The sequence below is a fragment of the Bombina bombina genome, chromosome 10 (assembly GCF_027579735.1).
Source record: "Bombina bombina isolate aBomBom1 chromosome 10, aBomBom1.pri, whole genome shotgun sequence".
NCBI classification, from domain to species: domain Eukaryota; kingdom Metazoa; phylum Chordata; class Amphibia; order Anura; family Bombinatoridae; genus Bombina; species Bombina bombina.
The window spans coordinates 164,082,382-164,226,560 of NC_069508.1; the positions used below are offsets into that span (position 1 = coordinate 164,082,382).

General features: G+C 41.1%; 2 protein-coding genes across 6 annotated transcripts in view; one reads left to right on the forward strand and one right to left on the reverse strand.

The window, feature by feature from the left end:
* Positions 1-10,327: 10,327 nt before the first annotated feature.
* On the forward strand, positions 10,328-70,696 carry NRDC (nardilysin convertase). The gene is given in 32 exon segments (XM_053693483.1): positions 10,328-10,505; positions 14,075-14,285; positions 15,394-15,429; positions 15,432-15,477; positions 16,162-16,315; positions 18,685-18,761; positions 19,086-19,181; positions 19,936-20,058; positions 20,145-20,202; positions 20,425-20,498; positions 29,775-29,844; positions 29,980-30,057; positions 32,952-33,072; positions 33,381-33,439; positions 33,511-33,565; positions 34,142-34,246; positions 36,061-36,184; positions 36,888-36,974; positions 37,051-37,170; positions 37,276-37,327; positions 43,984-44,134; positions 50,227-50,354; positions 51,747-51,909; positions 52,079-52,110; positions 52,194-52,332; positions 54,764-54,811; positions 55,140-55,192; positions 55,297-55,380; positions 55,930-56,020; positions 56,891-57,007; positions 67,131-67,217; positions 69,392-70,696. Coding segments are annotated over 32 exon segments (3,171 nt in total). The 5' UTR covers positions 10,328-10,374; the 3' UTR covers positions 69,593-70,696.
* Positions 70,697-114,591: 43,895 nt separating this feature from the next.
* The window catches only part of OSBPL9 (oxysterol binding protein like 9), a 253,106-nt gene continuing 223,518 nt past the window's right edge, over positions 114,592-144,179 (reverse strand). For all 5 annotated transcript variants that reach the window (XM_053693485.1, XM_053693484.1, XM_053693488.1 and 2 more), the window contains 10 exons: positions 143,678-143,763; positions 142,123-142,297; positions 133,364-133,448; positions 122,363-122,473; positions 121,386-121,449; positions 120,647-120,787; positions 120,449-120,527; positions 120,153-120,244; positions 119,347-119,482; positions 114,592-115,278 (listed from right to left, as the gene is read on the reverse strand). In XM_053693485.1, coding sequence (XP_053549460.1) covers positions 115,204-115,278; positions 119,347-119,482; positions 120,153-120,244; positions 120,449-120,527; positions 120,647-120,787; positions 121,386-121,449; positions 122,363-122,473; positions 133,364-133,448; positions 142,123-142,297; positions 143,678-143,763 — 1,044 coding nt within the window. In that variant the 3' untranslated portion in view covers positions 114,592-115,203. The remainder of the gene's footprint in view (positions 115,279-119,346; positions 119,483-120,152; positions 120,245-120,448; positions 120,528-120,646; positions 120,788-121,385; positions 121,450-122,362; positions 122,474-133,363; positions 133,449-142,122; positions 142,298-143,677; positions 143,764-144,179) is intronic.

Sequence of the window (144,179 nt, forward strand, 5' to 3'; positions counted from 1 at the left end):
TTTTTGTTGCATATCTGTAATAGGTTTGTTGGTTCTTTGATAATAGATTCTTGCTGCGTGCTTGCGTCCCTCTAGATCTGAGATACACTGCTCTGCTCATTGAGCCTTATGTGTAAATTGTTTAACTTTCAAATTGATAAGTTTAACGATATCTAATTTAATCTATTCAAAGTGTGGTAACATACGATCTGTAATTTGTTTTACTATATCATGGGGCTCTGCTGGAGATGTCCTCCTACTATGGCGACCTACAGGTAGAGAGTAGAAGTGGTTGTCAGTACTGTTTCTATTTTTCCTCGTCTCTAATTTTGGGTGGCGTGAATGGTGATTGAGCTTTTGAATTCGTGATAAACCTATCCATAGAGTGTATGTTCGTGAATAGTGTGTAAAAAGTGCAAAACAGAGAACAGAAAGACAGAGAAAAATAACAAATAAATTGAGCAGATTGTGAGTTTATATATATATATCTATATACATATACATAATCTATATAATAAATCAGTGATGAAATTAAATCTGTGGTGGGGACCCTTGCAGTCCCTTAGAGTCCTCCAAGAAAGGACAGGTACAAGTGGTTGAAAGAGTGAATTAATAACATGCCATACGACACCATCACTGCCTTTACTTATCACTTATAGAAAAGAATGAAGGTACCCTGACTCTGAAAAAAGCCAACAGGCTTCTAATATATGTACATAAATTCCTACACAATATACAAGTGAGTTCAGCACTGTACACTGCTTACCAACTTAATACCTTCTAAAAATGCATTTAGGGCCTTTAGCAACTTATGCAGTATTCAGCATTTGAACAGATAAACAAATTAACTTAAGCCAGTATTAATAACAAAAACATACGTTCTACTCACTCCTAATACTTAGTGTCAGGTTAGGAAAGTCCAGAAGAAGACCAAATGCTAGGGCGAACTTAAACAACACCCTTGCACTCTGAGTTTAATCCACGACAACCTCTAAAAAACAATGTACTCATGATATGGAGCAGGGTTAGCCTGAGTCCAAAGTAATTTCAAGATATCAGCCAAATAGACTTCTGAGATAAGGGAACTGGTTTCCGGAAAAGTCTCCACAGAATCAGGAGAGCAGGGATAGTCCACTTATACTCAGACAGCAGGAAGGGTAAACAAGAAACAGTTAATAATGCAGGAAGTAGGTAACTTTATCAGGCAGTTTGGACGGTTTAATACTGTGTAGTCAGTCCTTGAAGAGTTTTGGCAACAGGTTATCAGGCGGTTTGTAGGTTTATACTGATAGTCAGTACATGCAGAGTTAGATAACAGGATAACAGGTAGTTTGAGGGTTAATACAGATTAATCAGTAATTTGCAGGGATTGGCAACAGGTTGTCATGGCAGTTTGAGAGTTTCACAGAATAGACAGCCTTTGCAATGTTTGGCCACAGGATATCAAGCAGTTTGAAGGTTTGTATACTGAATTAACAGTATTTGCAGAGTTTTGGCAACAACGAAGTCCTCACAGGAGCCACAAAGAGTAACAAACAAACGGGCACTGAAGAAACAGGAAGCCCGGAATAAAAAGCCTGGTAGTGACATCATCAGGAAGGGGCGGCTCAGACTACCTGTCAATCAAGCACACAGAGAGGACAGCTGGAGCTTCCCAGCGGCCGGGCGTGACACTTAGCCAGCTCTATGTCCACTTACATGAGTTTAAAGAAAATAAAAGGACTACTAAAGGGCCTCGAATTTCCAAAAATATTGAACCTAAGAAAACCTGAATTCTCACATAAGCTATCTAAGATTTTATAGCCTGTGTTCTTCAAGTATTGCCAGCCAGCAAGTAGGTTAGACCAGTACCATCAAACCAATAAATTATATGGATCAGCTTTGAATATACAAACATTATATGAACCAGCCCTTTTATACTGGTCTTCTTAGCCGAGTCCCAGAGTTAATATAGTATTCCCAAGGTCCTAGTATTAGTCAGGTGGGCAGATAGCAGAGTCACAGCAGGGCATACAACATATTAACATGCATAAATCAGGGCTATCAGTCTCAAATGTTCACAGATGAAATACAGTCAGGTATGGCGGATATTCAGCCAGAGAGACACTGTCTCGTTAGTTTTCAAATATTTCTCTGTCTTATGTTCTATATAGGTGTTTAATAGCCTTTATATAGCTCAGACCGGAAAATTCTTACCAAGATGCCGGCTCGTATATCAGGAATGGCCCTCCTTCTCACCAGCACCTTTCAAGGCACAGGAGTCCGCTGGTATTCTAAGCTTGAAATGCACTGGCCTCTCCTTACAACCGAGCCAACAACAAGAGTAGATGCCCCAAAGGATGGCACTATTAGTCCCAACTAAGACTACTCCTGTGGGGCACCGAGTAGCAACACTACAAGGTGGTTCTCCCGCTGTGCTACGGTAGCAGGTACGGTTTTCTCCCGGGCTCCAGCCCGGTTGTTGATGGTTAGTACTGAAGTAGATGTAGCGCTTGAGCCCTTCTTCGCTTTTACCCTTCTTGGCTGCCTGTTGGTAGAAATGGCCAGATAGATCCGGGTAAAAAGGCCTCCAGTGTCATGTCTAAATCCATTCCACCTTACACAGCGTATCTAACCTGTCATACCACCTTTTATTTCAATTAAGCTGATCAGGTTTCCCTATTTAATCTCCTTGTAACCAAGATACATTGCTGGTTTATTGAAGTTTATTGCAAAAGTAAAGCAGCTCAAATCCTTACCTAGAGTACCAAAACAAGATTCTCCTGATCAGAGAAACCTTTTGCCGTTACAAGCAGCTTCTGCTTCAAGCTGCCACATCGCTGACGTCACCGCAGCGCCGAATCACGCTACCGCTCTGACCGCACTCTCCCTGTCTAAACAGACAGCCTACAGACTCCCAGCTACACAGAGCCATTACCACGCTGCACGCTCACTAATCCCTGCAAGGTATTCTACCTACCCGCATCTGGGATTCCTCTCACAGGCTCTGCTTCTGATTAAGGTTCTGTATATAGAGTGCTTAAGTCTCTGTTTACTCATTTGCAATTACTCTTTAAACCAGTGATTTTTAACCCTTTTTTTTTGCTGTGGCACACTTTTTTACATTAAAAAAAGTCCTGTGGCACCACCACCATCCCAAAATTTAAAAAAAAATCACACATTGTAGCCTAATACAGCATATATATATATACACATACATACAAAACACACACATACTGTATGTATTGTGCTTATTATGCCATGCCTCCTACAAACTACCCCTGCACTGGGAGTAAAAACAACGCAAGTTTAAAAATATGTCACACTGTTGTCATGTCTGCCGTGGCACACCTGAGGATCTTCACGGCACACTGGTTGAAAAACACTGCTTTAAACAACAGTTGATTTGAACGGTAACACCCCTGGTTGTATCTGTGCAGTCTGGGTTCCATATTTCACCTGTCTCCAGTGAATCTGACATTACAGACCTTATACTATTTAAGTTCAACCCTTATGCTTCCTACTTGCACCATATAAGACTCAAGATAAAGCTCATTAGTACTACTCATATTACTGGTCTTATCTCTGAGGCTAAATTAACACAAGTGATTAAGTTAGTGTTTTTCTTACTAGCAAGCCACACTTAGTAACTTGTAACACTCCACATTATTTATCTGCTTAGAGGTCTTAAATATTTACTTAAATACTTGCTGCATATCACAGAGCTTTACATATATCACAGATCGTTACATAATAAACCAGCCTTATTAAAAATGGAGCCTTCTGATGTGACCCCACAACTACACAGCCTTAACCAACGTTTAGATAATCTGACCCAGCTTTTAGAGAGCTACAAGTAGAGAACCAGAGCCTCAAAGCCTGTTTAAGGGAAGTTTTATCTAACAGAAATACCGGAAACGACCACCAGGCTGAACTCAGGTCTCATACCCAGAGAAGTTTTCTGGTGATCGCTCCACTTTCAGACAGTTAGAAATGGCCCTGTCTACTATTGTTTGACTTGCGTCCCAGGACCTATGATACTGACCGGAGCAAGGTGCTCACTATATTGTCCTACTTGAGGGGTGAACCCTAGGGCCTGGGCAGATTCATTTTATGAGAACCCAGGATCCTATCCTAAACTCTTTAGATGCATTCCTCAAAGCTTTGTCTACCCTTTATAATGACCCCTATCGGCAAGTTACTGCAGAAGGTAAACTAAGAAACCTCAGGCAGCTAAAAACACCGGTAGAGGAGTATATCACCCGCTTTAAGATCTGGGCCAGGGATTCCCTCTGGAATGAGGTCTCTTTAAAAAAACAGTATTGCCTAGGATTGGCGGAGGACATTAAGGACAGAACTAGCAGGGGGTAGGATACCAGACCGCCTTGAAGAGTTATACGCTCTTACTATCACTATAGACGTAGGCTTAGGGAGAGGAGACAAGAAAGAATCCTTCTACTACTCCTGTACGCAGGGTTATACCCACCTCCTACTTTCCAGTTCTTCATGCGGAAACTGCTATGGATATCAGTATCCTAGAGGACCTCTTTCCCCACAAGAGAAGGCTAGACGCCGTACACTCAATTCTGTATGTATTGTGGGGGACTGAACATACATGTTAAAGAATGTCCTTTACTCTCAAAGCAGAAGTTAGGTAAGGCACTCACAATTAAACATTGCTTACATACAAAAAACTTATCTACATCTTACTTTACCCTTACTTTGCAGTGGGATCGACACAGGATAAACTGTAACGCCATGATTGACACCGGAGCATGTGCAAACTTTATTGATTTAAGTTTAGTTGAAGTTAATAAAATACCTTTTTTGTTCAATAGCACACCTATGCCTCTTAAAGTCATTGATGGTACACACTAGCATCAGGTCCAGTCTCTCAACAACCATCCCTCTCCTTGTTACCTCTAATTTCTGGTCATTCTGAGACTATCTCTTTTGATATCATCTCTTCTCCAATATATCCTATCGTTCTGGGTATCTCTTGGCTCAAAAAACACCAACCTACGGTTCATTGGGATTCTCTCACCTTATCCTTCTCATCACCTTACTGTACTTCCACGTGTTTTCCCTAATTCCAACTTGCTTTCACAACTACTCCTACCATTCCTTCTCCATATCTTGACTTCTCTGAGGTTTTCAACAAAAGGAGGCTGAGACATTGCCTCCACATAGGCCTTACGATTGCCCATTGACCTTCTCCCTGGGGTAACCATACCCTATGGGCATATTTACCCCCTCTCAAGACCCGAATTAATCCATCTAAAGTCCTACATTGCTGAGAATTTAAAGAAGGGGTTTATCCGTCCATCCACTTCCGCTGCCTGAGCCAGCATATTTTTTGTTAAAAACAAGGATGGGTCCTTACATCCCATAATTGATTATCGGGAACTCAATAAGCGTACTGTAAAGAACCGATACCCACTACCTCTCATCCCAGAATTGATTGAGAGGTTAAGAGGCGCAACTATATTCACGAAACTGGATCTTAGGGGCGCATACAACCTTGTTAGAATAAGGGCCGGAGACGAGTGGCTCACGGCATTTAGGACCAGGTATGGTCTTTTCGAGTATACCGTTATGCCGTTCGGTCTCTGTAATGCTCCGGCAACATTTCAAAACTTCATTAATGACATCTTTAGGGATATCCTTGACACTTTTCTGGTGGTCTACCTTGACGACATCCTAATCTACTCTTCTTCCTACTCAGAACATATCAATCACGTCAGGCTTGTACTATCCAGACTACAGACACACAAATTGTATTTTAAGATGGAAAAATGCCTTTTCCATGTCAGTCAGGTTTCCTTCTTGGGCTACAATATTAGTAAAAGTAACATCATGATGGAGGACAGTAAAATCACAGCTATCACCCCTCCTGGCCAAGACCCTCCAATATTAAAGACGTCCAACGTTTTTTAGGCTTTGCAAATTTTTTACAGACGGTTCAATTAAAGATTTCGCAGCCATCACCAAACCCCTCACTAATCTAACCAAAACCACTTCTGCGCTTTCTATGGACTTCCCAGGCACAGAACGCCTTTGATCTCCTAAAATCGCGGTTTATCACATCCCCAGTTCTACAACTACCTAATAGCAAAGCTCAGTTTTACCTAGAGGAGGATGCGTCAGACTACGCTATCGGCTCCGTTCTCTCACAAACAAGCTTCTCCAAACGACTCACTCCATCCAGTATGTTACTTTTCCAGACTTCTGACACCAGCGGAGTTGAAACGATCCGGTTAGTGAAAAGGAGCTTTTGGCCATTAAGTCATTTTCGACCAGTGGAGACACTTATTGGAGGGCGCAGAACAACCCATAGTGAATTTACACAGATCATAAGAACTTGCAATACCTCCAGACCAACCGTCGCTCTCAGCCCGTCAGCTCCGCTGGAGTCTTTACTTTTCCCGATCTCCTGCACCATCACTTACCGTCCTGGAACAAAAAACGGGAAAGGCTGATGCCCTCTCTCGTAAGGATGCTAGACCTCCAGACAGCCCCCATCCTACTCAACTATTATCCCCAAGTCCCACATCATAGGTCTCCTCTCCAAGGATTTCGCTGAACTAAAAACCCAACAACAGCTGGATACAACAAAATCTTCTTACCCTCTCTTACCTGATGTTAACGGAGTTCTCTGCAACCACTCCAAATTTTATATACCTCCCTCGCTCCGCAACAAAGCCCTATCGCTCTCCCATGACTCTTCTTTAGCTGGTCATTTGGGTATACACAAGACCCTAGATCTACTTTGCAGATATTTCTGGTGGCCATCTATGAGACTGTCAGTTAACAACTATGTCAAGTCCTGTCCCACATGCCAGACTTGTAAACCCCTCACATCAATTACCTCTGGGGCTATTACAGAATTTACCTATTCCTGAACACCCTTGGGCTAGTGTGTCCATGGACTTCATAGTGGACCTTCCAAAATCCGAAGGCATGACTGTTATCTTTGTCGTTGTTGACTTTATTCTCACGAATGGCACATTTTATTCCAATAGAATCACTTACGACTGCTCAAAAACTGCAGAACTGTTCATCAAAGAGGTTGTTAGACTACATGGACTCCCAACATCCGTCCTCAGTGACAGAGGGTCACAATTCACCTCCAAGTTTTGGAAATATCTTTGCCAATCTCTTTCTATCCAACAACATCTTACCACCGCATACCATCCACAATCTAATGGGTTATGTGAGAGAACCAATCAGTGGTTGGAGCAATATTTGAGATGCTTTTGCTCCAACAAACAGGACTTTTGGCTATCTTTCCTACCACACGCTGAATTCGCCTTTAATAACACTACCAACACCTCACGGGGTATTCACCCTTTTATGCCAACAACGGACTCCACCCACGATTTCATCCGTTACCTCCAACTGACACTCCTTGTCCGCAGGTTAATGACCTGATCAATTCTATCAACAAACATTTACCGTAATCAAGGATAACATTCAGCAAGCTCAAGCCACCCAGAAACGCTCCTATGACCTCCGACATCGGGCTCCTCCCGTATACAAGGTTGGTGACCTGGTTTGGTTAGCCACAAAAAATCTCAGGATACCTACTCCTTGTAGGAATTCAACAACCTCTTCGTGGGGCCTTTTCCCATCATCTCCATCAGCAACCCTCTCATGGTCACTCTGCAGTTGCCCTCTTCCTACCGCATCCATCCGACGTTCCACATCTCCCTCATCAAGCCTTGTGACACCTCCCGATGTCTGCCTCTCCCTCCACCGTCTTCCCCGGCACCTGATCCTGAGTATGAAGTCCACTCTATCTTGGACTCTATGCGTTGCCATGGTCAACTTCAGTACCTAGTGCATTGGGCAGGATTCGATTCCTCCGAGGATTCTTGGGAGCCGGCCTCCAATCTCTCTGCACCCCGTCTGGTGTCCCTTTTCCATAGGCGCATCCAGAAAGACCCGCGCCTTGACACCCTTGGGGTTCCTTTGCAGGGGGGATATGTCATGTCTAATCCATTCCACCTTACACAGCGTATCTAACCTGTCATACCACCTTTTATTTCAATTAAGCTGATCAGGTTTCCCTATTTAATCTCCTTGTAACCAAGATGCATTGCTGGTTTCATTGAAGTTTATTGCCAAAAGTAAAGCAGCTCAACTCCTTACCTAGAGTACCAAAACAAGATCTTATCCTGATCAGAGAAACCTTTTGCCATTACAAGCAGCTTCTGCTTCAAGCTGCCACAGCCGCTGACGTCACCGCAGCGCCGATTCACGCTACCGCTCTGACACACCTCTCCTGTCTAAACAGACAGCATACAGACTCCCAGCTACACGGAGCCATTACCATGCTGCACGCTCACTAATCCCTGCAAGTATTCTACCTACCCGCATCTGGGATTCCTCTCACAGGCTCTGCTTCTGAATTAAGGTTCTGTATATAGAGTGCTTAAGTCTCTGTTTACTCATTTGACATTACTCTTTAAACAACAGTTGATTTGAAAGGTAACACCCCTGGTTGTATCTGTGCAGTCCTGGGTTCCATATTTCACATGTCTCCAGCTGTGAATCTGACATTACAAGGACTTATACTATTTAAGTTCAACCCTTAAGCTTCCTATTGCACAATATAAGACCTGCCTAAGATAAAGCTCATTAGTACTACTCATATTACTGGGTCTTATCTTCTGAGGCTAAATTAACACAAGTGATTAAGTTAGTGTCTTTTCTTACTAGCAAGCACACTTAGTAACTTGTAACACTCCACAATTATTTATCCTGCTTAGAGGTCTTAAATATTTACTTAAATACTTGCTGCATATCACAGAGCTTTACATATATGACAGATAGTTACATCAGACACAAAGTGTGGGCCGGAATTGAAGCTGTACCCTGTTGATGGATGGGGGTCTGTGCAAGCTGCACTGCCAGGTGCAAAAGATCCGGTGGCCGTTAAAGATCACACGGCCCCTAGGAAAATGCTTGCAGATAACAATGCTTGGGAGCTAAGCTCTTTCCCTTCTGAGCTACAGCACGGTGACTCCGTGACTCCTCCCCTTCCGGCGAACTGTAATTTACTGCTAAAGGAGTATACCATGTGAATGTACTTAAAAGTGGAAGAATAAGGGAGCTGTTTTATTATATCATTTGACTGAGTTGAACTTTATTATTATGTACTGCCAGTGTGATAGCAACTTTGGATGTATCATCAAAAATACTGAATTTACGAACTTAAAGGGACAGTTTACTCAAAAATGTTCTCCCCTTTAATTTGTTCCCAATGATCCACTTTACCTGCTGGAGTGTTTTAAACTGTTTACAAGTATTTCCATTACCCTTATAATGGCATTTGAAATAGATTATTTAGCCTATGTTATCCCCACCCATCATGAAAGTTTTTGGCCTCAAGGCCAAGCTGTGTTAACACAGCCAGTAGAAGAAATTACACTCCCAGTGGGTAATAGAAGAGATAAGGTAATACAATGTTCATTTTCCATTGTTCTCTCCAAGTATTGGTGATTGGTTTACGGACAAATATAAGATAAAGAAGCAGGTATATGTACACAATGTGATAAAGTAATGAGATCTGACTATATCTACAAGCTCAACCCATTTTATTAGATTGTGGCTTCAAAACACAAAATCAGCTAATTCATATACACAAATAAGCCTTAAATAAGGAAATCTACCTTTTTTTTTTTACTCTGTAGCTGGGAAAAAAAGTAATTGGAAACACATTAAGGGAAAAACAATTTTATAGTATACTGTCCCTTTAAGTTCTGGTTACAAAAAAACATGTAAACATGGAGGTTTAGGTAAAATAATGCTCCCAGTGGAGATCTGTGACAGAGAGGTTCTAAAATATTATTATGTTTTGTTTTCTCTAAGCATTGGCCTTAGAGTGAACAGTAATAAAGAAGATAGAGATTTTGAGTAAATGATTAGACAGATGATGTATTCTCTCCCTACAAAATCAGCCCATTGTATTAGGTTGTGGTCTCTATTAGCAGAAACAGTTATTTTATATATACAAAATATACCTAAACTCTGCAGCTGGTAAAACAAGTAATCAGGAACACAAGTTTACAGTACACTGTCCCTTTAAGTGATTATTACAACTTTGCATAATTTGTCCCAAATCACCCATATTGTTTTTACCATGCTCTATTGACTAGCTTTATCTACGCTCCCTAGTCAGCCTGTTTGCTCAGAGTATCTCATTCCCACGTGCTTTTATTTCCTGTTCTGAAGGCTGAGGTAAATTATAAAGTTGTCTCTGATAGGTTAGAGAGTGTTTTCCCCGCCCCCTTCTACAAACCGTTAGTTTTGATTCGTTCTGATTGACACGTGACCCGGCACCACTACCTGATTGGTTGTGGTGGGTTGTGCGGCCTACAGTACCGGTGATAGGGACACGCACACACGGGAAACATGCCGGCCCGGACCCCGCACGCCGCCTGTCCCACCTCCCGCACCGACACCGCTCCGGTTCGTGAGGAGACCGAGCTCGTCGCTGAGGATACGGACATCAGCAAGTCACCTAGTGATCCTAAAGCTTACCGGTATGAGTGTGTGATAGTGTTTTTGTGTGTCACTGTGTGTTATTGTGTCAGTCACTGTGTGTGTCATACTGTGCGTGGGCGATAGTGTTGTCCTTCTGTGTCAATGAGATATAGCTGGCTTGAATTCTTTGTCAACTTGTTGTGTACGTGAGGAGACCGAGCTCGTCGCTGAGGATACGGACATCAGGAAGTCACCTAGTGATCCTAAAGCTTACCGGTATGAGTGTGTGATAGTGTTAGTGTGTGTGTCACTGTGTGTTAGTGTGTGTGTCACTGTGTGCTAGTGTGTGTGTCAGTCACTGTGTGCTAGTGTGTGTGTCAGTCACTGTGTGCTAGTGTGTGTGTGTCACTGTGTGCTAGTGTGTGTGTCAGTCACTGTGTGCTAGTGTGTGTGTGTGTCACTGTGTGCGTGTGTGTGTCAGTCACTGTGTGCTAGTGTGTGTGTCAGTCACTGTGTGCTAGTGTGTGTGTCAGTCACTGTGTGCTAGTGTGTGTGTCAGTCACTGTGTGCTAGTGTGTGTCAGTCACTGTGTGCTAGTGTGTGTCAGTCACTGTGTGCTAGTGTGTGTGTCAGTCACTGTGTGCTAGTGTGTGTGTCAGTCACTGTGTGCTAGTGTGTGTGTCAGTCACTGTGTGCTAGTGTGTGTGTCAGTCACTGTGTGCTAGTGTGTGTGTCAGTCACTGTGTGCTAGTGTGTGTGTGTCAGTCACTGTGTGATATGTGTGTCAGTCACTGTGTGCTAGTTGTGTCAGTCACTGTGTGCTAGTGTGTCAGTCACTGTGTGCTAGTGTGTCAGTCACTGTGTGCTAGTGTGTCAGTCACTGTGTGCTAGTGTGTCAATCACTGTGTGCTAGTGTGTCAGGTCACTGTGTGCCTAGTGTGTCAGTCACTGTGTGCTAGTGTGTCAGTCACTGTGTGCGTGTGTGTCAGTCACTGTGTGCGTGTGTGTCAGTCACTGTGTGCGTGTGTGTCAGTCACTGTGTGCGTGTGTGTCAGTCACTGTGTGCGTGTGTGTCAGTCACTGTGTGCGTGTGTGTCAGTCACTGTGTGCGTGTGTGTCAGTCACTGTGGGTGTGTGTCAGACTGTGTGCGTGTGTGTCAGTCACTGTGTGCGTGTGTGTCAGTCACTGTGTGCGTGTGTGTGTCAGTCACTGTGTGCGTGTGTGTGTCAGTCACTGTGTGCGTGTGTGTGTCAGTCACTGTGTGCGTGTGTGTGTCAGTCACTGTGTGCGTGTGTGTGTCAGTCACTGTGTGCGTGTGTGTGTCAGTCTGTGCGTGTGTGTGTGTGTCAGACTGTGTGCGTGTGTGTGTCAGACTGTGTGCGTGTGTGTGTCAGTCTGTGCGTGTGTGTGTGTGTCAGACTGTGCGTGTGTGTGTGTCAGTCTGTGCGTGTGTGTGTCAGACTGTGTGCGTGTGTGTGTCAGACTGTGTGCGTGTGTGTGTCAGACTGTGTGCGTGTGTGTGTGTCAGTCACTGTGTGCTAGTGTGTGTGTGTCAGTCACTGTGTGCTAGGTGTGTGGTGTCAGTCACTGTGTGTGTCATACTGTGTGTTGGCGATAGTGTTGTCCTTCTGTGTCAATGAGATATAGCTGGCTTGAATCCTTTGTCAACTTGTTGTGTACGTGAGGATACGGACATCAGCAAGTCACCTAGTGATCCTTAAGCTTACCGGTATGAGTGTGTGATAGTGTTATTGTGTGTGTCACTGTGTGTGTGTCATACTGTGCGTGGGCGATAGTGTTGTCCTTCTGTGTCAATGAGATATAGCTGGCTTGAATCCTTTGTCAACTTGTTGTGTACCCAAATAGGGGGAGGGGGGGTTGAGTTTATTTAAAATTTCAATTTGGAGGAGGGGAAGTGGCAATCCCTTTTTGTGTCCAGAATAAAACTTTAATTTATAGTCTTAACTTTGTGTCTAATCATGACACGGTTTGTGTGACTGTGGGTCCCAGTAATCCTATAACTTAGCAGTTAGTATGTGTGCATGACACTGTTTCCAGCAAGCCTTACACCTTTGTGTGTGTGTGTCACAGTGTAATGGTGTATGAGTTTGTCAGTCTTTTTGCTTGTGTAATATGTGACAATGTTACTGAGATTTGCATAGAGTGTGACTAACAATGTGTGAAACAGTGTATGACTTTGTCATTGTGTGTGACATAGTATGTGACTGCCACTGTGTGATATAGTTTGTAATTCACTTTGCTGCATTGTGTGTGAAACAGTGTTATGCATTTTTAAAGTTTGTGTGCACTCCAGCACAATAGGTACGCACTGATAGAGATGCGGTTATTCCTCTGGGTGATCTCAAATTTTTATGTATGTGACTGACCTAGAGCTTGTGACAGGGAGACATGAAGTAAGTGTGTGTGTGAGACCTGGACATTAGCAATCTGGAGACTCCAAAATATACCAAGGTGTACCAGAGAGACTGTTTGTGGGGTATTGCTTGAATATGTGTGCAAAATAGCGTAAAAGGGATATGTAAACCCAAATGGTTTTTATTTTATGATTCAGATAGAGCATTCAATTTTAAGTTACTTTCTAATTTACTCCTGTGCTTCAATTTTCTTCGTTCTCTTGTATCTTTATTTGAAAAAAGCAGGAATGTAAGTTTGGAGCTGGCCCATTTTTGGTTAAACACCCTGGGTGGGTGCTTGCTGATTGGTTGCTACATTTAGCCACCAATCGGCAAGCGCTTTCCCAGGTTCTGAACCAATAATGGGTCGGCTTCTAAGATTACATGCCTGCTTTCTTAAATAAAGATACCAAGAGAACAAAGAAAAATTGTTAATAGGAGTAAAATAGAAAGTTGCTTAAAACTGCTGCCCTATCTGAATCAATGAAAGAAAAAATAAGGGTTTCATATCCCTTTTATATATCAACAAGTGAGTCTGTACGCCAGTAAGTTTTTAAAGGGACACTGTACCCAAATTTTTCCTTTTGTGATTAAGGATAGAGCGTGACAATTTAAGCAACTTTCTAATTTACTCCTATTATCAAATTTTCTTCATTCTCTTGGTATCTTTATTTCATTTGAAATGCAAGAAAGTAAGTTTAGATGCCGGCCAATTTTTGGTGATCAACCTGGGTTGTTCTTGCTGATTGGTGGATAAACTAATCCACCAATAAAAAAGTTGCTGGTCCAGAGTTCTGTAATAAAAAAAAGCTTAGATGTCTTCTTTTTAGAAATAAAGATAAGCAAGAGAACGAAGAAAAATTGATAATGGGAATAAATTAGAAAGTGGCATTAAAATTGCACGCCTCTATCTGAATCATGAAAGAAAAAAAATTGGGTTCAGTGGTCCCTTTTTAAGTAACCCAATACAAACCAGTGACACACCATAAGTGTGATCAGCTACAGGGAACAAAACCTGGCATGAATCCCCTTAGTGACAGCTGAAATGGTTCAGAGTAAGCGGCATTTCCAAAAGGCTTAAAGGGACTTAAAACACTTTGTAATTACAATACTTTTGTCTAGTGTTTCTGACTACATTAAAACTGTATTACTGTGATCAGCATATTCTGTGCTGTGTCTAATACTTTTCATGCACAATTTTATTCTCATCCAGGTTCATCCAGCTGGAGAATGGGCTGAGAGCTCTGCTGATCTCTGACCTGTCCTCTGCTTGCCAAGATCAGTCAGATTCTTCCGATGAAGATGCAGAATGGGAATCGGAAGATGAAAGTGATGATGAGGAAGAGGATGACGATGATGAAGTGGACGAAGAAGAGGAGGTTACTGATGATGCATATTCCAAGAAAGGCTGCACTGAGAAGCTGGTATGTGGCTCTGTATTGGTATCCTGTCCCCGAGAAAGTTACACTCCAGGACTAAGAAGTGCAATTAGACCCTGAGATCTCTTACTGTTACATTTCCAAGAAGCTGCACTTACCTGTCAATCATGTATATTTATTATAAAATGAGAGCCAAGTAGAAACTTACGTTGCTTATTAAAATAAAGAATAAAAAAGCCTTGTATTAAAGGGACAGTATACACCAATTTTATTTTAACTGCATGAAATAGACTCTACTATAAAGAATAATATGCACAGATACTCCTCTAAAAATCCAGTATAAAACCGTTTAAAAACTTACTCAGAAGCTCACAGTTTAACACTGTTAAAAGATTAGCTGGAACACCCACTGCAAGTTCTATAGCAAGAAAGCAGACCCCCCCCCCCTTCCTCTACATATGAAAAGACTCTTTACACAAACAGGAGCAAGCTGGAGTAGGTATACATCAGTATTCTATTAACATTTTGGGGCTTGGTTAGGAATCTGAAAATCAGCGCAATGTTATTTAAAAAAATAAGCAAAACTATACATTAAAAAAAACAACAACTATATAAATAGATAATCTACAACACATTTATGCAAAGAAAAATCTATATGTATAATGTCCCCTTTTAAGGCTGCTATCTTTCTAACAAATTTATTTAAGATGATCAAAAATAGACAGCGGCAACTAAACAAGGTATTAATGTTGCTTAAGATTGTTATTACAAAGTAGAAATATCACAAAACGTGTACAAAATCAAGTACGGATAAAAGTAGAGTCACAACAATTGATGTCTAAACGACAATAAAAAGCATTTAAGTGAAGAGACCGAATACTGCTTGTCTGGCCAGGGTCTTGTAATCCTCACTACCTGTTTCAAAAAGTCTCCTCCCCCTTCCTCAGGTGTAACCGGATTGCAGTGTCAAGGCGCAGGGAGGCAGAGGGCGCACCTACCTGTCAGGCGCAGGCAGTTGCCGTAAGGTTTTTGCAGGGTCATGTTTTTCATATGCACTCTGCACCATATGAATCACACAAGCACCTACACTTGCTGTGACCACAATGTCTCCTGCAGCAAAGCGCTTAGTTTAGCTTTTGTGTTCTCATTGCAGTCTGCAGCCGCCTTGTGTGTTGGGGGTCGGAAGTTTCAAGTGACCCAGAAGACCTACCCGGCTTAGCACACTTTTTGGAACACAGTAAGTATCTATAGAAGGGACAGTAAACACCTTCAGGTTTTTATATAAAATGTTTAGTTAAGCGCAATGAAACTACTTTTATAATGTATTTTCATTTATTATTCCCCCCTTAAATGTAATTTAGCTCTGAAAATTGAGCAATTTTTAAAAATTCTTAGAACTTGAAATGCACCTGCTTACTTATCAAGGCTAACTCTGATACATATCGGTCCCTAAGTGGATTTATCAGATAACTGCAAAACAATGTACTTTATACTAACTTTATGACAGCAGCTAGCTGTCTTGTTGTCTGTAAAATAAAGCTCAGATTGGCTTCTTAATATTAAAGTTTTTTTCTTTGTGTAATCCGAAGGAGCTTTAAAACAAATTTATTGAAGTTGCATTATTTATCAGGTTGCTGGCCGATGCTCTGTACCTATGATCTCTATATAATTTCTTGGCATTGATCATTTGAGTGTGTCATGCAGGGACAGTTTTCAGTTGTTCCTTCAAAATCCTAATTACAGTTTGTGTGGGAATCTCAGCAATGGTTATCTCTTGTCCTCTGAGACAAAACCTGAAGCCGCTTGTAAATAGCATTCCTTTCTCCGTTACTTGTAAGCAATCCTTGGGCAGACTAGAGACTGTATGTTGGGTCCCTGGTGTAGAATTAGATTTGCACTCAGTCCCAACCTCTCATTACAGTGGTGTTCATGGGCAGTGAGAAGTACCCAGACGAGAACGGGTTTGATGCATTCCTGAAGAAACACGGTGGAACTGACAATGCCTCGACAGACTGCGAACGCACCATATTCCAATTTGATGTTCAAAGGAAACATTTCAAAGAGGCCTTAGACAGGTAGGTGGGAAGAACTGATGCAGGTCATTTACTGTTTGTCATTTTAAGCCACATCTACCCGAGGACAGTTTATTTTATAAACAGAAACATTTGTCAAACATTTTAATCCAAAAGAATCTCGTGTTTGCTGTTATGGTTACAAAATCAGAAATGTTTGCCCCTTCACAGAAATGGGGCACATACTCATTTGCTTGAATACAAATGTTCTGTTGTGACAATCACTCTCTGTGTGCAGCTTACTTATTGCTGAGAAATCGGGGTGGAATTATAATTACTTTTGATGTGGACCTAAAACTAATGCAAAACATCTTAACCCGCAGGCTAATACAATCACATCTCCCCTGTAGGAATTGGTGATCTAGACCAGTCTGTGATCTCTTGTCCTTGGCTCTCAAAATCAGTCCTATTTCTTTACATCTTGCATAATTATAAACATACCTGTTCTGCACAATAACGTCCCTACTTGTGGTTTTTACCATCCTTTGGATGCTTGAGGCAGTACAGCCAATCACAAGTGTTGTCTGCTGCCAACAATTTTATTTGTTTTGTAAGGGCTAAGAAAATCTTTTGAGAACAAACGCTTTAAGTGGAGCTTAAAGGGATAGTCTAGTCAAAATTATACTTTCATGATTCAGAGAGCATGCAATTTTAAGCAACTTTCTAATTTGCTCTTATAAATTTTTCTTCGTTTTCTTGGTATATTTATTTGAATGTAAGCTTAGCAGCCGGTCCATTTTTGGTTCAGCACCCTGGATAGCGCTTGCTGATTGGTAGCTACATTTAGACACCAATCAGAAAGTGCTACCCAGGTGCTGAACCAAAAAATGGGCCGACTCCTATGCTTACATTCCTGCTTTTTCAATAAAGATACCAAGAGAACAAAGAAAATTTGATAATAGGAGTAAATTAGAAAGTTCCTTAAAATTGCTGCTCTATCTGAATCATGATTTTTTTTTTAATTTTGACTAGACTATCCCTTTTTAAGCAGTATATGTGAGAGTGCAGGATAGGCCAGGGATCAAGCACTGTCTGGAGATCATTGTAAATGAGTTTGGAGTAAGTGGATATGTGCTACTATTTTATATGTTTATGGTAGAGGTTGACAAATCTGTTTTACATTTAGGAGCCAGTAAGAACATTTTGCAGCCAGAACATATTTTTAGGAGCCAGACAGTGGTTATTTGTTTATAGATATATGTAGAATAACCCAAAAAGTTAGGAGCCAGTGGCTGCCTGGGGTTTGTCCAGCCCCCTGGTCTATGGTATCTCAGTTCATTGTATGCAACTTCTTAAACTGTAGGTTGTATTAGAATAATCAGTATATTGTGGAAAAAGAAGTACTTAGATGCTGAGAGTTAATATTTAGTAATTGCATAGTCCTACAAAGAGCAAGAGTATGGTGTTTAGCATTCAAACACGTGCTAACGATTAGGAAGCCACCCAGAGGCAGAACTTTTTCTCTTCACTTTCTGCAATGAGATTTTTTTTATATGAGAAAACATTTCGTCAGGTCATTTTTGAAATAAAAAGTAACATTTTAAATTAGGCAGTTGCACTAAAGCACCACTCAATTGCAAGTGTGATTAAACAGGAGAGTTAAAGCAGTTGAAATACAACAAAAAATCCGTTTTGAAAATGTCTAAAAAAAACAAATCTTTTCTCTTAGCCTAACATCACAAGGGAAGTAAATGTAGTTAGTGTACAAAAAAGGTGCATTGCTCAGAAGAACATCTTACCATACAGAAATCGCAGCTTTTGCAGACTGGGAAGAGGCTTGTAGCGAGGTTAAAAAAAAAAATCGCTGCGAGAGTCAGTCACTGCTGCTTTTATTTGACTGTTCTTTTTCAAATAGCACTTTGCTCTGGGATGCACGTGTTTAAGGAAAACTTGCACAATGCAGCCAGAGCGAAAAACTGTTTGAAATAAACAGTCTAATGTGATGCAAAGTGAAAGTGCTAACAGCTCCTACATGAGTCCCATTCTTTCTGCAGGACATGCTGCATTTTCTGCAATGACATCTCAGATCACAGCATGTTCTGCTTTGGGGGGGAAGCCAATGGGAACCGGTGACATTGAGATGTTAATACAAAGATGGAAAGAACCAGCCAAAATGCCATCTTTAACAATTTTTGAAGGAACCAGTGAAAGTGATTAGCTCTACCACAGTTACCATTTGGAGAATTAGACCAATTGTGTGACTGTGTAATTCTGTTTTGAAATCTGGCACAATCTCGCATTGTAGATACACATCCCTAGAGATCTCTCAGGGTAGATGGTGGTGTAGTAATAATCATAAGTTGGGGACTCTGTTAAAAAAAAAAAAAAAAAAAAAAGAGCTCTAGTAACCATGAATATTCTTTCTCTTGCAGGTGGGCCCAGTTCTTTATATCGCCTCTCATGGTCAGGGACACCATCAATAGAGAGAAGTGGAAGCTGTGTGATAGTGGTATGAGTATTAGTTAACCATTAGGGAAAATGTATCAAGCTGTGAGCCAGCAACTGCAAACTTAAGAAGTCAGTTCCTGCCACCCTTTATTGGGGTGATTGGCAGGCTTTACTCTCGCTCGATTTATCTGGCCAAGAGCAGAGGGGTGGGGAATCGCACAAGAGGGCTCTTGCACAATCTTAAATATTGCTGATAGATGCTTATTGTGGGTGGGGCAGGTTCTCTGCCTGAGAACTTATCCACCTGCAGCCTGATGCATTTTTCTTATTCGTGACAATTTGCTCAGTACTCTATGTCTGTACAATACATTTCCCTTTGTTACAGAATACCAGCTAGCCAAACCTTCTGACTCCAATCGCAAGGAAATGCTATTTGGTAGCCTGGCTAAGCCTGGTCACCCAATGAGCAAGTTTTTCTGGGGTGAGTATCCATAAAACTACACAGTGGTGCAAAAGTATGAGTGAGCAGTTGTTGGGTCTAAAGACACAATTTATCGTTATTTCACCACCATCATCAGTGGTTTCATTCTGGTTGCTGTGATTTCTGATGGTAACGCCAAAGCCAATATATATCGCTGGCTTTTCTGCTTATGATATCCTGACATTTAGCAAACACAAAATCTGCAACTACTGCTTGTGCTAACACTGTATTAATCAGCCCATTTTATCTGTATATAGAAGTGACATTATAGCAGTAAACTGTAAATGCACAGACTAAAGGCTGTGACACACTGCAAGCGATGCGGCGCGAGGTGAAGCAGCAGCTTTGCACCGCATCGCTTCTGAAGTTTAAATATTTCATCTCTGAGCGCTCAGCTACGTGACCTGACGCAGCAGAGTGCTCAGAGATGAAAAGGCAGGACACACTGAGCGCGCACATCCGCATCTACACGCTGCGCGCCGCCCCACTTGCAGTGTGTCACAGCCTTCATAATACATTCATGGTCATTCACAGGGCAGCTGTGCAATTACTTTTCACTATACGTGTATATATTTCACATACGCTTTGAGATCTAAATATACGTTAGATTTTTTTTTTTCCATTTGTAAGTTTACTGCCTAATAGAAACAATAAAGTTACTTGCGGTAGGATCCAGGCCTCATCTGTCTTATGCACAACTCTCCATGTAAGGTCCACATCACCCTCTGTATCTAATATGATTTGTCTTCAACAGGAAATGCTCAGACTTTGAAAAATGACCCCAAGGAGCAAGGGATTGATATTCACGCACGTCTGAAAGAATTCTACAGGACGTTCTACTCCGCGCACTACATGACTCTGGCTGTGCAGTCTAAAGGTGAACAGGAGGGAAAATTATTTTTGTTCTTAGAACTAGAAAATAGAGATATTTACTAAATCTTGTTTAATGTGTTTGTACTGCAGAAACGCTGGATGCCCTGGAAGAGTGGGTGAGGGAGATATTTGCAGAGGTCCCTAATAAGTAAGTGCCCCTTTTGTCAATGCTTTGTTTGTTAGTTTTGTCTTATAAATGTATTAGGAGCAACATAAGTAGCTGTTTATTCTCTGAGGATCAGTACTAACATTGCACAGAACAGCCTATCAGTTACAGATATCTGACATTTAGAAGTCTTGTTCTTGTGGTATATTTTATTCTCTTGCTGCCCTATACCCCTACCTATGTAGTTTTTTCTTTTTCTTGCAGTGGAGTAGAAAAACCAGACTTCAGTCACCTTAGCGAACCATTTGATACTCCTGAATTCCATGCACTGTACCGAGGTAGGTACACTACGTATTTGTTCTTGCTGGATACTGATCATGTATATGTGAGAGCTCACTGTCAGTTGTCTGAATTTGTACAAGAGCAGGGTGCGTGTGAGCTATTTTCTGTTTTTTGTTTGTTTGTTTTTTTGCTAATAGACACACAATTTTTTTGATCATGATTCAGACACTGCAGCTTTTTTTTTTTTGCATTTTACATCTTTTATAAAATGTACTTTGTCCTCTTGGTATCCTGTGTCACAAAACAGGTAGGTGGGCACATGAGAGGCAAGAATACTTTTAACAATATTATACATTTGCAAGAGCACAGTGTTTTACTGCCATGTAATGATCCAGACACATACAACCCTACCTACGTATACTCTACAACAATACCAAAAGAACAAGGCAAATTTTATAAAAAAAATTGGATTTATTTTTATAATTTGTAAGTTCTGTCTGAATCGCAAGAGAAAATTGTGAGGTTTTATGTATCTCAGTTGTGCCCATATTCTACGTTCGTAGCAAGGTTGATTAAATAGCTAACTGCTATCAAACAGTCGTTTATTTAAAACAAAACTACTGTTTGGGTATAATGCAGGTGAATTTACTGCCCTTTTAAGCGCTATTAATGAATGAGCACATAGTGAGCATTCGCTCTTGTGATCCTGTCTTGGCAGCTGGGTACACGGGGAACATGGCTCCTCTATAACAAGGATTTATTATTAATGACCATATATGACATCACATGCTGGGTGGTCTTGAGCATTTTTTATAAATAAGGGATAGAAATCTAAAACAGTTTCTTGCACACAGATTAAAAAAGGCTTAAAGGGACAAAAGACTTAAAACTGAAATGCACACGACTTCTTTTTTGCAATACGATTTTATTGCTTGTAATGAAAACTTTAACTTTTTTGTCAAGCAAGTTCTGTCATCGTCAACCTAATATAAACCAAAGCCAGCTCCCTGAGCAGTCACAGTGTTTAACAGAACATTATAAGCTTTTGCTGATATAGTGGTATCTTACTAGATAAGTATTTGCTGATACACGTGTAATGCAAAAATTCTGTTATATAAAACTGAAATGCCTCTCCCTATAACCGTACAAACATAAATTACATTGTACTGTAATTTCCCTATCTTGTCTCTGTACAAAGAGTTTGTCCCTTTTCTAAAGGAAGTTAAACAGAATCACATAGACTCTTCTCCTTTCTATCACATATTTTATGTGAACAGGATGATTACCATTGCCATAAAAATTTCTATATATGTTCAGGCCCACCCAGGAATAAATCTAATTTATTTCATGTAATTGGCAAGAGTCCATGAGTTAGTGACGTATGGGATATACAATCCTACCAGGAGGGGTAAAGTTTCCCAAACCTCAAAATGCCTATAAATACACCCCTCACCACACCCACAATTCAGTTTTACAAACTTTGCCTCCTATGGAGGTGGTGAAGTAAGTTTGTGCTTAATTTTCTTCTGTGATATGCGCTTCTCGGCATTTTGAAGCCCGATTCCTCTGAGTACAGTGAATGTCAGAGGGACGAAAAGGGAGTATCACCTATTGAATTCTATGGTTTTCCTTGCAGGAAATCTTTTTATAGGTTCTCTTTTATCGGTCGTAGAGATTCATCTCCTACCTGCCTTTTCAGTTCGACGATATACTCTCATATTCCATTACCTCTACTGATAGCCAAACCAGTACTGAAACAGTTATCTCCTATATGTGGATGGGTGTCTTTCGGTAAGTATGTTTTTATTTCTTAAAGACACTCTCAGCTATGGTTTGGCACTTTTATGTATTAATGTAACATTCTAAATATATGTATTGTACTTGTATTTGCCATGAGTCAGGTTTATGTATATTTCCTTTTGCAGACTATCAGTTTTAAAATTGGGAAAAACATATTTAGGGAGTTATTTTTTTTACCTGGGGTATAGTCTTTTCTTCAAAATTGACTGTTTTCCTTAATTTTCCTGGGCAAAATTCAGGCTTGCGAGGCCGCAAAATGCTGATATTTATTGCGTCATTCTTGGCGCAAGTTTTTTTTTTTTTTTTTTTTTGCAGCAAAGGTACGTTCAGTGACGCAAATTCATAATTTCCGGCGTCTTACTTGACGCCAGGTTTCTTTGCACAAGGTTGCGTCATTTCCAGATGTTAGCGCCAAAAGTTTTTCGTTGTGCGTCATACTTGGCGCCAAATTAATTTTATTATTTAAACCCCACTTCCTATTTGCCTTTTGCCTTTTTCTATGAGGCGGAGTCAGTGGATGCATTAGCAGTTCCTTGGTTTTACCAACCTGCTTATATCTTTACGCCTCTAGTTCTTCTTCCAAAAGTGATCTCCAAGATCATCATGGAACATTTGTTTGTGTTTCTGGTAGCACCAGCATGGCCTCACAGGTTCTGGTATGCGGACCTTGTCCGGATGTCCAGTTGTCAACCATGGCCACTTCCTTTAAGACCAGATCTTCTGTCTCAAGGACCGTTTTTCCATCAGGATCTCAAATCATTAAATTTGAAGGTATGGAAATAGAACGCTTAGTCATAGAGGTTTCTCTGACTCTGTGATTGATACTATGTTACAGGCTCATAAATCTGTTTCTAGGAAGATTTATTATCGAGTTTGGAAGACTTATATTTCATGGTGTTCTTCTCATAAATTCTTCTGGCATTCTTTTAGAATTCCTAGAACTTTAAAGTTTCTTCAGGATGGTTTGGATAAAGGTTTGTCTGCAAGTTCCTTTAAGGGACAAATCTCTGCTCCTTTCTGTATTATTTCACAGAAAGAGTAGTAAACTTCCTGATATTCACTGTTTTGTTCAGACTTTGGTCCGTATCAAGCCTGTCATTAAATAAATCTCTCCTCCTTGCAATCTTAATTTGGTCCTGAGAGCTTTACAGGGTCCTCCTTTTGAGCCTATGCATTCTTTGGATATTATACTTCTTTCTTGGAAAGGGTTGTTCCTTTTGGCTATCTCTTCTGCTAGAAGAGTTTCTGAATTATCTGCTCTTGTGAGTCACCTTTCCTGATTTTTCATCAAGATAATGTAGTTTTGCGGACTTCATTTAAATTTTTACCTAAAGTTGTGAATTCTAACAACATTAATAGGGAAATTGTTGTCCCCTCTTTGTGTCCTAATCTTAAGAATTCTTTGGAGAGATCTTTACATTCTCTTGTTGTAAGAGCTTTTAAATATGTTGAAGCTACTAAAGACTTCAGGAAGACTTCTAGTCTATTTGTTGTCTTTTCTGGTTCTAGTAAAGGTCAGAAAGCTTCTGCCATTTCCTTGGCATCTTGGTTAAAGGTTTTGATTCATAAGGCTTATGTGGAGTCGGGTCAGGCCCCGCCTCAGAGAATCACAGCTCATTCTACTAGATCAGTCTCCACTTCGTGGGCTTTTAAAAATGAAACTTCAGTTGATCAGATTTGCAAAGCAGCGACTTGGTCTTCTTTGCATACGTTTACTAAATTCTATCGTTTTGATGTATTTGCCTCTTCGGAAGCAGTTTTTGGTAGAAAAGTTCTTCAGGCAGCTGTTTCAGTTTGATTCCTCTGCTTATGTTTTAAGCTTTTTTTTCTTTTCAATTATAAGAAACTTTATTCTTTTGGTTGTGGATTTAATTTTTCAGCGGAAAATGGCTGTTTTTATTTTATCCCTCCCTCTCTAGTGACTCTTATGTGGAGTTCCACATCTTGGGTATTTCTATCCCATACGTCATTAGCTCATGGACTCTTGCCAATTACATGAAGGAAAACCTAATTTATGTAAGAACTTACCTGATAAATTAATTTCTTTCATATTGGCAAGAGTCCATGAGACCCACCCTTTTTTATGGTGGTGTTTTTTTTGTATAAAGCTTAATTATATTTCCAGTTCATTTTTTTTGATGCTTTTTACTCCTTTTTCTATCACCTCACTACTTGGCTATTCATTAAACTGAATTGTGGGTGTGATGAGGAGTGTATTTATAGGCATTTTGAGGTTTGGTAAACTTTGCCCCTCCTGGTAGGATTGTATATCCAATACGTCACTAGCTCATGGACTCTTGCGAATATGAAATAAATGAATTTATCAGGTAAGTTCTTGCATAAATTATGGTTTTTCACGGCTTTTGGACATCCTTCCTCCATGCCTCCAAACACCATTTGTATTAGCAAACTGATTGTTTCAGTGATTAACACTTGCCGTGCATGGAGCATATGCACATATGCCCTGTGCACCCTCATTCAAACTCTTGGTTAGAGAAGCATATATTTTTATCATTGCTCATGAATACACTGCTGGCTTTTTGAGCAGGTTAGCTGTTTGTATGAGGGTATAGTTGTGCGCTTTGTGCGCCATAAAAACATTCACTGAAACAGAACTTTTACTAGTTGTTTTTTTGTTTTGTTAATTCACGTGTACTACAGTAATGCCTCTGTTTTAAATTTAAAAGTGTGATTCAGTTATGAGTAAAATATACAGATGAGTAAGGTTAAAACCAGATTATCTTTCACTCTCTTCTGTCCCAAAATGCCAAGGGTCTCAATTCCCCGTGTAAACGATCAAAAGCCCTCTGATATTTCAAAGAAACAGGTTGACCTACTTTATCTCCAGGAAACCCATTTCAAAAAGGGAAGCACACCGAAATACTTAGGACAAACATATACACAGCATTTTCATAGTACAGGCCCCTCTAAAAAATGCGGTGTTAGTATTTTATTGAAACGAAATATACCTTTCACACTACTTAAAAAGGAAACGGATAACGAAGGCTGTTTTCTGGGACTAGTAGGACTCTTGTATGGAAGGCCGGTTACATTTATTAATATATACGCCCCTAACGGCAATCCAAAACCCTTTTTTGCAAAACTATTCAACCCTATACTAGACATTTCAACTGGCCCAATATATATAGGTGGGGACTTCAATCTACACTTTCGACCACATTTAGACAACAATAACCCCCGCTTTACACATCACACGACATTCCATACATAATTCTGGAAACAACTTAAACTTCATAAGCTATATGACATCTGGAGATTTCAACACCCCAACACCAGGGACTATACGTTCTATTCCCATCCCAACAAGTCATATAGTAGGATTGATTACTTTCTCACTAACCAAAAATGCTTTGCCCAGGTAAAAAAATGCCTAATATCCCCTACAGCCTGGTCGGATTACTCAGCAGTTTCGCTACATGTCACCTGGCAGAGCACTCAAACATACCATTCCTATGGAAATTAGACGATGCATTGCTCAACAAAGTAGAGCTAATTGATAAATTAAATACAGTTATGCAGGAGTACTTTCAAATATCAGTTTGCGGTTTGGGAGGCACACAAATGCTTGCTCAGAGGAGAACTTATAAAACTCAGAGCCCAAACAAGGCGCACTCAAAGAGCAGCGTATGACGATCTTACCACTAAATCTCCCACTAGATGAGAGCATTCTGCTCGAAATAAAGAAAATCAGACAAGCTTTAGATGACTTCTTACAAATGGTATACCATAACCTCTCACATGAAACAAATAGCTTTTTTCACTATGAGAATAACAGAGCTGGTAAATACCTAGCAAGAGCTCTAAAAAAAGAAGAAACTTATATCACACATTTACGAATTGAAACCCCCTAACAAACCACCACTAAACACTACCCCCAAAATCCTTCAGGCATTCCACTCCTATTATTCGGACCTATACAATCTATCCTCTACTACGGATTCCTCTCATTCTCACAGTAAACTAGACGAATATATCAGAAATTGCCCCCTACCCACGCTGACAGATGCCCAATTAGAACAACTTAATTCTCCTTTCTCAGAAATTAAGAGGGCCATACAAACACTGAAAAATGTGAAAAGCCCGGGCCCAGACGGGTTCTCTACGAAATATTATAACGTTTTTCAAGACAGTTTAACTCCACATCTGGCCACAATTTTTAATGAGAAGTCAAGGGTCCAAATTCCCACCCTCGATGTTAGAAGCACACGTTGTGGTTCTGCCGAAACCCGGCAGACCAGCTACAATCCCTTCAAATTTCCGTCCCATTTCACTATTGAATGTAGATGTTAAGCTATATGCCAAAATCCTTGCCACCCGTTTAAATAGAGTGCTCCCAGATCTAATCCATCTTAATCAAGTAGGATTCACCCCAAACAGAGAGGCCAGGGACAACACCACTAAAATAATCAACTTTATAGAATTTGCAAGCACCCATCACATCCCTTCAGTAGTCCTTTTTATGGACGCTGAAAAAGCATTCGACCGACTGAACTGGTCCTTCCTTAAACATACTTTACTAAGATTTGGCTTCAATACTGAGTTCCTTGATAAAATTTTTGCTTTATATATTGACCCCACGGCCAAAATTAAGTTAAATGACTCCTTACCTGAACCATTCAAAATTACTAATGGAACCCAGCAGGGCTGCCCCTTGTCCCCTACCTTATTTATCTTAGCAATAGACGTCCTGGTCACATACTTTAGACACAACCCAGAAATTGGAGGTATAGTTGTAGATCAAACAGAATACAAAACCTTTTTATACGCGAATGATGTCATCTTAACCTTAACAAATTTAGAAGTTTCAGTCCCCGCACTTATGTCAACGTTACATGAATTTGGAGAGATGTAATTTTTTTGTATTAATTACTCAAAATCGGAATTTATCAATATAGGAACACCGCAACACGAACTACACCCCCTCATAACGCATCAATTCAAACAACAATCAGTAGCACTCAAGTATTTGGGTGTTTATATAGCCCCCTGTCTGCATAAAATAATTCCTTTAAATTTCGAACCTCTTAAAACACATATCTACCCTGGCCTCCTGGAAACACAAACCCTTATCCTGGCTAGGGAGGATTAATTCTATAAAAATGATTGTCCTTCCAAAAATACTATCTTCTTCAAACAATCCCTGTCTCCATCCCTGACAAGACAATATATCAGCTACAAAAACTCCTTTATATGGAGCCATTAAAAGACCAAGAATTGCCACCCAGACCTTATACCGTAATAAGTTACATGGCAGAATAGGAGCACCAAATCTGTGGAGGTATCCAATTGGGGGGGCCAATGCTGGTCGCTAATCAATCAAGGCCATGCTAATTCTACCCAACCCAATGGCCCCCTTACAGTTCAAGAAACATTTAATATATGGCATAAAATTTTACGGTCACATAAATCAATCTCTTCTCTACAATCTCCTTTGACCCCACTATCTCAGGACATTAAATCCCTTATCCAATTCCACACGCATGCCCTGTACACACTAACAATACATCAAACTATGCCCTAGTATAGAGTCTTACAGAATGGTAAACTTAAAACCAAACGAGATCTTAGATATCCTAAACCTCGACCACAACAACTGGCTAACATACCACCAAATATCACATGGTCACCAGAAACACCCAAATAGAATTAATATCTCTAGATCTGACACCTTTCAAATCCATGTGTTATGCACCACTGCCCCATAACTGCACTTTATCTATATCTTACAAACTACTACTTGCACACCAGACTACACAACCACCAACATATGTTGCAAGATGGGAATCTGAATTGAATGATCATCTACCACTTAAGACATGGGACACGATTTATAGACAAATGAGTTCCTCAACCTCATCTCTACAGGTTGCTGAAATGAATACCAAGCTGCTATGCAGATGGCACTATACTCCAGACAAATTAGAAAAAATGGAGGAGGAGGATGTGAGGACAGAGGCACATTCACACACATATGGTGGGCATGCCCACTTGCACAACAATAGTGGCTAGACATTGGCAGGGAAATAAAGACAGTTTTGGGCTCCACAATTCCTCATACACCATGGACATTCATGTTTAATGTTCGTCCCACTATACGTTGTGTGTGTGTGTATATATAGACTTAAACTCTTGACAATTATGATCAATACGGCTAAAAGATATATCCCATGCAATTGGGAAAAAACTCGCATTACCAACAGTGCAGTTCTGGAGAGAGTTATTATAGCCCTAAACTTAGAACAATATCATTATACTAAAACCGGAAAGCTAGACGACTTCCATGATATTCGCTTTATTTTGGAAGAATACCTACTCTCCCTGAAAGATCCCACCCTTTCCCCTCCACCCTTATCCTCCAGTTCCGCTGCTACCTAGGGCGTTCAACATCCCCCGAACATACATAACATACTAAACAGTGATATACCCTATGTGATATTCATTGACTTGAAGGGTTTTAAAACATATTGAAACAGTATAAAAGAAGTCTAACGTTGATACCATTTTGAGCAAGACCTTAATTTATAATTATTCAGAATAAGAAGAGTTGTGTAAATTCATGGACCTACAACAATGCTAATCTAGATAGCCACTGTTTTTTGCAATGGGCCCATGGGATGTTTATGTACTTGTGGTTGTTTTCGAGATAATGGTATGTAACTATATTGTTTTTCTTTCACAAATAGTTTGTTAAAAATAAAAAACAAAAAAAAAGTTTTTTTTTTTTCTGCTTTGTGTACTTCTTAGATATATAATGCAATAGTGTTTGTAGTTTTGGATAACTGTAGGGCATTTGTACAACAAGTTGTTAGTTTTCGGTCTTGAGCTGAAGGTGGATCTTTCTGAGCTGTTGTGCAGTGTAAATGCTAAACTATTAAAGGGACAGTCAAATCAAAATTAAACAATTTTCCAATGTACTTTTATCATCAAATTTGCTTTGTTCTCTTGGTATTCTTTTTTTGAAAGCTAAACCAAGTAGGCTCATATGCTAATTTCTAAGCCCTTGAAGGCTGCCTCTATCTCAGTGCTTTTTTGAGCAGTTTATTCACAGCTCGAGGGTGTTGGTTCACATGTGTCATATTAAATAACATTGTGCTCACTCCCATGGAGTTATTTGAGTCAGCACTGATTGGCTAAAATGTAAGTCTGTAAAAAAATAAAAAATACTTAGATACAAGGTCGATTAGAGGTAAAAAGTATATTTATATAACAGTGTTGGTTATGCAAAACTGGGGAATGGGTAATAAAGGGGTTATCTATCTTTTTAAACAATAACAATTTACAAAGTAGACTGTCCCTTTTTGAATACAAGGTCGGGTGACCAACAATGAGACTATCTCTCTGTGCTACTTGTGCTTCCCTGTAAAGCGGCAGCCTCTACTGTAACTTTTCCCATTGTACGTTGGTTGCCTCTTAAAATGGCCTCCTAAGATGGTTTTGTTCTAAACATGAAAAAAAGTAAAGATGGTGAAAGAATGATTTCACCTATAAACCACATTTTCACTTTCTTTCAGTTGTCCCTATTAAGAAGGTTCATGCTTTGACAATAACGTGGGCACTGCCTCCCCAGGAGAAGTATTACAAGTGAGTATTGGCTGTAGGTAATAGAGCTGCCAGTAGGTTCTTCCTATACTATTTCCTCTCCCATCTCTATCCAATCACGTTCATAGTTTATTTATCAATACACTCTTTGTCTTTATTTCCTTGTTACTTTTTCAGGGTGAAACCGCTTCATTACATCTCGTGGTTGATTGGACACGAGGGCAAGGGCAGCATTCTCTCACTCCTGCGCAAGAAGTAGGTTTCAGGGTTAAGGGATGCATGTGTGAGAGGGTACGAGTAAACAAAGGGCGAACGGGAGGGGATTTTTAACAAATATAAAAAAATGTGCTGGTGGGTACCCCCACTGGTTTCCGAGTTGCTTGCTGCTCCTAGACTGCACGCTTCAAAATAACAACTACTCACTACACCTTTTTGAAGAGCCTCTAACTGCTAAATCATGCCTCTAATAACGGCATCTGGACAGGACGAGGCCATGCTTCATGCTCACTATCTCAAACTAGAATGTCTCTTGCAAAAATTACTAGAGAAAGTGCCACCCGAATCCTTCTAGTGGCAGCTATGCGAGAACCTTCCTACCCCCGCAATGATTGATAGAGACTTTGAGACCGCTATGCTTACGGTACCAGAGGACATCACTAACCGCTCTGAGCTGAGTCTTTCTGCTACCGGACCAGACCGAATGCTACTCCCCATAATGCCGGGCCTGTCAATGGCGGTAGCAAAGCCCAAAATAGCTATCTTGGATAAAACAGCGGCCGACACAACTGCTACACAGCCACCAATCAATATCACAGCTGTGGGGAAAGAGAGATTATCTGGCTGTTAGACTGATATCAGATCACGATTCAAATGTTTGCATACAACCTCTGTATGTAACAAATAGAGAACTCATGTATTTGTACAATGCTTCAGACCTCCTGGATACAACAATGTGCACAGAGGCTATACCCTGGGAAAAACGAGAGGCCAAAACAGCTGCGCCACAGCCTTCACTCTAGGATCCCAAGATACAGCAGCTAGAGCCCCCCCCCCCCCCCACGCAATAGCGAGATGTCTGATATGGAAGCTAGACCCGTTTATATCAGGGGAAGATTAAACGGATTAAAGCAACAAAAATAATTGAGACATCTTGCTTAGCAGCTAACTGTAAAGATCGTGCCTCAACAACCGTTTATACGCAAACAGAAGATTTGAACCGCAATGCTGGCCATCTTGGGCAAAAGGTGTCGCTCAGGTATGCTTATATAGCAACCACACTGAAATCTCAAGGGACTAACGAGGGCACTGTTTACACGTCAATAAAACCTCCAGAGTAAGCCTAAAATCCCATATTACAAAAGTCTCATTGAACTGAAAACTGTTATATCTTCACCTCACTTTTCATTGCATGCCATTGGAGGGAATTTGGACAGTGGGGGCTAACCCATATATCGTATAACACCACCTCTGTATAACTTGTTTTGTTCAAATATCAGACACTCCTCTTATCAAGGACACAACCTCTAAATGCCCTCATTGATTTTTTTTTTTTTGTTTTTTTGCTATGCATGTTTGGAATTTTGAAGTTCTTTATTATTGACTTAGATTTTAGATGTATCTTTAGCTGCACACTGCTACTCATACAGCTTACCTTATAGTTGTATATGACAGACTTTAGAAACAGATTAGAAAATAACTTGCTTAGCTAGACTGGGGTTCTATGTGGCTTGTACCTTTTTTAACAGGGTAAATGTTCTGCCCCATGGGGCTGTGGGCAGTAACTATGCATAATTATATATACAACACACACCACTATATGATAGAATACAAAAAGGCAGGCACTGCATACACAAGTTGATTGCTGAAACAAATCCAACATTTATTGGAACTAGTGGTAAAAAGATATACAGTAAATACCAATCCAAAGTGTGAAGGGTCCTTCAGAGACTCCCAGGCAGGTATGGTGTGGACATAGGTGGTGATCTGACGCATAGATCTGAGTAAGCGCCTGTAGGGGGCGCGAAACGCGTCAGTTCATCACCTATGTCCACACCATACCTGCCTGGGAGTCTTTGAAGGACCCTTCACACTTTGGATTGGTATTTACTATATATCTTTTTACCACTTGTTCCAATAAATGTTGGATTTGTTTCAGCAATCAACTTGTGTATGCAGTGCCTGCCTTTTTGTATTCTTTAATTTGCACAGAGGATTGGTTCTCCACTACAGGCTACGACACTCCGGGGGAACAGGTCACACGGCCGAGCAGGTTTCACTTCCGGTTTAAGCGGACGGAAGCAGATAGGGTTGTTTGAACGCCGGATCACCGTTGTCTCTCATCTACCACTATATGATACCCTATAGACCTTTTATAATAGCACATATTTCTGTTGTGCACATATTTTTACTATAACCTAAATATTATCCCCAGAATAATTATATATTGCAGTAGTAGCTCAGTTAGCATTATAATCCATTATATATTGCACTGCCCTAAAGCCACATTGAAAATAACAAGGCTCACATATTTTTGTTTTGTTTTTTGGACTTTTCCACATCACATCTGTATATATCAGAGGATCCCTGAGAAATCCTCACCCTTTCAATACCCCTATATCATGAAGAATAGTTTATACTAGTGGTCTAAGAGTGACCTCTATCAATGCCCGTAGGGAGAAAAAAACCGAAGGTCTATGTCCAGGTACTGGATCTTTGGTCATTAAACACCTACAGCTTATAAAATGATTTTATGGAGTACAAACTCTACAATAAAATTTAGTTATTGTGCAGCATTTCCCTTTAGTTTAACACTGTAACTTGTGAGTTTTTAAATTCTTAGACTCCATGAACCTAATTGGCCTCAGCAGAGGTGATAAGATAAAGAACTGCAGAACAATGTACGTTTTGTTAACCAAATGTCGGTGCCAAGCCTGGTCTACTCAAGTAACTAGTCCGTGTTGGCTCCTCCAATTAGGATAGTGGTGGGGGGAATTGTAGCAAAGTGTTACTATATACAGAAGACTTTCATATTACACTGCTAGTATATGGTAAGACCACAAAACGTCTTGAAAGGTAATTTAGTTTTAATTCATAAGAAAACTCTGCTGACCAGTGACATGCCGCTGACCCCTTGCCCCCTTTCTCTTTAGGTGCTGGGCTCTGGCTTTGTTTGGAGGCAACAGTGAAACCGGCTTTGAGCAAAACACAACATACTCTGTGTTCAGCGTTTCCGTCACCCTGACTGATGCCGGATATGATCATTTCTATGAGGTTTGTGCAATAAAGTCTAATTGGTTAAAGTCCTTTAGTTTGAGAAGTCCTTCTGTAAACAGCTGCACTAGTGCTCTCCGGTGAAACAAATTTGCAAACTTGTATATAAAGGTGACTTGTTTATATGGAGTTCACAATGCAGATACAGCGTTTACTTCAGATACCGTCTTGCTATATAAGCAGCTAACACTGAGGTTAAAGAAGAAGCTCTGCTGATTAACATAAATAACCTACAGTATAATCTCTCTAGTATTTAACCAAACCAGTGTTAACTGATCTATTTTCATTTAATTTGTGCTCATCTGCAGGTCGCTTACCTCGTGTTCCAGTATTTAAAGATGCTGCAGCAACTTGGACCACAGGAGAGGTAAAACTGCTGTATAAAATGAAGATTTAATCTATGGAATTTGAAACTCTACTAATTTTATTTTTTGGTAGAATTTTCCGGGAAATACAGAAAATTGAAGATAATGAGTTTCACTATCAGGAGCAGGTAGGACTACTTATTCACTGCAGACCATATACTGTATATGTATTTTCTTCCTCTTTTTATTGAATAAACTAATATAAAAGCATGCTAGGCAGTGTTTGCGAAGTCTAGTCTATTTCCCCCAGTTACAATATAACGAGGACCATTTATCATTTAACAGGGAGCTCGAGCAGTGCGTAGTGAAATGTGCAGGTTCAGATGCAGATAATGTAAAGAAGTGATTATCAGAGAGTCTTGTAAAAACATAATTATGCCCCACTGCTGTTTGCCTTTCCTGTATCTTTTTATAGTTTCAGCCCCCTGCTTGTCTCATCAGACATTTACCACCCACCTGTGTCCTCCACAGTCCCCATATGTGCCTGCAAGTCCATTAAAGCTGGTTAGAACCCCCAGTAGCCATCAGTTCCATTGCCCACCTACTAGAACTGGCAGCTCCGCTCCTGTGTCCTATGAGTCCTAAACTAGCTGTCTTAACCCAATGGCAACCTTCGGGGCCTATAGTGTGGTCTTCCTATTCATAGTTACTGAATTATTCGAAAACATTATATTTTTTTATAAAACTTGTGTTTTCTGTTCTAGACGGACCCAATTGACTTTGTGGAGAATATCTGTGAGAACATGCAGCTATTTCCTAAGGAGGACTTCCTAACAGGCGATCAGCTGCTGTTTGAGTACCACCCAGAGGTAACTACTGTATCTTACAGCAGTGGTTCTCAGCACAAGTGACCCCAAGGCCCGGGTTCTATATCTATTTGTATTATAGGCAGTGGGGTAAGAATATTACAGGTACAAATCCCCCAATCCAGAATTCTAAAATCCAAACTTATCCATTGATATTTATCAAAAATTAGTCACAAATTTCTCTGCCTGCGTGTTTGGTTATTGTGTTGTAGAATGCAGATGCTATTCTCTCTATTTATTTAAAACTACAGTGATCTTTCCTGGGTACTATGTATACAAAATTATTAAAAATTATATAAAACTGCATTTAGGTTGCCTGTATAATGACATGTAAATATTGCCTAAATGACAAGATATTATTTACATGTGGTACCATCTTCTTTCCAAACTATCCCATTGTACAGATGCAAATATTCCAAAATCTAATCTATTCCGAAATCAATAACTTTTCCAGCCCCAAGAAGTTTGGATAAAGGGGTTTTCTGCCTGTATATCTATATACTTTCATTGGTGTCAGTGGGAGGTACTTACCAGTGGTGTCCAGTGCCGGACCTATCTGCTTCTCGTCCTGTGCTGTCCTCCCACAGAACAGCCACTACATGACGTTCCACAGCGCTACGTTCTGGTACACGGCCTGGATTTCGAGAAACTTTCTTATGGCATATTCTGTAGCTTACAGACATTGTGCATTTACTTCAAATTAGATGCATATTCTGTAGCTTACAGACATTGTGTGTTTACGGCACATGAGATGCATATTCTGTAACTTGGACATTTGTGCATTTACTTCACATTTAGATGCATATTCTGTAGCTTACAGACATTGTGCGTTTAGGGCACATGAGATGCATATTCTGTAGCTTACAGACATTGTGCGTTTACATATTGTATAGAACATTAGGACTTTTTGAGTAATTGGTTGCACCTGCTTACATTTCATGCCTACTTCCCATACAGTTTATCCCAGTTATGTCAGCAAATGAGGAACCCTGTAAATGTTTTGCTAGATATTATCTGTGACAGACCCTTCTGTCAGTACTGAAAGAGTTAACTTTGTTCAGCTTTAAGAAGCTATTTTCTAAATACAAGGTTGCTGGCATCAGCTATTGTGTACTGTAATTAAGTTTAAGTGATGAACATTCACATTGTTTAATCCCATCCAGAGAGCAGACGCCCAAGTGATAAGAAAGGCTCAAGTGTGTCTTGTGTTTAACTTGTTTATCTGCTTAAGTAATGTAATTCTATTGTGGCATGTCAAAGGGCATTTTCCCTCTATCTAATGTACAATATTCTTTCAACCCCCCATCTGGGGTCAGACCTGCATCTGTTTTAACCTTCAATGTGGAGCCTGGTCTCATGTTTGAGGGGGGAATTAGCTGGGTTGTGAGTTGCTGATCTCACATTCAGGGCATCTTCCATCTGGTATTAACCCTTGGTATCCTGTTGGTACCGTAACATTATCTATTGAAATTAAAATGAGATGTTTTCTTTAAGGATGTATATTCCAGTCCTGTGGATGTAAGCAAACCCTGCATTGTTGTGCCTTTAACCCCTTGACTGCTGGAGAGATCTGCAGTGAATGGCCAAATATTAGTCCTAGCCCTAAATTCAGCCACTAACTCTAATATGTTCGTTCTCTGTGACCTTCTTTGGCTGGGAGTTTGTGGGTGGTGAGATTTCGATCTCCATCTGCAACACCATGACACTGATTTTGCTAGTAAATGACTGCAGGGATCAAGCAGAACTGTTGCAATAAGTGGGGTCATGTAAGGTGCTTTATGTTCTTACTGTTGCAGTAATTTTTTTTTATCTCATAGGTCATTGCTGATGCTCTGAAAGGGCTGACTCCCCAGAATGCCAATCTGCTTCTGCTCTCACCGGCCAACGAGGGGAGATGTGACCAGAAGGAGAAGTGGTTCGGAACTCAGTACAGCAGGGAAGGTAAATGGAAGATGCTGCGGTCTGTATAATTTAGATTCTTAGAGAGAAGTGCCATTTATTATATGGGCTTAATATTAACGAATTCTTTACTGAATCTTTGCATACAAAATAAATGTTAAAAGGGACATTAAACACTAAAAAAATAAATGCTAAATAAAATGACGTATTCAAAGCAAAGATTATTCTGAGAATAACATGTAGATGTATTTTTTAAAGTTTCATTATCTGTTCAAATATTGACAAAATTAGTCTAAAGTTTTAGTGTCTATAAAACAATGAGAGCTGCCATGTTGTAACTTAGGTTACCTTCTCTTCTGTGTTCAGTTAGGGAGAGTTTTATAAGCGGGTTACTAGTTTACAGCTAATGGCTGTGTGGAATATAACAGTGTTCACATTTCTAACAGAAACTTAAAAGCTAGCAATTTCAGAATGGAATTACAGGAAAAGGGGACAAAATAATTAATAAAAGTATATTTCAGAGTTGTTGTTTTTTTTAGTTTTTTTATGTATACAATTTATCATTTTATATTACCATATCAAAGTATGTAATGTTCCTTTTTTAAAAGCCGGGGAATAAATGAACCATCAGTGGGTGTTGAGGGATGTTCTTTAGCTTTTATAGCATTTCCAATATTTTTGCATTTTTTTTTTTTTTTTCTGTTGTACTTTTTACAATATAATCCTGTTTCCCATCTACTCATAGATATTGATGAAAAATGGAAAGACCTCTGGGCTAGTGACTTTGAGTTAAACCCGGAGCTTCGTCTCCCAAATGAAAACCAATTCATAGGTAAGTGAAATTAACTGGTTTTTTGGAAGTTTGTATCCTCTCCTAGAAATAAAGTAACAAGATTTGTCTCACACAGCCACTGACTTCACTCTGAAGAGCTCGGACTGTTTGGACACAGAGTATCCTGTAAAAATAGCGGACTCTGAGCTTGGCTGCTTGTGGTACAAGAGAGACAACAAATTTCGTATTCCAAAGGGTAAGCGGTCAGGGCACAACAAAACCCTTCCACTGCCTGGGCCAGTACCAGCCTGATCTGAAACTACCCCATACCGTTCTTCTAATATTTGTTCTTTCCTTTCAGCATACATTCGTTTCCATCTCATATCCCCCTTAATACAGCAGTCGCCTGAAAAGTGAGTTCTTATGAATCTGTGTTAAGAATTTAGTTTGTGTGAAATAACTCATTTAGAAGACGCCTCTAGTTCTGGATTAACAGTTTAAATGACTGACTGATTCTGAATCTTTTTTTTTTTTTTTGTTTTTGTATGAGTGTTTGAGTTTGTCTTAGCCATATAAAATGTAAAGGGCGAATAAACACAGTAGAATTGCTTAAAGGGACATAATACTCATATGCTAAATCACTTGAAAGTGACGCAGCATAACTGTAAAAAGCTGACCGGAAAATATCACCTGAGCATCTCTATGTAAAAAAGGAAGATATTTTACCTCACAACTTCCTCAGCTCAGCAGAGTAAGTTCTGTGTAAAAAGTTATACTTCAGTTACTGTCCAGCTGCAGTTGAAATGGAACAGCAACCAATCGGCATCAGCAGTGCTGAGGTCATGAACTTTTACTGTGATCTCATGAGATTTCATAGTTAACTTCCTTAAACTGAATAGGGAAACATGTGCATGAGGCACGTTTCCCTGCTGGTCCCGGGACAGGCTTACTGACTGCTTAAAGTTCTTTACAATGGGGTGTGAAAACTTAGGACAATTTGAGGTAAAAAATATATATTTTTTTCTTTCATGTAATTAGCAAGAGTCCATGAGCTAGTGACGTATGGGATATACATTCCTACCAGGAGGGGCAAAGTTTCCCAAACCTCAAAATGCCTATAAATACACCCCTCACCACACCCACAATTCAGTTTTACAAACTTTGCCTCCGATGGAGGTGGTGAAGTAAGTTTGTGCTAGATTCTACGTTGATATGCGCTCCGCAGCAAGTTGGAGCCCGGTTTTCCTCTCAGCGTGCAGTGAATGTCAGAGGGATGTGAGGAGAGTATTGCCTATTTGAATGCAGTGATCTCCTTCTAAGGGGTCTATTTCATAGGTTCTCTGTTATCGGTCGTAGAGATTCATCTCTTACCTCCCTTTTCATATCGACGATATACTCTTATATATACCATTACCTCTGCTGATTCTCGTTTCAGTACTGGTTTGGCTTTCTACAAACATGTAGATGAGTGTCCTGGGGTAAGTAAATCTTATTTTCTGTGACACTCTAAGCTATGGTTGGGCACTTTGTTTATAAAGTTCTAAATATATGTATTCAAACATTTATTTGCCTTGACTCAGAATGTTCAACTTTCCTTATTTTTCAGACAGTCAGTTTCATATTTGGGATTATGCATTTGAATTATTCATTTTTTCTTACCTTCAAAAATTTGACTCTTTTTTCCCTGTGGGCTGTTAGGCTCGCGGGGGCTGAAAATGCTTCATTTTATTGCGTCATTCTTGGCGCGGACTTTTTTGGCGCAAAAATTATTTTCCGTTTCCGGCGTCATACGTGTCGCCGGAAGTTGCGTCATTTTTTGACGTTATTTTGCGCCAAAAATGTCGGCCTTCCGGATGTGGCGTCATTTTTGGCGCCAAAAGCATTTAGGCGCCAAATAATGTGGGCGTCTTATTTGGCGCTAAAAAATATGGGCGTCGTTTTTGGCTCCACATTATTTAAGTCTCATTTTTCATTGCTTCTGGTTGCTAGAAGCTTGTTCTTTGGCATTTTTTCCCATTCCTGAAACTGTCATTTAAGGAATTTGATCAATTGTGCTTTATATGTTGTTTTTTCTCTTACATATTGCAAGATGTCTCACGTTGCATCTGAGTCAGAAGATACTACAGGAAAATCGCTGTCTAGTGCTGGATCTACCAAAGCTAAGTGTATCTGCTGTAAACTTTTGGTAGCTATTCCTCCGGCTGTTTGTATTAATTGTCATGACAAACTTGTTAATGCAGATAATATTTCCTTTAGTAAAGTACCATTGTCTGTTGCAGTTCCTTCAACATCTAAGGTGCAGAATGTTCCTGATAACATAAGAGATTTTGTTTCTGAATCCATCAAGAAGGCTATGTCTGTTATTTCTCCTTCTAGTAAACGTAAAAAATCTTTTAAAACTTCTCTCCCTACAGATGAATTTTTAAATGAACATCATCATTCTGGTTCAGAGGATTCTGTTTCAGAGATTGATGCTGATAAATCTTCATATTTATTTAAAATGGAATTTATTCGTTCTTTACTTAAAGAAGTATTAATTGCTTTAGAAATAGAGGATTCTGGTCCTCTTGATACTAATTCTAAACGTTTAGATAAGGTATTTAAATCTCCTGTGGTTATTCCAGAAGTTTTTCCTGTTCCTAATGCTATTTCTGCAGTAATTTCCAAAGAATGGGATAAATTGGGTAATTCATTTACTCCTTCTAAACGTTTTAAGCAATTATATCCTGTACCGTCTGACAGGTTAGAATTTTGGGACAAAATCCCTAAAGTTGATAAGGCTATTTCTACCCTTGCTAAACGTACTACCATTCCTACGTCAGATGGTACTTCGTTTAAAGATCCTTTAGATAGGAAAATTTAATCCTTTCTAAGAAAAGCTTATCTGTGTTCAGGTAATCTTCTTAGACCTGCTATATCATTGGCTGATGTTGCTGCAGCTTCAACTTTTTGGTTGGAAACTTTAGCGCAACAAGTAACAAATCATGATTCTCATGATATTATTATTCTTCTTCAGCATGCTAATAATTTTATCTGTGATGCCATTTTTGATATTATCAGAGTTGATGTCAGGTTTATGTCTCTAGCTATTTTAGCTAGAAGAGCTTTATGGCTTAAGACTTGGAATGCTGATATGGCTTCTAAATCAACTCTACTTTCCATTTCTTGGACTATCTTGCCTTTTGTCCAGCAAGGGAATTATATGTCCACAATAGATTTACAGGATGCATATCTGCATATTCCGATTCATCCAGATCATTATTAGTTCCTGAGATTCTCTTTTCTGGACAAGCATTACCAGTTTGTGGCTCTTCCGTTTGGCCTAGCTACAGCTCCAAGAATTTTTACAAAGGTTCTCGGTGCCCTTCTGTCTGTAATCAGAGAACAGGGTATTGTGGTATTTCCTTATTTGGACGATATCTTGGTACTTGCTCAGTCTTTACATTTAGCAGAATCTCATACGAATCGACTTGTGTTGTTTCTTCAAGATCATGGTTGGAGGATCAATTTACCAAAAAGTTCTTTGATTCCTCAGCCAAGGGTAACCTTTCTGGGTTTCCAGATAGATTCAGTGTCCATGACTCTGTCTTTAACAGACAAGAGACGTCTAAAATTGATTGCAGCTTGTCGAAACCTTCAGTCACAATCATTCCCTTCGGTAGCCTTATGCATGGAAATTCTAGGTCTTATGACTGCTGCATCGGACGCGATCCCCTTTGCTCGTTTTCACATGCGACCTCTTCAGCTCTGTATGCTGAATCAATGGTGCAAGGATTACACAAAGATATCTCAATTAATATTTTTAAAACAGATTGTTCGACACTCTCTAACGTGGTGGACAGATCACCATCGTTTAATTCAGGGGGCTTCTTTTGTGCTTCCAACCTGGACTGTAATTTCAACAGATGCAAGTCTCACAGGTTGGGGAGCTGTGTGGGGATCTCTGACGGCACAAGGAGTTTGGGAATCTCAGGAGGTGAGATTACCGATCAATATTTTGGAACTCCGTGCAATTTTCAGAGCTCTTCAGTTTTGGCCTCTTCTGAAGAGAGAATCGTTCATTTGTTTTCAGACAGACAATGTCACAACTGTGGCATACATCAATCATCAAGGAGGGACTCACAGTCCTCTGGCTATGAAAGAAGTATCTCGAATTTTGTTTTGGGCGGAATCCAGCTCCTGTCTAATCTCTGTGGTTCATATCCCAGGTATAGACAATTGGGAAGCGGATTATCTCAGTCGCCAAACGTTGCATCCGGGCGAATGGTCTCTTCACCCAGAGGTATTTCTTCAGATTGTTCAAATGTGGGAACTTCCAGAAATAGATCTGATGGCGTCTCATCTAAACAAGAAACTTCCCAGGTATCTGTCCAGATCCGGGATCCTCAGGCGGAGGCAGTGGATGCATTATCACTTCCTTGGAAGTATCATCCTGCCTATATCTTTCCGCCTCTAGTTCTTCTTCCAAGAGTAATCTCCAAGATTCTGAAGGAATGCTCGTTTGTTCTGCTGGTAGCTCCGGCATGGCCTCACAGGTTTTGGTATGCGGATCTTGTCCGGATGGCCTCTTGCCAACCGTGGACTCTTCCGTTAAGACCAGACCTTCTGTCTCAAGGTCCTTTTTTCCATCAGGATCTGAAATCCTTAAATTTAAAGGTATGGAGATTGAACGCTTGATTCTTGGTCAAAGAGGTTTCTCTGACTCTGTGATTAATACTATGTTACAGGCTCGTAAATATGTATCTAGAGAGATATATTATAGAGTCTGGAAGACTTATATTTCTTGGTGTCTTTCTCATCATTTTTCTTGGCATTCTTTTAGAATACCGAGAATATTACAGTTTCTTCAGGATGGTTTAGATAAGGGTTTGTCCGCAAGTTCCTTGAAAGGACAAATCTCTGCTCTTTCTGTTCTTTTTCACAGAAAGATTGCTATTCTTCCTGATATTCATTGTTTTGTACAAGCTTTGGTTCGTATAAAACCTGTCATTAAGTCAATTTCTCCTCCTTGGAGTTTGAATTTGGTTCTGGGGGCTCTTCAAGCTCCTCCATTTGAACCTATGCATTCATTGGACATTAAATTACTTTCTTGGAAAGTTTTGTTCCTTTTGGCCATCTCTTCTGCCAGAAGAGTTTCTGAATTATCTGCTCTTTCTTGTGAGTCTCCTTTTCTGATTTTTCATCAGGATAAGGCGGTGTTGCGAACTTCTTTTGAATTTTTACCTAAGGTTGTGAATTCCAACAACATTAGTAGAGAAATTGTGGTTCCTTCATTATGTCCTAATCCTAAGAATTCTAAGGAGAAATCGTTGCATTCTTTGGATGTTAGAGCTTTGAAATATTATGTTGAAGCTACTAAATCTTTCCGAAAGACTTCTAGTCTATTTGTTATCTTTTCCGGTTCTAGAAAAGGCCAGAAAGCTTCTGCCATTTCTTTGGCATCTTGGTTGAAATCTTTAATTCATCTTGCCTATGTTGAGTCGGGTAAAACTCTGCCTCAGAGGATTACAGCTCATTCTACTAGGTCAGTTTCTACTTCCTGGGTGTTTAGGAATGAAGCTTCGGTTGATCAGATTTGCAAAGCAGCAACTTGGTCCTCTTTGCATACTTTTACTAAATTCTACCATTTTGATGTATTTTCTTCTTCTGAAGCAGTTTTTGGTAGAAAAGTACTTCAGGCAGCGGTTTCAGTTTGAATCTTCTGCTTCTGTTTTTCATTAAACTTTATTTTAGGGTGTGGATTATTTTCAGCAGGAATTGGCTGTCTTTATTTTATCCCTCCCTCTCTAGTGACTCTTGTGTGGAAAGATCCACATCTTGGGTAATCATTATCCCATACGTCACTAGCTCATGGACTCTTGCTAATTACATGAAAGAAAACATAATTTATGTAAGAACTTACCTGATAAATTCATTTCTTTCATATTAGCAAGAGTCCATGAGGCCCGCCCTTTTTTTGTGGTGGTTATGATTTTGTATAAAGCACAATTATTCCAATTCCTTATTTTATATGCTTTCGCACTTTTTTATCACCCCACTTCTTGGCTATTCGTTAAACTGAATTGTGGGTGTGGTGAGGGGTGTATTTATAGGCATTTTGAGGTTTGGGAAACTTTGCCCCTCCTGGTAGGAATGTATATCCCATACGTCACTAGCTCATGGACTCTTGCTAATATGAAAGAAATGAATTTATCAGGTAAGTTCTTACATAAATTATGTTTTTTTGGGTATCATGGCCCTTTAATCATTAAATGCATAATAAATAGACAATGCAAAAGCACTTAGTTTGAATTTAAAATGAGAAGTAGAGGGTTTTTTTCTGAAAAATGTCTGTTGCATTTTCCTTCCTAACACATCATGTGACAGCTATCGGCCAATCACAAAATGTATATACGTATATTCATGCTCAGTAGGAGCTTGTGCCTCAAAAACTCTGCATATAAAAATACTGTGCACAATTAAATAATGGAAGTGAATTGGGAAAGTTGTTTAAAATTGCTGCTCTGTCTGAAGCCATGATAGTTTATTTTTGACTTTACTGTCCCTTTAATAAAGTTACTTCCTTAAGTACAGGGCAACCAAGATCCATCTCTTACTGATAGTCCTGTAAGTTGCTTAGCTATAGCAATACAGCACATCTGTTTTCACTGTCTAGTATTTTACAAATGAAAGCTTATGGTGATAACCATGACACAAGGAGAGTTCAAGGATTTAACACCATTCTTGTGGTGCTGTAGACAGGCTCAGATTTAACCCCTGGGCTCAGTTAACAAGTCTGTTCTCAGACAGGAAGTTTCTGTAACACACAAGTATTTGTGTTTTTTCTGGGTGGTGTTGGACCCTTTAAAGTTAATTTGGGTAGTTGCAGCCTTTATGGAATCTACGGGATTAATATATTTTAAAACTTTTATTCTGGGCATTTTATTGTCTAGAGTATGTGTTTTATCTTTACGTGCGTGTGGGACAAAGGGGTTTTGTTGTACGTCCCCTCTAACGCGTATATAGTTTAGTCTTTTGTGATTGACGTTAGATTTTCTTTTGCATTGTCTCATATATTTTTGTTTTTCAGTCTGGTTCTGTTTGACATCTTTGTTAACATCTTAGCCCATACACTGGCTGAACCTGCATACGATGCCGATGTAGCTCAGCTGGAGTATAAACTGGTAGCAGGAGAGCACGGATTAGTCATCAAAGTGAAGGGATTCAACCACAAACTGCCAGTGAGTGCTATCTGTGGGTAATAGAGTTGCTGGGTTGTCCATTTCAAATCTCCTGCTGTGCAGAAATCGTACAGGTCTTCTGGCATTTGGGGATTTACTTTTTTTTTCTCCAACATAGGTGTGTCCGGTCCACGGCGTCATCCTTACTTGTGGGATATTCTCTTCCCCAACAGGAAATGGCAAAGAGCCCAGCAAAGCTGGTCACATGATCCCTCCTAGGCTCCGCCTTCCCCAGTCATTCTCTTTGCCGTTGTACAGGCAACATCTCCACGGAGATGGCTTAGAGTTTTTTAGTGTTTAACTGTAGTTTTTATTATTCAATCAAGAGTTTGTTATTTTAAAATAGTGCTGGTATGTACTATTTACTCTGAAACAGAAAAGAGATGAAGATTTCTGTTTGTAAGAGGAAAATGATTTTAGCAACCGTTACTAAAATCGATGGCTGTTTCCACACAGGACTGTTGAGAGGAATTAACTTCAGTTGGGGGAACAGTGAGCAGACTTTTGCTGCTTGAGGTATGACACATTCTAACAAGACGATGTAATGCTGGAAGCTGTCATTTTCCCTATGGGATCCGGTAAGCCATTTTTATTACAGACAGAAAAAAAGGGCTTCACAAGGGCTTTTTAAGACTGTAGACATTTTCTGGGCTAAATCGATTTATATATAAACATATTTTATACTCCATAGCCTTGAGGAATTATTTTAATCTTGGGAATTTTGTAAAATAACCGGCAGGCACTGTATTGGACACCTTATTCTCTAGGGGCTTTCCCTAATCATAGGCAGAGTCTCATTTTCGCGCCTGTATTGCGCACTTGTTTTTGAGAAGCATGACATGCAGATGCATGTGTGAGGAGCTCTGATACATAGAAAAGACTTTCTGAAGGCGTCATTTGGTATCGTATTCCCCTTTGGGCTTGGTTGGGTCTCAGCAAAGCAGATACCAGGGACTGTAAAGGGGTTAAATATAAAAACGGCTCCGGTTCCGTTATTTTAAGGGTTAAAGCTTCCAAATTTGGTGTGCAATACTTTTAAGGCTTTAAGACACTGTGGTGAAATTTTGGTGAATTTTGAACAATTCCTTCATACTTTTTCGCAATTGCAGTAATAAAGTGTGTTCAGTTTAAAATTTAAAGTGACAGTAACGGTTTTATTTTAAAACGTTTTTTGTACTTTGTTATCAAGTTTATGCCTGTTTAACATGTCTGAACTACCAGATAGACTGTGTTCTGAATGTGGGGAAGCCAAGGTTCCTTCTCATTTAAATAGATGTGATTTATGTGACACAAAATTTAGAGAAAATGATGCCCAAGATGATTCCTCAAGTGAGGGGAGTAAGCATGGTACTGCATCATCCCCTCCTTCGTCTACACCAGTCTTGCCCACACAGGAGGCCCCTAGTACATCTAGCGCGCCAATACTCCTTACTATGCAACAATTAACGGCTGTAATGGATAATTCTATCAAAAACATTTTAGCCAAAATGCCCACTTATCAGCGAAAGCGCGACTGCTCTGTTTTAGAAAATACTGAAGAGCATGAGGACGCTGATGATATTGGTTCTGAAGGGCCCCTACACCAGTCTGAGGGGGCCAGGGAGGTTTTGTCTGAGGGAGAAATTTCAGATTCAGGGAAAATTTCTCAACAAGCTGAACCTGATGTGATTACATTTAAATTTAAGTTGGAACATCTCCGCGCTCTGCTTAAGGAGGTGTTATCCACTCTGGATGATTGTGAGAATTTGGTCATTCCAGAGAAACTATGTAAAATGGACAAGTTCCTAGAGGTCCCGGGGCCCCCCGAAGCTTTTCCTATACCCAAGCGGGTGGCGGACATTGTAAATAAAGAATGGGAAAGGCCCGGTATACCTTTCGTCCCTCCCCCCATATTTAAAAAATTGTTTCCTATGGTCGACCCCAGAAAGGACTTATGGCAGACAGTCCCCAAGGTCGAGGGGGCGGTTTCTACTCTAAACAAACGCACCACTATACCCATAGAAGATAGTTGTGCTTTCAAAGATCCTATGGATAAAAAATTAGAAGGTTTGCTTAAAAAGATGTTTGTTCAGCAAGGTTACCTTCTACAACCAATTTCATGCATTGTCCCTGTCACTACAGCCGCGTGTTTCTGGTTCGATGAGCTAGAAAAGGCGATCAATAATAATTCTTCTTCTTATGAGGAGATTATGGACAGAATTCGTGCTCTCAAATTGGCTAATTCTTTCACCCTAGACGCCACTTTGCAATTGGCTAGGTTAGCGGCGAAAAATTCTGGGTTTGCTATTGTGGCGCGCAGAGCGCTTTGGTTAAAATCTTGGTCAGCGGATGCGTCTTCCAAGAACAAATTGCTTAACATTCCTTTCAAGGGGAAAACGCTGTTTGGCCCTGACTTGAAAGAGATTATCTCTGATATCACTGGGGGCAAGGGCCACGCCCTTCCTCAGGATAGGTCTTTCAAGGCCAAAAATAAACCTAATTTTCGTCCCTTTCGAAGAAACGGACCAGCCCCAAGTGATACGTCCTCTAAGCAGGAGGGTAATACTTCTCAAGCCAAACCAGCCTGGAGACCAATGCAAGGCTGGAACAAAGGAAAGCAGGCCAAGAAACCTGCCACTGCTACCAAGACAGCATGAGATGTTGGCCCCCGATCCGGGACCGGATCTGGTGGGGGGCAGACTCTCTCTTCGCTCGGGCTTGGGCAAGAGATGTTCTGGATCCTTGGGCGCTAGAAATAGTCTCCCAAGGTTATCTTCTGGAATTCAAGGGGCTTCCCCCAAGGGGGAGGTTCCACAGGTCTCAATTGTCTTCAGACCACATAAAAAAACAGGCATTCTTGCATTGTGTAGAAGACCTGTTAAAAATGGGAGTGATTCATCCTGTTCCATTAGGAGAACAAGGGATGGGGTTCTACTCCAATCTGTTCGTAGTTCCCAAAAAAGAGGGAACGTTCAGACCAATCTTAGATCTCAAGATCCTAAACAAGTTTCTCAAGGTTCCATCGTTCAAAATGGAAACCATTCGAACAATTCTTCCTTCCATCCAGGAAGGTCAATTCATGACCACGGTGGATTTAAAGGATGCGTATCTACATATTCCTATCCACAAGGAACATCATCGGTTCCTAAGGTTCGCATTCCTGGACAAGCATTACCAGTTTGTGGCACTTCCGTTCGGATTAGCCACTGCTCCAAGGATTTTCACAAAGGTACTAGGGTCCCTTCTAGCGGTGCTAAGACCAAGGGGCATTGCAGTAGTACCTTACTTGGACGACATTCTGATTCAAGCGTCGTCCCTTCCTCAAGCAAAGGCTCACACGGACATTGTCCTGGCCTTTCTCAGATCTCACGGATGGAAAGTGAACGTAGAAAAGAGTTCTCTATCTCCGTCAACAAGGGTTCCCTTCTTGGGAACAATAATAGACTCCTTAGAAATGAGGATTTTTCTGACAGAGGCCAGAAAAACAAAACTTCTGAACTCTTGTCAAATACTTCATTCTGTTCCTCTTCCTTCCATAGCGCAGTGCATGGAAGTAATAGGTTTGATGGTAGCGGCAATGGACATAGTTCCTTTTGCGCGCATTCATCTAAGACCATTACAACTGTGCATGCTCAGTCAGTGGAATGGGGACTATACAGACTTGTCTCCGACGATACAAGTAAATCAGAGGACCAGAGATTCACTCCGTTGGTGGCTGTCCCTGGACAACCTGTCACAGGGGATGAGCTTCCGCAGACCAGAGTGGGTAATTGTCACGACCGACGCCAGTCTGGTGGGCTGGGGCGCGGTCTGGGGACCCCTGAAAGCTCAGGGTCTTTGGTCTCGGGAAGAATCTCTTCTACCGATAAATATTCTGGAACTGAGAGCGATATTCAATGCTCTCAAGGCTTGGCCTCAGCTAGCAAAGGCCAAGTTCATACGGTTTCAATCAGACAACATGACAACTGTTGCGTACATCAACCATCAGGGGGGAACAAGGAGTTCCCTGGCGATGGAAGAAGTGACCAAAATCATTCAATGGGCGGAGACTCACTCCTGCCACTTGTCTGCAATCCACATCCCAGGAGTGGAAAATTGGGAAGCGGATTTTCTGAGTCGTCAGACATTTCATCCGGGGGAGTGGGAACTCCATCCGGAAATCTTTGCCCAAATTACTCAACTGTGGGGCATTCCAGACATGGATCTGATGGCCTCTCGTCAGAACTTCAAGGTTCCTTGCTACGGGTCCAGATCCAGGGATCCCAAGGCGACTCTAGTAGATGCACTAGTAGCACCTTGGACCTTCAAACTAGCTTATGTATTCCCACCGTTTCCTCTCATCCCCAGGCTGGTAGCCAGGATCAAGCAGGAGAGGGCATCGGTGATCTTGATAGCTCCTGCGTGGCCACGCAGGACTTGGTATGCAGACCTGGTGAATATGTCATCGGCTCCACCATGGAAGCTACCTTTGAGACGAGACCTTCTTGTTCAAGGTCCGTTCGAACATCCGAATCTGGTCTCACTCCAACTGACTGCTTGGAGATTGAACGCTTGATCTTATCAAAGCGAGGATTCTCAGATTCTGTCATTGATACTCTTGTTCAGGCCAGAAAGCCTGTAACTAGAAAAATTTACCACAAAATATGGAAAAAATATATCTGTTGGTGTGAATCTAAAGGATTCCCTTGGGACAAGGTAAAAATTCCTAAGATTCTATCCTTTCTTCAAGAAGGTTTGGAGAAAGGATTATCTGCAAGTTCCTTGAAGGGACAGATTTCTGCCTTGTCTGTGTTACTTCACAAAAAGCTGGCAGCTGTGCCAGATGTTCAAGCCTTTGTTCAGGCTCTGGTTAGAATCAAGCCTGTTTACAAACCTTTGACTCCTCCTTGGAGTCTCAATTTAGTTCTTTCAGTTCTTCAGGGGGTTCCGTTTGAACCCTTACATTCCGTTGATATTAAGTTATTATCTTGGAAAGTTTTGTTTTTGGTTGCAATTTCTTCTGCTAGAAGAGTTTCAGAATTATCTGCTCTGCAGTGTTCTCCTCCTTATCTGGTGTTCCATGCAGATAAGGTGGTTTTACGTACTAAACCTGGTTTTCTTCTGAAAGTTGTTTCTAACAAAAACATTAACCAGGAGATAGTCGTGCCTTCTTTGTGTCCGAATCCAGTTTCAAAGAAGGAACGTCTGTTGCACAATTTGGATTTTGTTCGTGCTCTAAAATTCTATTTAGATGCTACAAAGGATTTTAGACAAACATCTTCCTTGTTTGTTGTTTATTCTGGTAAAAGGAGAGGTCAAAAAGCAACTTCTACCTCTCTCTCTTTTTGGATTAAAAGCATCATCAGATTGGCTTACGAGACTGCCGGACGGCAGCCTCCTGACAGAATCACAGCTCATTCCACTAGGGCTGTGGCTTCCACATGGGCCTTCATGAACGAGGCTTCTGTTGATCAGATATGTAAGGCAGCGACTTGGTCTTCACTGCACACTTTTACTAAATTTTACAAGTTTGATACTTTTGCTTCTTCTGAGGCTATTTTTGGGAGAAAGGTTTTGCAAGCCGTGGTGCCTTCCATCTAGGTGACCTGATTTGCTCCCTCCCTTCATCCGTGTCCTAAAGCTTTGGTATTGGTTCCCACAAGTAAGGATGACGCCGTGGACCGGACACACCTATGTTGGAGAAAACAGAATTTATGTTTACCTGATAAATTACTTTCTCCAACGGTGTGTCCGGTCCACGGCCCGCCCTGGTTTTTTAATCAGGTCTGATAATTTATTTTCTTTAACTACAGTCACCACGGTATCATATGGTTTCTCCTATGCAAATATTCCTCCTTTACGTCGGTCGAATGACTGGGGAAGGCGGAGCCTAGGAGGGATCATGTGACCAGCTTTGCTGGGCTCTTTGCCATTTCCTGTTGGGGAAGAGAATATCCCACAAGTAAGGATGACGCCGTGGACCGGACACACCGTTGGAGAAAGTAATTTATCAGGTAAACATAAATTCTGTTTTTTTCTTGTCATAGTCTTATCTGGCGTTTAATTTTCCGTGTCTCCATTTTTTAATTGAATTTTTTACTGTCTTGTTTACGGTCTTATTCTGTCTTTTGCAGCTTCTGTTTGATCTTATCATTGACTATCTGGCAAACTTCACGGCTTCTCATGACGTTTATGAGATGATCACTGAGCAACTAAAGAAAACCTATTTCAATCTTCTCATCAAAACAGAAAAGCTGGGAAAGTGAGTGCTCTGAACTTTTTGTACCTTTCTTGTTAATACAGACATGTTTAGTAGGTTGTAACCACTGGACTTGGGATCTCAATAACAATATTATATTTCTGCAGTTATTGGTTACGTCTTCAGAATTAGTCTACTTGGCATCTGTTCTGCTTTAATTTCAAGGATAACTATTTCAGCATCTCTCGTCTCCTTGTGTTAGTTTGCGCAAGTTAAAGGGAGGCTTAGACCGCCAGTACAATATGCAAAAGTTTATTGTATAGATGCATCATAACTTTCCACTATTTTAGCCGTTTCATCTCAGAGCTAAAGGAGCATTCCGCTCGAAACTGAAATACCCATATATGAATTACATTTTTCAATAGAAACACATTTACAATATACATGTATTGGCAAAACTGTTTCTAGTAAAATATATCACTATTAGTGTTAGTATTTTTCTCAGGTGCATGTGACACATTTTAAATACTACAGTTGCTCATAGAGTTAGTGGGGCTTGTATCATGTCCGCAATTCAATTGAGGACCAGATTAAGAGTGGACGGCTATTTTGCGCTTTTGAAGGATCGCTAATTGCGGTAGAAGTAAACTTTTTACGCACATTTGGTTGATCTTGTATTATAAGTTGAAAGTAAAACGTTATCGGTCTCGCGCTAACCCAATGCGCGAAAAAAAATGTACTTGCAATATCGCGTGCGTAATAACCAGTTCTCCCATAGAAGTCAATAGAGCAAAAAAGTGGGAAAATAAACCAAACTCGCGCACAACCCGATCACATATTCTCATGTGCTTTAATCCGACATGAAAATAGGAATATTTTACATTCCAATGTTCTGCACATAGCTGAATATATTCCATTTTATTCATAAAAACATATAGCTGATGGTGTTTTGCTAAAATATATCTATACATGATAGACACACACACCCGCACCCACACATACACCCACCCTCCTGAAAGCAATACGTTGTAATGTGTTAGAGCATGTTAGTTTATCACTATAAACTCTGAAAATGTGTTCAACCCTTGTACAGGGGGTTAAACACATAGTTAAAGTACTCAAGATACTGAGGACTGCTGTTCCTGAGTATAAACTGCCACTGAGACAATCTTTCTGACCATGCTACAGAGTGATTTGTTTAGAGCAATGCAGATGACTACAGCACACATAAGCAATTAATCATTGTTTATTTTATAGCGGATATTGTGTTAAGTTTGAGTCACTGTAAAATAAGTGGACTTATTGTGTATTTATAATTAAACACCCTTTGAGGCTACAGTGGTCAACAGAGACCAGGTATTATGTGCTGTTTGACACAACATGAACATTTTTATATACGGAGATTTTACATAGAATGCGCTGCCTGTTTAATGATACTTTTATGTCTCCATCCAGAGATGTTCGTCTTTTGATCCTGGAACACAACCGTTGGTCCATGATAGAAAAGTACCAGACACTCTTGCAGGGTCTGACTTTGGAACGCCTCATGTCCTTTGTAGTGGCATTCAAATCTCAGCTGTATGCTGAGGGTTTAGTGCAAGGGAACTTCACCAGCAAGGTGAGTACAAGGCAGCACTGTTTACTAGCAGGTGACATTTACAGGTGTCTGCCCAGGTACCCTTATAGCTTCTCCGGTGCCCTTTATGTAATCTTGTCAGGTTTCAGTCCTATTAGGGGCGAATACTGAATTTGTGTTTTTTTTTTTTTTTTTTTTCCTATCAATTTAGGAATCATCAGAGTTCCTCAACACTATTATCAGGTGAAGCCTACATAATTTTGGCTGTGCTGTAAAAATAATTTATGCTCATGTTGTGTGACTAAAGACCCTGTCATTTTTGTTAGGAAGCTGCAATTTATGCCCCTGCAAACCTCTGTCCCTGTGCAGTTCCAGGTGGTTGAATTACCAAGTGCCCATCACTTGTGTAAAGTGAAATCGCTGAATAAAGGGGACTCCAATTCTGAGGTTACTGTGTATTACCAGGTGAGTCAAATTAGCATATACTGGCACAGTGTCATAGAGTGATATTGGAAAATAGAGGTAAATATATCCTCGGTGCTGCCCCTTTAAATAGCTTTATAAAACCGGGTAGGGAAAGAACAGGTAAGGACTGAGAGGGTATTACTAGCACTCTTACTCCTATAAATTGTATTGTGTTGTATCAAAACAACTAACTATGTGAGCAAAAAAATGTGTAGGTATTAAAATATTAAACTTTATTTCTACGATTAAAATATAAAGTCAAGGCAAAGTGAAATAGTTCACTAAGTTAGAGTCCACTATTAGAACACTTTAAAACAACAACAAACACCTAAAGCTGCTGCAAAAAATACAAACAATGCTATCCCCCCTGTATTCCTGGCCGATAACCGGTTTCCTCGGCTTCAGGTGCCAGGGGCAACAAAGAGCATTTAATATAAAAGCAGCAGCTCAGATGGTATTAAGTAATGTTTGTTTAGCCACACAAACGTGTTTCGGCCGTTATATGGCCTTTCTCAATGTGAATATTTAGTTCAGAATGACAAGCTGAGTGTTTCCAGCAGTCTCCTTTTACACCTATCTCAAATGTTGGATCAACCAATCCCCTGCGTCTATTCAAGCAACACCTATTTTTAGGCCAATCGAGAGAAGGCTACTGTTTAGTATGAGGTGTTTTGCTGCGTGTCCTCATTGGATGAAGAAAACGGACACGATATCCAATCAACCTCCAAGTGTAAAACACATCCCTCTATCGTATTGATAGTAAATACATTATTAGGCTAAAATGATGCACTAGTTACGGCACATGAACTGTCATCGTATCCATGCTATCATTTCAGAGCGCTGCCGGACAAATCCACACCATCCGCTTTTGTGTTCTGTATAATCCGATTTACGATCAAATGACTTGTATCGTCAAGTCAGCTTGTCAGATTATGTTAAAGTGATGCACTTGTTGTTGTGCTACAGGGCAAATTTTCATTATCTGCTTTTGCACTCTGTGCAGTTAGATCCTACAATGCACGATTAACTGGTATGTATCATCAAGTCAGCTCGTAAGATATCACTACATCACTCCTTTAACCATATGTTGTATGTACTTGTGACTGTTGCATCTAAATATGAAGCAGGGTGGTTGTGTGTTATCCCTATCAAGTGTATAGGTTTAATAAGGACCGCAAACGAAGGAATGCATAAACAACCAAAATAAGACATGCACTCACCGAATTTTAAACTGTCAAAAAATTGTGATCCTATCACTCATAAACACCGTTCTTTCCATTGCATAAGTTCAGTGTTTTCTAGGTAATATAAATACTGGATTATATAATTATTACACAGCTTTGACAGAGGCCCTTGTTCCACAGGATAAAGTTGGTTTTCACTGAACCATATCACCTCATTCATTATGTGGACATTTATAGCAAGGTAACCCTATTCGGGGTGCACATAGTTAGTAGTTTTGATACAACACAATACAATTTATAGGAGTAAGCGTGCTATTACCAGGTGAGGACACATCATAAACAGCTGGACATGGTACAGTTTATTGACTCAAATACTTGTGTAGAAATGGCTGAATGTGATGTTGGTGCCAAAACCATTATTTTCACTTTAACTACCTTTTTACAAATGCAATGACATAGTGTTTGTGAAAACACAGCTGTAACAGTCACATTAGTTATGGTGACAAACTGTATAAAATGATGCCTTCACTACTGCAGGAGGAACAGGCATTGTCACATAAGATATCGGGCACCGCTGTGTATTTAAATGTACAGTTTCTGAGCCTTTTGTTTAACCACCTGTTGTCATGACACTCCAGCCTAATGTAAGCTGGTCTGGTTATCAGTGACTTATAATCTGTGCCACAGTACAGAGCAAACATTGTCTAGTCTATTACAAACCATATTATGCCAACCCTGTAATTACAGTCACTGTTTTGTCCATGCTGGTGGTTGGGGACATTGAAAAAATCTTTATATGGTGTGTGTGTGTATGTATGTATATATATATATGTATATGTATATGTATATATATATGTATATATATATATATATATGTATATATATATGTATATATATATATGTGTATGTATATATATATATATGTGTATATATATATATATATGTGTATATATATATATATATATGTATATATATATATGTGTATATATATATATATGTGTATATATATATGTATATGTATATATATATATATGTATATGTATATATATATATATATATATGTATATATATATATATATATATGTATATATATATATATATATATGTATATATATATATATATATATGTATATATATATATATATATATATATATATATATATATATATATATATATATATATATTCTTTACATAAGGTTTTGTGTAGAAATGAACAGCTTTCTAATGAGTGTGGTCTCTTTTGTAGTCTGGTGCTAAGAATTTATGGGATTTCACCTTGATGGAGCTGCTTGTGGTAAGTGCACGTGCAGACGCACATGTAGCATAGTCTGGTCTTCCATGTATTCTTGGTCTCTGTTGGTTAGGTGGACTTCACATGTTAAAACCAGGCTTACTTCTAGAGCACGTGGGTGGGTAGGTGTATGACTGATGGGTGCAAGTTTCAGTAATTAAGTCGGATTATAAAGAACATTTAACTTGCATGTTGATAATGGGACTGAGCCAAGCCTTCATGCCGTGCAGAAATGAAAACCCAAACACACCACAGAAAACATTCATCACAAATCCCTTTATGGGGTTTCCCTGCTCTGTTTGCTTTTGGCCACATGACTGTGTTTTTTCAGATGCACATGGAGGAACCGTGTTTTGACTATCTGAGGACTAAACAAACCCTGGGGTATGTATTAAGTGTGTAAATGTGAGGCGGGGGAGAGCACGCTGAACTGTTTGTAGCAACGTCGCATGTAATTATTATTCTAAGTCTATTTTTTTTTCTTGAAGCTATCACGTGTACCCGACCTGCAGAAACACCTCAGGGATTCTGGGATTCTCTGTGACGGTGGCCACACAGGCAACTAAATACAAGTGAGTGAATATCCTACGTGGTGGGAAATGGCTACACTATATAGCATTGTGTAACCAGAGCAGGGTTGTGAGAGGACAATTCAGTGTGTGCCCCAGTCTTTGTTCACAATGCGCCAGTCCCATGTGTTGAAGGCAATGTTTCTTAAATTAATCTTCCCTCTAGTGTCTGTACTGTGTTCCAGCAGCAGCTGATAGAGAACAGCCACCATTGATAGTCTGAAGCCATTTTCTTATGTCAAAGGTCAGGGAGATCTTTTCAAATCAATTAGTAATGTAACAATATTTTTTTACTACTTTTTCTTTCTTTTTACATTTCCCCTAAAATTATAGATTACAACTCCGTACATGTCCTGACGGCGGGACATTATAACCAACACTAAGATTATCATTGGCCTAAGAAGCTACCTTTTTATCTCCAGTTTTTGATATTGCTGGATAATACATTTTTATTTGACGATAGACATGTTAATTTTTAAACAATTGCAAACCTAGTTGTGACCAATACAGATTATTATGCAGTATTCTCAACCCTTCTCATTTTGCTTTCAGTTCTGAAGCAGTTGATAAGAAAATCGATGATTTCCTGACTTGTTTTGGTGACAAAATGGAAAAACTATCAGAGGATGCTTTTAAAACACAGGTAAGAAAACTGTTGTTTGTGCCGGGCCTGATTAACAGGTGCTGGTATCCTTTCTTGTGGGGCTAAATTGTGTATTTTGTCTAAGAACATTCTAGGTTCCATTGTGCAATGTGAGGAACGACAAGTTTGGGAACCTAATACAAATTAGCATTGCTATATTTACATCTCCACAGCTGTGTTCTGCTTTGTATCAAAATCATTTTATTATAGATATTGCTAGTTTTCATAACCTACAGCTGTAGCTGCCGGGATTTGCCGTACTACTTTTATCGAGCATCTTGAGCAATTCTAGATATAAACTCAGAATAAGTATTTGGAATGTTACTGAAAAAAGTCTTTTTTTAAAAGGAAAGTAAAAACAAAAATTGTTGTTGTTTAAAATGATAGATAATCCCTTTTATTTACCATTCCCCAGTTTTGCATGACCAACACTATTAAAGATATTTACTTTTTACCTTTGTGATTACCTTGTATCTTAAAAGATCTGAGATAAGGAGGCAGTTTGACAGACTTACATTTCAGGCATTTAGTGCTGACTCTAAATAACTCCATGTGTGTGAGCACAATGTTATTTATATGTAACACATTAACTAATGCCCTCTAGCTGTGAAAAACTGTCAAATGCATTAAGATGAGGTGGCCTTCAATGTCTTAAAAATTAGCATATGAGCCTACCTAGGTTTAGCTTTCAACTAAGAATACCAAGAGAGCAAAGCAAATTTGATGATAAAAGTAAATTGTATAAAGTTAAATCACATGCCCTTTCTGAATCATGAAAGTTTAATTTGGACTTTACTATCCCTTTAATGAACAACTGAATCAATTCCAATTTGACCTGTGCTGGCAGCTTCATGTGAGATTTTGTTTTAGGTAAAGGCGTTAATAAAACTGAAGGAATGTGAAGATACACACCTGGGAGAGGAAGTGGACCGGAACTGGAGCGAGGTACTGACCCAGCAGTATCTCTTCGACCGCCTGGAACATGAGGTACTTTTGTCCCAAACCAAATTTGATAGTTTATCTTCTGTGCTTCAGTAACTTATTGTTTAATGTTTATCTCTTCAGACGAATGTTTCACATGTATCGCCCACATGTAGATCAGGCTTGTCCAACCAAAGGCTTAGGGACCCACCGCTTCTTGTACTTAAAGTGAAAGTCAATCCTAGCGTTTTGAAACGCTAGGATTGACTATTGAAACAAATAAAGGGGACTTTCATGAGGTATAACATACATCATGCAGAAAGCTCCTTTATTTGTTTCAAGTGATCGTCGTTCTTAGCTGTTCAGGCAGCCCACGGCAAAACATTTTTTTGCCAAGAGGTGACACTTTCACCTCTTAGCAAATAGCCATGCGGTAAATCCGGCTACCAAGGGCACCAAGCAGTATTTGCTGCACGGCTATTGGCTAAGAGGTGAAAATGTCACCTCGGGCAAAACAGTGATCTGCCATGGGCTTTCTTAGCAGCTCAGAACGGCAATCGGTTGAAACTAGTGATGCACCGAAATGAAAATTCTGGACCGAATCCGAAAATCCGGGATGCACTTGGCCGAAAACTGATACCGAAAATTAATTTTTTGTTTCATTAGTCAATCCTAGCGTTTCAAAAAATGCTAGGATTGACTTTCACTTTAAGATGATGACAAAGACTGCATAGTAGCTTTCTTTAACATTTGCTAATAAACACTTTTTGATTTAAATAAAACACATTTTAATTTGCAAAACATTTTCCTATTTATCTGTACCTGCGCCCCCATAAATTTTCTTTGCTTTAGTGTAGGTGCTGTATATACCACCCGCTCTATATACTTTCAGCGCGCCTCCCATGACCTGCAAGGAAGATGAACTGCGCGTGCGCATGATAGTAACCTTCAAAGCATATTAAGGGGCTTAGTGAAGCTGAGGCTGTGAGTATTTACATAAAAAGAAAGATTTCAAGAACAAGGTGTCATGATCTCAAGCTGAATAGTGGTAGGTTTAGGAGTAATTTGCGGAAGGACTTCACAGAAAGGGTGCTTAATTCTTGGAATAAACTTCCATTATAGGTGGTAAAGGCAAACACTACGTACTAATGCCTGGGATAAGCATAAGGCTATCCTACGTACTAACGCCTGGGATAAGCATAAGGCTATCCTACGTACTAGCGCCTGGGATAAGCATAAGGCTATCCTACGTACTAGCGCCTGGGATAAGCATAAGGCTATCCTACGTACTAACGCCTGGGATAAGCATAAGGCTATCCTACGTACTAACGCCTGGGATAAGCATAAGGCTATCCTACGTACTAACGCCTGGGATAAGCATAAGGCTATCCTACGTACTAACGCCTGGGATAAGCATAAGGCTATCCTACGTACTAACCAATGCCTAGGATAAGCTTAAGGCTATCCTACGTACTAACCAATGCCTAGGATAAGCTTAAGGCTATCCTACGTACTAACCAATGCCTAGGATAAGCTTAAGGCTATCCTATGTACTAACCAATGCCTAGGATAAGCTTAAGGCTATCCTACATAATAACTGATGCCTGGGATAAACATAAGGCTAGCCTACAAACTAGATACGTTTTACGCTTTTAGGAATTTATGGACAGACTTGTTGGTATCTGCCATCAAAATCTATGTTTCTATATCTTCAGCGCGATCAAGATAAACTACTGTTATAATCTAACTTGCGTGTTCATGATGTCTCTGGGTAGTCGGGAGAGTGCCTCTATTGACTGTAATGGGCCATGCGGCATGAATGCCGATTGGATGTGCGGCCTGCTTAAAAAAAACACATTGTGAAGGGGGGCTGGCGGAGGGGCCAGAAAAAACGTAAGTTTAAAAAAAATAAAAAAAAATACTTGCCAATATTTTTTCATTTTGAGAAACTGATCCATGCATAAATAAATCGTAGTAATTTATTTCTTCTATTAATGATATTGTTTACTGTCCCTTTTAAGCACTGTGTGTATGTGAGCTAGGGAATCATTTTTAGTATTTTGATGTTTTGATAGCAATATTCTCTTTCCAGTAACAAATGTGCAGTGATGAAATTGTAGCATACAGAAAGTTTTGCGGATCATGCACTTTACGTTGCTTACGTTTCTGTTGTGCAGTTAAAGGGACATAAGTGTTTGAAGAAAACACTTTGGTTGCTCTATGTGAAAGCTTTTTATTATTGCACTGTTTGTTGCATATAAGTGTGTTTACTAAGAATGGATGAAAATTCAAAGTTGCTAAACTAATGCTGAATATGGTTGCACCCAGCAGCATTCAGCACCAGATATATTGGTAAGAAAGAACTGGATATTTACATCCGGCAGTGAAAAAATTATCTGAAAGCTGCTGCCTACAGTCATAATCGGTATTGGTGTGTAAATTGGCTCTGTAGCTCTTAAAGTGCTTTAACGGCGCCAGTCTCAAACAGCAGAGAGACACTATTGCTGCATTCTTTAGAGACCCACACGGTTAAAGGGACAGTCAACACCAGAATTTTTGTTGTTTGAAAAGATAGATAATCCCTTTATTACCCATTCCCCAGTTTTGCATAACCAACACAGTTAACATTATACTTGTTTGCCTCTAACTTGTATCTAAGCCTCTGCAAACTGCCCCCTTATTTCTCTTCTTTTGACAGACTTGCATTTTAGCCAATCGGTGCTGACTCCTAGGTAACTTCACGTGCGTGAGCTTAGTTATCTATATGACACACGTGAACTAATGCCCTCTAGTGGTGAAAAACTGCCAACATGCATTTAGATTAGAGACTGCCTTCATGGTCTAAGAAATATAGCATATGAGCCTACCTAGGTTTATCTTTCAACTAAGAATACCAATAGAACAAAGCAAAATTGGTGATAAAAGTAAATTGGAAAGTTGTTTAAAATGACATGCCTTATTTGAATCATGAGAATTTATTTTGGACTTGACTGTCCTTTTAAAGCCCTGGAAGACCCTTGCAACAAGTGGCATACAGTGTACGTTGTGGTCATTAAGAGGTTAATTATGTGTTTTAACACATTTGTAGGGGTTAACATCAGCCCCACGGTAGAAATGCACAACTGATCAGCCATTGGCAAAAAAAGACATACGTGTAAAGCTCCCAGCTGTGTACTACTGGTCTTGAGCATACCTAGTTATAGTCTTTAACAAAGAATACTGAGAGAACGAAGTAAATTTGATAATAGAAGTAAATTGGAAAAGTTTCTCTCTCTATTGTAAATTCTCTATGAATCATGAACTAACAATTTTGGCCTTTTTTCCCTTAAAGGGACAGTAAATCTACAAACTAATGTGCAGAATTATACATTTAAAGGATTGCAGAGAATTTTTATTTGAAAGTTAATTTTTCCTGAACGCCCCTCCTTGCTCTGAGCAGGTCTGTGTTTTCCTCAGCACGGCAAGGCTGTCTAGTCACGGCGCGCCCGATCGCGCCATTAAACTGAATGAAACTTGCTCCCGCTACTAGACCGGAGCGGGAGCGAGCTACATTCAGTTTAATGGCGCGATCGGGCGCGCTGTGACTAGACAGCCTTGCCGCAAATGTATAAATCTGCCACTAAGCTAATGTTGTATAATTCTGCACTATGTGCAGAATTATATAACATTAGTTTGTAAGTTTACTATCCCTTTAAAGGGACAGTCTACTCCAGAATTGTTATTGTTTAAAAAGATAGATCATCCCTTTTATTACCCATTCTTCAGTTTTGTAAAACAAACGCAGTTTATATTAATATACTTTCTTCTGTTAAGTGTGATCAGTCCACGGGTCATCATTACTTCTGGGATATTACTCCTCCCCAACAGGAAGTGCAAGAGGATTCACCCAGCAGAGCTGCATATAGCTCCTCCCCTCTACGTCACCCCCAGTCATTCTCTTGCACCCAACGACTAGATAGGATGTGTGAGAGGACTATGGTGATTATACTTAGTTTTATATCTTCAATCAAAAGTTTGTTATTTTAAAATAGCACCGGAGTGTGTTATTATCTCTCTGGCAGAGTTTGAAGAAGAATCTACCAGAGTTTTTGTTATGATTTTAGCCGGAGTAGTTAAGATCATATTGCTGTTTGTCGGCCATCTGAGGAGAGGTAAACTTCAGATCAGGGGACAGCGGGCAGATGAATCTGCATAGAGGTATGTAGCAGTTTTTATTTTCTGACAGTGGAATTGATGAGAAAATCCTGCCATACCGATATAATGTCATGTATGTATACTTTACACTTCAGTATTCTGGGGAATGGTACTTCACTAGAATTACACTGTAAGAAATACATAAAGCTGTTTAATAACTAGAGATTATGTTTAACGTTTTTGCTGGAATGTAAAATCGTTTTCATTTACTGAGGTACTGAGTGAATAAATGTTTGGGCACTATTTTTCCACTTGGCAGTTGCTTAATCTGTTTTTCTGACAGTTTCTGTTCTCCCTCACTGCTGTGTGTGAGGGGGAGGGGCCGTTTTTTTGGCGCTTTTACTGCATCAAATATTTCAGTCAGCAACTCATTGTATTCCCTGCATGATCCGGTTCATCTCTACAGAGCTCAGGGGTCTTCAAAACTTATTTTGAGGGAGGTAATTTCTCTCAGCAGAGCTGTGAGAATTATAGTTTGACTGAGATAAAAAAACGTTTATTCTGTAATTTGTTTCCTGCTTTCAGATTTTGTTATCTTTGCTAATGGGATTAAACCTTTGCTAAAGTTGTGTTGTTTACAAGGATTGAGGCTATAACTGTTTCAATTTATTAATTTTCAACTGTCATAGATCTTCTGTGCTTCTTAAAGGCACAGTACGTTTTAATATTATTCTAATTGAATTGTATTTCCAAGTTGCAAGTTTATTTGCTAGTGTGTTAAACATGTCTGATTCAGAGGATGATACCTGTGTCATTTGTTGCAATGCCAAAGTGGAGCCCAATAGAAATTTATGTACTAACTGTATTGATGCTACTTTAAATAAAAGTCAATCTGTACAAATTGAACAAATTTCACCAAACAACGAGGGGAGAGTTATGCCGACTAACTCGCCTCACGTGTCAGTACCTACATCTCCCGCTCAGAGGGAGGTGCGTGATATTGTAGCGCCGAGTACATCTGGGCGGCCATTACAAATCACATTACAGGATATGGCTACTGTTATGACTGAGGTTTTGGCTAAATTACCAGAACTAAGAGGTAAGCGTGATCACTCTGGGGTGAGAACAGAGTGCGCTGATAATATTAGGGCCATGTCAGACACTGCGTCACAGGTGGCAGAACATGAGGACGGAGAACTTCATTCTGTGGGTGACGGTTCTGATCCAAACAGACTGGATTCAGATATTTCAAATTTTAAATTTAAACTGGAAAACCTCAGTGTATTACTAGGGGAGGTGTTAGCGGCTCTGAATGATTGTAACACAGTTGCAATATCAGAGAAAATGTGTAGGTTGGATAAATATTTTGCGGTACCGACGAGTACTGAGGTTTTTCCTATACCTAAGAGACTTACTGAAATTGTTACTAAGGAGTGGGATAGACCCGGTGTGCCGTTCTCACCCCCTCCGATATTTAGAAAAATGTTTCCAATAGACGCCACCACAAGGGACTTATGGCAAACGGTCCCTAAGGTGGAGGGAGCAGTTTCTACCTTAGCTAAGCGTACCACTATCCCGGTGGAGGATAGCTGTGCTTTTTCAGATCCAATGGATAAAAAGTTAGAGGGTTACCTTAAGAAAATGTTTGTTCAACAAGGTTTTATATTGCAACCCCTTGCATGCATTGCGCCGATCACGGCTGCAGCGGCATTCTGGATTGAGTCTCTGGAAGAGAACATTGGTTCAGCTACTCTGGACGACATTACGGACAGGCTTAGAGTCCTTAAACTAGCTAATTCATTCATTTCGGAGGCCGTAGTACATCTTACTAAACTTACGGCGAAGAATTCAGGATTCGCCATTCAGGCACGCAGGGCGCTGTGGCTAAAATCCTGGTCAGCTGATGTTACTTCTAAGTCTAAATTGCTTAATATACCTTTCAAAGGGCAGACCTTATTCGGGCCCGGGTTGAAAGAGATTATCGCTGACATTACAGGAGGTAAAGGCCATGCCCTGCCTCAGGACAAAGCCAAAGCCAAGACTAGACAGTCTAATTTTCGTTCCTTTCGTAATTTCAAAGCTGGAGCAGCATCAACTTCCTCTGCACCAAAACAGGAAGGAGCTGTTGCTCGCTACAGACAAGGCTGGAAACCTAACCAGTCCTGGAACAAGGGCAAGCAGACTAGGAAACCTGCTGCTGCCCCTAAGACAGCATGAATTGAGGGCCCCCGATCCGGGATCGGATCTAGTGGGGGGCAGACTTTCTCTCTTCGCCCAGGCTTGGGCAAGAGATGTTCAGGGTCCCTGGGCGCTAGAGATAATATCTCAGGGATACCTTCTGGACTTCAAATACTCTCCTCCAAGAGAGAGATTTCATCTGTCAAGATTGTCAACAATCCAGACAAAGAAAGAGGCGTTTCTACGCTGCGTACAAGAGCTCTTGTTAATGGGAGTAATCCATCCAGTTCCACGATCGGAACAGGGACAGGGGTTTTACTCAAATCTGTTTGTGGTTCCCAAAAAAGAGGGAACTTTCAGACCAATCCTGGACTTAAAGATCCTAAACAAATTCCTAAGAGTTCCATCGTTCAAGATGGAGACTATTCGGACAATTTTACCTATGATCCAAGAGGGTCAGTACATGACCACTGTAGATTTAAAAGATACTTACCTTCACATACCGATTCACAAAGATCATTATCGGTACCTAAGGTTTGCCTTCCTAGACAGGCATTACCAGTTTGTGGTTCTTCCATTCGGATTGGCTACAGCTCCAAGAATCTTCACAAAGGTTCTGGGTGCTCTTCTGGCGGTACTAAGACCGCGGGGAATCTCGGTAGCTCCATACCTAGACGACATTCTGATACAAGCTTCAAGCTTTCAAACTGCCAAGTCTCATACAGAGTTAGTGCTGGCATTTCTAAGTTCACATGGATGGAAGGTGAACGAAAAGAAAAGTTCACTCGTTCCACTCACAAGAGTTCCCTTCCTGGGGACTCTTATAGATTCTGTAGAAATGAAGATTTACCTGACAGAGGACAGGCTAACAAGACTTCAAAGTGCTTGCCGCACCCTTCATTCCATTCAACACCCGTCAGTGGCTCAATGCATGGAGGGAATCGGCTTAATGGTAGCGGCAATGGACATAGTACCCTTTGCACGCTTACACCTCAGACCACTGCAACTGTGCATGCTAAGTCAGTGGAATGGGGATTACTCAGACTTATCCCCTTCTCTGGATCAAGAGACCAGAAATTCTCTTCTATGGTGGCTTTCTCGGCCACATCTGTCCAGGGGGATGCCATTCAGCAGACCAGACTGGACAATTGTAACAACAGACGCCAGCCTTCTAGGTTGGGGTGCCGTCTGGAATTCTCTGAAGGCTCAGGGACAATGGAGTCAGGAGGAGAGTCTCCTGCCAATAAACATTCTGGAATTGAGAGCAGTTCTCAATGCCCTCCTGGCTTGGCCCCAGTTGACAACTCGGGGGTTCATCAGGTTTCAGTCGGACAACATCACGACTGTAGCTTACATCAACCATCAGGGAGGGACAAGAAGCTCCCTAGCTATGATGGAAGTATCAAAGATAATTCCCTGGGCAGAGTCTCACTCTTGCCACCTGTCAGCAATCCACATCCCGGGAGTGGAGAACTGGGAGGCGGATTTCTTAAGTCGTCAGACTTTTCATCCGGGGGAGTGGGAACTTCATCCGGAGGTCTTTGCCCAAATACTTCGACGTTGGGGCAAACCAGAGATAGATCTCATGGCGTCTCGACAGAACGCCAAGCTTCCTCGTTACGGGTCCAGATCCAGGGATCCAGGAGCAGTCCTGATAGATGCTCTGACAGCACCTTGGGACTTCAGGATGGCTTACGTGTTTCCACCCTTCCCGTTGCTTCCGCGATTGATTGCCAGAATCAAACAAGAGAGAGCATCAGTGATTCTAATAGCACCTGCGTGGCCACGCAGGACTTGGTATGCAGACCTGGTGGACATGTCATCCTGTCCACCTTGGTCTCTACCTCTGAAACAGGACCTTCTGATACAGGGTCCCTTCAAACATCAAAATCTAACTTCTCTGAAGCTGACTGCTTGGAAATTGAACGCTTGATTTTATCAAGACGTGGGTTTTCTGAGTCAGTTATTGATACCTTAATACAGGCTAGGAAACCTGTTACCAGAAAGATTTACCATAAGATATGGCGTAAATACCTATATTGGTGTGAATCCAAAGGTTACTCTTGGAGTAAGGTTAGGATTCCTAGGATATTGTCTTTTCTACAAGAAGGTTTAGAAAAGGGTTTATCTGCTAGTTCATTAAAGGGACAGATCTCAGCTCTGTCCATTCTGTTACACAAACGTCTGTCAGAAGTTCCTGACGTCCAGGCTTTTTGTCAGGCTTTGACCAGGATTAAGCCTGTGTTTAAAACTGTTGCTCCACCATGGAGTCTAAACCTTGTTCTTAATGTTTTTCAGGGCGTTCCGTTTGAACCCCTTCATTCCATTGATATAAAGTTGTTATCTTGGAAAGTTCTATTTTTGATGGCTATTTCCTCGGCTCGAAGAGTCTCTGAATTATCAGCCTTACATTGTGATTCTCCTTATTTGATTTTTCATTCGGATAAGGTAGTCCTGCGTACTAAACCTGGGTTCTTACCTAAGGTAGTTACTAACAGGAATATCAATCAAGAGATTGTTGTTCCTTCTTTATGCCCAAATCCTTCTTCAAAGAAGGAACGTCTACTGCACAACCTGGATGTAGTCCGTGCTCTAAAATTTTACTTACAGGCAACTAAGGAATTTCGACAAACGTCTTCTCTGTTTGTCATTTACTCTGGGCAGAGGAGAGGTCAAAAAGCTTCCGCTACCTCTTTCTTTTTGGCTTCGTAGCATAATTCGTTTAGCTTATGAGACTGCTGGACAGCAGCCTCCTGAAAGAATTACAGCTCATTCTACTAGAGCTGTGGCTTCCACTTGGGCCTTCAAGAATGAGGCCTCTGTTGAACAGATTTGCAAGGCTGCAACTTGGTCTTCGCTTCATACTTTTTCCAAATTTTACAAATTTGACACTTTTGCTTCATCGGAGGCTATTTTTGGGAGAAAGGTTCTTCAGGCAGTGGTTCCTTCTGTATAAAGAGCCTGCCTATCCCTCCCGTCATCCGTGTACTTTTGCTTTGGTATTGGTATCCCAGAAGTAATGATGACCCGTGGACTGATCACACTTAACAGAAGAAAACATAATTTATGCTTACCTGATAAATTCCTTTCTTCTGTAGTGTGATCAGTCCCCGGCCCGCCCTGTTTTTAAGGCAGGGAAATATTTTTTAATTTATACTCCAGTCACCACTTCACCCTTGGCTTTTCCTTTCTCGTTGGTCCTTGGTCGAATGACTGGGAGTGACGTAGAGGGGAGGAGCTATATGCAGCTCTGCTGGGTGAATCCTCTTGCACTTCCTGTTGGGGAGGAGTAATATCCCAGAAGTAATGATGACCCGTGGACTGATCACACTACAGAAGAAAGGAATTTATCAGGTAAGCATAAATTATGTTTTATACCTCTGATTACCTTTGTATGTAAGCCTCTGCAGACTGCCCCTTATCTCAGTTCTTGCATTTTAGAAAATCTGTTCTGGCTCCTAGGTAAATCCAGAGAAGTGAACACAATGTTATCTATATGGCACACATTAACTAGTGCTGTCTAACTGTGAAAATCTGTCAAATGCATTCCGATAAGAGGTGGCCTTTAAGGGCTTAGAAATTAGTATATGAGCCTACCTAGGTTTAGCTTTCTATAAATACCAAGAGAACAAAACATATTTGATGATAAAAGTAAATTGGAAAGTTGTTTAAAATTGCATGCCCTATCTGAATCATGAACATTTAATTTTGACTAGACTGTCCCTTTGTCGTAATAAAAACACAAATGTATAACATGTAAAAATTGATTAAACATTTTGTATATATGCATCATGGGAAATGTGTGTAGAGTCCTGAAATAATGTTTTTTTGCAAGCCGTCCTATGTACATTTTATTAATCTGTATGTTGTGTTTCAGATTGATGCCCTTAAAAAGTTCACCAAACAGGATTTGGTAGTTTGGTTCCAGGATCATAGAAGCTCCGATAGAGTTCTGAGTGTTCATGTAAGTGGTGCTTGGTCACAAATTACATCCGAAAAACAATTGCATGGTCTTTGGTTTAAAGTGAAGGTCCATTTTGATGAATTAGTGCCCGGTTTTTAATAATCCTATTAAAAACAACGGCACTTTAATTCATCACAATTGACATCTCACTGTTTTCTTCAAAAACTTACCTTTTTAATCCTGAATGCCGCTCCAGCGATTCCCCCGGCTGTCTGAAGCCTCTGCAGACGTCAGAAATGACAAATCGGGCTTCCTCCAATCACAGCTTCCCCCCTGGGGAATCTTGGCCTGATGCAACGCTGTGATTGGAGGGAGTCGGGTTCGTCATTTTGGACCCGCGAAGACGGCTTGTGACGGGCGGAGGAAGTGCTGGGGCGGCTGCCCGGATTAAAAGGTAAGTTTTTGAAGAAAAGAGTGAAATGTTAATTTTGATGAATTAAAGTGCCCTTGTTTTATTAGGTTTATTAAAAACCGGGCACTAATTCATCAAAATGGACCTTCACTTTAAAGGACTTTAACATTTCTCTTGTTTACATCATACATATACTGAATGTGTGTATGTATGTGTGTGTATATATGTATATTGGCTGCTGTTGCTCTATGTCAGTTACAGGACTGTAGCTGATTTTCCCTTTTGTTTTTTCTTTCATGTTTTTACATGCAACTGATTTTTAACATTTTTTGTACCAAATAAAGCTGTATTTTTCAACTTTTAACAATTTGACATATACAGTGAGGCCCCGGTTTACGCACGACTCGGTATACGAAATTTCGGTTTACGAAATCGAAATTTGAAGAAAAATTGACTCGGTTTACGAATTTTTTTCGCAATACGAAACAAAATGCCGGTTTGCCCCCCTCGGTTTACGAATATTTTTCGCAATACGAAACCAGTGGCCCCTGTGCCCCCTGCATACTCAAGTATGATTGAATTAATGAAGTTTGGGTACCAGTGTGGAGGTGTTGGAGAGGTTTTGGAGCCATTTTGCAGCAAGTTGTTGAGCCTTTTGGAGTCATTTGCAGCAAGTTGTTAAGCCTTTTGGAGCCATTTGCAGCAAGTTGTGGAGCCTTTTGGAGACATTGGAGCCATTTGCAGCAAGTTGTTAAGCCTTTTGGAGCCTTTTGGAGCATTTTTTGGACACTTTATTTGAATTTTTTCGGACCTCCGGAACGCATTAATTGATTTTCAATGCATTCCTATGGGAAAACGTGTTTCGGTTTACAAATTTTTCGCAATACGAAACGACCCGGAGAACGAATTAAATTCGTAAACCGAGGCCTCACTGTACTCTTTTCTTTTTTATATGGTCTGGAGATGCGGATTAGCAGAGTGTTTGTATGTATATATATAGATAGATAGATATATTGTGTGTGTATCTATCTCTATATCTCGAGAAGACAGTGGCATTAAAGGGACAGTCAACACCAGCATGTTTGTTGTTTAAAAGGAAAGATAATCCCTTTATTACCCATTCCCCAGTTTTGCATAACCAACAGTTATAATACACGTTTTTACCTCTGTAATTAACGTTGTATCTAAGCTTCTGCTGACTGCCCCCTTATTTCAGTTCTTTTGACAGACTTGCATTTTAGGCAATCAGTGCTCACTCCTAGGTCACTTCACGTGCATGAGGTCAATGTTATCTATGTGAAACACATGAACTAATGCCCTCTAGTAGTCAAAACGCATTCAGATTAGAGGCAGTCTTCAAGGTCTAAGAAATTAGCATATGAACCTCCTAGATTTAGCTTTCAACTAAGAATACCAAGAGAACAAAGCAAAATTGGTTATAAAAGTAAATTGCAAAGTTGTTTAAAATTACATGCCCTATTTGAATCATGATGTTTTCTTGGACCTGACTGTCCCTTTAATTATTTCAGTACAACTGAAATGTCCACTATGGCAGCATGGAACATTTTGCATTTGTCCCACAGAACAGTATTGCACAAACATGCACTTAATTTTATATCCATTTCTAAACCACTTACATTTTTTTTTTCTTCACGATAAAAGGTTAAACATGTTACAATAAATAGTTTTTTATTATTGTCCCTATTAAGCTTGTGGGAGTGTTTAATGCAGTTTTAGTTAGAGATGGCACCAATAAACTGATAAGGTTCTGCTCTTTGCCAAACAACAATCAATAACTCCTGCATTGATCGGTTTCTTCTAGGTGGTTGGATATGGGGAGAAAGAACCAGATGTTGTGTTATCTCCGGTGCCCCCTGGAGAGCCAGAGAGCTCTTACGGCAACATCTCAAGTCTTACCTTCCTTCCACCCTCCTCACTGATGGCGGATACAGCGCCGATTACAGACATCCGCGGCTTCACATCTACCCTGTCGCTTCTTCCATATCACAAAATAATCAAATGAAGGTTGTTCCGCGGGATGAAGGATGAACATTTACACCGTAAACTTGTGTTTGCTGCAACTTCTTCTTCTAAACCTTTGCAGTTTACTACCCGGGGTGCTTTTAAAGGAACAGTTTGCACTTTTTAGTTTACATAACATAAGCTGGCAATAAGGCAAATTCTGTGAGTGCACAATGTTTTAAAGGTGAGCATTTGCAGCTACCCCTGGTGAATTGATAATATAGACTGCAGATATTGTTTTTAAAGCGAGTGAGACTTTGTTTTTTAACGGAATTGGTGGAAATCAGCATTTTGTCATTATGATTTCATAAAAAAACAAACATTGTCATTACAGAGAGTGCCGTTATGCAGATAGCACAATGTCATTTTATTTTGCTAAGGCAAGAACAGATCTACTGGAAGCAAAGGGGAAATGCTTGTATTGGGTTTAGCTATGAGATGGTTTTATTGAGAATTTGCCAGCCCGGTGTGTGTTTTCTAATAACATTAAAGATTGTGATTAGCTTTTAAAATAATGATGGATGATGTCTGTCAGGCCTATTCCCTGTAGCATATTTATTTTATTGCTACACACAACTTTTCTTATAGATCAGGATGGTAAAAATGGGGTAAATCCCCCCCCCCCCATTTAAAACTTTCACCTTTTAATTCTATTTATTTTAAGTGCAGTGCCCCAGCAATACCATCAATGGTAAAGATTTTTTTTAAATTAAGAATGAAATGGCAGAAATACAATAACCCCATTTTTTTTTCTTCAGTTTATGGCACATGGAATATATTTTCTGCAAAAAAATAATTGCTAGGTGCTGAGGTTGATGGTTTCCCAAACAAAATATTTTCACCTGGAAATGCAGAGCAGTTTCCACAATCGGTGTTAAGCACAGATGATAAACCTACAATACAAAATCTGCATCTACTAAACAAAAGCCCCACATTTGTAAAGTTTGTTTAGATAACTAAAGTAATGTCTGAACGTTCTCATAAAAGGTGTCAGAGCTGGCTGCAATTCCATCAGGAAAAGATTCTTATTTTGCTATATTTAATATATATATTTCTTTTTATTTCACACCCATGGCTGGTTTTAAATAAAGAAAATGCAATGGTGTGTTTTTGTGTTTATTTTGCTCTAATCTATTGTTGTTGGTTTTTCTTTTTTATGACACGATGAGTCCATGGATCATCTTAATTACTAATAAGATATTCACTACCTGGTCAGCAGGAGGAGGCAAAGAGCACCACAGCAGAGCTGTTAAATAGCTCCTCCCTTCCCTTCCTCTCCAGTCATTCTCTTTGCCTACGTTAGTGATAGGAAGAGATAAAGTGAGGTGTTAGTATAGATTCTTCAATCAAGAGTTTATTATTTTTTGAAACAGTGCAAGATGTGCTGTTTTTTCTTAGGGTGTAGCCTTAGTCCATATCGGTCTCCTCAGTAGAGCCTTGGTGGCTTTAGAGCAATGGGAACTTGTGGGACATAATTCTCACTGCACCTCCCATATTTCTTGCTGCCCTATCTCCTTAAGTCTGAGGTATTCAGAGACTCAGCATTTTGTTTTTCCTCAGGTCGATGTGAGGGAGAGGACCTCTCAAGCCTGAGAGCTGCCTTACTGCCAGGCAGAAGTCAAGGTAAGTGTTATGTTGTTTTTCTGGGGCACAAGGAGACTCAGACAATCCGTTAGCACACTCTATACATAAGGGGCTCTATAGTAAAGTAGCTCTTTATGTGGGGACATTTAAATCTTTCCTTAGGGGAAAGTATTTGGGCAGTATTATTTAACAGGCACTGGGGCTGGAGTTAAGCTGTTTTACAAATAATTAGGATGGCTCTGGTGGTTTCACTGTTCAATGTTAGACTTAACACATTCTATACATCGGTATAGGTTACGCCCACGATGGGCGGTGCTTCCGGTGTTGGCGCGCCTTTTCGTAGCTCTTCAGTTTAAGGGAGCAGTCTAATCAAGAAGGACTTATCCGAGCTGTGCTAAAGTCGCATGGTAAAATTAATCATGCGCTGCTAGTGCAGTGTCGGTATTCCCTTTTCCTCTCAGCGCATCGTTGTTGGTTTCAAAGGAGAAAGCCAATACTAGAACGGATCATCTGAGGAGAGAATTCTAGCTATCGGATCAGGTAGGAGCACTTCAGCTGAGCACTGAGGTGCAGAGGTTGTTGTTACAAGCGATTTGCATTAAAAATGAATCTGCAGTTAAATAAAGGCAGTTTTTGTATTTAAAGAGACAGTAACGTTTTTTTATATTTTCAAGTATTTTAGAAAGTTTTTATTTTCTATTTGGCAAATTGTGAACAAACATGGACCAGGGGGACTTGCAAGATGTCACCTGTGCTTTATGTTTTGACACCCAATGTGGAACCACCAATCCCTTTTTGTCCTTCATGTATTCAAAGGACTTTTAAGTTTTATAGGGAAAATATTTTTTCAGAGCCAGTTTCTTCTAAGGCAGCCATTGTCCAAGAGTAACGATGAGGGTCAATATATGCCGCAGCTTTCTCCCCAAGCGTCCCAAATTTTACCGCCCTCACAAGCAGTGCCCTGCACTTCAGCTATAGTCCCTTCTGGGTTTTCGTTACAAGACATAGCTTCTCTCATGTCTTATACTATTTCTGATGCTCTGTCTGCATTTCCAATGTTACAAGGTAAACGTAAGAGGAAAGCCAGACATTCTGTAAGCGAGGTTTCTGATGCAATTGTTGCAATTTTGGAGGTATCCTCCCAACGACCTGAAGAGGAGGGTACCGCAGTAGCTTCTGAAGGAGAAATTTCAGATTCAGAGAGTCTGTTACCTCTGATAGACTCGGAAGTGGTATCTTTCAGATTTAAACTTGATCACATTCGCCTGTTACTCAGGGAGGTTTTAGTTAACTTGGATGATGGTGACTCCACAGTGGTGGTTGTCCCTCAGAAGTCAAGTAAACTGGACAAATATTTTGAGGTTCCTTCCTACACAGATATATTTCCAGTTCCTAAAAGGGCTACTGAAGTCATTGCTAAGGAGTGGGAGAGACCGCACATTCCCTTCTCTCCCTCTCCTATTTTTAAGAAAATGTTTCCAATAGCCGATTCTGTTAGAGGCTTGGCAAACTGTTCCTAAGGTAGAAGGAGCCGTTTCCACCTTAGCTAAGAGAACTACTATTCCCATAGAGGATAGTTGTGCTTTCAAAGATCCTATGGATAAGAAGTTAGAGGGTTTACTCAGGAAGATTTATGTACACTAGGGTCTGCAGTGGCAACTGGCTGTGTGCATTGTCACCGTCACTAGTGCAGCGGCATATTGGTTTGATGCACTGTCTGAGGCACTCAGTACAGAACACTAATTTGGATGAAATCCAAGATAGGATTAAAGCTCTAAAGCTAGCTAATGCCTTTATTTCAGACGCTTCCCTACAAGTTATCAAATTGGGGCTAAGATCTCGAGTTTCTCTATTCTAGCCCGCAGAGCCTTATGGTTAAAGCCTTGGTCTGCGGATGTGTCATCTAAGTCTAAACGTCTAGCTATTCCCTACAAGGGGAAGACCTTGTTTGGACCTGATCTGAAGGAGATCATTTCTGATATCACGGGAGGAAAGGGTCATCTTCTCCCTCAAAATAAGAGAAATAAACAAAAAGGCCAGAGCAATTTTCATTCCTTTCGAAATTTCAAAGGAAACTTTCTCTTCCTCCTCTAAGCAGGAACAGTCTAAACCTACATGGTGACCCAGTCAGTCTTGGAACAAAGGAAAACAAGAAAAAGTGATTGGGATAGCTCTATGCAGCTGCGAGTCTTATAAAGTGAAATAAATATATATTAGTTTGGATCTATTTTTATCTGAATATGAAGGTGTCCCTGTTTTGGGTTGTTCAATTATGGGATTACTATTTTGATATATAAGGATCCCCGGTTTATTTTGATCATATAACCTGGATGATAGAGTAATTTCTATATTTTTAAAATAGTCTTATGTCCTATGTTTTTTATATATAAGTATCTTATAGATATTATTATAAAATATGATGTAAAAGAAGAGAGAGGAGCAAGTGCTTTAAGATATATGTATTTTATTCCTATACAGATAAGGTTCTTATCGTATAATAGTTAACAATAAAATCTAACACACAGATGCCGGCATCTAGATTTAAAACCACATTAAAACAGTTTTTTATTTGAAATTTATACTTGTTATATTCTATCAGTATTACTGCTGGTTTTGGACTATAACCGTGGTTTTATGAAAGCAGCTCTGATTGGCAACATCTGATAAAAAACAAAAAGTTTCTATTCCTTGACATACATGTATCGTATATTTTGTTTGTTACAATTACAATTTTTCAGTGCAGATCTAGTTTTACAATATATTAGCTAGATGAGTGTGAATACCACGTATTTTTACTTAGACATTGATATTCCAGGTCTACGGTGGTTTGTCACAGCGGTAAATGGTAGTAAGTGGATTTATCTGTCATATATACGTGTATAAGCAGATTGTCTCTTGTTATAAAAACCTTTTTATATTGTCCATATTCTGGATCTCCTCCGTTAAAGTTGTGACCGGCCGGTCCTTTGGTGAAGTAGTTCCGTATGTTCTCCCTTGTTTTCTTTTGGTAGGTAATGAGCGGATCTTTGTATAAGAAAAAAAAGAAAACAAGGGAGAACATACGGAACTACTTCACCAAAGGACCGGCCGGTCACAACTTTAACGGAGGAGATCCAGAATATGGACAATATAAAAAGGTTTTTATAACAAGAGACAATCTGCTTATACACGTATATATGACAGATAAATCCACTTACTACCATTTACCGCTGTGACAAACCACCGTAGACCTGGAATATCAATGTCTAAGTAAAAATACGTGGTATTCACACTCATCTAGCTAATATATTGTAAAACTAGATCTGCACTGAAAAATTGTAATTGTAACAAACAAAATATACGATACATGTATGTCAAGGAATAGAAACTTTTTGTTTTTTATCAGATGTTGCCAATCAGAGCTGCTTTCATAAAACCACGGTTATAGTCCAAAACCAGCAGTAATACTGATAGAATATAACAAGTATAAATTTCAAATAAAAAACTGTTTTAATGTGGTTTTAAATCTAGATGCCGGCATCTATGTGTTAGATTTTATTGTTAACTATTATACGATAAGAACCTTATCTGTATAGGAATAAAATACATATATCTTAAAGCACTTGCTCCTCTCTCTTCTTTTACATCATATTTTATAATAATATCTATAAGATACTTATATATAAAAAACATAGGACATAAGACTATTTTAAAAATATAGAAATTACTCTATCATCCAGGTTATATGATCAAAATAAACCGGGGATCCTTATATATCAAAATAGTAATCCCATAATTGAACAACCCAAAACAGGGACACCTTCATATTCAGATAAAAATAGATCCAAACTAATATATATTTATTTCACTTTATAAGACTCGCAGTTGCATAGCGCTATCCCAATCACTTTTTCTTCTCTTCTAAACTTCGGTGATAGTGTTTTTGAGGTTACATCACCATTTGGGATTAGCTAAGAGTCTGAGTGTAGAATCTTTGTATTAACTTTAACCCTCTATAGTACAACAAAGGAAAACAATCCAAGAAGCCAGTAAGTGATTCCAAGACGGCATGGAGGGCATTCCCTGATCTGGGACCGGATCTGGTAGGGGGCAGACTTTCCTTATTCGTTCAAGCCTGGGTTCGGATGTCCAGGATCCCTGGGCAATAGAAATAGTGTCTCAGGGATACAAACTGGAGTTCAAACTTTTTTCCTCCCAGAGGCAGATTTCTACTTTCAAGATTGTCTGCAGACCAAAGAGACAAAGAGAGAGGTGTTCTTACACTGTGTAGGAGACCTCTCCGCTCCGGGGTTTTATTACAATCTGTGGTGCCCAAAAAAGAGGGAACCTTCAGGACAATTTTAGACCTCAAGAGTCTAAACAAGTTTCTCAGGGTACCGTCCTTCAAGATGGAAACAATTCGTTCCATTGATCCAGGCGGGTCAATTCATAACAGTGGATTTAAAGGACGCATATCTACATATTCCCATTCACAGGGATCATTGCAAGTTCTTAAGATTTGCCTTTCTGGACAAAGCTCCCAGAGTCTTCACAAAGGTTCTGGAATCTCTGTTGGCAGTGCTTTGATCAAAGGGCATTGCAGTGGTGCCTTACCTGGACGATTTTTCTGACAGAAGTCAGGACATTAAAGATTATCGATACTTGTCTAGCTCTTCAGTCCACTCTTCGACCATCAGTGGCTCAGTGTATGGAGTTAATTGGGCTGATGGTGGCTACAATGGACATCATCCCGTTTGTTCGCTTCCATCTCAGAGCTCTGCAGTTGAACATGCTGAGACGATGGAACAGAGATTATTCGGACTTGTCCCCTCGACTTCTTCTAGAGGAGGAGACAAGGGACTCCCTACAATGGTGGTTGTCTCTTGATCATCTCTCCCAGGGAAACATGCTTTCGCAGACCAGCTTGGGTGATTGTGACAACAGATTCCAGCCTTCTAGGGGGGGGAGCAGTCTGGGGCTCTCTAAAGGCTCAAGGAATATGGACTCAGGCAGAGTCTGTTCTACCCATAAACATTCTGGAACTGAGAGCGATCTACAACGCTCTTCTGGCCTGGCCCCAGTTAGCCTCGGTTCAGTTTCAGGTTCCAGTCTATCAACATAACGTCAGTGGCCTACATCAATCATCAGAGAGGAACGAGGAGTTCCTTGACGATGACAGAGGTATCCAAAATAATTCAGTGGGCGGAGGCCCATGCTTGCTATCTGTCAGCGATCCACATTCGAGGGGTGGACAACTGGGAGGTGGATTTTCTGAGCAGGCAGACCTTTCATCTGGGGGAGTGCGAACTCCATCCGGATGTGTTCTCCAGCCTGATTCTTAAGTAAGGTCAACCGGAATTAGACCTCATGGCATCACGGCAGAATGCCAAACTCCCAAGATATGGGTCGAGATCTAGGAACCCCCAGGCGGAACTGATAGATGCTCTGGAGGGCCCTTGGACCTTCAATCTAGCATACCTGTTTCCTCCGTTTGCTCTTCTTCCACGAGTAATTGCTCAAATCAAACAAAGGGCCTCTGTGATCCTCATACCACCGGCCTGGCCTCGCAGCATTTGGTATGCAGATCTGGTGGAGATTACTTCTTTACCACCTTGGAGGCTTCCGTTGACTAAAGACCTTCTGATTCAGGGGCCCTTCCTTCATCCAAATCTAGTTTCTCTGAAGCGGACTGCCTGGAGATTAAACGTTTAATTTTATCCAAGCGGGGGTTTTCTGACTCTGTTATAGAGGCCATGATCGTAAGCCAGTTACTAGAAGGATTTACCATAAGATTTGGCGTAAATATCTCTATTGGTGTGAATCCGAGGGCTACTCATGGAGTAGAGTTAGAATTCCTAGATTTGTGTCTCTTCTCCAAGAGGGTTTGGAGAAAGGTTTATCGACGAGTTCTTTAAAGGGGTAAATTTCGGCCTTATCTATTTTGTTGCACAAACGTCTGGCGGATGTTCCAGATTTCCTATCGTTATGTCAGGCCTTAGTCAGGATCAGGCCTGTGTTCAAACCAGTTACTCCTCCATGGAGTCTTAATTTAGTGCTCAAAGTTCTACAAGGGGCTCCGTTTTGAGCCTATGCATTCCGTAGATATTAAGTTGTTATCTTGGAAAGTTTTATTTCCTGTTGCTATTTCTTCTGCTCGGAGGGTGTCAGAACTCTCGGCATTACAGTATGAATCTCCTTATCTTATTTTCCATTCCTATAAGGTAGTTTTACATACTAAATTAGGATTTCTTCCTAAGCTTGTTTCTGATAGGAACATTAATCAGGAGATTGTTGTTACTTCCTTGTGTCCTAATCCTCCTCAGAAGGAAAGACTTCTGCACAATTTGGACATAGTCCGTGCTTTAAAGTTTTACCTGCAGACGACTAAGGATTTTCGTCAATCTTCTGCTTTGTTTGTGGTTTTCTCAGGAAACCGTAAGGGACCGAAAGCTACGACTACTTCTCTTTCTTTTTGGCTAAAGAGTATCATACGTTTTGCATATGAGACTTCTGGACAGCAGCCTCCTGAGAGGGTTACGGCTCATTCCACGAGGGCTGTTGCTTCCTCATGGGCATTCAAAAACGAAGGCTGCAACTTGGTCCTCTCTTCACACTTTTTCAAAGTTCTACAAATTTTACACTTTTGCCTCGGCTGAGGCAGCTTTTGGGAGAAAGGTTCTTCAAGCAGTGGTGCCTTCCGTTTAGGTTACCTGTCTTGTCCCTCCCGTATCATCTGTGTACTCTAGCTTGGGTATTGAATCATATTATTAATTAAGATGATCCGTGGACTCATTGTGTCCTAAAAAAGAAAAATGTATGTTTACCTGATAAATTTATTTCTTTTTTGACACGATGAGTCCACGGCTCGCTCTGTGGTAGACAGGTTGTGGGTTTTTGTTAACTTCAGATACCTCTGCTCCTTGCCTTTTCCTTTCTCTTCCTAACTTCGGTTGAATGACTGGAGTGGGAGAGAAGGGAGGAGCTATTTAACTGCTGTGGTGCTCTTTGCTGCCTCCTGCTGACCAGGAGGTGAATATCCCATTAGTAATTAAGATGATCCGTGGACTCATTGTGTCAAAAAAGAAATAAATTTATCAGGTAAGCATAAATTTTCTTTTTTAACCATTCTCTTCATGTTTTTGTTACAATTCTTAACAATTGTTTTGTTGGTAATGAGCCCCCCCCCCCTGTGTTTGGTGTTAGTTTTTAGTTGGTTGTATGCTAAAACCTAAACTTACCCATACCAGGATAAGCTGTGCTAGTGAGGTCTTGTAGCGCGTCAACCGTGCTCATGGGTATACTATGCAATGGTAGCATTTATAAGATAAAACATGGGCCCACTTACATGAAGGTAATCTACAGGACAGCTAGGCATGCAGGCGCTTAGGGAACAGAATTTTAAAAGCAATGATGGCTGAAGTGTCTGAAGAATAATTCAAATCCTTCATCAATATTAGATGACAGGATGATAATTCATAAATCTGTGTATTAGTCTCTGCTTTCTTCATGTTGGAGAGCGACTTTCTCAAGTTCGTGCTCCTTTATTCAACATTATTTGTTCATAGCAGACATGCAGCGTCACTGCAGTAGAGGGAACATGTTTATTTGTTATGGTGCCTGTATGTTTACAGAAACTAATATTAAAGTATCATTGCATTTTTTTTCCACGTGATTTTGTACCAGAACATGGAGCTGATCTGTACAGAGGAGTTCGTAGACAAATGAAAAAAAACAAAAACAAAGCAGGTATGGTGTCTAAACAAATTGACAGATAAATTGTGTTTTACCTGTAGATAGAGCCTAAAGCTGTGCGGACCCTGTGTTTTGAGAGTTTCTCCTCATACAGTTTTCTTGGGGAATGTTGCAGAAACGAGGATTTGATACAGGAACCACAAACCATCAGTAAATTAATAACTGTTTATTTTCATGGTTTATACATCTAAAGTGTCCTTCACCTGTTTTTAGGTCACGCAGGGAAGGAAAACATAAAAATTACCTTAAAAGGCCTTATAGTTAAATTTTCTTTCATGATTCAGATAGAGAATACAATTTTTAAACAACTTTCCAATTTACTTCAATTATTTAATTTGTTTGCTGTTCCTGAACTTTCCTAGATAAACCTTTAAGCAAAGAACCTAGGTTCTAGCTGCTGATTGGTTGCTGTATGTATATATATATATATATATACACACACACACATACACATATATACACACACACTGATTGTCATTGGCTCACCCATGTGTTCAGTCAGCAACCAGCAGTGCATTGCTGCTCATTCGACAAAGCATACTAAGAGAACAAAGAAAATTTGATAATAGGAGAAAACTGCATGCTCTATCTGAATCATGAAAGAGAAAAAACAGAATTTATGCTTACCTGATAATTTTTTTTCTCTTGTGATGTATCGAGTCCACGGATTCATCCATACTTGTGGCATATTCTCCTTCCCTACAGGAAGTGGCAGAGAGAGCACCCACAGCAGAGCTGTCTATATAGCTCCTCCCTTAGCTCCACCCCCCAGTCATTCGACCGAAGGCTAGGAAGAAAAAGGAGAAACTATAGGGTGCAGTGGTGACTGAAGTCTTTTAAATAAAAATATACTACCTGTCTTAAATAGACAGGGTGGGCTGTGGACTCGACACATCACAAGAGAAAGAAATTTATCAGGTAAGCATAAATTCTGTTTTCTCTTGTAAGATGTATCGAGTCCACGGATTCATCTATACTTGTGGAATACCAATACCAAAGCTTTAGGACACGGATGAAGGGAGGGACAAGACAGGTTCCTTAAACGGAAGGCACCACTGCTTGTAGAACCTTTCTCCCAAAAATAGCTTCCGAAGAAGCAAAAGAATCGAATTTGGAAAATGTATGAAGCGAAGACCAAGTTGCCGCCTTACAAATCTGTTCAACAGAAGCCTCATTTTTAACCCCTTAACGACTGAGGACGTGCAGGGTACGTCCTCAGAAAAAAGGCAGTTAATGCCTGAGAACGTACCCTGCACGTCCTCAGTGTGGAAAGCAGCTGGAAGCGATCCTGCTCGCTTCCAGCTGCTTTCCGGTTATTGCAGTGATGCCTCGATATGGAGGCATCCTGCAATAACCTTTTTAAGTCATCCGGTGCAGAGAGAGCCACTCTGTGGCCCTCTCTGCACCGGAGATCGGTTGCTCCCTGTGTTGGTGGGTGGGAGCCGGACCGGGAGGCGGGTGGCGGCCATCGATGGCCCTGTGGATGTGAAGGGGGGCGGGATCGTGGGCGGGGGTGGCTGGGGGCGGGCGCGTGCACGGGAGGGTGGGGGCGGGCACGGGGAGGGAGCGGGTGGGAACCGCTACACTGCAGAAAATGTGGAAATAAAAAATATAAAAAAATTTAAAATTAAAACAATCAGCAAGGTGGTGGGGGTTTGTCTGTGGGGGGAAGCTACACTACAGAAAAAAAAACAAAAACAAAAAAAAAGCACTTTTTATTGTAAACTGGGTACTGGCAGACAGCTGCCAGTACCCAAGATGGCCCCCAATAAGGCAGAGGGGAGGGTTAGAGAGCGGTTTTGGGGGGGATCAGGGAGGTTGGGGGCTAAGGGGGGGATCCTACACAGTAGCATATGTAAATATGCTAAAAAAAAATTCATTTTTTTTTTAAAACCCTTTTATTTTAGTACTGGCAGACTTTCTGCCAGTACTTAAGATGGCGGGGACAATTGTGGGGTGGGGGAGGGAAGGGAGCTGTTTGGGAGGGATCAGGGGGTGGGATGTGTCAGATGGGAGGCTGATCTCTACACTAAAGCTAAAATTAACCCTGCAAGCTCACTAAAAACTCCCTAATTAACCCTTTCACTGCTAGCCATAATACACGTGTGAGGCGCAACAGGATTTAGTGGCCTTCTAATTACCAGAAAGCAACGCCAAAGTCATATATGTCTGCTATTTCTGAACAAAGGGGATCCCAGACAAGCATTTACAACCATTTGTGCCATAATTGCACAAGCTGTTTGTAAATGATTTCAGTGAGAAACCTAAAATTGTGAAAAATTTTACGTTTTTTTTAATTTGATCGCATTTGGCGGTGAAATGGTGGCATGAAATATACCAAAATGTGCCTAGATCAATACTTGGGGTTGTCTACTACACTACACTAAAGCTAAAATTAACCCTACAAGCTCCCTAAAAGCTCCCTAATTAACCCCTTAACTGCTGGGCATGATACACTTGTGGTGCGCAGTGGCATTTAGCGGCCTTCTAATTACCAAAAAGCAACGCCAAAGCCATATATGTCTGCTATTTATGAACAAAGGGGATCCCAGAGAAGCATTTACAACCATTTTTGCCATAATTGCACAAGTTGTTTGTAAATAATTTCAGTGAGAAATCGAAAGTTTGTGAAAAAATTTGTGAAAAAGTGAACAATTTTTTGTATTTGATCGCATTTGGCGGTGAAATGGTGGTATGAAATATACCAAAATTGGCCTAGATCAATACTTTGGGATGTCTACTAAAAAAAAATATATACATGTCAAGGGATATTCAGGGATTCCTGAAAGATATCAGTGTTCTAATGTAACTAGCGCTAATTTTGGAAAAAAATGGTTTGGAAATAGCAAAGTGCTACTTGTATTTATGGCCCTATAACTTGCAAAAAAAGCAAAGAACATGTAAACATTGGGTATTTCTAAACTCAGGACAAAATTTAGAAACTATTTAGCATGGGTGTTTTTTGGTGGTTTTAGATATGTAACAGATTTTGGGGGTCAAAGTTAGAAAAAGTGTGTTTATTTCCATTTTTCCTCATATTTTATCATTTTTTTTATAGTAAATTATAAGATATGATGAAAATAATGGTATCTTTAGAAAGTCCATTTAATGGCGAGAAAAACGGTATATAATATGTGTGGGTACAGTAAATGAGTAAGAAGATAATTACAGCTAAACACAAACACCGCAAAAATGTAAAAATAGCCTTGGTCCCAAACGGACAGAAAATGGAAAAGTGCTCTGGTCACTAAGGGGTTAAAAGCCCATGTGGAAGCCACTGCTCTAGTAGAATGAGCAGTAATTATTTCAGGAGGCTGCTGGCCAGCAGTCTCATAAGCCATACGGATGATGCTTTGCAGCCAAAAAGAAAGAGAGGTAGCCGTAGCCTTTTGACCTCTCTGCTTACCAGAATAGACAACAAACAATGAAGATGTTTGACGGAAATCTTTGGTTGCTTGTAAGTAGAACTTTAAAGCACAAACCACATCAAGATTGTGCAACAGACGTTCCTTCTTTGAAGAAGGATTAGGACACAGCGAAGGAACAACAATTTCCTGATTGATATTCCTATTAGAAACAACCTTAGGAAGGAATCCAGGTTTGGTATGTAAAACAATCTTATCTGCATGGAAAATGAGATAAGGTGAGTCACACTGTAAAGCAGATAACTCAGAAACTCTTCGAGCCGAACAGATAGCTACTAAAAACAAAACTTTCCAAGATAGAAGCTTAATATCTGTGGAATGCATAGGTTCAAACGGAACCCCTTGAAGAACTTTAAGAACCAAGTTTAGGCTCCATGGCGGAGCAACAGGTTTAAATACAGGCTTGATCCTGACCAAGGCCTGACTAAACGCTTGAACATCTGGGACATCTGCCAGACGTTTGTGTAAAAGAATAGACAAAGCAGATATTTGTCCCTTTAAGGAACTAGCTGATAATCCCTTCTCCAATCCTTCTTTGAGAAAAGACAAAATTCTAGGAATCCTAATCTTACTCCATGAGTAACCCTTGGATTCACACCAACAAAGATATTTGCGCCAAATCTTATGATAGATTTTCCTGGTGACAGGCTTTCTAGCCTGAATCAGGGTATCAATGACCAACTCAGAGAAACCACGCTTTGATAGAATCAGGTGTTCAATCTCCAAGCAGTCAGACGCAGAGAAATTAGATTTGGATGCTTGAACGGACCTTGGATTAGAAGGTCCTGCCTCATTGGCAGAGTCCACGGTGGAACAGATGACATGTCCACCAGGTCTGCATACCAAGTCCTGCGTGGCCACGCAGGCGCTATCAGAATCACCGAAGCTCTCTCCTGCTTGATTCTGGCAACCAGACGTGGGAGGAGAGGAAACGGGGGAAATACATAAGCCAGATTGAAGGACCAGGGCACTGCTAGAGCATCTATCAGTACCACCTGGGGATCCCGGGACCTGGACCCTTAACGCAGAAGTTTGGCATTCTGTCGGGACGCCATCAGATCCAATTCTGGTGTGCCCCATAGCTGAGTCAGCTGGGCAAATACCTCCGGATGGAGCTCCCACTCCCCCAGATGAAAAGTCTGACGACTTAGGAAATGCGCCTCCCAGTTCTCTACCCCTGGGATATGGATTCCTGAGAGATGGCAAGAGTAATCCTCCGCCCATCGGATAATTTTGGTTACCTCCATCATCGCTAGAGAACTCTGTGTTCCTCCTTGATGATTGATATAGGCTGCAGTCGTGATGTTGTCCGACTGAAATCTGATGAATTTGTCCGCAGCTAGCTGAGGTCACGCCTGAAGCGCATTGAATATCGCTCTCAGTACTAGAATGTTTATCGGGAGGAGAGATTCCTCCCGAGACCATAAGCCCTGTGCTTTCAGGGATTTCCAGACTGCACCCCAGCCTACCAGGCTGGCATCTGTCGTTACTATGAGCCACTCTGGCCTGCGGAAACATATTCCCTGAGACAGGTGGTCCTGAGACAACCACCAGAGAAGAGAATATCTGGTCTCGTGGTCCAGATGCAGTTGAGGAGATAAATCTTCATAATCCCCATTTCACTGTTTGAGCATGCATAGTTGCAGTGGTCTGAGGTGTAGGCGGGCATAAGGAACTATGCCCATTGCTGCTACCATAAGTCTGATTACCTCCATACACTGAGCCACTGAAGGCCGAGGAATGGAATGAAGAGCTTGGCAAGTGATTAAAAGTTTTGATTTTCTGACCTCCGTCAGAAATATTTTCATTTCTACCGAGTCTATCAGAGTCCCTAGGAAGGAAACTCTTGTGAGAGGGACGAGAGAACTCTTTTTTTTTATGTTCACCTTCCACCTGTGAGATCTTAGAAAAGCCAACACGATGTCCGTGTGAGACGTGGCTAGCTGGAAAATCGACGCCTGAATTAAGATGTCGTCTAGATAAGGCGACACTGCTATACCCTGCGGTCTTAGAACCGCCAAAAGGGACCCTAGCACCTTTGTGAAAATTCTGGGAACCATGGCCAACCCGAAGGGAAGGGCCACAAACTGGTAATGCCTGTCCAGAAAGGCGAATCTAAGGAATTGATGATGATCTCTGTAAATAGGGATGTGTAGATACGCATCCTTTAAGTCCACGGTAGTCTTTGTTTAGAATTTTGAGATCCAAGATCGGTCTGAAAGTTCCCTCTTTTTTGGGAACCACAAACAGGTTGGAGTAAAAACCTAGCCCTTGTTTCGCTCTTGGAACTGGGCGAATCACTCCCATGGTATGTAGGTCTTCTACACAGCATAAGAACGCCTCTCTCTTTGTCTGGTTTGCAGAAAATTGAGAAATGTGAAATCTCCCCCTTGGGGGGGGGGGGGGGGAGTCTTTGAAGTCTAGAAGATATCCTTGGGACACAATTTCTAAAGCCCAGGAATCATGAACATCTCTTGCCCAAGCCTGAGCAAAGAGAGAGAGAGTCTGCCCCCTACTAGATCCGGTCCCGGATCGGGGGCTACCCCTTCATGCTGTCTTAGAGGCAGCAGCAGGCTTCTTGGCCTGTTTACCTTTGTTCCAAGCCTAGTTAGGTCTCCAGACTGACTTGGATTGGACAGAATTCCCCTCTTGTGCTGCAGGGGAAGCTGAAGTGGGACCACCCTTGAAGATCCGAAAGGAACGAAAATTATTTTTTTCTTTAGGAGACTCTCTAATTTTTTAACCATAGGATCTTTGAAAGCACAACTGTCTTCGATAGGTATAGTTGTACGCTTAGCAATAGTAGAAATAGCTCCCTCCACCTTAGGAACAGTCTGCCACGAGTCATGTATGGTGTCAGATATGGGAAACATTTTCTTAAAAACAGGAGGGGGAGCGAACGGAATACCTGCTCTATCCCACTCCTTAGTAACAATAGTCACAATCCTTTTAGGGACTGGAAAAACATCAGTGTAAACAGGAACCTCTAAGTATCTGTCCATTTTACACAATTTCGCTAGGACCACTATAGGGTCACAATCGTCTAGAGTAGCTAATACCTCCTTGAACAATAAGTCGGAGGTGTTCAAGCTTAAATTTAAAGGCCGTCATATCAGAATCTGTCTGAGGGAGCGTCTTTCCTGAATCAGAAATCTCTCCCTCAGATAACAAATCCCTTACCCCTACTTCAGAACATTGTGAGGGTATATCGGATACGGCTACTAAAGCGTCAGATGGCTCAGCATTTGTTCTTAACCCAGAGCTGTCACGCTTTCCTTGTAAACCAGGCAGTTTAGAGAAAACCTCTGTGAGGGTTTTAGTCATAACTGTGGCCATGTCTTGTAAAGTAAATGAATTAGACGCACTAGAGGTACTTGGCGTCACTTGTGCGGGTGTTACTGGTTGTGACACTTGGGGAGAGCTTGATGCTAAACCCTCATTTCCTTCTAACTGAGAATCATCTATTGCAATATTTTTAAGTGCTAAAATATGCTCTTTATAATTTATAGACATATCAGTGCAAGTGGGACACATTCTAAGAGGGGGTTCCACAATGGCTTCTAAACACATAGAACAAGGATTCTCCTTGGTGTCAGACAAGCTTGGAAAACACTTTAATCAAAGTAAATAACACTTTAAACAAAAACGGTACTGTGCCTTTAAGAGAAAAAAAAGCTGCACAAACTCTGCAAAACAGTGTAAAAAAACAGTAAACACAACAAAATTTTTACAGTAGCATCATAAAGCTTTAGTAACTTTGCACAACTATGCAAATAAACAATTAACCCCTTAATGTAAAAACCGGATTGAAAAAACTTAAAAATCGGTAAAATAACGTTCAGCACCTTGCCACAGCTTTGCTGTGGCGCCTACCTGCCCTTTAGGAACGATTTGTGGGGAAAAAAACCCTCTTTACAGCCCTCAAATACAGCAGGAATCTCTGGAGAAGTAGCTGGATGCTTCTGAGGTAAATAAACTGTGCAACTGAAAATAGGCCCCACCCACCTCACTCGATGTTATGGGGCCTAAAAAACACCACAGAGTGTTTCTTAAACTAGCCATGTGGGTTAATAACCATAAAACAAGCCACAAAGACCCCTTAAAGGGATAGTCTAGGCCAAAATAAACGTTCATGATTCAGATAGGGCATGTAATTTTAAACAATTTTCCAATTTACTTTTATCACCAATTTTGCTTTGTTCTCTTGGTATTCTTAGTTGAAAGCTTAACCTAGGAGGTTCATATGCTAATTTCTTAGACCTTGAAGCCCACCTCTTTCAGATTGCATTTTAACAGTTTTTCACCACTAGAGGGTGTTAGTTCACGTATTTCATATAGATAACACTGTGCTTGTGCCCGAGAAGTTATCTGGGAGCAGACACTGATTGGCTAGACTGCAAGTCTGTCAAAAGAACTGAAAAAAGGGGCAGTTTGCAGAGGCTTAGATACAAGATAATCACAGAGGTTAAAAGTATATTAATATAACTGTGTTAGTTATGCAAACCTGGGAAATGGGTAATAAAGAGATTATCTATCTTTTAAAACAATAAAAATTCTGGTGTACACTGTCCCTTTAAAGTTCCTCAAAAAACGTTTTATTTGTAATTAAACCAAAACGTTTTTCCTGTTAGTGTCACCAGTAAATATGAGCTCTTTATGCAAGCTTGGATTCCTCTTTTACTGAATACAGCTTACCTTTCCTTCATGGGGATATTGCCAGCCTTTTCTAGAAATAACAGTCTGTCTAGAAAAAAATAGACTGAACATACCTTAATGCAGTTTAGGCTGCAAACTGTTCCCCCAACTGAAGTTTTCCTGTACTCTTCAGCCCTTGTGAGAACAGCAGTGGATCTTCGTTACAAAATACTAAGATCATCATCCTCCTTGCAGAAATCTTCATCCCTTTTCTGCCAGAGAGTAAATAGTACACACCGGTACCATTTAACCTCTTAAGGACATATGACGGAATTTTTCCATCATAAAACAATTGAGCAAACTGAAAGCTGTGTCCTTAAAGGATTAAAATAACAAATTTTTGCTTGAGAAAATAAAAACTAACATTTTTGTCACCACACTCCTCTTTGCCCTTCCTAGCAGTTAAGCAGGCAGAGAGAATCGCTGGGGGGTGGAGCTAAGGGAGGAGCTATATAGACAGCTCTGCTGTGGGTGCTCTCTCTGCCACTTCCTGTAGGGAAGGAGAATATCCCACAAGTATGGATGAATCCATGGACTCGATACATCTTACAAGAGAAATTGGGTTTAGTATCCCTTTAAATCCTGAACATCTCTGCCACTTACATAAGATTATCACTTCTGTTACACCTGCACTTCTGGCACCTTCAATCTAGGAGTGATTTGGCTCTGAGTGTTATGTTGGTAGTATATGTACGGAGATTATGTCAAACTAATTTTGACAGGTGGACACGCCCCTTTCTCCTCCCCTAATCCTGCCCCTTTTCACTCCCACTTTTATGCCCTTTTTTGATAAATATTTGTTATAAAATTGATATAAAAAAGAATTTTGATAAGTTTAATATAAATTTAAAATTTTTGATTAGCAGATTTATAAAAGGCTATAAAGTTAAATGTTTAATTAAAAGGGGTTATAAAAAGTGATATCATTTTGATATTGTCTTTGATTAAAAGGGATATGAAATCTTAATATATCCTATGTTTATTAGCATTTTGTTATAATTATTTGAATTAACTAATTCAGTATTACATCATATATTTTCTGTCTTCATTCAGTACATTGTATGAACAAAATTATCCGAATGCACAGGCTACTGTTAATAAACATTATAGAGGATAAAAAGATTAAAATTCCATATCCATTTTAATCAAAGACAATATCAAAATTATATCACTTTTTACAACCCCTTTTAATTAAATAACATTAAACTTTATAGCCTTTTATAGATCTCCTAATAAACAATATCAAATTTATATCAATTTTATATTAAACTCTCAAATCAAATTGATATCAAAATTATTTTTTTTTAATATCAAATTTATATTAAAATCCTTTTCCTTTTTTTTGGTTTTAAATTTCTTTTATTGAGATAAAAAGTAACATACAGAGGATGAAAAAACAGTTCTTCCATGTTGTGATTCATTAAACAGTGACTTATATAGCCATATGGGGTGAAAAGTTCTGGTTAGGCCAACATGCATGCTGCAGCCCATCTCTAGCGGTTGAACCCGCCAGTGGGGATTTATATGTTAAAACAATATATGCCAGAGGGGTTGAGTGGATGGTGTCCTTAGGACTTTGAAAACATGGATAAGTCAATTAGAGTTCATTACTGATGTAGGCATATGTCAGCTAGGCTGGGGTCCCACCGTCTGCACCTTCTGGTGCGGTCCATTCGCTTATACAAATACATACACTTGAGTGCTTAACCTGACTCAACAATGTTGTTGTGGTTGCTGGGCACGAGCGGGCGGGGGAGTGGGTAGGGGTGTGGATAGAGGAAGAATGGTGATCAGACATGAGGTAGGGAAGATGTAAATGCTGTTAGAGGAGTCAAGACCCTATTGGTTCTATTGAGCCGTCTAAGTGGTTTTGGAGGTGTTCCACCTCATAAGCATCATTTCATGTGTGGTTATCTTCCCTATCTTAAAGTAATGGTATCTCTCAAGTGATAATAGCTTGGTCCATCCACGTTTTCAAAGTAGGAATGTTTTGTGTTTTCCATCGTTGTGGAATTAAAATTTTTGCGCTGCTTAGCATTATATATAGTAGAGATGTTTTAGCGTCATCCTTGAGATTTGGTAGATCAAGTAGAAGTATGATACGTGGATCCTGAGGGTTTTGTGAGGAGAGTGTTTTGTTCATGTGTGCGAAGACCTGGGGCCAGAAGAGGCCTAGTCTGGGGCATGTCCACCATATATGTAATAGGTCAGCAGTCTCCCCGCAGCCACGCCAGCATTTATTGCTAACGTGTTTATATATTTTGTGTATTCTTTGTGGTGTGAGGTACCATCTGGCTAAGAACTTATAGTTCATTTCCAGAATTTTTGCAGATACTGAAGACCTTTTGTGGTGCCTGAATGCTTTTCCCCATTCTTTCTTGTCAATTTCAATACCCAAATCTTTACACCATTTATGGTAATAGGCTTCTGTATATAGAGGAAATTGTATGGTGAGGAATGAAGGGGAGTGCGCACAGGGCTTCAAACTCTGTAAGTGGCCTGGTAAGATTGTTTTTTTTGCTTATGAGAACTAAAATAATGAGTTAACTGTGTGTAGGAGTACCAGGAAGAGGGGAACCAAGGTCTTGAGTTGAGTTTACGATCCTTAGTAATATTTTTCAGGTGTGTTTAAAATCCTTTTTTATATAAATTTTAGATCAAATTTATATCACAAAGGCGTGTAAAAGTGGGAGTGGAAATGGGAGGGATTAGGGGAGGAGAAAGGGTGTGTCCACCTGTCAAAATTAGTATATGTACAGAGGTTATGTCAAACTCCTTATGTTATCCAGTTCTGCAACACTTCTATGTCTCTAGATTTATAAAAAAAAAAAAAAACGCTTACTTGATTAATTTCTTTCATGGTGGAGAGTGCATGATTCATTACTCTTGACCACTAGGAGGTAGCAAAGGTGGTATGCTAGTCTTATGTATAGACAAGCAAGGAGAAGTAGAAAAATACAAAGCTGGGCTAATGAGGTACAAACTAGAACTGCCGTCGGAGTTCTTTTTTTAATAGAAATGGGCGGGTTTTGTGGAATCGCCACCATGAAATAAATTAATTTATCAGGTAAACATAAATGTTCTTTCATAATGTGGTGAGAGTCCATGAGCCGTTACAGAACTAATACAGATCTTTCATAAGAATTAATCCAGCACCAAAAAGAGCCAAAGTCAGTGACGGTCCATCTACTTCCACATTTGGCAGCCTAACAAATGCTTATATCTAGTCTACCTTGCGTTAAGAAAAATAAGGCGGCTCATAAAAAAAAAAGAGCAGACAATTCAGAAGCTCATCTGACAGAAGATTATAGCTAAAAGAAACAATACCTTCCCGTATAGAAACTGAATATCTAAACTGTACACAGGCTCAAATGGAGGCCCAAAAAACTCTTAGAACCAAACTAAGGTTCCATGGAGGAGAATTTGGTTGAATTACTGGTCTTATCCTTTGAACAAAGCTCTGAATGAGAAGTTTCACAATTTTATTTTGGTATACCATAAAAGTGCCTACATTTTACAGTTAAATAGCTAGCAGAAAAACTCTTATCTAAAGCTGTCTTGAAAATAAATTGAATTCTAAAGTTGTCTTCACACCAGGAATGAAAAACTTACAAATCTTGTGAGATTTTTCCAGCAACAGACTTCCTGGCCTAATTTAGCGTTTCAGCTACAGTATCAGAAACCTCTGTCTTAAAAATAGGCAATCAATTTCAAAGTCCTGAAGTTCAGAGACTTGAGGTCTTGATTATAGACAAAGCCATGAAGACAGTAGGTTGTGTCTTAGTGGAAGACAACTAAACATCTGCAGCAGATCTGTGAACCAAGTTCTGCATGGCCAGGCTGAAGCAATCAGGGTTATGGAAGATAATTCTTGTTTGATCCAAATTATTACTCTTAGCAGCAGGACAGATGGAGGTAATATGTAAGCAAGATAAAATGACAAGAGAGCTGCTGGAGCATCTATGAACTTTTCCACTTCTCCAGAAATCCCTTAAGCAGCGCTCAAACAGTTGCACGTAACCAGTTATCAAAGATGTAATCACAAAAGGATACAGTCCTAACAGGCTGTAAGTGGAGACACAATACCTGTATTCCGTAGGTAGCCTACCGCCATTCACTGCTCAGGCTGAGGCTTCAGTCCCTGCCCCGGTCTGTCTCCTCCCAAACTGATCCTCCTCCTGTTACGTCAGCATCACAGAGAAACACAGAAGCCGTAACTCCTATACATAATTGCACTGCATTCAGCGTTACCTGCAAACCGCCTGCAGACTTTCTGCCAATGCCACAACAATAAAAAGAAAAAAGGCGAGGCAGGGCAAACAGGCTCAAAGTTTAAAACTTAACGTTTAATGCCAAAAAACACAATGGAATAAAATGCAAACTTCAATGCAAAAAGTAGATCAGAGTGAGCTAGGACAGCAGCGGTCTAACAAGTTTCAGCTCCTGCCTTACTCATAGACCGTGCTGTCTCTAGCTCACAGCCCCTTTAAATTAAGAAATCACTCTGACGTAATACACAGCAAGAAGTATTTAACCATTGCTAATCCAATATAGAAGGAATAAAGGACATAAGGGAAAATCCCATCATACAGTAATAAAACTTATGTAGCTGATAATGACAACAATGTTATTTCAAATTACAAGTACAGGAAAAATGAATATACATCATGTCAACTAACCCAGTGTATATTTAATCTAAATATTAAATGGCAAAAAGCTTATCATAATGAGTCAAATATAAAATGTATCACCTTCATTTCAATGCCATAGAATAACAAAAGGTATTTAGTGTATATTTCAAAAATATCCTATTACAGGTTATTGCAATGTGTCAAGTCAGACCACACATATTTTCCAGTGTGTTAGATTAGAAAATGCAATATAATACTCAAATATGGTTAAGAGTGTATCTTTAGCACCAAAGAGTATATAAGTACCCTGGTATTACAATATTGCATCGTCCATCAAACACACTTGAAAAGTTACATATTATATTAATATGGGTATATAGAAATAAATCTGCAATATTTCATGAAGATATTTATATCAAATAATATATAGTGAAATTATCGCCAACAGTTAATAAGATCATTTTGTATATTTAATCCAACTGGTACTCGGGTCTTAAGCTTAAAGATCCAGAATGCTTTGCGTGTGCGAAGAATCCTGTCTTTATCACCCCCTCTTTTAGGGGTTCTGACCCGTTCAATGACCTGCCATTGGAGTGTATCATTATTACCATTATGGCAATATTTATAATGTCTGGCTACTTGAGAGTCTGGATCCTCAGATTTGATGTCATAGATATGTTCTTTAATCCTATCCCTGACTTCCCTTGTCGTGAGACCTACATACTGTTTTTGACAATCATAGCAAGTAACCAAATACACAACATAAGTACTCCGACAATTAGTACAGGTATCCATCATAAATACTTTCTGTGTGATTACAGACTGGAAAGTTTTACCTGGTAAAGTATATAAGCATGCTTTGCATCTTGTTGCACCACATATATAGTGCCCTTTACATTCTAACCAACTCTGACCTATAGCTGGAGCTGTTCTCACCTCACTGGGGGCTAGGATATTACCTATAATAGTGTTTTTTTCTTGAAACACATCTACACCCGTCTTAATTACATCATAGATTTCTTCATCACCTTTAAGGATTGGCAAACAATCTTTAATAATTTTCGAAATCTGTTCGAATTGGTTGCTATAGTTGGTCACAAATATAGGATAGTTTCTGATCTCTGATTTATTTTTGACTTTGCTCGTATGTAACATAGCATTTCTATCCATTCCAGCCACCATATTACAGGCACTGGTTATCAGATGATGCAGAAAACCCCTCTTTAAGAATCTATCTCTAAATTCTTTTGCTGATATTTGATACTCTTCCAATGTAGAGCAATTTCATCTGAGGCGAATTAATTCACCTTTCAAGATACCAAATCTTGTATGTTTTGGGTGCATGCTTTTCGCATGTAGAATGCTGTTACCTAATATAGTTTCTCCAACATAGGTGTGTCCGGTCCACGGCGTCATCCTTACTTGTGGGATATTCTCTTCCCCAACAGGAAATGGCAAAGAGCCCAGCAAAGCTGGTCACATGATCCCTCCTAGGCTCCGCCTACCCCAGTCATTCTCTTTGCCGTTGTACAGGCAACATCTCCACGGAGATGGCTTAGAGTTTTTTAGTGTTTAACTGTAGTTTTTTATTATTCAATCAAGAGTTTGTTATTTTAAAATAGTGCTGGTATGTACTATTTACTCTGAAACAGAAAAGAGATGAAGATTTCTGTTTGTATGAGGAAAATGATTTTAGCAACCGTTACTAAAATCCATGGCTGTTCCACACAGGACTGTTGAGAGGAATTAACTTCAGTTGGGGGAACAGTGAGCAGTCTTTTGCTGCTTGAGGTATGACACATTCTAACAAGACGATGTAATGCTGGAAGCTGTCATTTTCCCTATGGGATCCGGTAAGCCATTTTTATTCAGACAGTAAATAAGGGCTTCACAAGGGCTTATTAAGACTGTAGACATTTTCTGGGCTAAATCGATTCATATATTACACATATTTAGCCTTGAGGAATCATTTAATCTGGGTATTTTTGTTAAATAATATCGGCAGGCACTGTTTTAGACACCTTATTCTCTAGGGGCTTTCCCTAATCATAGGCAGAGCCTCATTTTCGCGCCGGTATTGCGCACTTGTTTTTGAGAAGCATGACATGCAGTCGCATGTGTGAGGAGCTCTGATACATAGAAAAGACTTTCTGAAGGCGTCATTTGGTATCGTATTCCCCTTTGGGCTTGGTTGGGTCTCAGCAAAGCAGATACCAGGGACTGTAAAGGGGTTAAAGTTAAAAACGGCTCCGGTTCCGTTATTTTAAGGGTTAAAGCTTCCAAATTTGGTGTGCAATACTTTTAAGGCTTTAAGACACTGTGGTGAAATTTTGGTGAATTTTGAACAATTCCTTCATACTTTTTCGCAATTGCAGTAATAAAGTGTGTTCAGTTTAAAATTTAAAGTGACAGTAACGGTTTTATTTTAAAACGTTTTTTGTACTTTGTTATCAAGTTTATGCCTGTTTAACATGTCTGAACTACCAGATAGACTGTGTTCTGAATGTGGGGAAGCCAAGGTTCCTTCTCATTTAAATAAATGTGTTTTATGTGACACTGAAAATGATGCCCAAGATGATTCCTCAAGTGAGGGGAGTAAGCATGGTACTGCATCATTCCCTCCTTCGTCTACACGAGTCTTGCCCACTCAGGAGGCCCCTAGTACATCTAGCGCGCCAATACTCCTTACTATGCAACAATTAACGGCTGTAATGGATAATTCTATCAAAAACATTTTAGCCAAAATGCCCACTTATCAGCGTAAGCGCGACTGCTCTGTTTTAGATACTGAAGAGCATGTGGACGCTGATGATAATGGTTCTGAAATGCCCCTACACCAGTCTGAGGGGGCCAGGGAGGTTTTGTCTGAGGGAGAAATTTCAGATTCAGGGAAAATTTCTCAACAAGCTTAACCCGATGTGATTACATTTAAATTTAAGTTGGAACATCTCCGCGCTCTGCTTAAGGAGGTATTATCCACTCTGGATGATTGTGAGAATTTGATCATCCCAGAGAAACTATGTAAAATGGACAAGTTCCTAGAGGTCCCGGGGCTCCCAGAAGCTTTTCCTATACCCAAGCGGGTGGCGGACATTGTAAATAAAGAATGGGAAAGGCCCGGTATTCCTTTCGTCCCTCCCCCCATATTTAAAAAATTGTTTCCTATGGTCGACCCTAGAAAGGACTTATGGCAGACTGTCCCCAAGGTCGAGGGAGCGGTTTCTACTTTAAACAAACGCACCACTATACCCATAGAAGATAGTTGTGCTTTCAAAGATCCTATGGATAAAAAATTAGAAGGTTTGCTTAAAAAGATGTTTGTTCAGCAAGGTTACCTTCTACAACCAATTTCATGCATTGTCCCTGTCACTACAGCCGCGTGTTTCTGGTTCGATGAGCTAGTAAAGGCGATCGATAGTGATTCTCCTCCTTATGAGGAGATTATGGACAGAATCCTTGGGCACTAGAAATAGTCTCCCAAGGTTATCTTCTGGAATTCAAGGGGCTTCCCCCAAGGGGGAGGTTCCACAGTTCTCAATTGTCTTCAGACCACATAAAGAGACAGGCATTCTTACATTGTGTAGAAGACCTGTTGAAAATGGGAGTGATTCATCCTGTTCCATTAGGAGAACAAGGGATGGGGTTCTACTCCAATCTGTTCATAGTTCCCAAAAAAGAGGGAACGTTCAGACCAATCTTAGATCTCAAGATCTTAAACAAGTTTCTCAAGGTTCCATCGTTCAAAATGGAAACCATTCGAACAATTCTTCCTTCCATCCAGGAAGGTCAATTCATGACCACGGTGGATTTAAAGGATGCGTATCTACATATTCCTATCCACAAGGAACATCATCGGTTCCTAAGGTTCGCATTCCTGGACAAGCATTACCAGTTCGTGGCGCTTCCTTTCGGATTAGCCACTGCTCCAAGGATTTTCACAAAGGTACTAGGGTCCCTTCTAGCGGTGCTAAGACCAAGGGGCATTGCAGTAGTACCTTACTTGGACGACATTCTGATTCAAACGTCGTCCCTTCCTCAAGCAAAGGCTCACACGGACATAGTCCTGGCCTTTCTCAGATCTCACGGATGGAAAGTGAACGTGGAAAAGAGTTCTCTATCTCCGTCGACAAGGGTTCCCTTCTTGGGAACAATAATAGACTCCTTAGAAATGAGGATTTTTCTGACAGAGGCCAGAAAAACAAAACTTCTAAACTCTTGTCAAACACTTCATTCCGTTCCTCTTCCTTCCATAGCGCAGTGCATGGAAGTAATAGGTTTGATGGTAGCGGCAATGGACATAGTTCCTTTTGCGCGCATTCATCTAAGACCATTATAACTGTGCATGCTCAGTCAGTGGAATGGGGACTATACAGACTTGTCTCCGAAGATACAAGTAAATCAGAGGACCAGAGACTCACTCCGTTGGTGGCTGTCCCTGGACAACCTGTCACAAGGGATGACCTTCCGCAGACCAGAGTGGGTCATTGTCACGACCGACGCCAGTCTGATGGGCTGGGGCGCGGTCTGGGGATCCCTGAAAGCTCAGGGTCTTTGGTCTCGGGAAGAATCTCTTCTACCGATAAATATTCTGGAACTGAGAGCGATATTCAATGCTCTCAAGGCTTGGCCTCAGCTAGCAAAGGCCAAGTTCATACGGTTTCAATCAGACAACATGACGACTGTTGCGTACATCAACCATCAGGGGGGAACAAGGAGTTCCCTGGCGATGGAAGAAGTGACCAAAATCATTCAATGGGCGGAGACTCACTCCTGCCACCTGTCTGCAATCCACATCCCAGCAGTGGAAAATTGGGAAGCGGATTTTCTGAGTCGTCAGACATTACATCCGGGGGAGTGGGAACTCCATCCGGAAATCTTTGCCCAAATTACTCAACTGTGGGGCATTCCAGACATGGATCTGATGGCCTCTCGGCAGAACTTCAAGGTTCCTTGCTACGGGTCCAGATCCAGGGATCCCAAGGCGACTCTAGTAGATGCACTAGTAGCACCTTGAACCTTCAAACTAGCTTATGTATTCCCGCCGTTTCCTCTCATCCCCAGGCTGGTAGCCAGGATCAATCAGGAGAGGGCATCGGTGATCTTGATAGCTCCTGCGTGGCCACGCAGGACTTGGTATGCAGATCTGGTGAATATGTCATCGGCTCCACCATGGAAGCTACCTTTGAGACGAGACCTTCTTGTTCAAGGTCCGTTCGAACATCCGAATCTGGTCTCACTCCAACTGACTGCTTGGAGATTGAACGCTTGATCTTATCAAAACGAGGGTTCTCAGATTCTGTTATTGATACTCTTGTTCAGGCCAGAAAGCCTGTAACTAGAAAAATTTACCACAAAATATGGAAAAAATATATCTGTTGGTGTGAATCTAAAGGATTCCCTTGGGACAAGGTAAAAATTCCTAAGATTCTATCCTTTCTTCAAGAAGGATTGGAGAAAGGATTATCTGCAAGTTCCTTGAAGGGACAGATTTCTGCCTTGTCTGTGTTACTTCACAAAAAGCTGGCAGCTGTGCCAGATGTTCAAGCCTTTGTTCAGGCTCTGGTTAGAATCAAGCCTGTTTACAAACCTTTGACTCCTCCTTGGAGTCTCAACTTAGTTCTTTCAGTTCTTCAGGGGGTTCCGTTTGAACCCTTACATTCCGTTGATATTAAGTTATTATCTTGGAAAGTTTTGTTTTTGGTTGCAATTTCTTCTGCTAGAAGAGTTTCAGAATTATCTGCTCTGCAGTGTTCTCCTCCTTATCTGGTGTTCCATGCAGATAAGGTGGTTTTACGTACTAAACCTGGTTTTCTTCCAAAAGTTGTTTCTAACAAAAACATTAACCAGGAGATAGTCGTGCCTTCTTTGTGTCCGAAACCAGTTTCGAAGAAGGAACGTTTGTTGCACAATTTGGATGTTGTTCGCGCTCTAAAATTCTATTTAGATGCTACAAAGGATTTTAGACAAACATCTTCCTTGTTTGTTGTTTATTCTGGTAAAAGGAGAGGTCAAAAAGCAACTTCTACCTCTCTCTCTTTTTGGATTAAAAGCATCATCAGATTGGCTTACGAGACTGCCGGACGGCAGCCTCCTGAAAGAATCACAGCTCATTCCACTAGGGCTGTGGCTTCCACATGGGCCTTCAAGAACGAGGCTTCTGTTGATCAGATATGTAGGGCAGCGACTTGGTCTTCACTGCACACTTTTACCAAATTTTACAAGTTTGATACTTTTGCTTCTTCTGAGGCTATTTTTGGGAGAAAGGTTTTGCAAGCCGTGGTGCCTTCCATTTAGGTGACCTGATTTGCTCCCTCCCTTCATCCGTGTCCTAAAGCTTTGGTATTGGTTCCCACAAGTAAGGATGACGCCGTGGACCGGACACACCTATGTTGGAGAAAACAGAATTTATGTTTACCTGATAAATTACTTTCTCCAACGGTGTGTCCGGTCCACGGCCCGCCCTGGTTTTTTAATCAGGTCTGATATTTTATTTTCTTTAACTACAGTCACCACGGTATCATATGGTTTCTCCTATGCAAATATTCCTCCTTAACGTCGGTCGAATGACTGGGGTAGGCGGAGCCTAGGAGGGATCATGTGACCAGCTTTGCTGGGCTCTTTGCCATTTCCTGTTGGGGAAGAGAATATCCCACAAGTAAGGATGACGCCGTGGACCGGACACACCGTTGGAGAAAGTAATTTATCAGGTAAACATAAATTCTGTTTTTTCGATGTAATTTAGTTATGATTGTGTTACCTTCATTTTGAAGGGTTAAGTCTAAAAACTCAATGCTCTGTCATTTATACTAGTAAAGCTTAAACCCACATCATTAACATTCATTTCATTTACAAATTCCTGACTTTCCTGCGATGTCCCTTGCCAGATAATGAGAAGATCATCTATGTACCTCTTGTACATCACAACCCTTCCCCTATGGCGGCAATTCTCTCCATACACATGGGATAGCTCCCACCATCCCATGTATAAATTAGCAAAAGCAGGGGCAAATGTTGCCCCCATTGCTGTTCCTCTCTTTTGGAGATAAAAATTGCCGTCAAAGGAGAAGTAGTTGTGTGTAAGCAAGAAGTACAGGACTCTGAGGATAAAACTTTTGTGTGTACTGGTGTAACCTGTGAATGTATCAAGAAAAAACGCAATAGCCACCATACCCTTATCCAATGGTATGCTTGAAGATAGACTAACGACCTCAATCGTCATCCAGGAATAACCAGATTCCCAATTTATCTTCTCAAGCATAACCAGAAGATGCTTGGTGTCTTTCAAGAAAGAAGGCAAAATCCTAACCAGAGGTTGTAATATACTTTCCATCCACCTCCCCAAGGGTTCCAACAATGACCCAATGCCCGAAACTATTGGGCGTCCCTGCACATTCTCAAGAGATTTATGTGTCTTAGGGAGGTGGTGGAAAAACATAATTTATGCTTACCTGAAAAAATGTATTTCTCTTGTGGTGTATCCAGTCCACGGATCATGCATTACTTGTGGGATATTCTCCTTCCCAACAGGAAGTTGCAAGAGGATCACCCACAGCAGAGCTGCTATATAGCTCCTCCCCTAACTGCCATATCCAGTCATTCGACCGAAGACAAGCAGAGAAAGGAGAAACCATAGGGTGCAGTGGTGACTGTAGTTTAAAATTAAAAAATACCTGCCTTAAAATGACAGGGCGGGCCGTGGACTGGATACACCACAAGAGAAATAAATTTATCAGGTAAGCATAAATTATGTTTTCTCTTGTAAGGTGTATCCAGTCCACAGATCATCCATTACTTGTGGGATACCAATACCAAAGCTAAAGTACACGGATGAAGGGAGGTACAAGGCAGGTACTTAAACGGAAGGTACCACTGCCTGTAAAACCTTTCTCCCAAAAATAGCCTCCGAAGAAGAAAAAGTATCAAATTTATAGAATTTTGAAAAGGTATGAAGCGAAGACCAAGTCGCCGCCTTACAAATCTGTTCAATAGAAGCCTCATTTTTAAAGGCCCATGTGGAAGCCACAGCTCTAGTAGAATGAGCTGTAATCCTTCCAGGAGGCTGCTGGCCAGCAGTCTCATAAGCTAAGCGGATTATGCTTCTTAGCCAAAACGAAAGAGAGGTTGCCGAAGCCTTTTGGCCTCTCCTCTGTCCAGAGTAGACAACAAACTACTAGTAGCTTGTAAATAATACTTTAAAGCACGAACCACGTCAAGATTGTGTAATAGACGTTCCTTCTTTGAAGAAGGATTAGGACACAATGATGGAACAACAATCTCCTGATTGATATTCTTATTAGATACCACCTTAGGTAAAAACCCAGGTTTGGTACGCAGAACTACCTTATCAGCATGGAAGATCAGATAAGGAGAATCACATTGTAAGGCAGATAACTCGGAAACTCTACGAGCCGAGGAAATAGCTACCAAAAAAAGAACTTTCCAAGATAAAAGTTTGATATCTATGGAATGAAGAGGTTCAAACTGAACCCCTTGAAGAACTTTAAGAACCAAATTTAAGCTCCAAGGCGGAGCAACAGGTTTAAACACAGGCTTGATTCTAACTAAAGCCTGACAAAATGCCTGAACGTCTGGAACATCCGCCAGACGCTTGTGCAAAAGAATAGACAGAGCAGAAATCTGTCCCTTTAAGGAACTAGCTGACAATCCTTTTTCCAATCCTTCTTGGAGAAAAGATAATATCCTGGGAATCCTGACCTTAATCCATGAGTAGCCCTTGGATTCACACCAATAAAGATATTTACGCCATATCTTATGATAGATTTTCCTGGTGACAGGCTTTCGTGCCTGAATTAAGGTATCAATGACTGACTCGGCAGAGTCCATGGTGGAAAGGATGACATGTCCACCAGATCTGCATACCAAGTCCTGCGTGGCCACGCAGGCGCTATCAAGATCACCAATGCTCTCTCCTGCTTGATTTTGGCAATCAGACGAGGGAGCAGAGGAAACGGTGGAAACACATAAGCCAGGTTGAAGGACCAAGGCGCTGCTAGAGCATCTATCAGCGTTGCCTTGGGGTCCCTGGACCTGGACAAGAAAGTTTGGCGTTCTGGCGAGACGCCATAAGATCCAGTTCTGGTTTGCCCCAACAATGAATCAATTGTGCAAACACCTCCGGATGGAGTTCCCACTCCCCCGGATGAAAAGTCTGTTGACTTAGAAAATCTGCCTCCCAGTTCTCTACACCTGGGATATGGATAGCTGATAGGTGGCAAGAGTGAGTCTCTGCCCAGCGAATTATCTTTGAGACTTCTAACATCGCTAGGGAACTCCTTGTTCCTCCTTGATGGTTGATGTAAGCCACAGTTGTGATGTTGTCCGACTGAAATCTGATGAACCTCATTGTCGCTAGCTGAGGCCAAGCCTGAAGAGCACTGAATATCGCTCTTAGTTCCAGAATGTTTATTGGAAGGAGTGTCTCCTCCTGAGTCCACGATCCCTGAGCCTTCAGAGAGTTCCAGACTGCCCCCCAGCCTAGAAGGCTGGCATCTGTCATTACAATTGTCCAATCTGGCCTGGGAAAGATCATTCCCTTGGACAGATGGACCCGAGATAGCCACAAGAGAAGAGAATCCCTGGTCTCTTGATCCAGATTTAGTAGAGGGGACAGATCTGTGTAATCCCCATTCCACTGACTGAGCATGCATAGTTGCAGCGGTCTGAGATGTAGGCGTGCAAACGGCACTATGTCCATTCCCGCTACCATTAAGCCGATTACTTCCGTACACTGAGCCACCAAAGGGCGAGAAGTGGAATAAAGGACACGGCAGGAATTTAGAAGTTTTGATAACCTGGACTCTGTCAGGTAAATCCTCATTTCTACAGAATCTATTAGAGTTCCCAGAAAGGAAACTCTTGTGAGAGGAGATAGAGAACTCTTTTCTTCGTTCACCTTCCACCCATGTGACCTCAGAAATGCCAGAACTATGTCCGTATGAGACTTGGCAATTTGGAAATTTGACGCCTGTATCAGAATGTCATCTAAATAAGGGGCCACTGATATGCCCCGCAGTCTTAGGACCACCAGAAGTGACCCCAGAACCTTCGTAAAGATTCTTGGGGCTGTAGCTAACCCAAAGGGAAGAGCTACAAACTGGTAATGCCTGTTCAGGAAGGCAAACCTGAGAAACCGATGATGATCTTTGTGTATCGGAATGTGAAGATAAGCATCCTTTAAATCCACTGTAGTCATGTATTGACCCTCCTGGATCATAGGTAGGATGGTACGAATAGTCTCCATCTTGAATGATGGGACCCTGAGGAATTTGTTTAAGATCTTGAGATCTAAAATTGGTCTGAAGGTTCCCTCTTTTTTTGGAACCACAAACAGATTTGAGTAAAATCCCTGTCCTTGTTCCTCCTTTGGAACAGGATGGATCACTCCCATAACTAGGAGGTCTTGAACACAGTGTAAGAATGCCTCTCTCTTTATCTGGTTTGCAGATAATTGTGAAAGGTGAAATCTCCCTTTTGGAGGAGAAGCTCTGAAGTCCAGAAGATATCCCTGGGATACAATTTCCAACGCCCAGGGATCCTGGACATCTCTTGCCCAAGCCTGGGCGAAGAGCGAAAGTCTGCCCCCTACTAGATCCGTTACCGGATAGGGGGCTGATACTTCATGCTGTCTTAGGGGCAGCAGCAGGCTTTTTGGCCTGCTTACCTTTGTTCCAGGTCTGGTTAGGTCTCCAGACCGACTTGGACTGGGCAAAAGTTCCCTCTTGTTTTGCATTAGAGGAAGTTGATGCCGCACTCGCCTTGAAGTTTCGAAAGTTTGCCCCTTGAAGGTTTGGCCCTTGATTTGGACCTATCCTGAGGAAGGGCATGACCCTTTCCTCCAGTGATATCAGAAATGATCTCCTTCAAGCCAGGCCCGAATAGGGTTTGTCCCTTGAAGGGAATGTTAAGCAGCTTAGACTTTGAAGTAACGTCAGCTGACCATGATTTAAGCCATAGCGCCCTGCGCGCTTGAATAGCAAAACCAGAATTTTTAGCCGTTAGTTTAGTCAAATGAACAATGGCATCAGAAACAAAAGAATTGGCTAGCTTAAGTGCTCTAAGCTTGTCAAGTATGTCATCCAATGGGGTCTCTACCTGTAAAGCCTCTTCCAGAGACTCAAACCAAAAAGCCGCAGCAGCAGTAACTGGGGCAATGCATGCAAGGGGCTGTAGAATGAAACCTTGTTGAAAAAACATTTTCTTAAGGTAACCCTCTAACTTTTTATCCATTGCATCTGAGACAGCACAACTGTCCTCGACAGGGATAGTAGTACGCTTAGCTAGGGTAGAAACTGCTCCCTCCACCTTAGGGACTGTCTGCCATAAGTCCCGTGTGGTGGCATCTATTGGAAACATTTTCTTAAAAATAGGAGGGGGAGAGAACGGCACACCTGGTCTATCCCATTCCTTAGTAATAATTTCTGTAAACCTTTTAGGTATTGGAAAAACATCAGTGCACACTGGAACTGCATAGTATTTGTCCAATCTACACAATTTTTCTGGCACTGCAATTGTATCACAGTCATTCAGAGCAGCTAAAACCTCCCTGAGCAACACGCGGAGGTGTTCAAGCTTAAATTTAAATGTAGACATATCAGAATCAGGTTGAATCTTCTTCCCTGAGTCAGAAACATCACCCACAGAAAGAAGCTCTCCTTCCTCAGCTTCTGTATATTGTGAGGGAGTATCAGACATAGCTCTTAAAGCGTCAGTATGCTCTGTATTTCTTCTAACTCCAGAGTTGTCTCGCTTTCCTCTAAACCCAGGTAGTCTGGATAATACCGTTGACAGTGTATTATCCATGACCGCCGCCATGTCTTGTAAAGTTAACGCTATGGGCGCACTAGATGTACTTGGCGCCATTAGAGCGTGAGTCCCTTGAGCGGGAGTCAAAGGGTCTGACACGTGGGGCGAGTTAGTCGGCATAACTTCCCCCTCGTCAGATTCCTCTGGTGATAAGTTTTTTAAACACAGAATATGATCTTTATTACTTAAAGCGAAATCAGTACATTTGGTACACATTCTAAGAGGGGGTTCCACCATGGCTTCTAAACATAATGAACAAGGAGTTTCCTCTATGTCAGACATGTTTAAACAGACTAGCAATGAGACCAGCAAGCTTGGAAAACACTTTAAATCAAGTTAACAAGCAAAAAATAAAAACGGTACTGTGCCTTTTAGAGAAACAAATTTTGTCAGAATTTGAAAAACAGTGAAAAAAAAAAGCAGTAAATCAAACAAAATTTTTACAGTGTGTATAATAAGCTAACAGAGCCTTGCACCCACTTGCAAATGGATGATTAACCCCTTAGTTCAAAAAACGGATCAAAAAAACGATATAGACGTTTTTTAACAGTCACAACAAACTGCCACAGCCCTGCTGTGGGCCTACCTTCCCAAACAAACGACTTTGGAAAGCCTAAGAGCCCTTTAGAGAGGTCCTATAGCATTCAGGGGACTCCTGGAGGAAGCTGGATGTCTCAGTCTGTAAAAGTTACTGCGCAATAAAGCGCTAAATTAGGCCCCTCCCACTCATATTAAAGCAGTGGAAAGCCTCAGGAAACTTTTTCTAGGCAAATTTAAGCCAGCCATGTGGAAAAAAACTAGGCCCTAATAAAGTTTTATCACCAAAGTATATATAAAAATGTTTAAACATGCCAGCAAACGTTTTATATTGTAAATCTATAAGAGTATTACCTCTGAAAGTAAGCATGATACCAGTCGCTATTAAATCACTGTATTCAGGCTTACCTTACATAAATCTGGTATCAGCAGCATTTTCTAGCATTTACATCTCTCGAAAAAAAATTTAACTGCACATACCTCATAGCAGGATAACCTGCACGCCATTCCCCAGCTGAAGTTACCTCTCTCTTCAGTTATGTGTGAGAACAGCAATGGATCTTAGTTACAACCTGCTAAGATCATAGAAATCACAGGCAGATTCTTCTTCTATTTTCTGCCTGGGACAAAATAGTACAACTCTGGTACCATTTAAAAATAACAAACTTTTGATTGAAGAAAAAAACAACTACGTTTCACCACTTCTCTCTTACTACCTCCATGCTTGTCGAGAGTTGCAAGAGAATGCCTATATATGGCAGTTAGGGGAGGAGCTATATAGCAGCTCTGCTGTGGGTGATCCTCTTGCAACTTCCTGTTGGGAAGGAGAATATCCCGCAAGTAATGGATGATCCGTGGACTGGATACACCTTACAAGAGAAATAGGAATCAAGAGAAAGTAGGGTCAAAGCTCAGCTTTTGGTATACCTCTGGGTCTCCTAGTTGTCTTTCTGCCTCTTGAACATAGTTTCGGGCATTGGGTCATTGTTGGAATTTTTTTTTACATTGGAAGAGTATCAAATATCAGCAAAATAATTTAGAGAGAGATTCTTAAAGAGGGGTTTTCCGCATCATCTGATAATCAGTGCCTGTAATATGGTGGCTGGAATGGATAGAAATGCTATGTTACATACGAGCAAAGTCAAAAATAAATCGGAGATAAGAAACTATCCTATATTTGTGACCAACTATAGCAACCAATTCAAACAGATTTAGAAAATTATTAAAGATTGTTTGCCAATCCTTAAAGGTGATGAAGAAATCTATGATGTAATTAAGACGGGTGTAGATGTGTTTCAAGAAAAAAAAACACTATTATAGGTAATATCCTAGCCCCCAGTGAGGTGAGAACAGCTCCAGCTAAAGGTCAGAGTTGGTTAGAATGTAAAGGGCACTATATATGTGGTGCAACAAGATGCAAAGCATGCTTATATACTTTACCAGGTAAAACTTTCCAGTCTGTAATCACACAGAAAGTATTTATGATGGATACCTGTACTAATTGTCAGAGTACTTATGTTGTGTATTTGGTTACTTGCTATGATTGTCAAAAACAGTATGTAGGTCTCACGACAAGGGAAGTCAGGGATAGGATTAAAGAACATATCTATGACATCAAATCTAAGGATCCAGACTCTCAAGTAGCCAGACATTATAAATATTGCCATAATGGTAATAATGATACACTCCAATGGCAGGTCATTGAACGGGTCAGAACCCCTAAAAGAGGGGGTGATAAAGACAGGATTCTTCGCACACGCAAAGCATTCTGGATCTTTAAGCTTAAGACCCGAGTACCAGTTGGATTAAATATACAAAATGATCTTATTAACTGTTGGCGATAATTTCACTATATATTATTTGATATAAATATCTTCATGAAATATTGCAGATTTATTACTATATACCCATATTCATATAATATGTAACTTTTCAAGTGTGTTTGATGGACGATGCAATATTGTAATACCAGGGTACTTATATACTCTTTGGTGCTAAAGATACACTCTTAACCATATTTGAGTATTATATTGCATTTTCTAATCTAACACACTGGAAAATATGTGTGGTCTGACTTGACACATTGCAATAACCTGTAATAGTATATTTTTGAAATATACACTAAATACCTTTTGTTATTCTATGGCATTGAAATGAAGGTGATACATTTTATATTTGACTCATTATGATAAGCTTTTTGCCATTTAATATTTAGATTAAATATACACTGGGTTAGTTGACATGATGTATATTCATTTTTCCTGTACTTGTAATTTGAAATAACATTGTTGTCATTATCAGCTACATAAGTTTTATTACTGTATGATGGGATTTTCCCTTATGTCCTTTATTCCTTCTATATTGGATTAGCAATGGTTAAATACTTCTTGCTGTTTATTACATCAGAGTGATTTCTTAATTTAAAGGGGCTGTGAGCTAGAGACAGCACGGTCTATGAGTAAGGCAGGAGCTGAAACTTGTTAGACCGCTGCTGTCCTAGCTCACTCTGATCTACTTTTTGCATTGAAGTTTGCATTTTATTCCATTGTGTTTTTTGGCATTAAACGTTAAGTTTTAAACTTTGAGCCTGTTTGCCCTGCCTCGCCTTTTTTCTTTTTATCTATGAACTCTGTCTGTGAATCCCTGGATCTTGCAAAATTTCTGAGAAGTTGTTTGTTCAAACGAGAATCTATCAAGAGTAACTCTGGTAGATCCCATTGATCTATATTCTTATTGAAGTCAACCAGATAAAGAAACCATTTCACTGGATGAAAGGATTGGCGACTGAGAGGAGTCTTCCTAAATGTTGACACCTGGGATATGAATTGCTGAAATTGTACAGAGAATGCTCTCTGCCCAAGTCAACATTTGGGGAAAACATCCTTCATAGCTAGGGAACTGCAAGTTCCCCCTTGAAGATTGATATAAGACACTATCAACATAGCCTTTTATAAATGCTTTGCAGGTTTACACAAAAACCGCAAGATCTGTCAAACAGTTAAGACCTAGGAGTGTGGCTGAAGTGGAGACCCCCATGTGACAGTGCAGCAGCAGAATTTTCCTATAGACTAACATAAAAACTTTTGGGAGGAACCACTCCACCGTTGCTGGTGAATCACAAGAGGTCAGTCTCCTGGATGAATGTGAATTCCAAACTGCTACATTTGCACCAAAGGGGTGCTCTCCTACATGTGAGTGAATTTTCACTGATTTGCATTTATTATTCGATTATATGCAATACTAGGTCATGTGGCACTTCTGTTTCTTTCATGTAAATGGCAAGAGTCCATGAGCTAGTGATGTGTGGGATATACAATCCTACAAGGCATTTTGAGGTTTCTCAAACCTCAAAATGCCTACAAATACATCCCCTACCACACACATACTTCAGTTTTACAAACTTTGCCTCCTATGGAGGTGGTGAAGTTTGTGCTTGATTTTTATGTTTTCTTCTATGATAAGCGCTTCTAAGCATTCTGAAGCCCAATTCCTCGCAGAGTACAGTGTTTGTCAGAGGGACGTGAAGAGAGTATTGCCTGTGTAATGTGGTACTGTAATGTGCTAGCACTGTACCTCTCAGCTACCGCTATATACTGCTCGTCTTCAACACTAGTGTATAATGTGGTACTGTAATGTGCTAGCACTGTACCTCTCAGCTACCGCTATATACTGCTTGTCTTCATCACTAGTGTGTAATGTGGTACTGTAATGTGCTAGCACTGTACCTCTCAGCTACCGCTATATACTGCTTGTCTTCATCACTAGTGTGTAATGTGGTACTGTAATGTGCTAGCACTGTACCTCTCAGCTACCGCTATATACTGCTCGTCTTCATCACTAGTGTGTAATGTGGTACTGTAATGTGCTAGCACTGTACCTCTCAACTACCGCTATATACTGTTTGTCTTCATCACTAGCGTATGTGGTACAGTAATGTGCTAGCACTGTACCTCTCAGCTACCGCTATATACTGTTTGTCTTCATCACTAGTGTGTAATGTGGTACTGTAATGTGCTAGCACTGTACCTCTCAGCTACCGCTATATACTGCTTGTCTTCATCACTAGTGTATAATGTGGTACTGTAATGTGCTAGCACTGTACCTCTCAGCTACCGCTATATACTGTTTGTCTTCATCACTAGTGTGTAATGTGCTAGCACTGTACCTCTCAGCTACCACTATATACTGCTCGTCTTCATCACTAGTGTATAATGTGGTACTGTAATGTGCTAGCACTGTACCTCTCAGCTACCACTATATACTGCTCGTCTTCATCACTAGTGTATAATGTGGTACTGTAATGTGCTAGCACTGTACCTCTCAGCTACCGCTATATACTGCTCGTCTTCATCACTAGTGTATAATGTGGTACTGTAATGTGCTAGCACTGTACCTCTCAGCTACCGCTATATACTGCTCGTCTTCATCACTAGTGTGTAATGTGGTACTGTAATGTGCTAGCACTGTACCTCTCAGCTACCGCTATATACTGCTTGTCTTCATCACTAGTGTGTAATGTGGTACTGTAATGTGCTAGCACTGTACCTCTCAGCTACCGCTATATACTGCTTGTCTTCATCACTAGTGTGTAATGTGGTACTGTAATGTGCTAGCACTGTACCTCTCAGCTACTGCTATATACTGCTAGTCTTCATCACTAGTGTATAATGTGGTACTGTAATGTGCTAGCACTGTACCTCTCAGCTACCGCTATATACTGCTTGTCTTCATCACTAGTGTATAATGTGGTACTGTAATGTGCTAGCACTGTACCTCTCAGCTACCGCTATATACTGCTTGTCTTTATCACTAGTGTATAATGTGGTACTGTAATGTGCTAGCACTGTACCTCTCAGCTACCGCTATACACAGCTTGTCTTTATCACTAGTGTGTAATGTGCTAGCACTGTACCTCTCAGCTACCGCTATATACAGCTCGTCCATCACTAATGTATAATGTGTTACTGTAATGTGCTAGCACTGTACCTCTCAGCTACCGCTATACACAGCTTGTCTTTATCACTAGTGTGTAATGTGCTAGCACTGTACCTCTCAGCTACCGCTATATACAGCTTGTCTATCACTTGTGTGTAATGCAGGACCGTCTTTAACACAGGGCAAAAGGGGCAGTTGCCCTGGGCCCAGTCTTTGTTGAGGGGCCCAAGAGTCCTTAAAAAAAAAAAAATTTTTTTTTTTTAGTTCATGCCAGACTGGTGATGTCATGTGACATGGGTCACACACACAGTCAGTGCTAATATTGTCACAGTCAAAAGTTCTCTGCTTATATTTATTTGTGAGAAACTGTGCCAGACCGTGCCAATGTCATGTGACATTCCAAGCTAGTGCCATGTGCTGTTTTAGATGTGCACTGTGCAGCACTGGATCCTAAGCCCTAACTAGGCATCCAGTCAATCCAACTGCATCAGAAAAGGTCCTGCTGGGGTTACCACTGTTACCAGGTAACTGCTCTGGTGGTGGGGATTGTTTCTGGGTAGGGCTTACTATAGGCGCATGCAGCAGAAAGCTGGAGTGGCAGGCACGTGAGGATTTGAGTATCTGTGCAGCTGCACACACCGCTCTCTTCAGTATTGAGGTTGTGTGACTTGTCTGTATCCATGCAGCCTTGGGCAGACAGCATCCAGTCTGCTGGTCCCCTTAGCCCTGCTCTTTCTGCTGTGGCTCTAAGATCAACTAACTGAAGTTTGTTAGGAAAACAGTGCTTTGTAGAAAGGTGTCAGTGGGAAGAATAAGTGAGTGTACACATGCTCCTCCCCCATGCAGCATTGTCTAGTGCAGGATGAGAGGGAACTTGTTCCTAGCAAAGTAGTGACATGTGCTGCTGTGGCTGATGTATAGTGTCATGCTGATACTTCACACATTAAGGTATGGTTTATTTTTATAGTTTTTATTTCTCTCTGTTTCAGATTTTACAGTTTCCCATAGTAGTTCTACTGTTTCAGTCAGTAAACTTAAATCTGTCTGCACCTCTATGCTTCCGCCTCAGTCTTTACCTTGCTATGCTCCTGTTGGCTGCCCTAAATCTCTTTAACCAGCTAACCTCACACCAGAATCACATTCAAAAGCATATTAAATTAATCCAGAGTGGAGGAATTTATATATTTATTTACTTATTAGTACTGCTTAGGTCCAGTTTCACATATTGCAATTTTTTTTAAATGATTAGCCCAGCAGTGGATGATCCACTGCTGGGCTAATAATTTAAAAAAAGATATAAAATAAATTGATTTAGTTGTTTTTTGGGATGTTGGGGCGGAGAGTGAAATTGAAATTGCATGGGGGGTGGGGGGCAAGAAAATGTTTGCCCAGGGTCCAGTCAGTTTTAAAGACGGCCCTGGTGTAATGTGCTAGCACTGTACCTCTCAGCTACCGCTATATACTGCTCGTCCATCACTAGTGTATAATGTGGTACTGTAATGTGCTAGCACTGTACCTCTCAGCTACCGCTATATACTGTTTGTCTTCATCACTAGTGTGTAATGTGGTACTGTAATGTGCTAGCACTGTACCTCTCAGCTACTGATATATACTGCTCTTCATCATTAGTGGGTAATGTTGTACTGTGATATGCTAGCATTGTACCTCTCAGCTACCGCTATACGGCTTGTCTTCATCACTAGTGTGTAATGTGCCATCACTGTACCTCTCAGCTACGGCTATATACTGTTTGTCTTCATCACTAGTGTATGTGGTACTGTAATGTGCTAGCACTGTACCTCTCAGCTACCGCTATATACTGCTCTTCATCATTAGTGTGTAATGTGGTACTGTAATGTGCTAGCACTGTACCTCTCAGCTACCGCTATATACGGTTTGTCTTCATCACTAGCGTATGTGGTACAGTAATGTGCTAGCACTGTACCTCTCAGCTACCGCTATATACTGCTCTTCATCATTAGTGTGTAATGTGCTAGCACTGTACCTCTCAGCTACCGCTATATACTGCTCGTCTTCATCACTAGTGTGTAATGTGGTACTGTAATGTGCTAGCACTGTACCTCTCTGCTACTGATATATACTGCTCTTCATCATTAGTGTATAATGTGGTACTGTAATGTGCTAGCACTGTACCTCTCAGCTACCGCTATATACTGCTTGTCTTCATCACTAGTGTGTAATGTGGTACTGTAATGTGCTAGCACTGTACCTCTCAGCTACCGCTATATACTGTTTGTCTTCATCACTAGCGTATAATGTGGTACTGTAATGTGCTAGCACTGTACCTCTCAGCTACCACTATATACGGCTTTTCTTCATCACTAGCCTGTAATGTGGTAGCACTGTACCTCTCAGCTACCGCTATATACTGCTTGTCTTCATCACTAGTGTGTAATGTGGTACTGTAATGTGCTAGCACTGTACCTCTCAGCTACCGCTATATACTGCTTGTCTTCATCACTAGTGTGTAATGTGGTACTGTAATGTGCTAGCACTGTACCTCTCAGCTACCACTATATATGGTTTGTCTTTATCACTAGCGTATAATGTGGTACTGTAATGTGCTAGCACTGTACCTCTCAGCTACCACTATATACGGTTTGTCTTTATCACTAGTGTGTAATGTGGTACTGTAATGTGCTAGCACTGTACCTCTCAGCTACCACTTTATACGGTTTGTCTTTATCACTAGCGTATAATGTGGTACTGTAATGTGCTAGCACTGTACCTCTCAGCTACCGCTATATACTGCTTGTCTTCATCACTAGTGTGTAATGTGGTACTGTAATGTGCTAGCACTGTACCTCTCAGCTACCACTTTATACGGTTTGTCTTTATCACTAGCGTATAATGTGGTACTGTAATGTGCTAGCACTGTACCTCTCAGCTACCGCTATATACTGCTTGTCTTCATCACTAGTGTATAATGTGGTACTGTAATGTGCTAGCACTGTACCTCTCAGCTACCGCTATATACGGTTTGTCTTTATCACTAGCGTATAATGTGGTACTGTAATGTGCTAGCACTGTACCTCTCAGCTACCGCTATATACTGCTTGTCTTCATCACTAGTGTATAATGTGGTACTGTAATGTGCTAGCACTGTACCTCTCAGCTACCGCTATATACTGCTTGTCTTCATCACTAGTGTATAATGTGGTACTGTAATGTGCTAGCACTGTACCTCTCAGCTACCGCTATATACGGTTTGTCTTTATCACTAGCGTATAATGTGGTACTGTAATGTGCTAGCACTGTACCTCTCAGCTACCGCTATATACTGCTCGTCTTCATCACTAGTGTATAATGTGGTACTGTAATGTGCTAGCACTGTACCTCTCAGCTACTGCTATATACTGCTCGTCTTCATCACTAGTGTATGTGCTAGCACTGTACCTCTCAGCTACCGCTATATACTGTTTGTCTTCATCACTAGTGTGTAATGTGGTGCTGTAATGTGTTAGCACTGTACCTCTCAGCTACCGCTATATACTGCTTGTCTTCATCACTAGTGTGTAATGTGGTACTGTAATGTGCTAGCACTGTACCTCTCTGCTACTACTATATACTGCTCCTCATCATTAGTGGGTAATGTTGTACTGTAATGTGCTAGCACTGTACCTCTCAGCTACCGCTATATACTGCTCGTCTTCATCACTAGTGTGTAATGTGGTACTGTAATGTGCTAGCACTGTACCTCTCAGCTACCGCTATATACTGCTTGTCTTCATCACTAGTGTGTAATGTGGTACTGTAATGTGCTAGCACTGTACCTCTCAGCTACCGCTATATACTGCTCGTCTTCATCACTAGTGTATAATGTGGTACTGTAATGTGCTAGCACTGTACCTCTCAGCTACCGCTATATACTGCTCGTCTTCATCACTAGTGTGTAATGTGGTACTGTAATGTGCTAGCACTGTACCTCTCAGCTACCGCTATATACAGATTGTCTTCATCACTAGTGTGTAATGTGGTACTGTAATGTGCTAGCACTGTACCTCTCAGCTACCGCTATATACTGCTTGTCTTCATCACTAATGTATAATGTGTTACTGTAATGTGCTAGCACTGTACCTCTCAGCTACCGCTATATACTGCTCGTCTTCATCACTAGTGTATAATGTGGTACTGTAATGTGCTAGCACTGTACCTCTCAGCTACCGCTATATACTGCTCGTCTTCATCACTAGTGTATAATGTGGTACTGTAATGTGCTAGCACTGTACCTCTCAGCTACCGCTATATACTGCTCGTCTTCATCACTAGTGTGTAATGTGGTACTGTAATGTGCTAGCACTGTACCTCTCAGCTACCGCTATATACTGCTCGTCTTTATCACTCGTGTGTAATGTGGTACTGTAATGTGCTAGCACTGTACCTCTCAGCTACCGCTATATACGGCTTTTCTTCATCACTAGTGTGTAATGTGCTAGCACTGTACCTCTCAGCTACCGATATATACTTCTCGTCTTCATCACTAGTGTGTAATGTGGTACTGTAATGTGCTAGCACTGTACCTCTCAGCTACCGCTATATAATGCTTGTCTTCATCACTAGTGTGTAATGTGGTACTGTAATGTGCTAGCACTGTACCTCTCAGCTACTGCTATATACTGTTTGTCTTCATCACTTCATCACTAGTGTGTAATGTGCTAGCACTGTACCACCTCCCGGATACCGCTATAGACTGCTTGTCTTCAGTGTCTGCATTTGTGCTAAATTATTTTTAATGAGTACAAGTTATATTAGCCATTAATGTTAAATTGTTGATATACAATCTAGATTTAAGATAAATAAGTTTGTTTAAACCTGCAGGGACAGTAAACCGTGCAGAAGGCTGTACTACTGCACTTGCCTAAAACCCACAGAGCCCCAGCTGTTTGCCAAAACTACTGTACAGCTGCAGGCTGTTAGCCCCTGAATAATGCCATACACTACGCACCCCATAAACAAGAGTGCGCACTCACTGCTCAGCAGTTTATCAAAAGCTCCCTGTTATGGACAGAAATTATGCAAAAACGTGTAATGTAGGTGTCTGTCCTTAACAGATTCAGCACAAGATAAACAGCTCTCAGGCTATAATGTGCCTTTCCAAACATTGAGAGATCTCACAGGACTGACGAGACAGCTTAGATAATCTCACCAGAGCATTGGGCCTTAGGTCTCTACGTTGGGGCAGCTTTGTAAATGGAAGAACTCTCCCTCCAAGTGGAAGTGAACAATCCACTATTGTGCCGCTCTCTCTCTCTCCCCCTGTAAACGTTTAATTATAGGGACATTTTAGTGCAAAACTGCACACTTTCACTTCTTAGAGCATACACTTATTGCACTGACCTAATGTTCGGGAGCCACAGAGAACTGCCGGTCCCAAGCAGGGAACAACTGGTGAGCCAACTGAAAGTGGAACAAACCTCACCAATCGCCGGCTGTATTCAGCTCGGCAGCTGCAGGGCTTTATGTGTTTAACCTTCTTTGCTGGAGTTAAACACATAGTTGGAGCCTCTATAATAAACAAATTACATCCTAAAATAAATTAGAACTCTCTAATATTTAATATATTCCACGCCCTATAACAAGATTCTGATCACTGTCCCACACAGCAGTAACACACCACGTTATTGAAGATTTAAATTTAATTGCAAATCATAAATGCAATTCTATTAAAATAATTTGCTCTAATTTTTATTAGGAAACAAATAAATACAAATGCCAGAGCAGATTGGATGAAAAAAAAATATCTATGTTTAAAGCTACCAGGTGGATATAGTGAGAGTAGAATGAATGGCAAAATGCTAAAGTAATTAAGTTTACATCCTTCAAAAGTAAAACATCTGTATTAAATGGCAGATTTATACGGTATATAAAGATTTGGATAAATAATTGCACTATTAAGTTCTGTTATGAATATAGTAAGAAAGATGGTCCGAGCAGGGTCGTCGCTGCTGTTGTCATGGAAACAAAGAGGCATGTTATACAGAGCTTCTATTGATGGTGCGCCTGAGCAAGTGCGTTTGGCAGGGGATAACCAGGGCTGGTAAAGCGAGGATGTGAGCCCTGCATGACTTGTCCATCTGTAAAGTCCAGTATCCCTGAGTTAGGAATCACAGCAGTGTAAGGGAGTTCTCCGCAGCACACGGACCAGCTTGCTCATTAGGAGTTTCAAAGGAAAAACCTTTTGTTTCTTAGTGTAATAGAATCTCTTCTGCAGGAACCATTCCTCCAGCTACTTAGTGTTTCAGGGTGGGCTCTCTTTTTAGGAGTGGTTCATCATAAACCCAACATTCACCGTCCTCGTGGAATAACTGGTGAGAAAACAATAACACGAATCAGGAGTTTATAACACACAAAATGCTCTTTACAGTTTCAGGACGATGAGTTCCACAGCCAGTGTGTACGCAGCCTATAACCTAGTAAGCGCTTACAGTATAACTGAACACTATGAAGATGCGATATAAACCTAAAATATACAGATCATCTTCTTAGCACTAACGTCATGAACTGTTAACCTGACACCACACAACCTTACTACAATATTGTCTGTATATCTGTAGAGACGACGCAGCTCAAAATTAGCCAGATACGCTCCAGACACATCTTTACTAGAATCTTCTGGAGCTGTGGGGTTATCATGAAATGCAAATTATTTGGCTATTTACTATTCTCTTACTACACCGTGTGATGATGATAACCTAAATCAAGGTTTCCTTTCCACCAATAAAGCAGAGGCAGTTGTCCTTATCAGTTAATGAGGGTTAGTACTGAAGAATTGGTTTCCATTTAAACAGCTTTTACTGTTCAAACAAACGATTCAGGTGTATAAAAACATTCTATCGTACAATGAAAGATCAGCATTGTCAAAGTCTAAGACCAGAAGACAACAGTCGGTGCCACAAGTGAGCTAAGAGGTGGCGTAGACCCTAGACCAGTGATGGCTAACCTTGGCACCCCTACATTTCATATGAACTCAACTAGATTGCAAAGTACCTAAGCATCATGGGAAATGCAGTTTCAAAACATCAGGGGTGTCACGGTTAGCCATCACTGCCCTAGACTATGTTGTACAACACACACTGATTGAAAGTATGGGGTGATGCTGTTGTCGGCTACCTGTGCCTCGGCCATCCTTGCACACAGAGCTTCCCATTATCCCTGTGTTAGTAACATGCTAAACCCTTTGTATCTACACTAGTCGCCCCTACTGGACATGGGAACCTTTATTGTTCAGATGGGCAGCAGAAATTCACTTAAATATAGCAGAACGATTGAAATATTTAGTGCTTTTAGCTTTTCTCCATCTTTGCATCACACCTCCTGGTAACCTCTCTCTTTAAAATCCATTACCACCAGCCTCTTTACTATCCTAAGGTAAAGCTAGTACAGGGCATATATCACAGGGACTCACTAAGTACAGGGCATATATCACAGGGACTCACTAAGTTCAGGGCTTGTATCACCGGGACTCACTAAGTACAGGGCTTGTATCAAGGGCACTCCCCCTGGTCGCCCTAGTACAGGGCTTGTAATCACAGGCACTCCCCCGGGTTTCCCTAGTACAGGGCTTGTATCACAGGCACTCCCCCGGGTTTCCCTAGTACAGGGCTTGTATCACAGGCACTCCCCCTGGTCGCCCTAGTACAGGGCTTGTAATCACAGGCACTCCCCCGGGTTTCCCTAGTACAGGGCTTGTAATCACAGGCACTCCCCCGGGTTTCCCTAGTACAGGGCTTGTAATCACAGGCACTCCCCCGGGTTTCCCTAGTACAGGGCTTGTATCACAGGCACTCCCCCGGGTTTCCCTAGTACAGGGCTTGTATCACAGGCACTCCCCCGGGTTTCCCTAGTACAGGGCTTGTATCACAGGCACTCCCCCGGGTTTCCCTAGTACAGGGCTTGTATCACAGGCACTCCCCCGGGTTTCCCTAGTACAGGGCTTGTATCACAGGTACTCCCCCGGGTTTCCCTAGTACAGGGCTTGTATCACAGGCACTCCCCCGGGTTTCCCTAGTACAGGGCTTGTATCACAGGCACTCCCCCGGGTTTCCCTAGTACAGGGCTTGTATCACAGGCACTCCCCCGGGTTTCCCTAGTACAGGGCTTGTATCACAGGCACTCCCCCGGGTTTCCCTAGTACAGGGCTTGTATCACAGGCACTCCCCCTGGTCGCCCTAGTACAGGGCTTGTAATCACAGGCACTCCCCCGGGTTTCCCTAGTACAGGGCTTGTAATCACAGGCACTCCCCCGGGTTTCCCTAGTACAGGGCTTGTATCACAGGCACTCCCCCTGGTTTCCCTAGTACAGGGCTTGTATCACAGGCACTCCCCCGGGTTTCCCTAGTACAGGGCTTGTATCACAGGCACTCCCCCGGGTTTCCCTAGTACAGGGCTTGTATCACAGGCACTCCCCCGGGTTTCCCTAGTACAGGGCTTGTATCACAGGCACTCCCCCGGGTTTCCCTAGTACAGGGCTTGTATCACAGGCACTCCCCCGGGTTTCCCTAGTACAGGGCTTGTATCACAGGCACTCCCCCGGGTTTCCCTAGTACAGGGCTTGTATCACAGGCACTCCCCCGGGTTTCCCTAGTACAGGGCTTGTATCACAGGCACTCCCCCGGGTTTCCCTAGTACAGGGCTTGTATCACAGGCACTCCCCCGGGTTTCCCTAGTACAGGGCTTGTATCACAGGCACTCCCCCGGGTTTCCCTAGTACAGGGCTTGTATCACAGGCACTCCCCCTGGTTTCCCTAGTACAGGGCTTGTATCACAGGCACTCCCCCTGGTTTCCCTAGTACAGGGCTTGTATCACAGGCACTCCCCCGGGTTTCCCTAGCTTGTATCACAGGCACTCCCCCTGGTTTCCCTAGTACAGGGCTTGTATCACAGGCACTCCCCCTGGTCGCCCTAGTACAGGGCTTGTATCACAGGCACTCCCCCCTGGTCGCCCTAGTACAGGGATTGTATCACAGGCACTCCCCCTGGTCGCCCTAGTACAGGGCTTGTATCACAGGCACTCACCCGGGTTTCCCTAGTACAGGGCTTGTATCACAGGCACTCCCCCTGGTCGCCCTAGTACAGGGCTTGTATCACAGGCACTCCCCCTGGTCGCCCTAGTACAGGGCTTGTATCACAGGCACTCCCCCGGGTTTCCCTAGTACAGGGCTTGTATCACAGGCACTCCCCCGGGTTTCCCTAGTACAGGGCTTGTATCACGGGCACTCCCCCTGGTCGCCCTAGTACAGGGCTTGTATCACAGGCACTCCCCCGGGTTTCCCTAGTACAGGGCTTGTATCACAGGCACTCCCCCGGGTTTCCCTAGTACAGGGCTTGTATCACAGGCACTCACCCGGGTTTTCCTAGTACAGGGCTTGTATCACAGGCACTCCCCCTGGTTTCCCTAGTACAGGGCTTGAATCACAGGCACTCCCCCTGGTTTCCCTAGTACAGGGCTTGTATCACAGGCACTCCCCCTGGTTTCCCTAGTACAGGGCTTGTATCACAGGCACTCCCCCTGGTCGCCCTAGTACAGGGCTTGTATCACAGGCACTCACCCGGGTTTTCCTAGTACAGGGCTTGTATCACAGGCACTCACCCGGGTTTCCCTAGTACAGGGCTTGTATCACAGGCACTCCCCCTGGTCGCCCTAGTACAGGGCTTGTATCACAGGCACTCCCCCCCTGGTCGCCCTAGTACAGGGCTTGTATCACAGGCACTCCCCCTGGTCGCCCTAGTACAGGGCTTGTATCACAGGCACTCCCCCTGGTCGCCCTAGTACAGGGCTTGTATCACAGGCACTCCCCCCTGGTCGCCCTAGTACAGGGATTGTATCACAGGCACTCCCCCTGGTCGCCCTAGTACAGGGCTTGTATCACAGGCACTCCCCCCTGGTCGCCCTAGTACAGGGCTTGTATCACAGGCACTCCCCCCTGGTCGCCCTAGTACAGGGCTTGTATAACAGGCACTCCCCCTGGTCGCCCTAGTACAGGGCTTGTATCACAGGCACTCACCCGGGTCGCCCTAGTACAGGGCTTGTATCACAGGCACTCCCCCGGGTTTCCCTAGTACAGGGCTTGTATCACAGGCACTCCCCCTGGTCGCCCTAGTACAGGGCTTGTATCACAGGCACTCCCCCTGGTCGCCCTAGTATAGGGCTTGTATCACAGGCACTCACCCGGGTTTCCCTAGTACAGGGCTTGTATCACAGGCACTCCCCCTGGTCGCCCTAGTACAGGGCTTGTATCACAGGCACTCCCCCTGGTCGCCCTAGTACAGGGCTTGTATCACAGGCACTCCCCCTGGTCGCCCTAGTACAGGGCTTGTATCACAGGCACTCACCCTGGTCGCCCTAGTACAGGGCTTGTATCACAGGCACTCACCCGGGTTTCCCATGTCATTTCCTTTTCCTTGCGTTCTCTGGCTTCTGCTCTCTGTCGCTCCTCAAGACGGTGCTTTGCGTCCGTTGCTGCATCTATGTCTTTGATTTTCAAGTTAAAGGTGATATCTCTCCACAACCTGTGACAAAAGAGATCATGAAGGATTCAATTAAAGTGATTAGAATGAGACCTCATCAGGTAGGTCAGAGAAAATGTAACACTCAACCTTAAAAGGACAGTCAAGTCAAAATTAATCTTCCATGATTCAGACAGAGCAAGTGATTTTAAACAACTTTAAAATTTAGTTCTAATTTGCTTTGTTCTTGTGGTATCCTTTGTTGAAAAGCTTACAAAAGTGGGCTCAGGAGCAGCTAGGCAGTACTGGAAGCTAGCTGCTGATTGGTAGCTGCACACATATACCTCTTGTCATTGGCTTGCTTGGTGTGCATTGCTGCTCATTCAACAAAGATACCAACTAAGCAAACCAGATAATAGGTGTTAATTGGAAAGTTGTTTAAAATGGTCTGCTCGGTCTGATTCATGAAGGGGCAAGAACACAATTTTTTTATTTTTATTTTAAGTTATTATTGTAGAGCAGATCTTGGGGATCTGATTGTGGCCCTTGACCAGCATTTTTGTAACAAAGGTTAGCTAGAGTCAGACATCTATTTGTATGGCCACTCTGCCGGGAGGTGGTCTGGCATCTGAAGTGGCTTTGTGGTTGTTTATAAAGTGTTTAACTCTTTCAGAAAAGGGGTTAAAACCTGCTGTGTACTATAATTTCTACACTCATCTGTTTATTACCTCACCTGCGAGATTCATATTCCAACTGATCTTCTAACTTCCGGACCTTCTTTTTTACAATAGGCATTTTCTTGGTATCTATAAACACAGCATTCTCCTGCAGAAGAGAAGCCTTGTTAGGAATCAGTAAACAGGAGGGGCGATAGAGAAACCCAATAGATATATAAATGGCTTAGTGCATTGGCGAAGACCCAGGGGTTTGTGCTGTATAAACTATGTAAGAGCCGAACCTTTAATAAAGCTACATTAGAATGGGGTGGCTGAGGTTCAGCATCAATAGATGTGATAGAGCTGCATTTACCCCATTTGGGTACTTTGCATACATGACGCCGTTCCACTCTCCTTCCACTGAGCAGAAAGATTTCTTGTCATTTGGAGAACTGCAAGACCAGAAAACAAACAGAGGATAAGGAACATACAATCATAATACCTAACTGAGCAAGAGCCTGGGAGATCCGCACAAACCGCAACTTACTCTTCCCTTTAAATAAGTACTCACTAGATTTCTGCAGTGACCCTGTGCTTCTTGCCACCATAGAACGGTTTTGTATGGAATGTGATGGTCGCACTGTAGCCGCTTTTGGAACAGTTAATGTTGCATTCACCGCCAAGTTCCACCCAAGGCACTGTCAGGATAGATCTAAACAACCAACCAAAACATATTAACCCACGTCATGTTGTGCTAGCAGTCTCTAGGACCAAAGAGGTTAATGCATCTTTATACAGTAACCAGGGGCGTAACTACAGGGGTTGCCACTGCTACCAGGCCCATCCTTTTAGGGACAGCCACTGCAACCTCTAAGCTGTGCAGCTTGTGCAGGAAAGGGTCATATACAGGGGTGGAAAAATATCACTATGGTTACTAGTAAGAGGTTAAAAGCCCAGAGAGAAAAAGTTACTAGTGCACTCAATGTTAAAGGGACCATTGGAGATTTCAAGCCCTGGTTATTTTAGAAGGGGTGCTGTTCAAATAAGGGGGCCCTGCCACAGAGTTTGCCCTGGGGCCCAGTGAGTTCTAGTTATCCCCTGACAGTAACAGCAATTATAGTGTATTTTTCTCATAAGTGATACATTAAGTCATACACTGGAACTATATTAGAGATATATGGAAGTGTTCAGCTGAGCTGTGTGCGTTACCTTCAGAGGTTTGTATATATAGTGAAACAATTTACCAAGCATAAGCCTAACCCCAGCAGAGGCTGGACAGCAGAACAGATCCCCCCAACATCCCTACTCACCTCCCATACCCATTGGGAAAGGTTAAGATGTAATGTTCATCGTAATCCAGGCAGGAAACGCAACCTGTCGGACACACACATCACAGTCAGGCTATGCATGCTGAGTAATAACATGCATAACTGAAAGATCACGGAAGGCTCACACCAAACGATATCATGAATTGTTACATTTTAGTTCTGATAAAAACTATAATGTATTTATTTTTCTAAAATGGCATCACAGGTCATTAAAGGGACATAAACACCTTGTAATTACTACTCTTAGAATAAATTAATGTCTGAATACATTAATGCCCTTGTATCGACAACTGTTTTTAAATGACCAATTTTCAGAGTAAAATTACGTGAAAATGGGACAAATTAATTTTTTTTTACATTCATAATTAAACATGTTATATAACAAAGTTATGAATTTTACGAATCTTTAACAAAATATAATTTATAAATCTCTAATACATAACACAGAATTCTTCAAAACACCTTAAATGGACAGTCTACACCAGAATTTTTATTGTTTTAAAACATAGATAATCCCTTTATTACCCATTTCCCAGTTTTGCATAACCAACACAGTTATAATAATATACTTTTAACCTCTGTGATTATCTTTTATCTAAGCCTCTGCAAACTGCCCCTTTTTTCAGTTCTTTTGACAGACTTGCAGTCTAGCCAATCAGTGCCTGCTCCCAGATAACTTCTCGTGCACAAGCTCAGTGTTATGTATATGAAATACGTGAACTAACACCCTCTAGTGGTGAAAAACTGTTAAAATGCAATCTGAAAGAGGTGGGCTTCAAGGTCTAAGAAATTAGCATATGAACCTCCTAGGTTAAGCTTTCAAGTAAGAATACCAAGAGAACAAAGCAAAATTGGTGATAAAAGTAAATTGGAAAATTGTTTAAAATTACATGCTCTATCTGAATCATGAAAGTTTATTTTGGCCTAGACTGTCCCTTTAAGTCACACGTCGTCCTTACCTTGCCCAATATTATGGACCCCAATGGACATTCCCAAAAATTTAGACTTGGTCCAGATGTGAGCATTGAACTGTATTCTCTTGTTGTAACATTCGGCATAAAAGGCTGAAACTGCACAAAAGAAGAGAGAAAATGTGCCATGAGCAGCATTCTTGCATCTCAGCTAATCAAAGCTTACAGTAAGGTCTAGTTTTGTCAATTAAATAAGTGCTAAGGATGGCGAGTGGCTCTCAATGCAACAACCCAACTCATTCCTGGCTGTGAGTGTGTAATCTGAGGGTGCGCTGTTGGTATTTTACAAGATCAGCCTTGATATAAAAAAACATAGTTTATGCTTACCAGATAAATTCCTTTCCTTCCAGATAGGGAGAGTTCACGGCTTTATTCCTTACTGTTGGGAAATACAACACCTGGCCACCAGGAGGAGGCAAAGACACCCCAGCCAAAGCCTTGAATATCCCTCCCACTTCCTCATCACCCTAGTCATTCTGCCGAGTGAACAAGGAAAAGTAGGAGAAACATTAGGGTATAAATTGTGACAGAAGAATAAAATAAATAATAGGGGACCGCCTATAGACTAGAAAAAATGGGCGGTGGCCGTGGACTCTCCCTATCCGGAAGTAAAGGAATTTATCCGGTAAGCATAAATAATGTTTTCCTTCCTAAGATAGGGAGAGTCCACGGCTTCATTCCTTACTGTTGGGAAAACTATACCCAAGCTCCAGAGGACACTGAATGAATAACGGGAAGGAACAAAAAGGAAGAGGCAGACCCTATTCTGAGGGCACCACAGCCTGCAAAACTTTTCTCCTGAAAGCTGCTTCAGCCGATGTAAAAACATCAAACTTTTGAAAAAAGTTATGTAAGTAGAACTAGGTAGCCGCCTTACAAATCTGACCCATAGAGGCCTTGTTCTTAAAGTGCCAAGAGGAAGCCACTGCTCTAGTGGAATAAGCCATGTCCCGCTGCCTCGTAAGCTAAACGGATCACACTCCTTAACCAAAAAGATAGGGAAGTCGAAGTAGCCTTCTGTCCCTTACGCTTCCCCAAATAGACAACAGAGAGGAAGATTGTCTAAACTCCTTAGTACCTGAAGATAAAACTTCAAGGCACGAATCACATCCAAATTGTAAAGTAAGTGTTTCTTTGATGAAGTATTAGGACAAGGAAGGAACCACAATCTCCTGATTGATATTGCAATCTGATACAACCTTAGGAAGAAAACCTAATTTATTATGCAAAACTGCCTTATCTGCATGAAAAATCAGATAAGGGGGATCACAATGCAAAGCAGAGATCTCAGAAACTCTGTGCGCAGAGGCAATAGCCAATAAAAAAAATGGAACCTGTTGCAAAACCTTAAGAAAAAAGATATAGGCTCCAAGGAGGAGCCCCAGATCTAAACACAGGTCTGATCCTAATCAGAGCCTTAACAAAGGACTGCACATCTGGAAGCTCAGTGCAATAAAACCGATAGGGCCAGAATCTATCCCCTCAGGGAACTAGCAGAAAGGAGAAAAGATAAGATCCTGGCAACCTTAACTCTGTGCCAGGAAAATCCACACTCTTCACACCAGAATAAGTAGGTCCTAAGTAGATACACTGAGTAACTGGTTTATGAGCTTGAATAAGTATCAATGACACTCTCAGAGAAACCTTTTTTGGCTAAGACTAAGCGTTCAATCTCCACGCAGTCAGCCTCAGAGAATTTAGAATTTGATTAACCAATGGACCTTGTATCAGCAGGTCTCTGCGACAAGGTAACTTCCACAGAGGAGATGAGGACATCCCCACTAGATCCGTGAACCACATCCTTCGCAGCCACGATGGAGAAATCAGGATTACGGATACCCGCTCCTGCTTGATGCGGGCCACCACTCGAGGAAGAAGCGGCAATGGAGGAAAAAGATATAGGAGTTAGAACCTCCAGGGCACTGCTAGTGCATCTATTAGATCCGCTTGGGGATTCCTCGACCTCGACCCGTACCTGGGTAGCTTGGTATTGAGACGGGACGCCATGAGATCCATCTCCGGTGTCTCCCACTTGCTGCATATCTCTGCAAAACACCTCGGGATGGAGAGACCATTCCCCTGGATGGAAGGATATGCTGCTGAGAAAATCTGCATCCCAGTTGTCCACACCCGGAATGTGAATTGCTGACAGCGAACAGCTGTGGGCCTCCGCCCACTCCAGAATCTGTGATACAATCTCCCAGGATGGTCTTAATCATGTCCCTCGGGACAGATGATCTGGCCAGAGCCACCAAGAGAGCGATTCTCTCGACCGGCTGTCTAATACAATCTGTTGAGACAGATCTTAATGATCGCTGTTCCACTGCCTCAGCATGCACAGTTGTAAAGGTCTGGGAAGGAACCTGGCAAAAGGAATGATGTCCATGCAGGACACCATGAAACCAATCACCTCCATACACTGAGCCACAGAGGGACTCAAGGAGGTCCGGAGGGCAAGACATGCTGAAGTTAGCTTGCAACGTCTCTGGTCTGTTAGAAATATCCTCATGAATATGGAGTCTATTATAGTACCCACAAATTCCACCCTGGTACTTGGGATAGGAGAACTCTTTTCCAAGTTTATTTTCCATTCATGTGATCGAAGAAGACTGAGAAGGGACTCCGAGAATTCTTCCACAAGACGGTTCTGGTGATGGCTAGAAGAGCCCCCAGAACCTTTGTAAGATTCTGGAAGCAGAAGCTAGGCCAAACAGAAGGGCAATGAACTGGAAGTGAATGGAATGGAACATGAAGGTAAGCGTCCTTCAGATATATAGTGGTCATAAACTGGCATTCCTGCATTAAAGGAAGGATGGACCTTATCTCTATCTTGAAGGAAGGGACACTGAAAAATGTGTTTAAGCACTTTAGGTCTAGAATTGGGCGGAAAGTTCCCGCCTTCTTTGGAACCACAAAAACATAATTTATGCTTACCTGATAAATGTATTTCTCTTGTAGTGTATCCAGTCCACGGATCATCCAATACTTGTGGGATATTCTCCTTCCCAACAGGAAGTTGCAAGAGGATCACCCACAGCAGAGCTGCTATATAGCTCCTCCCCTCACTGCCATATCCAGTCATTCGACCGAAACAAGACGAGAAAGGAGAAACCATAGGGTGCAGTGGTGACTGTAGTTTAATTAAAGTTTAGACCTGCCTTAAAAGGACAGGGCGGGCCGTGGACTGGATACACTACAAGAGAAATAAATTTATCAGGTAAGCATAAATTATGTTTTCTCTTGTTAAGTGTATCCAGTCCACGGATCATCCATTACTTATGGGATACCAATACCAAAGCTAAAGTACACGGATGATGGGAGGGACAAGGCAGGATTAAACGGAAGGAACCACTGCCTGAAGAACCTTTCTCCCAAAAACAGCCTCTAAAGAAGCAAAAGTTTCAAATTTGTAAAATTTTGAAAAGGTGTGAAGCGAAGACCAAGTCGCAGCCTTGCAAATCTGTTCAACAGAGGCCTCATTTTTAAAGGCCCAGGTGGAAGCCACAGCTCTAGTAGAATGAGCTGTAATCCTTTCAGGGGGCTGCTGTCCAGCAGTCTCATAGGCTAAGCGAATTATGCTCCGAAGCCAAAAGGAAAGAGGTTGCCGAAGCTTTTTGACCTCTCCTCTGTCCAGAGTAAACGACAAACAGGGAAGATGTTTGGCAAAAATCTTTAGTAGCTTGTAAGTAAAACTTCAAGGCACAGACTACGTCCAGATTATGTAATAGACGTTCCTTCTTTGAAGAAGGATCAGGACACAATGATGGAACAACAATCTCTTGATTGATATTCTTGTTAGAAACCACCTTAGGTAAAAACCCAGGTTTGGTACGCAGAACTACCTTATCTGCATGAAAAATCAGATAAGGAGAATCACATTGTAAGGCAGAAAGCTCAGAGACTCTTTGAGCCGAGGAAATAGCCATCAAAAACATTACTTTCCAAGATAAAAGTTTAATATCAATGGAATGAAGGGGTTCAAACGGAACTCCCTGAAGAACTTTAAGAACCAAGTTTAAGCTCCACGGGGGAGCAACAGTTTTAAACAGGCTTAATTCTAACCAAAGCCTGACAAAATGCCTGGACGTCTGGAACCTCTGCCAGACGCTTGTGCAAAAGAATAGACAGAGCAGAAATCTGTCCTTTTAAAAAACTAGCTGATAATCCTTTGTCCAAACCCTCTTGGAGAAAGGACAATATCCTAGGAATCCTAACCTTACTCCATGAGTAATTCTTGGATTCACAACAATAAAGATATTTACGCCATATCTTATGGTAGATTTTCCTGGTGACAGGCTTTCGTGCCTGAATTAAGGTATCAATGACTGACTCTGAGAAGCCACGCCTTGATAGGATCAAGCGTTCAATCTCCATGCAGTCAGTCTCAGAGAAATTAGATTTGGATGATTGAAAGGACCTTGTATTAGAAGGTCCTGTCTCAGAGGCAGAGTCCATGGTGGAAAGGATGACATGTCCACTAGGTCTGCATACCAGGTCCGGCGTGGCCACGCAGGCGCTATCAGAATCACTAATGTTCTCTCCTGCTTGATTTTGGCAATCAGTCGAGGGAGCAGAGGAAACGGTGGAAACACATACGCCAGGTTGAAGAACTAAGGAGCTGCTAGAGCATCTATCAGCGTCGCTCCCGGGTCCAAGGAAGCTTGGCGTTCTGGCGAGACGCCATGAGATCCAGTTCTGGTTTGCCCCAACGATGGATCAGTTGAGCAAACACCTCCGGATGGAGTTCCCACTCCCCCGGATGAAAAGTCTGACGACTTAGAAAATCCGCCTCCCAGTTCTCTACGCCTGGGATGTGGATCGCTGACAGATGGCAAGAGTGAGACTCTGCCCAGCGAATTATCTTTGAGACTTCTAACATCGCTAGGGAACTCCTGGTTCCACAAAATTTTTACAGTGTATGTAACAAGTTAGCAGAGCATTGCACCCACTTGCAAATGGATGATTAACCCCTTAATACCAAAAACTGAATATTTGATTGAAGAAATACACTAAGTATAAAACACCACAGTCCTCTTACAACCTCCATCTTAGTTGAGAGTTGCAAGAGAATGACTGGATATGGCAGTGAGGGGAGGAGCTATATAGCAGCTCTGCTGTGGGTGATCCTCTTGCAACTTCCTGTTGGGAAGGAGAATATCCCATAAGTAATGGATGATCCGTGGACTGGATACACTTAACAAGAGAAAAGGTTTGAATAAAACCTCAAACTTCTTTCTTCGATTGGCACCGGGACGACAATTCCTAAGGAGGACACAAAAAGCTAAAGATCCTACAGAGTAGAAAGAAGGGGGATAAATGGTCTCCCCACTGACCTTGTTTGATTTAATATTAAGAGAGGTAAGCAGTAAGGAGTGTGCTTAGAGCATAAGGCAATATATGAATTCAAAGGAACACCTTATTGGAGAAATAGGGAAAAAGAATGCTCTTTCTGCACTTGTTACATTCGCACCAATGATGCTGGGTTCTGTATTTCTCCGGATGGGTGATATATTAGAAGGAAAAAAGGGGGCAACAATAATTTGTTAAGGAAAACCTCTATTTAGGACCAGTGTCCTGTATTGCCCTATATAAGGGTATAGTTATCACTTATTTATATTATAAAACCCTTCCCATCCTCACCCCCATACCAGATAAGCGTTTTACAGAAATATTTTTAGAAGAAAAACAGATGCCCCTGACGCGGTTGCGTTTCATTATACGCTTCCTCAGAGGGGTCCGGCGCGCCGTTTAACAGCAATGGTTATTGGGTTAGGAGAACCCGTCTACTGAGCTTGGATTGGTAATTGCGCAATGCGGAAGTGTTAGCTATTGATGCGTTAAGCTGTCAGTTTGGTTAGGTATCTTGAACATGAGTGTTAACTCGGAATAGTCCATGGTGTTAGAGGTAAGGACAGATAGTTGGAGATTTGTGCACATATCGACATAATGATGGGAGATTGGATTATAATCACTTGTACTCCTCTGTGCTGTACAGGCAATACAGGACACTGGTCCTAAATAGAGGTTTTCCTTACATTATTGTTGCCCCCTTTTTTCCTTCTAACATATCACCCATCCGGAGAAAAACAGAACCCAGCAACATTGGTGCGAATGTAACAAGACTACCCCACAGAGTTGTGGTTTTAATTTTTTTCTAGCACGCCACAATAGTGTACCCATATCATTATTGAGGCTGTAATTTTAACGTAATTATAAGTAAAAATAATATATTTTAAAAGTTGTGTCAAATAACTTGATGTCCAGAAAGAGCATTCTTTTTCCCTATTTCTCCAATAGGGTGTTCCTTTGAACTCCTGTGGATAGACCCCGAAAGCACCCTAGAATAGCATCCCTCTTTTCTGGTCTGGTAGACAAATTCAAGAGAAGGAATCTGCCCCTTGGCGGATGAGATTCGAAGCCTATCTTGTATCCCTGAGATACCACCACCAGGACCCACGGATCCTGTACGTCCGTGAACCAGGGGTCTGAAAAAAAAGAGGCAATCTGCCCCCTACACGATCCGATTCCGGATGGGGGGCCGCCCCCTTCATGTCGATTTGTTTTCGGCAGGCTTCTTATTCTGCTTGGATTTATTCCAGGACTGAGCCGGCTTCCAAGTACTCTTGGGTTGCTCGGGCTCGGAGGATTGTTGTCATTGGGATTTGTCAGAGTGAAAGGAACAAAAATTAGAAGATTGTTGTCCCTTAGACTTGTCTTCTTATCTTGTGGTAGGAAGGCACCATTGCCTCCGGTAACCGTAGAAATAATGGAGTCCAAATAAAATGGAGACCAAATAAAATCTTTCCCTTGAAGGGAAGAGAAAGGAGTCTGGACTTAGAAGTCATATTCGCAGACCAAGACTTCAACCAGAGCGCCCGGCGGGCTAGGACCGCAAAGCCAGAGGCCTTTGCATTTAGGCAAATAATTTGCATGTTCGCTTCACAGATAAAAGAATTAGCAATTCTTAGAGCTTTAATTCTGTCTTGAATATCCTCAAGGGGAGACTCAACCTCAATAAGTTCCGACAGAGTCGCACCAGTAGGTAGCCGCTCCGGCAACTGCAATGGCCGGTTGAAACAAAAATCCTGTATGATGAAACATCTTTCTCAGAAAGGTTTCCATTTTCTTATCCATCGGCTCTCTGAACGAAGAAATATCCTCAAGAGGTATAGTAGTACGTTTAGCAAGCGTAGAGATAGCACAATCCACCTTAGGAATGGAGCCCCACAAATTCAGTTGAGAGTCCGGGACAGGGAATAACTTTTTAAAAAGTAGACGAGGGGGAAAAGGAAGAACCAATTCTTTCCCATTCGTTCTTAATTTTCGCCATCTTAACTGGCACAGGAACAGTCAAAGGAGCTTTCCTGTCTTCGTAAACTCTAATTTAGGTATCATAGGTTCTTCAGGCAGCACGGCCACTGGAACCTCTAACATAGACATAGCCTCCTTTAATAAAAAATGCAAGTGCTCAATTTTAAATCTAAAAGGACAGTTCCTCCGCAGCAGGAGGCTTAGACGCTAAGGACTCAGACCCAGAAAGTTCAACCTCTGAAGCTACAGAGGTTAACTCATCATCGGATAACTGGGACATAATAGCTAAATCCGATAAATATTTAGATGACCTCCTATAATACTGTATGCACCTCTATTATCGGTACATACAGTATTATCAGAGGTACATACAGTATTATCACTGCCTGTACCTCCGATAATACTGCCTGTACCTCCGATAATACTGCCTGTACCTCCGATAATACTGCCTGTACCTCCGATAATACTGCCTGTACCTCCGATAATACTGCCTGTACCTCCGATAATACTGCCTGTACCTCCGATAATACTGTCTGTACCTCCGATAATACTGTCTGTCTGTACCTCCGATAATACTGTCTGTACTACCGATAATACTGTATGTACCTCCTATAATACTGTCTGTACCACCGATAATACTGTCTGTACCTCCGATAATACTGTCTGTACCTCCGATAATACTGTCTGTACCTCCGATAATACTGTCTGTACCTCCGATAATACTGCCTGTACCTCCGATAATACTGCCTGTACCTCCGATAATACTGCCTGTACCTCCGATAATACTGCCTGTACCTCCGATAATACTGCCTGTACCTCCGATAATACTGCCTGTACCTCCGATAATACTGTCTGTACCTCCGATAATACTATCTGTACCTCCGATAATACTGTCTGTACCTCCGATAATACTGTCTGTCTGTACCTCCGATAATACTGTCTGTACTACCGATAATACTGTATGTACCTCCTATAATACTGTCTGTACCACCGATAATACTGTCTGTACCTCCGATAATACTGTCTGTACCTCCGATAATACTGTCTGTACCACCGATAATACTGTCTGTACCTCCGATAATACTGCATGTACCGATAATACTGTCTGTACCTCCGATAATACTGTCTGTACCTCCGATAATACTGTCTGTACCTCCGATAATACTGTCTGTACCTCCGATAATACTGTCTGTACCTCCGATAATACTGTCTGTACCTCCGATAATACTGTCTGTACCTCCGATAATACTGTCTGTACCTCCGATAATACTGTCTGTACCTCCGATAATACTGTCTGTACCTCCGATAATACTGTCTGTACCTCCGATAATACTGTCTGTACCTCCGATAATACTGTCTGTACCTCCGATAATACTGTCTGTACCTCCGATAATACTGTCTGTACCGATAATACTGTCTGTACGATAATACTGTCTGTACCGATAATACTGTCTGTACCACCGATAATACTGTCTGTACCTCCGATAATACTGTCTGTACCTCCGATAATACTGTCTGTACCTCCGATAATACTGTCTGTACCTCCGATAATACTGTCTGTACCTCCGATAATACTGTCTGTACCTCCAATACTGTCTGTACCTCCTATAATACTGTATGTACCTCCTATAAATACTGTCTGTACCGATAATACTGTATGTACCTCCTATAATACTGTATGTACCGATAATACTGTATGTACCTCCTATAATACTGTATGTACCTATAATTCTCCTTTACGTTCAAAATAATCACAAACTCCTCTTTACGCATCAGTCAGTAAACTAATCTCCTCCCAGGATAACTCTATTCTGCAGCAGATCAGGGATGAAAAATGCGTGCAAATCTTAACGGTCAGACAGAATATTAAGGAGCTGTAATGTTTAATCATTTCTCATTTTGTTTTCATTTTATTTTTCTGGGTGTGAAAACTGAAGATGGTTGACTGATCCAGAGGGGACTTTGAGGGGCAGCAGGGGACACTTTTGGCCCATCCTTGTCCCATGACTACCTTAGGCCATTCCTGTAGTGCTGTGTAATGTGCTGGCATGGTAAGGAAAAGGAAAAATAAAAATCAGACTAGGTCATGACAGGCTTTACCTACACAATCTCTTGCGTTCACCCTCTATATAACCGACACCGCTAGTAGCTCAATCTATCAGCAAAAGAGCATTTTAGCTGGCAGTAAGGAATCAACTAGCAATATCTCAGCTAACACATGTGACAGATGCTTTCAGGAGACAATCATCATAGTGGAAATAAAGGAGCTTATAAAAAATGCAACAGATCTAGGACTGGCTGCTATTAGCAAGAGTGCTTATGATCAGATCACTGAAGTGTGTATTTGTGTATAGGTGACACAGTGACAGCGTGTGCATGAGCACCTAACAGGGAGAGCGTGCGCATGAGCACATAACCGTGACAGCGTGCGCATGAGCACATAACCGCGACAGTGTTTGTGTATAAGTGAGACAGTGTGTGTGCATGAGCACATAAAAGTGATAGTGCACAAAGACGGAACTACCGGTGATGCAGCGCCCGCGACTGGTTCCCCAGCTTCTTTACAATTTTTTTTTTCAACTTTACCCCCCCCACATTCACCCACCCCTCCTTTATCTACCTGTCCCTGTCTCCTACTCCTGACAGTTTTAAATCAGATCGTTGCCATGGTAACCTGCGGCAACGCTCTGATTTAAAACTGTAAATTCCTGCTGAGCGGGAAAGAAGGAGCTTCCTGTGTAACGCAGTTCACTTGTCTAGTAGTGAGTACTGTCAATCTGTAGGAATTGATCATGGCATTATGGCCAGACAGGCAACCTCATGTGCATGTGCAGAGCAGGGCAGGTACCGTGCTCACTCAGACACAACTTTGCTTTGCTAGCCATGGTGACACTGACAGTACTGACTTGTAATGCGTTACGCTCTCCGTCTCTCACTCGCTCCCCTGTGTGTCGCTCGCTCCCTCAACTGTGTGTCGCTTGCTCCCGTGTCTAGCTCCACCGTGTCTCGCTCGCTCCTCTGTGTCGCTCCCCTGTGTCTCGCTCCCGTGTCTCGCTCGCTCCCCTGTGCGTCTCTCGCTCCCTCCCCTGTGCGTCTCTCTCTCTCTGGCTCCCCTGTGCGTCTCTCTCTCTCTCTGGCTCCCCTGCGCGTCTCTCTGGCTCCCCTGTGTGTGTGTCTCTCTCTCTCCTGTGTGTGTGTGTGTCTCTCTCTCTCTCTCCTGTGTGTGCGCGTGTCTCTCCTCCACTCCAGTGTGTGTCTCTCTCTCCTTCCGCTTTATCATTTTAAGTGTAAGTTGATATGATTAACAGAATTTACTGTTACATGTTGCAAAAAAAAAAGAAAAAAAAAGAAAAATTAATTGTATGAAAATCAAAAATTTTAAGGGGGGGGGGCCTTCATGGATTCTTGCACCGCGTGTGCATGACCACATAACAGTGATAGTGTATGTGTGAGACAGTGACAGTGTGTGCATGAGCACATAACAGTGAGAGTGTATGTGTGAGACAGTGACAGTGTGTGCATGAGCACATAACAGTGAGAGTGTGTGTATAAGTGAGACAGTGTTAGTGAGTGCATATGCACATAACAGTGAAACAAACAGAGTTACTACAGCTAACAAATGTAGCCTGACAAAACTAGCATCGTACAAGTTATAAAAGAGAGAGGAGCTAGACATACTTGGTGGGTGGTGCGAGACCTGCTCGGCAACAAACGTAACATTGTTTTTGGAAGCCCAAGGAATTGGTCCTTCAGCAACTGGCTCCTGTGAACAGAAAGACAGCAGCAGTGAGATTCTCATCTCTATCAAATACATCTAGTCAAGCCACCGGTGCCTAGACGCCCCACAAAGTAAGAAAAAAAATTATGCTTACCTGATAAATTTCTTTCTTTCTTGACACGATGAGTCCACGGATCATCTAATTACTATTGGGAATATCACTCCTGCCCAGGAGGCGGCAAAGAGCACCACAGCAAAGCTGTTAAATATCACCTCCCTTCCCTCCCACCCCAGTCATTCGACCAAAGTAAAGGAGAGAAAGGAAGCAACAAGGTGCAGAGGTGTCTGAAATTTATAATATACCAACAACCTGTCTTAAGAACAGGGCCGGCCGTGGTCTCCGTGTCAAGAAATAAATAAATTTATCAGGTAAGCATAATTTTTTTTTTCTTTCTAATGACACGATGAGTCCACGGATCATCTAATTACTATTGGGAATCAATACCCAAGCTAAAGGACACAGATGATACCGGAGGGACAAGACAGGAAACCTAAACGGAAGGCACCACTGCTTGAAGAACCTTTCTCCCAAAAGTGGCCTCAGACGAGGCAAAAGTGTCAAATTTGTAGAATTTTGAAAAAGTGTGAAGAGAGGACCAAGTTGCAGCCTTGCAAATCTGCTCCACACAAGCTCCATTTTTGAATGCCCATGAGGAAGAAACAGCCCTCGTGGCATGAGCCGTAACTCTCTCTGGAGGATGCTGTCCAGCAGTTTCATAGGCAAAACGTATGATACTCTTCACAGATAAATCAGTCATAGACTGACACTAATGTACACTTGTGTAGCACTCACATTCCTTAAAGGCCTATTGGACAGATTAGTAGAAAAAAACCACAGGAAAATGGTGGTTAATATATATCTCGAGGTATATAACAGTTTATTCACAATCAGTGAAAATTATTGATAATAAGTCTGACCTAGGATGTCGATATGAATCCATAGTCAGGGTATATATGTATTTTAAACACTGATGGATTAGCCCTAAAGGGCTATAAGGGAGGTTCCCAAAATAGGGTCAGAGAGATGGCTAAATATTGGTTAGTATCTTATGGTAGTAAACTGTAGTTAGACATATTACTATTGGTAGATGGATGTCCATACAACTTGTATTATCAAAAATATGCTTGATACTAGGATTAGTGTGTATATTCACTTAAGAAATATATATTCGGAGCATACTTTTAATCTGTGTAGGAGATACTTATATAATAACATTCATCTGTTGCTGGTATTAGTTACGAAATTTATGCAGCTTTCAAAAAATAGCAGAATATATCATATAACGCGTGACAAATATCACTAATGTAATATCTACTTATATTTGTATTTACAGGGAGTGCAGAATTATTAGGCAAATGAGTATTTTGACCACATCGTCCTCTTTATGCATGTTGTCTTACTCCAAGCTGTATAGGCTCGAAAGCCTACTACCAATTAAGCATATTAGGTGATGTGCATCTCTGTAATGAGAAGGGGTGTGGTCTAATGACATCAACACCCTATATCAGGTGTGCATAATTATTAGGCAACTTCCTTTCGTTTGGCAAAATGGGTCAAAAGAAGGACTTGACAGGCTCAGAAAAGTCAAAAATAGTGAGATATCTTGCAGAGGGATGCAGCACTCTTAAAATTGCAAAGCTTCTGAAGCGTGATCATCGAACAATCAAGCGTTTCATTCAAAATAGTCAACAGGGTCGCAAGAAGCGTGTGGAAAAACCAAGGCGCAAAATAACTGCCCATGAACTGAGAAAAGTCAAGCGTGCAGCTGCCAAGATGCCACTTGCCACCAGTTTGGCCATATTTCAGAGCTGCAACATCACTGGAGTGCCCAAAAGCACAAGGTGTGCAATACTCAGAGACATGGCCAAGGTAAGAAAGGCTGAAAGACGACCATCACTGAACAAGACACACAAGCTGAAACGTCAAGACTGGGCCAAGAAATATCTCAAGACTGATTTTTCTAAGGTTTTATGGACTGATGAAATGAGAGCGAATCTTGATGGGCCAGATGGATGGGCCCGTGGCTGGATTGGTAAAGGGCAGAGAGCTCCAGTCCGACTCAGACGCCAGCAAGGTGGAGGTGGAGTACTGGTATCATCAAAGATGAGCTTGTGGGGCCTTTTCGGGTTGAGGATGGAGTCAAGCTCAACTCCCAGTCCTACTGCCAGTTTCTGGAAGACACCTTCTTCAAGCAGTGGTACAGGAAGAAGTCTGCATCCTTCAAGAAAAACATGATTTTCATGCAGGACAATGCTCCATCACACGCGTCCAAGTACTCCACAGCGTGGCTGGCAAGAAAGGGTATAAAAGAAGAAAATCTAATGACATGGCCTCCTTGTTCACATGATCTGAACCCCATTGAGAACCTGTGGTCCATCATCAAATGTGAGATTTACAAGGAGGGAAAACAGTACACCTCTCTGAACAGTGTCTGGGAGGCTGTGGTTGCTGCTGCACGCAATGTTAATGGTGAACAGATCAAAACACTGACAGAATCCATGGATGGCAGGCTTTTGAGTGTCCTTGCAAAGAAAGGTGGCTATATTGGTCACTGATTTGTTTTTGTTTTATTTTTGAATGTCAGAAATGTATATTTGTGAATGTTGAGATGTTGGTTTCACTGGTAAAAATAAATAATTGAAATGGGTATATATTTGTTTTTTGTTAAGTTGCCTAATAATTATGCACAGTAATAGTCACCTGCCCACACAGATATCCCCCTAAAATAGCTATAACTAAAAACAAACTAAAAACTACTTCCAAAACTATTCAGCTTTGATATTAATGAGTTTTTTGGCTTCATTGAGAACATGGTTGTTGTTCAATAATAAAATTAATCCTCAAAAATACAACTTGCCTAATAATTCTGCACTCCCTGTACAGGCACTCGGATCCACAGTATGTATAATGGCGCTATGTATAATGGCGCTCAGTCACCATGTAATATAAGCAGAGATGCAATTATATCCGTTACTATAAGTCTATTGCAGTTACTAGCATACACCCACTGCATCAATACTATATATTTGTAATGGACCTCCCAGTATAAACTAGAAATAACCGTTTGTTAACTTCAAATGCGGTAAACAGCGGTTGCGGATATAAGCTAAATGCTTTAAGGGTTAAGATAAATTATATATGGTCAGAGTATACGTGACCATCCACAACATGTAGTTATTGAAATTAGATCAGAAACCGCTAGTACTAATAACCACCACTTAAAGAAATAACTGTTTGTTAACTTCAAATACGGTAAACAGCGGTTACTGATATCAGCTAAATGCTTTGAACGTTAAGATAAATTATACATGGTCAGAGTATACGTGACCACCCACAACATGTAGTTATTGAGATTAGATCAGAAACCGCTAGTACTGATAACCACCACTTTATCCCTGCAAGTTTAAAAAATGCATATAGCATAGAGATTAGCTGGTCCCTGACATGTTTTGCCACATTCGGCTTTATTATACTCTTCAACCAAAAATAAAGAGGAGTAGCCGTAGCTTTCTGTCCCTTACGTTTTTCCCGAGAAAACCACAAACAAAGCAGAAGACTGACAAAAATCCTTAGTCGCCTTTAAGTAAAATTTTAGAGCACGTACCACGTCTAAATTATGCAGAAGCCGTTCCTTCTGAGAAGAAGGATTAGGACACAATGAAGGAACACCAATTTCCTGATTAATGTTCCGGTCAGAAACTAATTTAGGGAGAAACCCTAACTTTGTACGAAAACTACCTTATCCGAATGAAAAATAAGGTAAGGTGACATACTGTAATGCCGAGAGCTCTGACACTCTACGAGCAGATGAAATAGCAACAAGAAACAAAACTTTCAAAGATAACAACTTAATATCTAAGGAATGCATAGGCTCAAACGGAGCCCCTTGAAGAACCTTAAGAACTAAATTAAGACTCCAGGGAGGAGTAACTGGTTTGGAACACAGGCCTGATCCTGATCAAGGCCTGACAAAACATCTGCACGTCTGGAACGATTGCCATACGTTTATGTAACAAAATAGACAAGGCAGATATTTAACCCTTTAGGGAACTTGCCAATAATCCTAACTCTACTCCAAGAGTAGCCCTTGGATCCACACCAATATAGATATTTACGCCATATCTTGTGGTAAATCTTTCTAGTCACCGGTTTACGAGCCTGAATCATGGTCTCAATGACCGAATCTGAAAATCCCTGCTTGGATAAAATTAAGCGTTCAATCTCCAAGCAGTCAGCTTCAGAGAAACTAGATTTGGATGAAGGAAGGGTCCTTGAAGTAGAAGGTCCTTCCTCAACGGAAGTCTCCAAGGTGGAAGAGATGACATGTCCACCAGGTCTGCATACCAAATCCTGCGAGGCCAAGCCGGTGCAATCAGGATCACTGACGCTCTCTCCTGCTTGATACGAGCAATGACCCGAGGAAGAGTGAACAGAGGAAATAGGTATCGAAGACTGAAATTCCAAGGTACCGCCAGGGCGTCTATCAGTACCACTTGAGGGTCCCTTGACCTTGATCTGTATCTCGGAAAGCTTGGCATTCAGCTGAGATGCCATGAGATCCAATTCCGGCTGACCCCATTTGAGAATCAGGCTGTAAAACACTTCTGGATGGAGTTCCCACTCCCCCGGGTGAAAGGTCTGTCTGCGCAGGAAGTCCGCCTCCCAGTTGTCCACCCCTGGGATGTGGATCGCCGACTGAAAGCAATTGTGGGTCTCCGCCCACAGAATTATCTTGGCTACCTCTGTCATGGCTAAGGAACTCTGCGTTCCTCCCTGATGATTGATGTAAGCCACTGAAGTTATGTTGTCCGACTGGAACCTGATGAACTGGGCCGAAGGCTAACTGGGGCCAGGCCAGAAGAGCACTGAAGATTGCTCTCAGCTCCAGAATGTTTATGGACAGAACAGACTGACTGAGTCCAAGTTCCCTGAGCCTTTAGAGAGCCCCAGACTGCTCCCCATCCTAGAAGGCTGGCGTCTGTTGTCACAATTACCCAGGAGGGTCTGCGAAAGCAGGTTCCCTGGGAGAGACAACCACCAAAGAAGAGAATCTTTGTCTCCTGCTCCAGCTGTATTCGTGGAGACAAATCCGCATAATCTCTGTTCCATTGACTGAGCATGTTTAACTGCAGAGGTCTGAGGTGGAAACGAGCGAACGGGATGATGTCCATTGCCGCCACCATCAGACCGATTACATCCATGCACTGAGCCACTGATGGCCGAGGAGCGGACTGAAGCGCTAGGCAAGAATCCAAAATCTTTGATTTCCTGACTTCTGTCAGAAAAATCTTCATTGACAGAGAATCTATTATGGTTCCCAAGAAAGTTACCCTTGTATTTGGAACTAAGGAGCTCTTTTCCAGATTTACCTTCCATCCGTGAGATCGCAGGAAAGATAACATTTCCGTATGGGACCTTGCTTGTTGAAAGGATGGAGCCTGGATCAGGATGTCGTCCAGATATGGCGCCACTGCAATGCCCCGTAATCGGAGCACCGCCAACAGGGATCCCAGAACCTTTGAGAAAATTCTGGGAGCTGTGGCAAGGCCAAAAGAAAGAGCCACGAATTGGAAGTATTTGTCTAGAAATGCAAACCTTAGAAACTTGCGATGATCCCTGTAAATGGGAACATGCAGGTACGCGTCCTTTAAATCCACCGTTGTCATAAATTGACCCTCTTGGACCAAAGGAAGAATGGAACGAATAGTTTCCATATTGAAGGACGGTACTCTGAGGAATTTGTTGGAAAACATTTGTAATACAAACCAATCATGCGAAAAGTAAAATGAAACGATCTTACCAGAATCTACGCCGTGGAACAGCAACACGGCCCTGTGACAGATAGTAGCCTCGCCTCTGCCATGGACTTGAAAGAAGAAAGCAGGCAGCGAAACTAGTCAACGCTGATTGCTTATGGAGCTGTTAAAAATGAGTCGGGATGGTTTCACAGAAACTCTCTCCCTGCATCTCCGGACTCTAACTTTCATCCAAGCTCTCACTGAGAGGCTGACAGGATTACTTAAAACTCCAGTCCCATGCCAAAGAGTACTACCCTCCATAAGAGGGTAAATTTCTGACACTTCTCTGCCAACCTCCTGGGACGAAAGGCAAAGAATGACTGGGGGATGAGGGAAGTGGGAGGAGTATTTAAGCCTTTGGCTGGGGTGTCTTTGCCTCCTCCTGGTGGCCATGTTCTGAATTCCCAAAAGCAATGAATGCAGCTGTGGACTCATTCCATTTATGAAGAAAAACCAGTGGATTACCCAATGAAAACAAAGGCGGCATACCCAGAGAATTTCATTGGGTGATTTAGAAATGAAGGTAAAATTGGTCTCAGACAAAAAGACTATGCAAAGAAGGGAAGAGACACGAAAACACTTTGGTTTGGGGCCTGACTTGGAATAACTCTCTGTTGAAAATAGAGAGATAAATCTGTGTTTGTGATACCACGTTTGCAAAATACTTTCACATATGACTTTGGAAAATCTCTGATTGGAAAAGCTGAAACTCTCATATATTGATTGCTGGTAAAGTATAAGTGATTGTTAAATATATTTAATATTTTAAATCAAAAAGGTAGTCTCTATAGCAGTAGTTTATTTGAAGCTGTATCGAACGGTGTAATTTTTAGTTATAATTTTTATTCCATTGGCCGGTGTAGTCTATAAATAATCATATTTATAATTCATATCATAAATTTAATAGCCGTGCTGTACCCAAGCTCTTTACCTACTGTATGCTCAATAGCCCATGCTGTACCCAAGCTCTTAACCTACTGTATTGCTCAATAGCCGTGCTGTACCCTAGCTCTTAACCTACGGTATGATTAATAGCAGTGCTGTACCCAAGCTCTTAACCTACAGTATGCTCAATAGCCGTGCTTTAACCAAGCTCTTAACCTACTGTATGCTCAATAGCCGTGCTGTACCCTAGCTCTTTACCTACTGTATGATTAATAGCAGTGCTGTACCCAAGCTCTTTACCTACAGTATGCTCAATAGCCGTGCTGTACCCAAGCTCTTTACCTACTGTATGATTAATAGCAGTGCTGTACCCAAGCTCTTTACCTACTGTATGCTCAATAGCCGTGCTGTACCCAAGCTTTTTACCTACTGTATGCTCAATAGCCCATGCTGTACCCAAGCTCTTAACCTACTGTATGTTCAATAGCCGTGCTGTACCCAATCTATTTACCTACTGTATGCTCAATAGCCGTGCTGTACCCAAGCTCTTTACCTACACAGTGTGCACTATAGTCATGCTATACCCTAGCTCTTTACCTACTGTATGCTCAATAGCCATGCTGTATCCAAGCTCTTTACCTATAATGTGCACTATAGTCGTGCTGTAACTACACTATGTTCATATCCCCAGAAGAATGATTATGCAGAAGTCAAATATCCTGCAGTTATGACAGAATTTGTCAATTGGTCATAATTGACATCAGAGAAACAGAGTAATATGGGTTTGCAGTTGAAAAGTGTCAACCTAATACTACAATTGTAAACAATCACTTTGACATTACCACAACTAGTGTGCCACTGGGATAAAGGGGGAAAGGATTGGTGTGTAATCTGCACACCAAAGCAATTGCACATCTTCAAACTATTCACATATACATGGTGCAGTGTCACTGCATGACATAGGTGTGCATTAATAATGGTTCCAGGAACTAAATGTAACTAAAAGCAAATTGGTAAGACTCTCAGTGAATGTAAATGGCTGGCAACAGGATTGTGCAAAAACACATTCATTAGGGCCAGTTAGCGGCTGCACTTGATAAAGTTACCGCAAGCCGCCCCCAAAGCATTACCAATATTAAACATTCAAACAACACAGTACATCATTTGGGTGGGGTTACATCTTCTGAATTATGTGTGTGCGTGTATCTATATATATATATATATATATATATATATATATATATATATATATATATATATATATATATATATATATATATATATATATATATATATATATATATATATATATATATATATATATATATATATATATATATATATAAGACAGTAAACCAATGTTTTTTCTTTTAGGCTTATAAATCACCAACACCTGTTAAACAAAAATGTATTAAAATGCATTAGACTTGCAAAGGGACAGCTACTCCAAAACATTTATTATTTAAAAAGATAAATAATCCCTTAATTACCCATTCCCCAGTTTTGCATAACCAACACAGTTATATTAATATACATTTTACCTCTGTGATTACCTTGTATCTAAGCCTCTCAGTTCTTTTGGCAGACTTGCATTTTAGCCAAATCAGTGCTGACCCATAAATAGATCCACGGGAGTGAGCACAATGTTATCTACATGTCACACATGAGCTAGGGCTGTCTAGGTGTGAAAAACTGTCAAAATACACCAAGAGGTGGCCTTTAAGGGCATAAGTTTAAGAGATGGCCTTTAAGGGCATTAGTTTAAGAGGTGGCATTCAAGGGCTTAGAAAATAGCATATGAGCCTACCTAGGTTTAGTTTTCAACAAATACCACCAAGGGACCAAAGTAAATTTGATGATAAAAGAAAATTGGAAAGTTTAAAATTGCATGCCCTATCGGAGTCACAAAAGTTTAGCTTTGACTAGACAGTCTCTTTAAGTGACAATAATGGTGACAGACCATAAGTACACTCACAGGGTTCTCGTCGTTTTCAAGCCCTGGTAAACCCCAGTGACACATGAAAACCTCTCCCAGGATGGGATTATAAGGCTTCTTAGCAACGGATCCTTTTCTTCCTGCATGAAATGCGGACAGGTACCACCGGACCACCTGCACCATTCTGTCTTTGGGATCTTTGTGGTCACCGATACTGAAAGGAAGAAACAAACAAAAACACTCAGGTACTATTTTACTTTATATGGGATAATGAATATAAACACTTAAAGGTCAGTGAATGGTTTTAAAGGGACAGTCAGCACCAAAATTGTTATTGTTTAAAAAGATAGACAACGTCTTTTCTACCCATTCCCTAGCTTTGCACAACCAACATTGTTATATTAATATACTTTAGAACATTTAAACCACTAAATTTCTGCCTGTTTCTAAGTCACTACAGACAGCCTCTTATCACATGCTTTTATAATTAGCTTTTCACAACAGGAGGCTGCTAGTTCATGTGGGCCAGATAGAGAACATTGTGCTCACGCCCGTAGAGTTGTGCACAACACAGCACTAATTGGCTAAAATGCAAATCAATAGATAATTCAAAGTCATGTGATCAGGGGGTTGTAAAAAAAAAGCTTAGATACAAAGTTATCACAGAGGTTAATAGTATATTAATATAACAGTGTTGGTTATGCAAAACTTAGGAATAGGTTATAAAGGGAGTATCTATCTTTTTAAACAATACCAATTCTGGAATTGACTGTCCCTTTAACACTTCAGTAGCTTATCTTCTGCTATTATCTCTTCTATAGGTCATTTACAACTGTCTCTAAAAAGCTTCAGCGGGAGAGATCAGATAACAAGCTTTTTAACCTAGAATAACATGGCAGCACCTTCTGCTTTATGGGCACTAACATTAAACTTATTTCTACAATATTTAAAAAACAAAGAAACCCCCCCGAAATAGGATTAATAAATCAAGCATTTATTTTATATAGTGTTTAATGACCATCCAGGCTGAAACACGTATGATCAAGTGACCTAAGCAAGCCAATCACAGTACAAAAAGCACTTGATATTCTCCTGTAACAGAATCTCATGGTTTCATAAAGTGCAGATAAAGCATTACTCTACTTTTAGGGCCTTTTTACCTGTAACTGACACCAGCTAACTTTAGTGATCTGCTGGACATCAAGCAATGGGCTAAGCTTGAGCATTGTATACACAACACTTTGCATAAGATGAACTAACTGGCTAATGATACAGGATGGATAGGTTTTGTATCCGTACAGCATAAACCTAACAATTAGCATTTGGGGGACAAATTTCCATTTAGAAGTTCTGAGGTTAAAGGGACATTCTATAGTAAAGGTCAAATGTTCTATGTTGCTTTAGCATTTTAAATTTAAATTATACAGAGATGTGCTCCTGTGCATCTTGCAAGCCAATCAGAAGCAGGAACACTTGCAAACGGTAAAAGAATGGAATTGGTTTAAAAATAACATGTAACATTTTTTATACTAGAACATCCTTTTAATAAGTTTACTATGTGCAATGCATTCCTGTGTAATGCTTACAGCTGTACCTCACAAACAGGTCCGGGTGTGCAAAAAAATCTGCGTACATTTCCAACAGAGATCTTCTTTCAAGAATGAAAGTAGGAAGAACGACCTGTAGAGATGGAAAAGTACATGTCATGTAAATAAAACCCTGTAAGCTAGTACAGAACTGGCATACAACTGTACCTTCTCATCAGACAGTAGGCAGCACACTCACAAAATAGATTAGATTAGTTATTCATTTCATTCTCAAAGATTTGCACCAAGGAATTTATTGATAGAGAGAGAACTTGCAAAGGCGAAGTTATTCTCCATCTACAGGGTCTCTACCTGCATCCTACAGCTAAAAGCCTCACCACAAAAGAGCAGGTGACAAGTGTACTTGACCATTAACCTATCAAGCAAAGGGCAGTCATTTTATTAACTGATCCACCAAATTCTCGGGTCTTCTTGCCTGTTACTTTTCCCTGACCTGGACATGTTAAATCATTGACATTAAGACATAACCAACGGTCTAGACTAGTGTTT